Consider the following 122,787-nt stretch of genomic DNA (forward strand, 5'->3'; position numbering starts at 1 on the left):
AAAACAAGACAAGGGAGTGTGGGCAGAGAGAGAAAAGAAAAGCTTAGATTCATTATAGTTTTTTGTAGAGGGGAGTGTGTGACAACAGGCACCACGTGCTGTCTCACACCTTTGCCTCAGAAGTGGTGGCTCACACAGGTGCAGAAAGCTTTCTGCTTCGGACCTTATTTTGGCTATAGCTCAGCACTTTGGGTCACCATTGCTTGCTATTCTTTGTGCCTTCTGGCTACCTGTCTTCCTCCCAAAGCTTTTACTGTTCTCTCTCTCAAGTTGACTTCTTTCCCCCCCTTTCTTTTTTGTCAGTGGCTCTTTTCTTCTTCATTTTTTTCAAGGTGCCAGGGGCTCTGCCCCTTCCCCTGCCAGCCTCCTTCTGCCCCCTGGCGTGCTCTCTACCTGGAAAACAGAAATTGGCCTGTTAAGCCCTACCAGCTCCTAGACACTCTTTCTCCAACATCTACTGCTGTCAACCTGATAGGAAAGTAGATCCTATTCTGCTTTCTGCCCCATAAACTCAATGCTATGAGACCTGGCAGTGTTCTCTGGTGATGAAGCACAGCTGACACAGCCAGAGGGGATGGCATGAAGCCCAAGGTCCCACTGGCTCACAGGTCCTAGTGCAGTGCTTGTACCACCCTGAGTTTCCTAGCAAGCAAACCCTGTGGCCACACAGGGGGTTGGATGAACTAATTACAGGCTCTGCAGTTCAAAAAAGAAACCCACAGAAACATCAGCTGGATTTTGCCTCCATCAGGAAGACAGAGCTAAGGTTGTTGTTGCACAGGAGGTGGATGTATCAAACACAAATGCTTTCCTATTACTGCTGGGTGAAGGTAAGTGCAAACAATCAAACGTCCTTTCTTATTTTCTGTCTCCCTCTGCGACACTGATAGAGGGAATCCAAACGTTTCCTAGCAGGCAGTGCCTATCGGCAGCAGGCAGACAATTTCTAAATGTATTAGCAGCACAGAGTCAATAGAGAAATAGCAGTCCAGCATATAATCCAATTTTCAAATGTAAATAACGAGAACACTTTTAATTTGAAGGACTACAGCAGGGAATAAAACGAACCCTGGAAAACACAAAGCAATGACCGCTGGTCCTAACACATCACCTTCAGGAGTGCCTGTTCTTTTTCCCCACTGGCTGCAGTGCCACAGTGCAAAGACAAACCGGTGGTCTGGTGAGCAAGGGGAGGGCTGAGCCCCAGGACAACCTGGCCATGGAGAAGGCAGAGATGCCCCTGCCTGTTCTCAGGCCACTCCCAGGGTCACAAGCCAGAACATCTTGAAGACTTGCAGTGCTGAGCACCTTGAGCAGGATGCAGCTCTGCCTCACCTGCACCCACCCCACTCTGAAGGGGAGAGGCCACTGAAGAGAGGTGCTGGCTTTGCCTCTCTCCAGGAACCCTTTGTGCTGCCCGCCTTTGGCGTCACAAATAACAACACCTCCATGTCCCAGCCCATAACCAGCACTGGTAAGGCAGTCAGGAGCAGTAAGTACGGGATGAAGCGTCTGCCTCCCTCCACAGCCACTGCAGGAGAAACAGCAAAAAACCTTGGTGGGATGCTGCAGAGAAGGAGGGGGTGGAAGGGAGAAGCAGCACTTTTAGGAAAAACACTCTTGGGGTTTGCCAGCTTAACTGAGAGCAAAATTGTCCCCTTGCCTACACCTCCATTGTATGGCTGCTGAAGGGAGGCAGTCTTACAATCTTATCTCTGGCAGCAGATGCCAGCTGGCAGCACAGCCCCGAGCGGAGGGACTTGCTGCAGCTGCAGCAGATCAACGGGCTGCAAAGCCCTCCTCACCTTCCCTGAGTGCTGGGACTACCCTATCAGCCACGCATCTCAAGGGGATGCCAGGGGCTCTCCCTCTGAGTCAGGAAAATGGGTCTGATATCACGACAGGCAGTGACAAAATTGGCCTGTTCAAAGAAGCAAACAAACCAGGCAGATTATGTCCTGTGTAAATCTGCCGGTCTCCATGGAGCACCGTGTGAACAGGCTCACCCAGCTGAGTGAGCTCATCCCGGGCTCTTCATTCTACTCTTTGCTTTTCTCACTCCCTTTTGGAACCACCAATGAATGTTTGCACAATGCACTCGAGGGGCAACGTGCTGGAGATGCTGAGCATCAGTCTGCCAGACCGGAAAGGTCACCTTCTCAACACTTAACATCCCATTAAAAGAAAAACCCTCTGAAAATGAAATATGAACATCTACTTCAAAACCTGCCACTTTCCCCGGTGAATCTGGACCAGCAGTGGAGGCAAGATATTGCTGGTGAGGAGATGTTGTTTTGGGAAGCCACCAGCAATGCCAAGTGGGCTGGCTGAGACCTTCCCAACCATGAACTTCTGCCACTGGGCTGAAGGAAAATACTGGGCTTGCTTTCCTGCAAGAACCACGGTCACAGCAGGTTGCATGGAGCAAGGAAGGGGTGCAGGGCTCATAGAAAGCCATAAAAGCCTTCAGTGGTGACACTACCTGCAGTGTAACAGCAGTGATGCTGTAGCCAAGATGAACCAAGCATGTGAACAAGGCAAGATTTGCAACATATTTCATCACAGCAGTTGAAAAAAAGACAAGATTTCAGGTGCAAATTACTTTTAGGCTTGTTTGCCTAAAAGCTAGTCTGCACTTGTCACTGATTTTTTCCCCAGACTCATGAAGAATGTACTAGAAACAAAAAGCAAAACATCAGACAGAAATTATGTATGTCCTAAGATTTCTCACACACCCAGTGTTAGTGGGAAAGGGAGGTCCCCTGTGCTTTAGGGGGGCCTGATACTGAGCCTTTGGACACTGCTTCTGTGCTGGGGCTGCCTCTGCAGCCACAGCAGCTGCAGAGGTGCAAAAGCTGCACCCCTGGCATTGAAAAGTAGGAAAGGGGGGCAGGGAGAGAAGGAGATGGGGGCAGGGGGGTATCCCCAGGCTGGTGCTCAGTAGAGGAACTGACTTTTCTTAAGGAAAAAAAAAAAATACAATAAAAAGTAACAAAGGAGCAGCTCCCAGAACTGCAAATTGTTACAGGTCATCTCGTTTTTTGGATGTTTTTTTATCTCCCCTCTAGATCAAAATGGTGTTTCTCCCCGTGTGGTTTGACATGAGTCACGATGTTGTATGCTGAGGTCCAGCCAAGATTAGCTGTTTTGTATAGTGTTGAGCTACTTTGCAACTACTAATTCACTGCAGTAGGAATGATAGATTGTTTTACAGGAAGAAGGGGAAAAAAATCTCTGAAGCCCACCGGCACTTAATGTAGTGGATGTGCTCCACCTACTGGCTAGCAACATCGCAGTGAGCCGTGATAAAAGGTAGTATCTTTACAGAAGAGCCAAACCAGCGCTTGATATTACCATCCTCTTGACTTTTTACATTTGGAGGGGAGCCAGGGGAAAGAAGAAAGGAAAAAAAGGATGTAAAGAAGAAAGGAGAGTGAGACAAGTTAAGGGCTGCACGACAGAAGAAAAAGAAATAAAAGAAAAGAAGACACAGCTCTTTTGATTTAAAAAAGGAGATCTGTCAAGAATATGTAAGCTGCCAGAAACCTTGGCCATGTAAAGCCATTTTGATTTATTTCAAAACTCCCAAGGGACAGCTCTTTGAATGCTACATCCCATTTATGATAGATGCCAACAGGATTTATACCTAAGCTAGCCAAGGACACAGCCCAGGCTGCTGCTGCCTGCTCCTTTGGCTACTGCTGCCTTCCTCTCCAAGGCTTTGGGGCTGGACAGAGCAGGGGGAACAAATTTCCCAGGGCTCCTGACTACCCTCACCCTCCCCTCCCCACACCCTCTGCACCCCATCTCCCAGCAAGTGTAGCTGCTCTCACTGCCATTATGGTGCAGGAGGGACACACATTTGTCTCCTGCTTCTGGTCCTTGACAGCAAACCAAACATTGGTTTTATTATCCTCCTTCCCCAGTCCAGTATGCTTTTTGCATTCAGGTCAGTGGAGCCTGTGAGCTGTTGCTGCATACATAGAGTGACTCATCTCATATGATCTTCAGTCCCCACAACATCTGTGAAAGACAGAAATTCTTTTTCTCCACTTGACAGGGAGGAGACAGGGACACAAAGCAGACTGAAGAGAACATGTTTAAGCTGTAATGACTTAAAATCAGATGTGACTTAGACATTTAAGTGCTATTAGGCTGGCTGAAAATTGGATTCTCAGTATGATTTTCTGGGAATTTCCTGTATTAACCAGTATGAGGACGAAGCCTGATGGTTTGTCAAGCCCAGGGTAGAGCTGGGCCCCTCATCAGCCAAAGTCTTTGTGCACAGGACACAGTCAGAGGAGAAGAGAAAAGGTGAGCTGCTATCATCACTCCAAATCCAAAAGAAAAAAAAAAAAAGAAAGGAATTTGCAAAACAGCACTTCAGCACTACTCAGAGATATGAAAGGGATCTCTTACTCACTGCTTGCTTTCTCTTAAGGAAAAAGAACCCCAACCTCTAGGTCTGTCCTAAATTTACATATTTTTACATACTTCATGTATATGTGTGTATGCATAGATAAATACACACATATATTATACTTAAATACACTCACACACACATATGTATATACAGATGTTCTTACACAGGGGTCAGGAAGCTCATTTCCGCCAAGATCTACTTGTAAAATGGTCAAGCACATGGCTGCACACCCTTATACCGTCCAGCTGCATATTCCCTGTGTTACAGTGTCATACTAGCGAGGATATATGCCACGGAGCTTCCTGTTGCACTGCCCCCCAAAAAATTTGAGCATGGCCAGAGAGAGCACAGGTTTATCTGTATCCGGCCATATAGACTTGTCTGAAGATGTTCAGACCCCTACTGTCCTTGTGCAAAGCAACTGCCCAAGACAGTGCAGTTTGGTTGTGACCAAGCAGTAACTAACCATAGGTTAATGCAATAACAGTATAATTTAATGTCTCACAGGACAGCATCTGAGCATATTTCAGACCTCTTCTGAATATAGTTATTACCAATGAGTTGTAATTTGTCTATGCCTTTGCCTGCAGCAGCTCCTTTCTATTATTCTAGCAGATACTGCAGAAATGCATAAAAGGTATGTAAGGGCTGTAGGCTTATGAAGTGCACTTCTGCTACCATTTCCTTGTCCTCATTAATAATCTACTCTACTTTTTCATCATTCTGTATCAAGCCTGGCTCCTACTAAAAAAAAGAAAAAAGCTTCCTTTTTATTTTGCATTGATATGAGCCTTTAATCCAACCCCGTCTGCTCGCTTTGACAGATACACACTAATTTGTAATCAGATGGAGGCTATGACACTGTTCAAGTTCATGCAAAATATGAAGGATACAGGGGAAAGAAGGAGAAGAGAGAGAGATAGAAAAGGAAAGAATATGTAAGCAAAGTCATTGTTTCTGATGCTACAACCAACTTCGTGCACTAGTGCACAAAAGGACACAAGGGGGCAAGAGAAGAGATTTTCTTGAGGATACATTGCTTCCAGTCAACAAACTGCTCTGCTCTACCTCAGTGTATTGCAGTGTATTGCCTTAATGGGACAGGTAGAGAGGATAAAGAGACTTGAAGGTCAGATGGGGAATGAAAGGAAAGATACTGTGGATCAAGGGTATGGCTGAGGATAGGGAGATTATGGAGATGCAAGTGAGGAAGAAAGGAAGTGAATTCAAACAATAACGTGGAAAAAGGAGCAAAAACATCAGGAGAAAATAAAAATAAGGCAAGAGTCAAAAGAGCACAGGGAGAGGAGAGGATAAAAACAGATGAGGCTTTTTGCTCTTGCACTGTTCTGTTAAAGCTTCCGCATCCTTCCTCATGGGGGCTCAGTATATTCCAGTCTCCATTCTCCCACCTCCTTCTCAGTAGGAAGCCACATATGTCTATCCCAACAGCTTCCAACATGCCCTTTACTTCAGAGGGATTATTCTAAGTGCACTTAATTGTCTTCTCTCTCTATTAAAGGAGCAAACTCTGGTGGTCTTTTTGCATTACAAATCTCCAAGGCTGCCACACAGTATCTGTTTTCTGTCAATTCCCTTCAGGGGAAACACCTCCTCTTCTGCTGTGCACCTGAAACAGATAATTACAGGAGTTAGTACACTTAGCACCCAGGCATATTATATTAACATTGTAATCCAAGGGCACAGAGATTGAACATTATGAGCTATTTTTTACTTTTTCTTATGATTTTGGTCAAAAAATGTCATCTTAGTTGTTTGCCACTTAAAGGAACCAAGGCAGGAATAGAATTTAAAACTATTGATTGCCAACACTTTTTTTCTACAAAGAAAGCCAGTATGCAACAGTAGAGTGACAACATACTGACTTATGTTATAGCTTCTTCTCTTTTTGCTCCTTCCCAAAGAGGTTTCAACAGGGATTACAGCTGCACAGTGCAGAACTATGTTTTCCAGGTGAGCTGAAACAGGATTTATTTGAGATTTGACAGTCTGTGTCAAAGTCTTCCTCCAGTTCAGACAGTGTGTGTGGAGCTTTGAAATCTCTCAGCATCATCTGAGATCTGCTCCCACCACACCAGCAAATGTTCAAAGGGGACAGAGGTATGATGGTGCTCAGCCACTGCACAGTCCCTGCCCGTCAGAGCCTGCTGCACGTCCCTGGATCGAGCCAAGTGTGCTGCTGGTAGGAACATAGACACACACACACAAACAGGTCTCTGGGGTGAGGTCCAGACCCTACAGTCACCACAGTCATTGGCTTGGATCTCCTGATCCCTCCAGTAGTCAGCTGGCAGACCCTCTGGTCCCTCCCTGGCTCTCAGGCCACTCAGCCTACTCTTCGGACAGTCCTGCCTGATCCTTGCCAGTGACACACACTGACATGTGCGTCTTCACATACTCCAGCAGTGGCTCACAGGCACATGGGGGCACTAAGACCCATGGGTCCCACCACAGCTGATGCCACTCAGACACTCCCACACCCACGTACACACAAGAAAATGGTCAAACACAGGTTTAATCAGAAATCAGGGAGAAACTGTGCTGACCGGGTGCAGGGTAGGGCCAAACAAGTGCAGCATCTGGCAACTTATGTACACAGTCTTTCCCTTTTATCCCTTGTTCCCTCTGTTTTCCCACAGTTGTTCCTCCCAGACTACCTTAATCATTTCCCTTCCCCTCCTTTGGTTCTCTCCCCACCCTAAAACAGCCCAAAACGTCACGTGCAATCCCAAGATGCTCTATCCTGTACCCCACAAGAAGCCCTGTCCCCTACAATGGGGCAGGGGGTCAAAGGTGCTTGAGAGACTTTCCCTAGCTCCATGGAAATTAAGATCCAGCCCTGGCTGTGGGGCTGGAATAGCCTGGGGAGGAGCATGGGTCCCCCCCATCACATGCTTCAGTCCTCCCTCATGTGGGGACATCAGCCCTTCATCCAATTCTACCAAGATGTTGTCCTTCACTCAACATAAGCCAACACTACCCACTTGCTATAAAGTTCATGCAAGATGTTGGAAGTGCCATAAGCAATAAACAAAGGGGTCCTCAAACAGGAGGGGAGGTGGCATGTTGAGATGAGATGCCACCACCTTCAACAGTTGTTGTTACCTGCCACCAGTGTATTGTGCAACCAGGCATTTACACACCTGGGAAGAGGGCAAGTAAAGATTTCTAAAGCAAAAGAGGAAGCATGAAAGAGGTGTGAGGAGAGAGAATATAAGCAGAAAGCAGAGACAAGCTGAGAAGTAGGCTGGTCTTGACCTGCTGGCAGAAAGCAGGCAGAGGATGAGGAAGAGGCACAGAAAGGAGGGGAAAGCAAACAGGAGAGGAATAAATCTTCTGACAAGGAGAACAACGTGGTGTGCAGGGCTAATTTTTCATCTGCAAATACATGGGAACACATAGTGAAGGAAAAAGTAAAAAATAAATAAGATAGTGGAAAACAAAATATGCATTAAACGAGGCAGTGAATTCAAAGGTGGAAACACTACAGCACAGAACTGAGAGGATCCATGTCAAATAATCTGATCACACTGAATTATAGAGGCAAGTCGAAGTGTACCTAAAAAGGCATAACTTAGGAAAAACCCAGTGTGACTCTAGTTTACTGACTGTGAAGTGAAAAGTAACCTTTTTTTGGTAAGTCACGTGTCCCACTGGTGTGGAAAGGGAGGTGGGCAGACAGGAGGATCAGGTGGGCATGCCTGAGCCCTGCCCTCCTGCTCTGCAACAGCACCATCAGTCACGCACCTTCAGCTTTCACAGAGGTAATTTTAAGTACTGACATGAAATATATTAATGAGAATCCTGTAATCATGGAGTCACTGAATCACAGAATTACCAAGGCTGGAGTCAAAGGATGATTCAGGTAAGAGGCAATCTTCAAAGACCAGCTAGTCCAAACCCCCTGCCATGGGCAGGAACAACTTCCACTTGACCAGGTTGCTCAGATCCCATCCAACCTGGCCTTGAACACTTCCAGGGATGGGGCATCGTTCTTTTTGCTCTGAAACTTCATTTCATTATGCACTTTAATCTTTGGCAGCTATTAAAATTAAGATCTGATAAATAACCATTCTTTTCTCTTCTTAGCCTGGATTCCAGCATTTTAAGGTTTTAAAAAATAACATTAATTTTTTAGCTCTTAGCTTATGTTTTCATTCTTCCAGCTCAACTCTTGAAAATAATTCTCTCTCATCTCCTTCACATCTCACTTGCAAAAGAAGAGAAACTCAATTTACGACTGAATAATTTTCACAACAGACCTTGAGAGGGAAAAAGAAAAGCGTGATAGACTAGAAGATGATACTACTGCAGAGAGAATCAAAGAGACCTATTAGAGAAATATTAACAGTTGTGTTCCAAGGCTACTACATTTTTAGGAGAAACATTAAGAAGATGACTAGATTCTAAAGGATCTACATAAGAAGTTTAGAGAAGTAACTGCAAAACAGTTTAAATTAATAGAGGGATGCAATTAATTACGAGACTGCTTTGTGTTAATTTTATCCCTATTACTGCAGAAAATATAAAAATTAAATACTAAGATTTATAAGCTGCACACTCTTTCAATGCAAAAAGTCCCTATGACAAGGCAAAACTGTCTGGAACCACTAAGAATACACTGAATGCGCATGGAAGAATAATAATTACTTTTAAAGCAAACAAAGATCCACATTGCAATTCATCCTTTAAAAACACTTTAGGAAATGCTACCTTGATGGTTTCAATTCCCACACTTCATTTTTTATGACTAGCTACATGAAGTCATGGTCTCACTCAGTATGATTTAAACCTCCTGCCTGCCCCATATGTACACAGCCCCATCTGTGCCTGTGTCTTTGTCCCATGACTCCTTGAGTCTGTTCCCATCCAGAGTCACACCCATTGCTTGTCTAATCCATGCATTTACCTGCTTTCTCTGGCTACTTTAAACATTTTCCAGTGGCTGTAGCTCTTTTTCCTTGTCTGGCTTTGTCAGAAAACCTGTTGATAGTGCCTACACTGGTATTAGCCCATCAGTTCAACTGCAACAAAACCATTTGAAACAAGGATTGCCTTTCAGTCTTAGGCAAGTGCCACCTCAGTGACCTTACACAGCCGATTCCTGCAAGTGCTTCCAGGGAGCTTTTGAAATCACCTGTGTATTTTGTCTTAGTACTATCCCAGAAGTATATCCAGTGCTCCTGAAAACTAATGAAAGATTTAGAGAAGGATCAGGGTAACTATATTCATGCATACACACACACAGAAATACCCCTGATAATAGAATAAAAATAATAGAGGCAAATGGGGGGACACTGGAAAGACATTAAGAGGTCAGGAAGGATAAAACAGCTTAGGGAAGGAGTGGGGTTTGGAATTAAATTGGAGAAGCTTTTGAAAGGAAAATGATACTCGAGGAGAGGTTAGGGCTTACTGGAGAAGATTTCTGAGGTAAGAATATAGCAGAATAATTAGGATCAAGTGAAGGGGAACATAATGAGATTGGATAGTGAAAAATGCCATTTTGTTGCTGTGACTGAAGGAGTTAGTGTTACAGGATGTTTCTGGCTATGGACAAGCCAATTTCATAGATAAATTATCTCCCCCAGCACAGAGATGTGCTAATACAATTTTGTGGTTCAACAGCAGTTTCATATGGGCTATCAAGAATTCATAAATAAAGAAAATTCACAAATTAGGAAAAAGCAGTTCACTAACACCTTTCAGCATCCTCTGAAGACAGGTGTAACTGTCACTTTATTTTGCTGCTTGTGCTGTTTTGGACTCTATGTCCTCAAACACTCCAGCAGCCACCAGCCCCGGTATTTCAGCAGCCCCTTTTTTTCAAGCCAGAAACTTTATCCCAGCATTAAAAAGGTTGCTTGGGGCAGTCATCCAGAATTTCAGGCAATCTGAGGGCTTGCCAGCAGTTCTGGCCCCAGTTCTGGCATGTGTGCTGTGCAGCAAAGGTGCATCAGCTCCGGTGTGCCTAGTGTCAGGTTGGACTCTGTGTGCTCAGTAGCATTTTAGGAAGCTCAGCAAAGCCCAGGGTGTCCAGAACACACTGGATTTTACTGTGTTTGCACTGTATAAGCATGCACACATAAGTCTCCCAAGATTTCCCTGTGGAAAATGTGGAAATCCTCCTGCTGAAAGTAATTCTTCTTGCACAAGCTGTTACGGTCTGTTTTTCTGTGTATTACATTTTAAGTGCATTTGCTAAAGCCTTGTTTAGGTGGGCTTACTAAGTTATTGCCAGGAAGATGCTTGTTACAAGCAATGGAATGTGAAAATTATTGAAGTCCAGAATATGGTTTTATTCATTTTTAGCATATGTATTGGCTAGATAATACAAAACCCCAGGGTTTAAGCAATTGCAGAGCTAATGTTTCACAGGAACTGCACAATCTCTTTGTGAAACTACTGCAGATTTGGAACAGTGCCTTTTGCCTTTTCCACTTATTTAGCACCTTGGAAATGCAGACACCATTTTCTGATTTCCTTTGTATGCTTATTCGATCCCTGTTTGGAATGGTGTTCACTCAGTGACTGGGAGCAGATCCTTAACCCCTACTGCTGTTTCCAGAGCTGCAATGACACAAGTGCTGCAGTCCAGGCCACCCCCTGCAACCTGCTCTGAGCTTTCTGGTTAACACCTAGCCATGAGAAAATTGTATTCATGGAGAAGGCTGAAGGTATGGAGCTCCTTCTGAGTCTTGCTCATGCTAGCTTATGAAACACATACAGAAATAAGCAGAGCCTTCTTACTGGACTATGCCATGATAAAGACTAACAGTGGCTCATTGCAGTTTCTAATGCTTTCCTGTTGTATGTCAGATGTAGAGACAGGGATTCCTGTAATGCATTTGCTTGGGGAAAAATATGTCTTGACAATAAAGCAGCATCAGAATCAGTGCATTTCCATCTCCCAGTTCCCAGTAACAAAACTTACTATGTTTCTGTCATCCACTAATAAGCCCCTGCTAACAGAAGCTGAAACCAGAAAGAAAAAACGTCATTCAATTTGCAACACATTTTTACATGTCTTTGTAACATGTTACCTACATGCATACAGATTTTGGTGATGACTGGTAGTCCTCCAGTGTTTCCTAAGTGAAAAAAAACAGTGTGATTTTGCCACTGGCAAATAATACTGCAACAAATACTAGTACCTAATACTTATACCTAATACTAATAACTAATATTCATAGGAGAACTAATACTGAAGCAGGGCTTTTCTGCAGGTAGCATGCTGGAAACTTTTGCTCAAGTGAGGAAAATAATTAACACAAGTTCAGATATACAGGAGGCAGAAAGGCTGAATGTTGAGAAATATTTATTCTGTAATGACACTGGTTTGCCTCTTGCATCTCCTTGATGCTTGATACTGCTTTGGTTTTTACTGGAATCTTCAACTGGGGTCAAATACCACTTACCCAAACTTGCCATGTGCTGCTCAGCCGACCTGTTATATACATGGTAATGTCTCCACCTGCCAGTTTGTATTGCCCTTGTTAGACTTCTAAAATGGTATTTTAATAAAGGAAGGTGGTATGAATCATCAAGGAACGTTTAAATTATCTGTAGATAATTCATTATGCACACATTTCTTGTGAGATCCTTAAATCAGCAGGGCTTCTTAATCAGAGACTTAAACATTTTGCCTGTAACAGCTAGAGACTTGACCCATAAATCAGGAGCCAGTCCAGCAAGTCCAATCCATGCTTCACATTTTTTCCCTGTGACAACAAGACCCTTAATTACCACCAAGGTCACAGAAAAGGGGAAAAACCCTGTAACACAGAGTTGGTTTTGACTGTGTCAGTTCTGGCAGTACTTGCTGAAATCATAGTGATTTGCAAGCAGAAGATGAACCCATGGCTGGCAACGCTGCTGCATTATTGCCATCCTAACAGGATGAGCTGAATAAGTGCAGATACCATTAGACTTAGCACAATTTTTCTTTCTCTGTCAATGGTAATAATATTTGCCCAGGAGAGACAGTCATGCTCTTGGTCAGATTTTATTAGTTGAAATAATTAATTATTCTGACACAGCCTCCTGTTCTGCTCTTCACTGAAGAAAGCTTGCATGCTTTCCTGTGGGGGTGAGGAAGTGTTTTATGCAATTTATGGCAGGAACTGGGCCATGACTTGACCTGTGTGCTGTGCTGCTGGATGCCAAAGGAGCTCAGCTGGGGCAAGGCACTTCCCCCGACAGGTACCTGCTGCAGCTGGCCAGCACTGGGGGAGAGAGGGCCTCAGCTGGAACCACAGCTCTCCCTAAGATGCATTCACCAAGGGGCAAGAGAAAGGACAGCAGGCACCGGGAGGCCCAGACACCTTCAGTAATGCAGATGTCTTCCTCTGCCCCATTTTGATGGATGGGCCTCAAAGAGGGGGGCCACTGGGGGACCAGGACTAGCACAGGCAGAAGAAAAATGTGTTGAGCACAGCTCTCTAAAGTACATTAGCCTACCTAATGATTTCAATCTCTTATTTTCATGAAATGGCATGGATTTAGTGAGCATATAAAACCTTGCAATTTTAAAAGGAAGTACAGGTTTATAAATCCACATTTACCCAGCTAAGTAAATGGCCTGAATCTCAGAAGTGCTAAGCCGCTGCCAGATTCCCCTGAGGCAAACAGCACTGAATATCTGGTGCCTCTGAAAGCCAGGTGATAAATTTCAGAGTTTTGCAAACTCTGGACCTGGGGTTTTGCTAATCAATAGTCATCGCTCAGATATAATGAGCTGTCTAATAATAGCACCTAGTTTGGATGATGGATGCTTGTCTGATTCTGGAACAAAGATATTAACCAACTGGCAATATTTATTGGGTTAAATTCAGCAAATCAGAAACAACTAATGAGTTGTAATACTAATTGAAATAGAGTTAAGGGTTTAGGCAGTGTTGTTTTTCCCTTGTTTTTCTTTTTCTGACAGTGCAGGCAATACAGTTCATTGGGGTCAAGAAGTGCCTGAATTCTGGTCCAGTTTTTGTAATGGGTGGCTAAGCAAAGCAGACCCACGAGGAGAGAAGGGGGAATCAGCTCTGTCCTCTGGGAAAAGGAGATTTCTGTGGAGAGTGACCCCACTGAGACATCTTGGTATGAAAGCTGTAAATGTTGTCTTTGCAGAAGCTACATCAGTCTTCCATTAGGTGTAACTGTAGAGGAAATGATTTCTTAGAAATGAGATGTAATCAAAGGCTAAAGGCTTGTGTAGCAATATTTCAGTGCTTGGGCAAAAGAAAACCAGTTCACCCCAGAATAGTGGTTAGAAAGTTGGTCTAGTATCCAATTCAAGGAAAGAAGCTTGTACAACCCCACCATAAAAGGGGAGAAACAAACAAGATGGAGCCAGCCTTATAGGCGGGAGATGGTACCAGGTAAAGAAGGGCAGAACATCAGGTGGTAATCTTAGACGTACCCCATAGGCTCTAAACCTTGGAGTACCTAGCCAGTGGGGAAAAAAAGGAGGGATAATTTGGTCAGGACCAGGGAATAAAAAGGCGGGCTAAGTGCCCACTCAGTGTGCCTACTTTGTGGGTCACCCACTCTTGCAAGAACATAAATAAAATATGCTTCACTGAGAAGTTTTTTATTAGCAGTATAAGTGTTTCTCACATTGGCAACTGCTGGATACAGTAGGAATCTCCATGCCTAGAATTTTCACGGTTCAGCAGATTTGGGTCCTCTTGAACTGCACATGGGAGAAGATGGTGTCTCCTTTTATGCTTTATACAGCAAAGAAGATACTTTTTTCAGTCCAAAAGTAATATTATTAGAAATTATTTATATTAATAAGAATCGTAACCTAAACTCATAATGAAAATATGGCTGGCTTTCAAGCATGATTAGCTAAATACATCTTCACTAGTGGCAAAGCCATCCTCAAAATATATTTGGGCTGTAGAATATATATGAGGTCAGCCTTTCCATGCAACTGACTCCACTCATATCTACTGCTTGGGAATCTGTTACAGGTGGTTTTCCAAGGTACCTTTGGATAAAGTAAGAGTACACCAGAGAGGAGACCGTAAATTGGCTGTGGTCCAGCTCCACAATGAGACAGGACCATGTTGCTATTTTAGAGTCTTTCTGGTTGCTAGGTGGTAATTTGATAGTGTTATTTTACTTCAGATTGTGATTCTGTCTTTTTTCCCCGAACTCAAAGACAGGAGAGGTAAAGAGACACAAGATTTATTTCAGGGCTCAGTCAGTTGTGAACATGACTTGCTCAGTAAATCAGTGCATTCTTGGCTGGAAAGCAGCAATCACGTCAGCAGGTAGGATTCGTCTTGCTGTCAGGTAACGGAGGGAAGATGTTTTATGTTCTGCAAGGTACAGGCAAGTGGTTCCAACATTCAGAGAGTGACTGAAGAAGGCATAAAGTCATCAAGAATCTTCCTTATCTCTGTGGCTGTGGTCAGCTAGAAGCTGCCTTTCCAGACATGAGGACTTTGAAAATTGACACACAGCAGTATGAACTGTTGATGCCTGAATCTGAGCTGTTCCAGCTTAAGCAGATACTTTTCACTAGAAAATATGCATTTCTTGAAAAGACACTGCTGTATTTACTTTTACTAGCTGCTGGGAGACCATGCCAAATGTGCTACAAAATGTCTTGCATTTGCTAAATCAGAAATAGATTTTTCTTCCTCAAGTATTAAGTTGATTAAAGTAATTATTTTTAAGTATGTTTGAATGGCAAAAACAGATTAGCTTGGTTTGTTTGTGCTATTACTACTGGTAAGTATTCCTCTTTGTGAAAGAGGCTGGAGATAACAAGCACAGTGATCCTTTTACCTGAAACTTGTGCTGTATAAAACAGCAGCACTTGAAGCCCACAAAGCCCCAGTGTGAGATTTGGGATTTGCCCAAAGCAGTGGTGCATGTCTCACCTGCAGTCCCTCAGGAGGAGAGGATGCTCATCGGCTATATTTTTGCTGCAGGGAACATTTTCCATGCTCCTCCTTCTCTGGCTCTTTGCAGTAAATCTGGAAATTTTCCAGTCCTGGCACCTCTGAACACTTCCCCTAAATGCCTCAGGGGCATTCGAAAGCTCTGGGTATCTGCACACAGGGAAACAAAGTCCACTGGCTTTGTTCATTTTAACTAGTTTCAGGCTGTCTTCAGTTCCAGAGACGTGTAATGGCAAAACAAGCAGACTGCAAAGTCAGCTGTTTTTTTGATCCAGCTTTTCAAGCAAACGTTTGAAGAAAAATGCAATTTTAAGGGTAGAAATCAGATTCTTTTCTGATTGCTTAACTTCATGGAACCAGAGGGCTGTGAAATGAACATCCCCAGGCAGGTCTGACCAAGAGAATTTCAGCACTAGTGTGGGGCTGTGTGACTGACTCCAGGATAAAGGGACTCCCTCTCTCCTGCTGCCTGGCATAAACCTGAAATTATTCCTTTTCCTCTTGAAAAAAATGCCTTTCTGGAGTAAACAGCATTTGTCATTACCAGGAGGGGATGCTGACTCTCCTTTTTTCTTAGGGCTGGCATCACTCATGTATGCACGGTCGGGCTATCAGGCTGAGCAGATGGGCTAGCTTACAGAAGTGGTATCAGCACATTTGACTTGATAGCACATTTTTAATCATTTAATAAATACATCTCCTAAAAATTCCTGCTTCAGCCATCAGCGAAATATTTCACCTATTAACAAACAGTCACATCTTGCTACTGTGCAGCATTCGGAAAGCATGAAGTCAGTCTATTAGAATTCATTAAATTTTCTTAAAAATCACAATGGGCATATTATCATGCAGGCACACACACTTACACACACACATGTTGTTCTCTGCCCAGACAACACTCCCTGTCACCTTTCTCAGCAACCACGCACACCAGGAGCATCTTTGATTTTAATGAACTCAAGATTTTCCCATAACTACCAGTCTCCAGGGCTCTGAGAAAACAAACACTCAGGAATGGGGCTCATTCGGCTGCATTGTATTGGCTGTTACAATCTCCTTCCTACAACACACACTTAATAGCATTGGAGAGCCTTGCTGTTATGCTGTGCATAGATCAAAAGAGGTTCAAAAGCCTTCCACAAGTTTTAAGGCTTAGTCCTGCTGGTAATAACATCAATAGTGAAATTGCAATTGTATTTGATAGGAGCAACAGCAGGAACCTTGGGTCTCATCCTGTGAAGTACTGAGCTCCTGCAGCCTCTGGTAAGTCCAAGGAGAGTTGTTCAGCACCGTGCAAAACCACATCCTTATTTATTAACAACATATTTACCAAGTTGTCCAATTAAACTTGACAGCCTGTTTATAGAGGCTTTCTGCCCAGTAGCAGCTATACAGCTATCATCCAACAAACTGTAACACAGCAGCAAACTGAGCAAAAGGTGCTGGGCTCTTCATCATCTGAGCTGTGCATTGTTCACAAACATTGATACAAGCCCTATAAAGGTCATAGCACATTTATATCTAGCTTTGGGTAAAAGAACACCAAAGCCCTTTTATGCTGACAATGCTTCCCAAAATTTATTGTGACCTTCAAGAGCCTGAAAATATTCTGCACCATCATCACCTCAGGGTCAGTATACATTCAATATCCATTTAAAAAAGAAACTGCAGGGGTGACAGAAATCTGATGGTATAGATTAGTTGCTGAGATTTCTGAATTCTCAAATCATCTGACAGGGAAGTCACCAGGGGAGGGGAGAGGGGGAGCAGATAGCTTCAGCAATTATCTTGTCCAAGTTAGTTAGGCCTCCAGTCACAGTACACATGCAGCTATAGGTACTTCGATAACCAGTTAGGTCTCATTTTATCTACTCCCTCAGCACCTTATCTTTGAGATCACAACTAGACCAGATAAGCTTCCCTGTCTCATGCCCTTGGACCAATTGTAATTTTGCTTCAGCCTAACTCCTGTCACCTCTTTGGTACCTGAATACTGTATTTTATGTCTAGCCTGGTAAAAACTGAATGGAGTAGTAGTGTGCAACACCGTATTTTTGCAGCTGGATTTAAAAAAAATGTTCAGGAAAGGCCAGTGATCAAAAGGAAATATGCCATAACTGAATGATGTTCAATAGATAACTGGGCAGCTTGCACATATTTTAACAGGACTATACTTAAGACATCTGTAGCCCATGAGAGGGCTAACAAACATCTACACAAGAGTACTTTGGTATTGTATTTTGCAGACAGGCAGACTGGGGCGTTTCCAAACACAATTCAAAGGTGCACCACATATCCCCAGGCAACAGCACAGCTCTGTGCAGGGTCAACACGTGCAGAAAACCTTAGCTTGTCAAACAGGACATCCAACTGCTGGACCCCAAAATGTGCTGTTTGACCATTGCCTCTTATGTCCCCCTAATGAAGACATGCCTCCAGCAGAAAACCAAGGTTTATGTCCAAGACTAGGCAAAACGATCTTGGTCTCTAAAAGAGCCAGGATTACAGGCAAACCAGAGTGGTGACATGAAGCCAGCAGTAACCAGCCTCATCCTGGAGTGCCCATACTGTGTCAGGGTCCCAGGGCTACACAGAATGGCTGCTGTTGTTACTGCTATGCCAGATTGACTTGACAGTAACCACTGGAAGAGGCAGCTCCTGGAAAAAACTGCCAAGATGACCTGCCTTTTACAAGACTGAATATTATGGGATCTTTGCTCAGAAATGCAGCTCAAATCCACCTGGGCCAATGACTGGTTTTTGCTAGTGATGTCTTTAAAGATTTATGCATTCAAAAGAGGCAAAGTGGCTGATGAGCATTCTGGACACGGCTTTGACTTTATCCACAATATTTTCTAACCTGGCGTATTTCTAACTCATATTACATTAAGGATATTCAGCATTATGTTCATTATAGTGCCTTTTGTTGAAATTTTTATCTTGGGCATGACAAGATCATCCACATTATTTTCTTTTTCCACTATGGGCCACATTAAGTCCATTATTATACTTTAATTGATGTTATTATAGCACATAAAGTACTTTGACATGGGCTAGAGATAGTTTGTTAGTTACACTATTACTAAAATACTAAAAGCTGTTTTTCTATTCTGGTTGATGCTGAAGCCTTCAAAAGTGTACTCATTCTGTCACGTAGCTTGGGATCACAAACTGGCATTATCCTACTGTCTTTTATAGTGCTTCTAACTTCTCTAGTAATCTGCTGTTTCAACAGTGCCCCTATATATCACCGAACCAGAGGTGATGCAGAAAAATATATCATGTCTGGTTACAGTCACTGGCTGTGTCAAATGTAATTTTATCCTACTCAAAAAGTCTGAATGAGTTCAGCTTTGATATTTAAATGAGTATTGACAGAATAGCTCTCAAGATATTTATAGAATTTACTCTTGGCAAACTATGGGGCTTATTTACAGTCTGTTGTGGTGGTTTTTTTCCCAGTATTTGTTTCAGATGACTTTGAGGATCCTACATCCTCAGCAGGACTGTAAACATCTTTGTCATCTCCAAATCCTTACACGAAACACCCTGCATGAATTAACAGACTGAGTTTGTCAGCCACAGTATTTCTATTTCTATTCATCATGGACAAATTTGCATTTTTATGTCCTGTGTCAAGTTCCACATTAAATGGAATTAAAGAGTGGCAAAAAGCACAGGCACCTTCCTTTTTTTTTTTTTTAAATTCCTTTTTTTTTCCTTTAAAAAAACAACAACCAAAAAACAAAACCAAACCAAAGCAAACCAAAACCAAACAAGATGGTTTACAGAGAAATACAGTAAATGGGGAGCCTCTGATTAATATGTGGGCTGAGCTTTCTTTTAGAATAGAGCTTTACTTCACAAAGGCCAAGATGAAACATCTAGTAAGAATTTCCACCATTATAAAGTAAAAAAGATAGTAATTTAAGCTTGTATTGAAAGACCTATGCTTGGGTCTCAACTTAAACAGCCAGAGGATATATCTATACTATTTAACACCAGAAGGTGCTTCTGGACATCACAACATAGTCCCATGCGCTTTTAAACTATTACAACAGTCTCTGGGACAGTTTTGGGTTGGGGTAACTAATACTGTCTGTACTCTGTGCCCTCATGCTACAAATTAGGACAGATCAGGGATCATCCCCATGACACAGTTTGTGTATGGCTATCATGCTTGGGAGGCTAAGAAAGACCAGCAGTGTGGATGCAGACTCTTCTTTACTAATTAGCTCATTGCCAGAGTGTGGTCCTCAGCACATTTAATTTGCTGAGATGTATCCACCTAGCCCTATTGAAATGATGGCCACTTTAGCAGGTCACTTTTATCTAACCTTCTAATGTTTTCTACAGAAGCCCAAGTTACAGAATGAATGAGACTGTATATTTTCCAGCCAGAATGTGGAAAGACCCTTCAGACCATTCCCATCATCTTCAGCGAGAGATGAATCAGGTCTTGTAGGCAGAAAGACATGTAAACTGGAAAGGAAAACAGATATTTTTTTTCTGAGACTGATAATCCAAGTGTGTTATTCATGAAACTCAAACAGCTCACATAAACTTCTGAAAGTTTGGGAGGGGGCTATCTGAATTGGACTATTTGATACTAACACCCCTCATTCAAAATACTACAAAGCAGATTGGGGTACCATATTCCTGGCTCCTGGGTCACGGTCAGGCCTAATGCAGCCCTTATACCCAGGGACTATGTTTTGTGACCAGTGGTGAGGCAGTGTGGACAATAGGGCTGCTCTTGCTTGGAGGAGAGAAAGCCACTGGTTAAAGTTCCTTCACCATACTTTTCCAGGATCCATCTGAAAGCTCAATCTTTTCCCAGCCATGGAGGGAGTCTAATTTGCACAATGCTGGGAGTTTTCCTTCTTTCACTTCTTCAGTGCATGTGATGTATTTTCATAGCTCTCTATCATGCGGCAATTCTGATGTGCAATGAGTCAGGCAGGTGGACGCTACCTGGACTCTGTCATTAACCAGTGCAAAGAGCTTAAATATATAAAAAACTTATCCTGTTATTTGTGCACAGAATTGCTAAAGATGTGTTCAACTGGATGGATATCTCTGACTACATTGCTCTTCTTGACCTTAATTTCCATCTTGTTACTACACTTAAGACTGTCCCACAAAAAATATAGTAACTTTTAAAAACAGTGAAAGAAGTTAAGGCTAGAGGGCTGATTGGCACAGTTAGATGAGATTTGAGGGGTGATGTACAGGAAGGCTTTCTTACAGATTCCTATTAAGCTGACAATGACCAGTGTAACTTGTGCCAGCAGCACAACTGATTACAGTTTTTTGCCCAAGGGGAGAAACGCTATTCTATCACACATTCCCACCTAACACCTCCAAAAATGTAGGGCAGAGATTAGGTATAAATTGCTATTTGTCCTATAATTTATATGTCCACTACAGTAATGTAAGCCCTTAACTATGTGAAATAGAGGGATCAAACTCAGCATTTATAGACAAAGCAAGTCAACAGCTACTTGGTTGTACATTTTCATGGACCATCTGCCACATACTTTTCTAGGCATAGGTTTTTCATCTAACTCTGTAAAGTAACTCTTACTCTCTTGGGCTTTTATTTTTTCAGATGTGTGTTCCTCCTGTTCTCCTCCTGTGAGAAATTTTACTCCTCCTCAGATAATTTACTCTTTTCAGGAAAGACAGGTGCCAGGGTGGCAGCACCTGTGACTAGTGATGGCAAGGCTGGAGCAGTGCCACAGTCCATAAACTCCCAGATGAATTAATGGGTTCTGCTTGCTTGGTTGGTTTGGTTGTTTTTTTATCACAAAACTGACTGAAAACAACTCTCAAAAATATTTTCTCAGCAACATAGTGTACAGTAGTCTGCATTCATGTGACCTGTAGGCATTTATGGACAGCAAGAAGCAGTCCTTCCTTCTTTATCCAGCTCATTCTTTTTTGTGTGGAGGACAACTTGTTTTGACTTCTGGATAAACTCAGCATTTGAAATGAAGGTATTTTGCTAATGCAGCTGTTTTCACTACCCTGTAGAGGAAATTTTTTAGGTCATCCTGATGACCTTCCCATAACCTTCAGAGATTTATTTTCAATAAGGTAGCACTGGACTCCAACAGCTTCTCAGTTTTAATCCTCATTCTGTTATCTCCTCTTTACTATCAGGAGGTCAATTAATACTCCAGCGCTCCATTTCCCCACAAACACCAAGGGGTATTGTGGTAATAACTGGAAGTTTTTGACAGAGTTCTCATTAGCAGGAGCTTCATTAAAATTGTATTAAAAAAAAAAAAAAAAGGGAAGGACTCTCCAGCTAATATTAGAAAACATTATTTTATGCAGAGGGGACAACAGGTTTGAGATCAAAAAAGTCTGAATGTGTTCAGCATGACTTCTATTGTCCTCTAGACATAAAACCCTCCTCTCTGCTAGATTGGTGCAACAAAGTCATTGGGTTATCAGGGTTTTTTTTTGTGAAAGATATATGTATAAGCCCCATTCACTGTTGTAATATGTAACCCTTCTCTGCTTCCTTCTTTTATCCACAGAGAAACTATTATACACCCCCTATGGGATGGCTGCTGTGCTGGGAGAGACACAAATGAAACAGAAGTGTCTGCTTCTTGAGTGGCAGCCCAACACCAAACACCCAACAGATCAAACATGGGATATAGGAGCTGGAGGTGCAGAGCACTAATGCCCTGTCTCTGGCAGCACATGCTGACCATCAGCCAAATAAACTGGTTGTAAAAGTCTGACAGGAAGAAAATGAAATCAGGGAAACTGCATTCTTCCTGGTCTTTTCCATCTACTTGAGGAGTGTTGTGGGTAGCAATAGTACCTAGCAGATCCCTGGGCAGAAATTAAAAAGGCTGACTGAATCCCTGTCATGTCCACAATGTTCTTGAATACCCATCATAACAGCTGGGAAGCGTATCTTGGTAGACAGATGCTTAAAAGTTGTCTTTCCCCAAAGAGGCATCCTGCTTCCTATACGCACTAATCCGCTCCTGCTAATGGATTTGGCAAATGGGCCTTTATTTGCGCCCCAAAAGGGCACTTTCATGGTCCTTCTAAAGACCCTGAAACTCGGTGTAGCTTGCACACGCTCATTTGCATTCGGAGTTTTTGGAGCTGTGTCCCCCAGATACATAGTGTGAAAAGAGTTTGGCTTAAAGGAAGATGGATCAAAGAAGATGTTCCAATTAAACTGCTGGTTGCATTGTTTAAATTTATGTGTTTCCTAAGGGTCGTGGATGTTGTTTTTGTATTTGTTAATTACCACCCCTGACTGCAGTACTCTGGAGCATTTATATATAGAGCCTCCTTTCTTGAACAGCGGGATTTTGGAAGTTTCCATGCCTTTGGTGTGCCTGACGCTGTGATGCAAGCTCCTCTCTAACTATTTAAGGACCGTAATATTGTTTTATATTTGCATCAGCTTCAGGTTCATCATCCCCTTGCAAAAAGCAAAGGGTGATTCCAGTGCAACGTAAACACCCTGAGAAGAAACAAGCAGGCCACAGTGCGGAGTAATGTAGTGTCTGGCTTCATCTGAGAAGTACGTCAGCACTGTGATAAGGCTGGGGACCTGTCTCTGACCTGGCCCTGTAAAGCATGCTTGGTTGATTTGGTGGGTTGTAAAAAGGCTGTAAATATGCCATGTTTCCAAAAACAATTCCCAGTGCAAAAAGAAGGCTTTTCTTCTCTCTCCCCCACCCACCTAACCATTATTTTCCCCCTTTCTAAAGCTATGGGTAAGACGACCCTCCCATGCAGAGACAAGGTGCCCCAGGAGTGTGGCAGAGCAGAGAAGGAACAAGAAGCAGCAGCTGCATCAAATGCAGCCCCATCACTGCCAGATCTTCATGCTTGAAGTATGCTGCTTTATAATTAAAAAAGGAGGCCTTAACGGGCCTCAAAAACTTCTCAGAGCCTGTTTTTAAATGGTACAAAGGAGCAATTCACAGCCACAGAATATTTTCTCATTCCCTGGGTGTCAGCTTGAGGCTGCTCTGTGCTTTGCTATGGCTGCATGGGTTTTACCAGCTCAGGCTTTCAGGTACTGTGTCCCTACAGAAGTCATCATGCCAGCCCCAGCCAAGTAGTAAGAAACACAAATAATGTTGTTATGCTTTGCAATCAGCTGCTAGATTTTGCCTCTGGCAGTCAGTCAGCAGGGGTCTTGTTTTGAGCATTTTGAAGCATTACCCACACCCCTTGCTGACTGGTATGCTCTTCTTGAACACTGCACACGCACTGGAGCATCTACGAAGGAAATCTGTGAGTATTCTGTACAGCAGAGTACAGAGAGCTGGTAATACAATCAGATGAATGCAAAAAGAGGAAAGTGTCTTAAGTATTATATTTTAATGTGTTTAAAAGTATTCTTAACCTGATAAATTGCAATGTCCACAGAATCAGCAGGAATGAACTCAAATATTTCTGGTTTCAGTGCTGGTTGGTTTGGATGTGCACCATCAGATGAGAGTCCCTGGCATCTGATCAGTAAAGATCTTAATTCTCCCTCCTGTTTCTAAAGGGCTTCTTCTTTCTCCTCCTCCTTCCCTTGGTCTCTCCCTACATGGAAATTCATTTAAAAGCCAAAATGGTCAGATTGCCCTTGTACTGTAACTGTATGTGAACTTTCAAAACTCCCTTTAGAGATCATGGTTAATTAAAATGTTCTTATTCTGAGGAAGCACTTTCTGAGGTCATGTTGCCCTGACTTGCTTTTATGTCCTGCTTACACCCAACTGAAGAGAGGATAAAGTAAATTCCAGTGTCTCTGTGGCATCTGTAGCAAATCCCTCAGAAGGACAAAAAAATCCTTGCAAGATATGTATGCCATTCTAGCTTCTTGCTATGTTCAAATACTTAATGACAGCTGAAAAATACCCTCTTTGGTGGCAGCTGCTGAGGAACACTACAGTAAATCATGGTTATCAGCATGGTTATTGTTGTTTTTTTCTGTACTGATCTTTTCTGTGCTACTGTTTTCTATAGTGAAAGAGTAATTTTTCCTAAAACCAGAATTGCACAATTCAGAATTAAAAGAACAGGAGATGTTATTGTAGAATTATGCCATGTTTGTGGTCGGTTCTGGCCTGATGCATATTTGTGAGTGGCAAGTGCTATAAACAGCCCATGGGGGATATTCATCTTTCCTGAGTCTGCTGGGTGAGACAGGACATCGTGTGCCTGGAGTCTCCTCTCTGCCCACCCTCTTCCCCCCTGCCTTCTCCATGTGCTCCAGTCTGGGTGCATTGCATGCTACTGGTGAGGTCCTGCAAGGCTTCCCACTGGCACTGGGCTCAGCAATCCTTCTCTGCAGCCTTTGCATCCATCAGCCTATGTTACAGCTCTGCTGTGCCTCTTGGCAGCCAGGAGTGGGGCACATCAGTAAGGATTCAGTACCCCATCACACCCATCAGGGCAGATTCAGCATCTGATGACACATATTGCTTCAACAGAGCATTAAAATGCAGAAGCTCTAATCGGCTGTATTGGTGTGTCTAGGCAGTCTTTTGAGGGATGCCAGAGGATGATGGTGAGATCAGATATCACCAATATCTGCAGAGAAGCATACATTTCTGACATTACACTCTGAAGGTATTGCTTTGAGACATCAGCATGAATGAATCTTGTGCCTAAGCAGGGAAATAAAGCAAGATTTTCAGGATGCTCTTTCCTGGAGATATGCAGCAGCCTGCCTTAGAATAATCACTTCTCAAAATCAACTTGTAATAGCAATTATTACATTTAGCTTTTGCTTTGTTTGAGCCTCATCCTGGGAAAGAATAAGAGGATTTGGATGAAAGCCTAAAGCAAATTAATCCCTTAGGGTTTTATGTTTCCTTAATTTGACTTTATTTTTGTTAGTCTATTTTACATATAGATTTATTTTACTTAGGCAAGAAAAGTTAACATTATTTTGCTGTCCCAGTAACATTTATTGCTAAAGAAGATGAGGCAGTCCATAGATCCATAACGCCATTCAGTGGTCACAGGTTATACAACATTCACCCTGAAGCACACATTACCAAGGGCATTTTATTTCTCTTAAGGTTCACACTTGCAATTTCCCAACTGAGAGCACTTTTAACTTGAAAAAAGGCTGCATAGTTATTCTCCCTGCCTTGGCTGTTTGCTGAGTGGGTTCTTTGCTTACATACATGGTGAAGACAATGTTCAGAGGTTGGAGTTAGTAACTCACGTTTGGGTGTGTGATCACTAAACCCTGATGTCAGCAAATTCCCAGATAAGGAACTGAGTGTTTCTCAAACACCTTGATATGCAAGAGTACCAATATTTTTGCAAGATATAAAACCAAGCCAGAACATGATAGAAAGGCAGCAAAAGCACAGCCAAGTAACTGCACAGCAGCAAGAGAGTGGCTGTGCTGATACCCTGATCTGCACTGGTGGCTGGGCACACCGATCAGCACAAAGCTCCCTTGCCTGCAGCACCTTTGTTAGCATATGCAAGCTCACACGTCTCATAAATGTTAATTACATTTAGTAAAGACTGTCCTTCCCTTCCACCCTTCTGTGAACAGAAGTAGTTTCAGGGGCTGCTGGTGGCTGCTGCCCAGACAAGGCACAGCGAGGGCCTAAGGGATGGCAGGAAGTCAAACCAGCCAGGACCTTTGGGGAATGGGCAGAAAAAATGTAGTACACTGAATGAAAAGAATAACAGTTGGTGCATGTTCCACCAACTTACCTATGAGCAAGCAACCATTTGTTTTTATGTTGCCATTCCAGCTGCTTACAGCAAACACAGATCACATGTGCCCTTTTATCCCCTGCTGCTTCTGCTGCTGTCAGCTGCAATGGGAGCCTTCAGATGCTTCACAGCACCTCGCACGCCTCTTCAGAGACTGCTCTCTGCTTAGAGGGTCTGCCACTAGTTCACTCAGAGGCATACCACAAACTCATTGTTCCAGACTTTTTATTTATTTTTTTAAATTTTATTTAGTCTTATTCTCTCTCATGATTCTTGAATTAAGACAGCTTTTCTGCTTCCTGAGGTGGTGAATGCTTTCAAAACTACTGCTTAAGGAAAAAAAATACAACACTCTTAAATAGTTTCATTGGGTTTACTGAAATGTTTTAATCCTGCTAAAAGGGGCTGCCAGGGCTGCTACTGAGCCAGTTCTGCAGACATTACCTGTCTGTGCGTACACTGGCAGCCTACAGGTCTGCCATGTGAATATCTGTAACCAGCTAAGACTGTTGTCATTAAGAAGTTTGAAAAGCTGCAGATTCTGCTCCCTGCATCAAAGAGAACTCAGAAGAGCAGGAGCCAAGCAGTAAATCTCAAAAAAGGCTTTTGTCTAAAATAACACAGTAACCCTTGTGCTAACAATGAATACTTAATGGAGATGGTTAATTCCTAGATAAGCCCAGATCGATAAGCCCAGGATGAAGCTTGTGAGTATTGACAACACGGTCTTCTTCTTCAGGCAGCTCCACCCCCAAGAGGCATGTAGCTGTTTGCTTTTGGGTTTAAAAAATTTTTTTTGCTGTTTATTCCCAGTCTGTTGCCCATCAGCCAGGGTTTTGTACTAAAGCCCATCACAGCAGTATCTGAGCCTGAAGGCTGTGATCAGCAAGTTGGGCTCAGGGGATGCTCTGCTGTGGGGATGGGGGATGCATAGTTGCTGCTTTGGGAAGGACTGTGCTTCCTCTGTGCTTTTTGTTGTAGCTGGTGGGTGCTACGGGTGTCACTGTTGCGGTGAGAGATGTCAATAAGGACAAGAGTTAGGATGTGTACCCCAGCCCAGCCCACTCAGCCCCTACCTCCTGCCCAGGAAGGGAAGGAAAGCTAAAATGAGAAGCTGTTGCCGGTGGCCAGGGAGTTCCCACTAGCTTTTACAGGCAATGGCTGAGGCCCTGGGCTTATGTCCAGGTCATGATACTATTGTTTTGAGTGCAGAGAAAATATGGCCAGCAAGACAATTTTTAGGAAGGCAGCAGAATTTATGCCCTGAAAGAGCAAGCTGGTGGTTGGTTCAAGAGAGAGGAGTAAAACCTCCAAACCATCCTTTTACACTGACTTAAAGGTTTTATACTGAGAGTTTCTCCCAGTGAGGTCCAGCAACATGCATTTCTTGCACAGACCTGAATGAATTGGAAGTCTCTTAGAGAGCTCTACTGGTTTATGATAAAGCCTTCTTCAAAACTCTAAGGCAGAAAAAGCCCCCAGACATGACTTGTGAATTATCTACATGGGTAAATATAGCTGAAATCAAGTCACCGCATACTTCAGAGATTGAAATGCTCATGAAAGCTTCTCAGCCTGCCGTATGATCCTTGAGTCAAATCTGCCAACAAAACCCAGCAGCAGTACTGTGGAGTTGCACATCTGCAGCCATGCATGCTGCAAAGGATCTCAAAATCATGGTCTTTAGGACATTAAAAACGTACTTTCTTAGAATTTCTGCCACATACAAAATAAAAATCCTAGAAGCTTCTAAAAATTTCTTTAAAACTTTAAATTTGCAGTCCAAGAAATGTGTACTCTTTCTAAAGTGAATTAACCCATGTTCCTTTATTTTTTTTTTAGTTTCTACTTTTCTTGTTTTAACTGAAAAGCCAAAGGAAGATCAAAGGACCAGCCTTAAATAAAACTTGTGATAATTTATAATTTACATGATATAAATATATTAACGTTTTTTGAAATTGTTTTCCTGCAGATAAATGCATACAACTGTATTCTGAGCTCAGGAGAGAATAAGAAATTGGATACACATTTGTACACAGTAAAGACAAAATTTGCCACTTTGTTTCATGAACATTTGACTACTTTGAAGGGAAGAAAATACAAGTTCCAGCATTGGCCTCAAGGACAAAACAAACAGAGCATAAGGAAAAACTGGCTTCCCTTACAATTTTTGTGTTACAATCCCTCCTGACTGACCTGATGGCTTTTTATAATAACCTTGTATTTAATTATGAACCAAATAATTATTTTGCACTAAACATAGTATAAACTTTATGCTAATCAATTTAGGTCACTAGAAGAAATTGAATCCCTATTTATCAGTTACCATAAATAAAAAGGAGGACAATTTAAAGCGCTGACTGAAATTAAGGAAGCCTGAAGGCAGTGCTTTGTCTCAGCAGTGCTGCTTTTCAGGGGTCGGTGCAGCTCTGCTGTGCTATGCCGGCTCTGAGGTGTCCCCTGGTGGCTGCAACACCAACAGGACCAGCCACTAAACACGGCTAAAGCTTTCCTGAGAGGTTAGTTCAAATGCCACAAAATGCAGCTATTGGGTCAGGTTGGATGTAGATAAAATAGATATTTTATTGGGGGAAAAAAAAAAAATCTGGAAAAAATTTTATATGATCAAGTTTTCTTCTTTCTCTGTACTACGGGGAGTCACCCACCTCCATGGGTTTCCAGTGTCTTCCAACCCATCCCTTTCTATGACAGGGGCCTAATGTGATGCTCTGGTTTTTTTCTGAGCCACATTACACCTGCTTTGCTTATATTTTGCTTCAAACTCTATCAGAAGTGATGGCAAATACTTTGTGCCCTACAGTGCCTAGGTGTTTGCAGCATAATGCAAACCCCATTCACTTCGCTCAATCAGCAGCCTGTGGAACAGTTTGCAGGGACAGTGGTGGTCCTTTCTGAATCTACATTTCCAAAAAAATTTCCTTGTGGAAGATAAACTGTATGATCTTGGTTTTTGACACATCCTGTGCAAGGCTATGCTTATTCAAATATGCACTTTTTACTACATTATTGCTGCTCAAAACAGTTAAATACAAACCTAATACAAACTGTTGTGCTGAAGTGGAATTGCAGGTCATGGATATGAAGTCCAGTCTCATTATACTCCTTATAGAGAGAGTTGCTGTAGGGTAAGCATTGTCCAGGCTAAAAGCAGAGAAGGAATATGGAGAGAAGGAGGAAATAAATCAGCATATTAGGAATACTTAACAATGTGACCCTTGCTCCATCTATACTACTGACACTCAGTTCCTCACATTTAACTGAAAATATGTATCAGGCTTTAGGGAGTAGCAGGGTATAAAGATTTTATTGGAGCTCACTTGGTAAGGTACATCAAGAAAAATACAGCATGCAAGTCATCTCCAATTAGTGTCAATAAAACTTTCATATACTCTTTCCAAGTACTTATATGATGCTCTCAGTGCTAGCCAAGTGCCATGTAGCCATATTACACTGCCACAATTCTTTATCTGTTTCAGATGTTTTGAGTATTCCACCCTGGAAGCCACAGAAAGGATGTACCAAATAAAAATGCACAAAGCTAAGAATGTTTTAAAATTATTATTGAAGCAATTTTTTCCCCTCTGCCTAGAAAACAAATTATTTTGTTTGTCCTGGGTCATGATGTGCAAAATAATAAAGGAGGGTCTTCAACAAAGCTAATCTCAGTGATGGAAAGCAAAATATCCACTGATGCTTTAGTATACTTTTATAAGTGGCACTTGGCCAGACTGATGCTGAGGAGCAATCTTACCTCAGCCCACTTGGAAAGCCATGGTGCCAGCTCTGCCCTGCTGTTTGTAGATGTTTCACCAGAAGCCAGAAGATTGGGGAGGCCAGTGTCCACAGGCAGTAGTGTCCCTCTGACACTGGGTGTTCAGAGCATAATCCTAATCATCCTTTAGTTTCTGAATCTACCCTTAAGGAGCTATTGGGAACTAAAAAGAAACAGGAACAATTTTTTTGATCAAGAGAATGTGTTGGATTTAAGATCTACATCAACACTGTTGGGGCTAGAAATAAATGCTGTGTATCACAAAGAGAAACGGAGAATATCCATGTTTTGGTAGTATTGAGTTATACTTCAAACCCTGTGCATTGCAAAGCACTGAATTTTAAACATTTGAAAGGTGACAAACTGAATATTGCCTTTCTAAATGTGGGGAAAGAGGTCAGTATGAAAGAGGAAGAAAACAAGGTAAAATTATTAATGAAGAGAGTCTGCTTCAATATGCTGAGTCCTTGGAAATCAGAGTTATTCCCACAGAAAAGGATTTACAGGTAAAGGGCAGGTGCATAAATCATTAGTACATTAATGTATGCATAACTTCATATTTACTGTAGCTGCCTGAGGAGCCTTGTAATTTATTCTCCTTGTACTTGGATAATAATAATGGTTTTGGCCAGAGGTCTTTCTAATCAGTTATCTGCATCCAATTTAACATGCACATCCAGGAACATATTCCCTGGTACAAAATGGCCAACCCCATTTTTCCTCCATTTTTAATACATTTTTTCAAAGGAATCTCTTCTCTGGGAAAAGTGAGGATCCAAAACCAAACAAACAGCCCTGAGCTGTCAGGTTTAACATCTCCCTTTGGTCTTGCCGATTTCATTCTGCCCTGGCCGTTTTCCCAAGTGCTGTAGTGAACAGGACAAATTATTTATTTTTAGTACAAGTTCATTGCAGTTCCCATTTTTGAGCATGAATTGGGCATTGAAACCCAATGTCATCGTTATGCCTGATAGTCTTTCCTGTAGCTAATGTTGCCAGGCTTAAATGTTGTGTTTTCAGATGCTCAGACTTAGTAAGATTTAACATTTTCACAAAAATTTTCCAGGCTGCAGGCTTGCTTTGAGTTGTGTCTTGTTGTTGATTTTAAATTTAAGTCACAGTGATCCAGCTGTTTCAGGGAATTAAGGGAAAGTGTTGGTAGTAAAAAAATGAAGTATGACAGAGAGGTTCATGCTGGTGTCAGCAGCATGTCCTGATCACTGCCAGAGAAATCTATTCACTCAAGTGCTGTAAGAGATGAGTATTAATGGTGGAGACTCGTTAGGGGTCAACAGGGAATTTTGCAAACATGATAAATGAACTTCAGCACCTCGCAGCTTCTCTGCTCACATACTCACAGTGAGGAACAGACCATGGTTTTCCACTGAGTGACAGGGACTAAGCCAGTTTACTGCTCGGTTGCTTCCTCTGGCTACCCCAAGTCAGACAGGCACAAGAAATGCTCCAACACTCATCCTCTCTCCAGCTACCGAGTGGTGCCCTTGTGCCACTGCTGTCACTTGGAGATTAAGAGGAAAGCAAAGGTCACTCATTGAAAAAAGAAATTATGAGGACCCAGACCTGCAGGAGGCCAGGGAAAAGGCAATGACACAGTGCCCAACAGCGACCGGGCACTTGAGAGAATGACACTTGAAACTGTTGAGCAGTTTTACTTATTGCCATAATCTGTACCTCTGAAATCCTACTGATCTCTGTCAATAGGGTATTTGTCTCAGTTTTGGCAAGGTGCCCTCTTGCGTCCTCCTGGACAAGCATGTTTTAAATCAGACCTGCCAGCAAATGGGGTAACAACCTGAATTCTCTGCAGATGAGTAGGAGCTGAAAAGTATGACATGCTTCTGAAGCTGGTATTCTGCGAGCACTTGGTGGGGATGCTGTAAACCAGCTTTCTGATTCCTGCTCTAGCTGAACAAATGGGCCCTGGTAGATGAAGTACTAAGCCTGGTCTTAGGAAGGGAAATGCCACCATTACTCTGATAGGGTGATTATTGCAGAGAAAAGATAGAGAATTTTCATTTCTCCCTAAACACAAGGAAGATTCCAGTAAAGACAGAGGTTTGCTTACACAGAATAAAGTCTCTGTATATCAGAAGTGACAACCTGCCTCAGCAGAAACCCTGATCTGTCTTGTAATTAACTATGAGCTCCAAAGAGCCTGGATCAGCCATTCAGGTTGCCAGCTGCAAATTAGGACACAGTGAGGCTTAAGACCTTGATATGCCAAGGTAAAATGCTTTCTTGCTTAAATTAGTAATGTCTCATTCTTTTATAGCATTTAACATTGTCAGATCAAAGTACTTCATAACGAAGGTCAGTATCATCATATCCTTTTTCCACAAAAGGATAAGGAGCAACACAGGCAGGTGAAGCAGCATGTCCAAGATCATCCAGCATGTCCAATGGCACTTGCAGAAAATAGGACTCCTGAATCTCAATCTGGTGCTGCAACTACCAGATCTTCTTTTACTGGAGAGAAACTATTTTTTTGTGTGTGGGGTCAGAAACACCATTTAAACCTGACAGGAAAATTAACACAGAAGAGAGGCCAGGGAACACACAGACTATAAATGCTTACAGAGGGATTAGGCCTTGTGTTGTATGCTGATTTAGTTGGTGGGAAACTGCTACAGCACATATCTGCAAATTGAGCCACCAGGTGTCAGGGCAAATGGAATGAATGAACTCAGCAACTTCTTGGATGATCCCTGATGAAAGGAAAAAATTCTTGCTCTGGAAGCCAATCCAGCGTATTGACATGGCCCAGTAGGACAAGGCAGCTAAGCAGCAGTGCCTTACACAGCTTTTCAGAGTCTAGCACTCTGGCTTCTGTCAAAAAACTGCTTAAGTTACAGATGAGTCAATGTGAAGCTTTTTAGAGATGCACATCAGGCCCTGTGTAGCACAAAAGGCATTGCCAGCACCTTTTAGTAGAAAGACATACACAATGCATCAGGACTGGAGAGTGATTCTCTTGTTTGGCTTGGGAAACCCAGACTGTACTCTCACTGGCCTGTCTCTGCTCTAGCTGGTTTCTCATCTGTGAAACTGTGGCAATACTTCCTTTTGGTAAAGTCTTTTCTGTGTCAAATTGCTGTGAGAGAGCAAACTATTATTATTTGTTGATACTCACAGTTGGTATGCCTGAGTTGGGCACCTGAAAAACAAACACGTGGAGGCGAAGAGAATTAGACTGCACCTCATCTGGACCTCCACCCACAATGGGGGGAGGTCAGCAGATGTGGCCAACCATACTTAACCTACAGCTCAGAGCCTGTATAGCAACTTGCCTCAGCCTTAATCCCTATTAATTTAGTGAGATATCTTCAGAACTGAATTTCAGAACTGAGACCACAAACCAGTCCAAAAATACTACTCCAGATTTGGATAGATGTTAGAAAAGTAAGTTGTGTTTACTTTCAACTGCTAGTGTATTTAAATCAGATGCTTGCAGAACGTTGCTCTCCCATGTTAGGGTCTTTTTCGTAATCTTGTTCTGAAAGAAAAGATACATGTGCAGTTTTACAGATCTTTATTGAAAGTGTCTGAAAAATGTCAATGCATGCCACCAGTTTTGAACATGTTCTGTCAGAAGCACTTACGTGGCAGAGGAAGAAGGATGATGTATGTGATTCTGTGCTGTATCAACTCATATGGCAAAATAAGTAGCACAAACCTCCACCTATGAAAGGAAGGCAAAACTGCCATCTAAAATAATCAAAACAAGGGTAAAATGAAGATGGTATTAGGTAACACAGGCCAAATTAGTTTTTGCTTCATTTCTTTCCATGTAGTTATTCAAGATCACTACAGCTAAAGCAGTATTTGAATGGCGTCATGTCTGCAGCACATAGCTTGCACTGAGAGCCACTGCAGGCTTATGGCCACTGCAAGTCACAGGAGGATTTGATTAATGAGACATGAGACAACTGGACTAGCCATGATTACAATGCCTCTCAGTTCAGGGCTTCTTTCACTGAAATGAACTTGCTAAAGATAGGGTGAGGATATTCTTTCTCAAGACCTGACATTTACTTTTCTCCTTTTTCCAATATACTGAAGTAATCTCTCAGCAGAGATCACAACAATACATGATGGGATAACCCAGTGCTTTTTGCCTTGTTCTTCATTTTCTAGTTTGTTTTTGCACATATCTGAACTCAAAAAAGGTCAGCTTATGAACACTGGTCGTTGTTTCTTCTCATCAGAGCTACATAGGTTTTGAGTGCTGACCACAGGTTAAAAACAAGGAATGCACAGGGAGCTACCAACACAGACTCCACTGTGCAATTGAGGTTAGAGGAGTGGGTCTTCTCCTCTGACCTGACTGCTACTACAAGGCTGGAGCAACCTCAGAGTTGTCTTTTTAACAGAGGAGCCTGCCTGAGGGACTGTTCCCCTTTAATTCAATAATTTTTGTCTACAATTCATTGTTTTCATACAATTATGTCCATGTAAGCCAAACACCATGTCATTATTTTGCCTTTATGATTTTAAGAGCAACTTGCACACTGATTCTATATCAAGTCTAGCCCCAAGTAGGTGTAAAAAGCTCATTAAGAAATAAATAAAAACATAATTATGTGCTAAACTCACATTTTTAAATAATATGCAATATGCCCTGGTTATCACAGCCTAAATGATTGTCTCTGACATGCCAATACACTGATGTATCTGCAAATTCAGGCTTTGGGTCTGACTGCAATACAAAATGTGAAAGATGTTCAATCCCTGAAAACTTCATTTTAAAACTGAGATAAGAGACAGAAGCAGTCACTAGAGGGAGATAATGCAATTTCATAGACATCTCCAGAAAACATTTTAATTGGAGAATTTAAAAAAAGCTGCATAATCCATGCCTGCGAGTCTCATAGGTTAACTTGCTGGTATTACCTTGCCTAGTGAATGCAAAAGTACAGGATAAATGGCAATATTTACTTATGTTGGAAGCAGAGAATAGATATTACAGAAAAAAAAATAACTAACCTCCTCACTTTTCTGTCATGGGCAGTATTCACTCTAAAGCACTTTTTCTGAGAGGCTGAGACAAAAGAATATCAGAGTCTTTGTACCTGTGTATCTGTTGCATGACTAAAAGTCCTTCTACCTGAAGTGATGACTCCCTTGTATTTTGTACTTTTAGCCTCTGATTGATCTGCAGTGTCTTGACATTACTGTTCACTTAACCATGAAGAAATCAAAGGCCCTGGGACACATTTTCATTACCCCTACTGACTTTTGTCCTATGGAGTACTCAGTGTTTTAAAAATTTATTTTAAAGTGATGGATAAGTTTTCTCAGAAACAAAGCTTTGGGACCCATGAGAAAACATAGAAACATGTCAAGGCAACGAGAGGAACATATTTGTAACATATTGGATTCAGAATATATTCAGTTTTAAGCTCTAAGGAAATAAGCTGATGAAAGAAGCTGAGAGGGGCAGACAAATGTTTACCATTTCACAACCAGCTTTATTATGACTAAGACCTGGATAAAGCAAATTGTATCTTGGAATCTTTACCAGGAGTACTTGGGTCAGTGAAGCTGACAAGTTTCTTGGTACTGAGGAAAGTCAGGAAAAACACTGAGTTAGGACTGGCAGTAAAACAACGGTCCCTGATAGAAACTGTAAAAGGATTCGAGGTCCTGCTGCCTCAGGGACCTCCCTGAACTTTCTCAAAGGATCTTTTTTTTCAGTACAGGAAATTCATATTAGTTTAGCTGTGCTGTATTAGCAATATTATTCAGTGAGAGAATTTTTTATGCTAATCAAATCACCATTACTCATTTGTACAAGTATTCACAATGGAGGCTTCCTAGTAAAGCTATTTCCATTTTAATTATAATAATAGCCAAAATTATAGAAAACTTGTTTTATATGGACCTAGAAGTATGCAAAATCAGCATCTGATGCAAAAGGTGCTAGTCCAACATAAAACATTTGTAAAACAGATGTTTTACCAATACCTACCATTGGAGTCTCGTCATCTGTAATTATAGAGCAAATGCTTCCTCCCAATGCCTGCTTTCTATTTATCTTTCAGACCCCGCTTGAGAAAATAAACCATAATGAGCTTTGAACTAATTTGTGTTGTCTTCAGGCAAAAAAAACAATTCTACCTTCTGCCACTACCTATGTACCATTTCTGCCACTTGAGACAAAATTGAAGATGTCCTGCTTCCTAGCTCTGCTTGTAAGCATCCAGTGACAAGTGCTGTAGCAGCTGCTCCCAAGTGTGACAAAGAATGTTTGTTGTTTTCTTTTACCAGAATCACAGTTTTACTTTTGTTGTTAAAGCCTTAAGGGAAAAAAAAAAAATCCCTCTCCTCTCTTCAATCCTTTTATCTGCTTAAATCTTATGCAAATGGCAAATGTAATTATGTAAATTACAAAGGGTGAAAACTGATGTAGTCATTTACTCAGGGCTGAAAATGAAAAGAATGAATATTCAAATCAGTGTGGTGTACCAGTGTGTGAGGCAAAAAGACTTCAGCTAAAGTAAATTAAGTGGGTTTTGGCAGCATCTTCGAATTGGATCTTGCTTTTATGAGTAACAAGGTCACTTGTCTAGTTCTCACTGAACTCAGCAAACAATAGAAATGGTGAACCGCTAGCTCCTGCCTTTCACCAAAAGCAAAATCTGCACACAGCATTTCCCTCTCCCTTTGAATTCAGAGGATCTGGGCAGCTTCTGTAACACTCAACAGCATTTCTTATGGAAACACAGTTTCTGCTAAACTGGCTTTAGATGCAGCTCAATTCTGGCTCCACCCCAGGCATTACACATTATATATATATATAAAAATAAATCCAAAGAAAAAGAACAACTCAGAATTGAGTTGGGATGCCTTAGTGTTTTTTCACTTAATCCTTGCCTCTTGTCACAACACTCAGCATTCTTCTTAGCTTGGGAGATAGCTGTGGCACTGGCTTTGATGGAAGGGTGCATTCACCTGCCTGATCCTAAACAAAGAGCATCCAGGATTTATGATGACAGATGAGGTTTTGAAAAGAGACAAGGTCAGCTAAGCCATGAGTGAGCTGTATACTTCTCAAACAGTATGGACTAGAAAGCCTCTGCAAACAGATGTTTTTCATCTCAAAGGAAGGGTCTGTTGCTTTTTACTTCTTGTGCTCTGATTTGTGGTTTTGCTTGAGGGAAGAAGTGAAGAGTAGACAGCTTGAATTATTTCAACAGCCTGGTTTCCCATGTCTTTAGAGCTGCTTCAACAGGCTTCTGTGTCATTCATTGCCAGGGCTCTGCCTGTACACATTATAACCAGTAAACTCTTCAGACAGCAAAGTAGATGACATTTGGGCGAGTATTTGTGTGAAATTCCTACAATTGATCAAAGCAGCTGTTCAAATTACTGTGCAAGTCCATAGAGGTATAGCAAGTGCACTCTATTCCCTTCTCCACCCTTTTAAAACCTCTCTCTGCAAGGGTCTTTCTTTGGCACTGTAACAAAATATTACTCACAGGAATACTTCTAGTGTTTATTTCAGAGTAACCTTAATTGCTTTATTTATGTTCTGACAATTATCAAAATACTGTTAATAACTCTGATAAGTAGCAAGAAAAATGCATCATTTATTTACACTCACTTGCTACTCCAAACTTAATACAAGGTGTCATCTGCAGGTAAAAACTGCGGCCGCTAATGTCAATCCTTCTACATGACACAGCAGATGTTTACAGAGATCTTTATACTGACAATCACCCCTGTATCCCGTGTTAATGTTTTTATTGCTTCTGAATGTCATTCACTTATTACTGTGCATGCAATACCTGAAAATGCATTTGCATTGGAAATCCCTGTATTGCTGTAAATTGCAGAATGATCCTTCTATTTTCCACCAGTTGTTATTTGAAAAAAAGTCACTAGAAACACCTATGCACATGCTGTAAACTGCAAAATAATTTTCTTCTTGTTAGTTGGAGGTGTTAATCCAAAATTCCATGCTACCAAATACTAATTTCCTAAACAGTCTGTTTTTCTTCCTACCACAATATTTTATTCACTGTCACTATAATATTCATATTCTTGCCATAATTACCATTATATCAACATGGCCTCATATCCTCACTGTTAATGCTCCAACTACCATATTCAGACTTGTTTCTTCTCACCAACAGGTAATTTGTGTTCAAGTGCTTTTTGAAAATGCTGGGTGCAGGGTTATGCTAGCCTACTTCAAGATTATTAAAATTAGCCACTAGGCCATCTTTTCATGCACTCTGTCTAGAAGCGTTTGTAAAATCCAGGCTGCTTCTTTTCTTTGACAGGTCTTCCTTAGTATAAAACGAAAAGAAATAAACGAATGTCAGTAGCCTGTTCTGCAGTTTCTCCTGCCCTCTGCTGGATGCGATCTTAGAACAACAGATCCAGGAATTTATTATCTTGGTCCTGATGAAGAATGTCCCCCCTCTTTCTGTTTCCCAAGTGAACACTATTATTTTTGCCCTCTCTCTCAGAAGGTCATTTGTACCCGTGCAAAGGAAAGGTTAAAATATATATATATATAAAAAATATAGCTAGTTTTTTATTTAACAGGAAAAATAAAACAGATAAGGGGTTTTAGGTTTCAGCTTTTACACACTTCTTGCTTAAACTCCTATGTTTAAACTGATTTCATAGGAGTATCATGAGATTAAAGACTGTATGTTTGCTGTCCACTTAATCATAGAGTAACTTATACTGGACTGGCTCTCTGAAGGTAATGTGGTCCAAACCCATTCCTGAAGCAGGTTCAAAAAGGTTGCGTTGACCGGGGGAGCACAGAGTACCTCCCGGGATGGAGACCCCAACACCCCTCTGGTCATCTGTTCCAGTGTCTAACCACCCTTGCAGTGAAAATATTCTCTGATCATTATCCACAAGCTCTCCATTGGCTCATCACTTCATCACCCCCTTTGCAGAGCCTTCCTCACTGCCTTACTGGCCTGTCCTTCCAAAGGAGCCTATACCCACCTAAGCAGCACTCCAGTCATATAAGCTATCTTACCGTGTATGTCCTGACAATGTCACAGCTTTGCAACCATGCACAGACTTATAATTTCTCCTCTTTCTTTCCCCTGCAGCATCTGTTTGTATACAGGCACTTGAAATGGGCCTCATCATGCTGCATTCACAGAGAAGTACCAGACCCACCCCACCATGCTGTCATGTCTCAACTGCTCCCTGTGCATTCAATTTCTTCCAGGTTATGAAAGATTTCCCCGGCTTACCCAGCTTCAAGGTGTCCTCACTAGGTTTGAAACTGGCTGAAGACACTCTTCCCACACTTTGTCAGATGGATCTGGCTCCTGCTTTCAAGTCCTTGGTCCTCCAAAATGACTGCATGCATGCAGAAGCCAAACTACTTTTTGTGACTCCAGCCATGAACCAAGCATTGATCCACTGAAGGTACACACTCCTGCCCAAACCCTTCCCTCTCACTGGAAGGACTGAGAATACCTCTTGTGTATGCTCCTGGGTTGTTAGGCTCAGCTCTAACAACGACAAATAAGCTGCAACACCAGTGGCAAATTTCATAAGCATCAGCAAAGACAACAGTATGTTAAACATGATCTTAATTTGTGACATGCCTTTGAAGCTATGCTAACATGCTGAGAATGCTGACACCATGTAAGTGGCATGTTCTATGACCTTATCTACATTGTTTTGCCTGCAAAATGAACGGGCAATCTCTCTCAGATAGAAAATCCAAATAAAATAAATAAATAATAATTAAAAAAATAGTAATAAAAAAGTAACATACCAAGTTATACCACTGATGTAAATTCTCAGGGTAGAAAAGTTTTAACGAGTAGGACAAATTCCCATGCTTTATTTTTAATGTATTTTCAGTTCTCTTTAAAGACTCTGAGCTAGATTTTCCAGTGAAGTCTCCTGTTTACTCTCACGTCAAATACACTTGACAATACGAAGTCAAAATTTATTTCTTTGACTCTTTATTGTAGACAAGCCTAACCAAAACTATCAGCTCTAATTATGACAGGTATGATAGTTGCTGCTGATATGTCTATTTGCTTATTTGCATTTGTTTTGAAGCCATTGGCAAGGATGCTATTTATTTAATTAACTTTCTACAGTTCATTTTTGTCCATGGAAACATAATTACTTAAATCTGGGCTAAGATAATGCCTAAAAAAATGTACTTAACCATTATTTGTCTGACGACTTTTCTTAATCACAATCAACTTTAGCCTGTAATCCGTATACTGTTCTTTACTGTGCTGTTATTTCTCCTTAATTTTGCTTATGATTGGAGGTATTCAGGCTTACAAAATAAAATAATCCTGCCACTAAGGAAATTCTTTCTAACCTGACAGGTAAATACAGAGAAGACAGGGTACAATGAGAACCCAACGTAGGTATGATTCCATTATCAATGCATAAGTAAAAGTTTTTACTGCTTATCTAGGAATGATTCTGGATTTCCACAAGTGAAAACAGAAATCTCATCCAAACTATTTGTATAGCCCAAACAATCCTGTATGCTGCTCACACTTCTACAGCAAAAGATTCACTGTATTCACAAAAGTGAAAAAATATGGCAGCTTTGATTTAAGATTAGAAACCCTATGAAACAAATGAAAAATGAAGTGAGCTAATTTCTATAAAAATGGAAGACAAGACGACACCTGACAGAGAAAAGTTCTAGCAGGGAGGAGTGCAGGTGTCCACTGTAACATACTGGGGCAAACTAGAGCAACTAAAACAAAACACCATTTTCAGGATTTCTAGAAAACTATGGAGTTCAAGGGGCAGCTACTGCAGGATCAGAGTTACACAAACACAACCCTCTTTAAAAAGGCCCTGGGAGGAGCTAGGAAATTATAGACCAGTTTGACCTTGGTGGTAGGCAAGATCCTAAAGATATTAATAAGATATGAGATCACAAGGAACACAGACTGGGCAAAGTGATTAAAGGACATAATCTACTTGGATTTCAAAAAGGTATCTGGCATAAAACTGCAAAGTAGATTAATGCACAACAGTAGCAAGCATAACAGAGATGCTGTCATCCTTAAATGAATAACGAGAAGCACGGACACACGAATACTATCTGCAACTGCACTTTCACAAGCAGTATGTAAAAAAGGTCTGATTTGATTTATCAGCTGCAGATGTATTATTAACACACCTTAAAGCTAATTTGCTGTCCTAAGTCAGCGGGCCTCTTAAAGATCTAGCGGCAAACGTTGCTTTCAGTTACACTAGTGAAGACAGTAGAGTTGCTTAAGGTATACAATGCCAGGATAGACTGGAATCTACCCTGAGTCACTTGCCTTTGCTTCACAGGCATTTTTCCCATATTGCTTTGCCAGAAGTAGTTTGGATTTTTTTGTTCCCCTCCCCATCCCCAGTATACTGCAGCAATTTTTTGCTTCAGTGTTAAAATCAGTACAGGTGGACTGTTTGCTAGCAGAGATTGACCACATTGGGTGCTGAAGGATAGATACATTCCATATACATTCCATACTGCACTTTCCTGCCAAACTAAATTATTTTGATTTATCGGTATTACTCTGGCTTTGCAAGAGCATCAATGCCAGAAGTAGTTAGCCTTTCTTCTGCAGCACTAAATAATTTAATGGTTACTTTCAAGAACCTGATTCTGTATCCTTTGTATATTTATTTCAATATTAATACAGGGCAAACCAGAGAAACCTGTTTCACTAATATAAATTGAAAAAACTAGCACTGAAACAATTAAATGCATACTTTGGGCCAGATCATCTGAAAAGTTAGTTGCAACAATTACAGCACAAAATAATTTGGCTTATGTAGCTTTTTTACTGCTGGCCTCTTGTAAAGCCAAAGGAAGTCCCAATCATTTACAAGCTGATGTATACAAAATGTGAATCCACTGGGACGTTTTAAGTCTCCTTTGGAAACCTCGTCAACATCAACAGCTCAGGCTAATATCAGCAACTGCTGTGATAGTTGTTCAGAACAGTCATCCCTTTTCCCGAGTGTAAAGTTGAAATGGCAAGATAAAGTTGCTGCTTACACTCATGTTGTTCCTTCAGTTGGTTATATTTATCTCATTACTACTAGAGAGCTTGGCAGTTTGCTGAAGCATCGTGATGAACCAAAGTTAATGACAGCAGGGAAGCCAGCTCTGTTCCAGATTTGTCATGTGGATGCGATGCCATGTGCAGCGGGCTGCGATATCAATGGAGAATCAGAAAGGGGTCAGCTGATCACTGCAGAGTCAGTCCCTAACAACTACCAGACATTCACCGCCTAAAGTCTCCCTACAGCAAGAGGCAATCCTACCGTATACTTCTGGAACTGGGAGAGGCTGCTGGCAGGAAAAGGTCCAGAAGTGTGTACACCAAAGTGATGATGAATCTCTAAGTTCAGCTGGGTAACTGAGAAGGAAATTTGACTCAAATCTGTTTACAGCCATGCATGGGCATGTCGCAATGCCATTCACATGTGTTGTGTTGGGAGTTTGGTTTATTTTGGTGAGGGTGATGTTCTGAATTTGCTTTTGGGCTCTGTCAGAAGTATTATCAGCAGTCAACAGTAAAAATGTTCCATTAACTTCTCTCTATATCCTAGATCTCATACAAACCCAGTCCTCCTGGGTCAAAAAAATGTGCATTTCAGCTATTTACATTAATATTTTTGCTAATGATGCCCCCCTTTTTTTGGATCTCTACCAGCTAAGAATTTCACAAATCCCTTCCCAAAAGGAAGAGAAAACCAAAGAAACTATGTACTGATCCTGCTTCTTGTCTGTGCCACAATTTTACTGTAGAAGCTGTCACCAGCAGTCTTAGTGCTTACAGTTCATCAACAAATGATCCCTTTCTTGTGGACAAAATATACTATAAAAAAGAACCTTATCTCTTATTTTTAATTATGTCCTCAGTCTTTGTCAGAATAGTGATAAGCTGTTAGAAATCAGAAGGCAATCTAGTTGCCAAGAGGCTCTTGGAGATGACAAATATAGAAAACACCAATCTTTCCTCCCTACAAACATTTAATATCTGCTAGAGAGACAGCTCTCTCTCACAGTATATTGGAGGTTGGTATTTCAGTCTCTTCCTTTTTACTGGAAGCATGGCTTATTTCTTGGCAACTGCTCCTCTCAATCCTCCTAAACACTTCCTTGACTGATACTTCAAGTTTCTGATCATTTAGATACAGTGGATTAAAAAGAACATGGAAAGAAACACGTGCGTGTAGGAAGTAATGTGACAGAGTAACTTAGAAAAGATGCAATTACGATACTGAAGAAGGAGCCAATTGCTTCACCATGCAATCTAATAGAAGAGAAAACCAAATGCACAGGTTTCCTAAAGCAGAGAGAAAATGACAACTGGACAAAGAAAAAACACATTTATCTAATATGATCTATCCTAAGACAGAAAAAAAATTTAGTAAAGCCAGGAAGAATAAGAAGGTTTACTGAAATGCTCCATGAGTATCAAAGGCATGGGGAACCATCTCACATGCCAGGAGCTGGCACAGAGCACAAGACATTTTTGGAGAGTCATGGCTGAAACAGTATTGTTTTCCCATGCATTAGTGGCCTTTTCTCCTCTTCTGGGCAACACAGTTCACCTCAATGATTATTAAAATTAACAAGAAGTGATTTTTTACCTCATCACAAAAGCATTTTACAGTAGTGCCAAGCTCTGCTGAGGTTTTTTTCATACAGAAACCACGAATTTCATACAGTTACGACTTTAAACCCTTGAGCTTTGCAGCCTGGAGCAAGCAGACCCAATCAAGCCCAGAATTTAGACAGCACCAAATTCCTTTTGCCCACCTTATTATCTGCTGGAGCCTCATGCCAGGCTAAATACAGAATACAGCCCACTGTTCTACATTACTTGAATTAGAATTGTTAAGTTGATATTCACATGGGAAATATATTCTTACTAAGAATATTTATTTTAAAAATATTAAGATATTAACAATGTAAACACGTTAACAATATGAACTACTTCTTTTTCTGTGTTCACCTTACAATTTTATCAGAAATAGTGTGGCTGCTCATTACTTGGAAGTCAATTCTACTAGGCCAAACCTGCACTCTGTTTTAGATTTATGCAGCATCCTGGCAATAAAACCAGCATGGCTTACCTGGTCTAGCAAAAGGCAGTTTTTTTCAGAGAACCTACAGAAGCCTGTGATAAGGGGAACAGAAGTGCCAACATTCTGTGCTTTCTGTGAAAATAATGAGCATAAAATTGCTCCCTTTTGCTGTGCTATCTATAAATTGAAGGCTGTGTTGCTGCACTGGAGGTTTAGCCCTAAGGACATCATGTCTTCTAAGTCCTATGAAGGGTATTGGCGAGCAAAGTGTACTCACAAAAAAATGCCAATCTGCCTGAATCTGTTTAGTTTTGTGGCTAATTAAGAATCTCACAAAATGAAGGCTACTGAGGGAAGGCACTACCAACAAGGCATACAAATTAAATTGTTACAAAGATAAGTGTTGATCAACTTTAGATAAAATGAAAAATGAAAAATTATACGTTCTACAGTCACACAAAGATGCTTTTAATTACCCAGTGTTAATTATCTACTTAAAATACTTTGGGAAGGATGAACAAAGAGGAGATATGTTAGGAACTATGTTTCTGTAGTTTATTGTTCAGGAAGCAAGCACAGTATATGAGCTAAACTGTTTTAAACAAACACTTGGAGAGCAAAGCAAAGGTGTTTTGTATCTTGGTGAGCATATGTCCCAATTTAACTATATTTTAACTGTACTGGGGAAAAAAATGTGTAAGACAAAATTTACACTGCCTCACAATTTCTGGACCAAATTCAGGACTTGGCAACATGTATTACGAATGCTCTAGTGTCACTGAAGATGCTGAGATGCAACTGGGGCAAGTACTTTTCACACTATTTAAAGAAAAAAACATCCTGTGTAGTTATTTTTTCCAGCATTAGTGGCTATGAAATGCTACTATTCAGCCTACTGTGTCACACACACACACATTTTGACCTTCCCTGTTACAAAGTATGAGAGGTGGTGCAAGGTAGTAAGCACTTACACGCAATCATGTGGCAGTGTAGGGACAATTCAACAGCTGGCAGACATCAATATTAATAAACCATTATATTTATCTTAGAAATAGTTGCAGGACAGAGTTGGGATATAACAAAACTTAGCACAATCCTAAGGCCTGACAGAAACCAGCTAGAACTGTGCAGAAACAAGTTTGCAGAGGAATGCGCAGGATTTTCATACTGTGGCCATCGTGTAATATCGAAAACATAAATGGTCAAAGATGCAACAGAGGAAGATGTAATTCAGGCAAAACCCAAGGAACTGCAGAAAGTTACATATATAAAACAAGCTATTAGGCTGGAACTACTATTTGAATTTTAATTACAAAACTCATTCTGTAAACATCTACCTAAACTGAGCTAATAAACCTTTATTTCAATTAGGATTCCAGGATATCATAGGGCATGCATGATGGCAAAGGGACAGTGATGTAAACGGACCTAATTATAGACTCTTCCTGTTCTTAGGCTACATGGAATTGAACTTAAAACAATTTAGCCTCTGGTAACCTTGACCTGAAAAGCAATTGCTGGTTTGGTCCATTAACAATTTGTAATGAGCGTATTGCTCTTGTAAGAGATTCTAGGTGGTCACTTGGTTTCAGGGTTATTAGCCTGTGACAGTAAAATCTAGATAAGACTCAGCCTACAGTGACAACTGAGAAGACTGACAACAAATAAACTGACAGTGTGGGTTTCTCTGATGTCTGGCAATCCTTTCATTAACAACTGAAAACCAACAACAACAAAAATTTGCTCATTGTCATAACTCATGGAAGAGAAAGCCCAGAAAACAATTAAAATTAATAACTGTAGGAAGAAAGATATACATGTTTAATTCTCTTCCAACTCAGTATGTCTTCCTCTTCATTCTCTTCTCAGATATGAAGGGTCTGAGCATATACACACCAACTTGGGGAAATCTTCCAGCTATGTTAGGTATGTATGTTCCTTAAATATGCAAAAAGATAACCAGCTGTGATGGGCTTAAGAGTTAATTTCTATAGTTACTTGAAAAATAAAATTAATCAATGCTAGTCCTACTTGATTATTGTCATACAAAATGCCTCATCCTTAAACAAAAGCAAACCAAACAAATCACACAGCTTTTCCAAGTCCTTGCAAGCTTATTGACTTCAGTAATATTTTTGTCTGAGCAAAGCTGCAGGGCTGACAGAATTAAATAGCACAAACTCACTACTGGAACTACACCAGCTCCCTCTATGTACACCTTGGCTGACACATCTTCTGGCTGAAAGACTGCAATGAGATAGGAAAAAGAAGCTGTAAAAATCAGCCTCCCCTGTGCTGATGGGTCTCAGAAGATTTATAGTGCTACTAAGAAAGGTGCAGGGCCAGGAGTTCTGCAAACACTCCACTCCGCGGTTAATAGTAAGAGTTTCATCTACAGTTTGAGCTGGCTGCCTTCCCATGTAAATGATCCATAAGGATTATCTTCTGGGCCAAAGAAAGCACAAATAATTTTGCCTTGATTTGAATGTTAGCAAGTAGTAGACCCTCTGAAAGAGAGGTTTGAAAGGTAATTTTAAAAAGTAGCTATTTCTTTAAACTTCACTGTGCTTTCTAACTACTATAAAACTGAACAGCTTTTACTTGAAAGCAGACAGAATAGAGGCTGATAACTTCAGGTGACAGTTTTGGAGTGGGGTCCCCGTTTCTCAGCATGAATAACATCATTCCAGCTATTATATTGCTGAAGGTACATTTTCTTTATAGTGACACAATAATTAATGAGAAGTGAAATGTTGACCCTAATTTGCTTACTGTTTCATCTAGGTACGTGGCATTGTTTCTCTGAAACAGAGTATTTAGTTTCTCTTCTCTGTTACTTTCAATGTAATAACGAACATTTTCATTCTTTTAAACTTCTATTCACTGTGCTTACTATTGTACTGGCACAAACCTTGACATCAAAGAAATACATTGCTTGGAAAGGATATTTGATTTCTCCAGTGGAAAGCTGCATGTCAGATTAAAGGATTATTTAAAAGGTATTAGTTCCCTGAGTTTTGTCTCTCTGATACTCAGTATTTATCTTTTTTTCTTCCTTCCCCCCCCCCTTTTTTCCCCTGTGCGCTTTGACAACCTTTTTGAATTAGTGGCCTAAGGGAAACCATCCACCCTAACTTTGCCTGGTCATACAACTCTGGAGAATTGCTACAATTCTCTTTCTTTTGCTTGCTCTTACTTCTGCAGTACCTGACAGAAGGTTAATCAGAAACTGTTTCTGTGCTCTGATAACCTGTGTAGAGAAAAATACACAAGGCTGGACTCTTGACAGCCTTTAACAGTACTGAACAAAGGTATCTAAGCTATGTATTTTATAATAGTTGCCCAACTATATAAAATTAAGTCTTCCATACAAAACCAGCAGCAGTAAGTTCTTCCTTGTCTTCAGAAGATCTCCTTCTCATTAAGGAGAAAAATGGTGGACTAAATTTGAGGAGTGTTTAAAGAGAATGGAAGGGGTTGAATCTCTATTATGAGTGTCTCCATGAAAAGACTTTTCCATTGACCATTCCCTAAAAATGGTCTTGTTCAATGGTGACAGCAGTGCCTGTTTCCAGTTTTCATCTGCTTTGTATTAGGTACTGTAACTAGCTTTTCCCAAACAACTAGTGGTCTGTGGACCAAAACAGAATCATAGATACTTGATGCTGTGTGGCTTCATTAATTGCTTTGAAGTTATTGCCAAGGAATATGCACCAGCGAGCAAAAGGACCTCAGTAGACAGACATGTAAAAAGTGAAAATGTTTTTTGTATCAGCTGTCTTCACATTTCACCTCCATAAACCACACTGGAAGTGCTGAAAGTGCCTGCTCCTACTGAGCACGGCATCAGGTAGAAAGAAGGGACAATGCTTTTCAGCTAGCTGAAGATAACAGATGTCCCACTTGGAAACTAATGCAACTCAGCAAGCAACTTTACTAACAACTCAAACATCATGCATGACCTGCTATGAGTTTGACAAACAGAAGCTATGTGTCCCCAGCTCTATGTGAGAAAAGTTTGTAAGTGCAAAATCTTTGACTCTGCAAAATCTTGTTGCTGCATACAGTAGTCTGTAGTGCCAAGGCTACAGAAGGACATGGCATTACAAGCACAGAGATCATATTGTGCACAATCCCTGAGACTCACCAACACTGTCTTGCTACTGATTAGAGGCACATATGTCTTCAGAATTAAGTGTTAGCTTCTCAAGAATCAAGGGAATTATTTGAATAAAGGGTTTCAACATAAGCTGGGATTTAAAAAATGTCTTAGCCTCACCTCTCCCTGAACTACCAGTGTTCTTCAGGAACCTCACCCTTTTTCTATAACTGGTGCTGCTGACTTAAGAGAACTACTCTGGCTGTAAGGTATCACGCAGTACGAGCAAGATAATAATAAATTGGAAATCAACCATCAAGACCTTTTTATCTGTCCTAATTATTGGGGCGTTCCTTAAGGTGTCTTTTTCAAGGTCCAAGAAACGTTATGCTTTGTCCAGTGACTTGAGACAAAATCCTCCGTTATTACCTAGCAACACATGCAACATATTAATCTCTGCTTACTAACCCAGAAGAAACCACTGTCACCTCTGTGCAGATGTTTCCAACACAGAGTTGGTTGTAGTGTAGTTGGGTGGGCTGATATTGACTTTTATCTAGCTACAAATGGCAACAGGAGTAATACAGACTCAACACCATGCACTTTATCATTTCATAACAAGGGATAGGATAAGAGGAAATGGCCTCCAGTTGTACCAGGGGAAGTTTAGATTGGATATCAGAAGAAACTTTTTCACTGAAAGGGTTATCAAACACTGCAACAAGGAGATGGTTGAATCACCACCCCTGGAGGTGTTTAAAAGACATGTAAATGTGGAGCTATGTGAGACACTGGAACAGATTGCCCAGGAAACTTGTGGATGCCTGCTCCCTGGAAGTCTTCAAGGCCAGACTGGATGGGGTCTTTGAGCAATCTGGTCTAGTGTGCCTATGCACAGGGGTTGGAACTAGATGATCTTTAAGGTCCCTCCTAACCCAAACCACTATATGATTACTGTACAAATGTGCAGAAAACCATGTGAAGTTCATGAACCCTCACTAAAACCTATAATGCTATGCTTTTATGACTGTTAAATTGCATACTATCTAGATTAAACTTGGTTTGGTTATGCCTCATCGTTTACTGTGCAAAGATAGTGCAAGTGCTAGCTCAATAGACTGAATGCTAACAGTGTCTTCTGCACATCCTATGCCCTACTAAAGCTGTCCTGCTGCTGCCCCCATACATTTTAATATAAAAACAATCACAGAATTACATACATATATATAAACAATATTTTAATATATATTATTTTAGCTAATGAGTAGGAAACCCCCTAAACCTCATGTATTTGTATTTTATTTGTATCCTGCAGCAGGGTTATAACGTTCCAGTACTTAAAGGGTAGCTACCAAGAAGATGGAGATTCACTTTTTTTAAGGATCCACATGGAAAAGACAAGGGGTAATGAGCACAAATTGCTCCTGGGGAGATTCCAATTGGACACAAGAGGTACATTTTTCATCATGAGGACAGTCAAACACTGGAATAGTCTCCCAAAGGAAGTGGTAGATTCTCCCACATTGGACAGTTTTAAGTCTCAGCTTGACAGGGTGCTGAGCCAGGTCATATAAACTAAAGTAGTACCTAGAGATGATCCTTGAGGTCCCTTCCAACCTGGCATTCTATGATTCTATGATTCTATGATTCTGTAGCATTACAGAGCATGATTTGAAAATAATTTTCTATTATATTTGTGTATCTTTCCAGGAATACAACAGATAGCAAATGGAAGTATTTCTGTCACCGCCAAAACACACTGCCTCTTCCCTCTGGAACAATCCACACAGCACTAGCACCCGTTACATTTCCATTGCACAGCAGAGCAGGAAAGCAAGGAAGAAGTCAAGAAGCATCTGTCCTCAAGCAGAAGTGCTCTCTATGTGTTGCTTGGAACTCTTATCCATTCCCATAAGGATGGGTATTTAGTTTCTACACATTGGGTTCTTCTGACCTAGTCATTGTAACTGCTTTTACTAGCAACCACTTCTGATGTGATGTGGTAATCTGCCATCTGCCCATATTCCTGTTCAGAGGATAAACTGGCACTGAGCAATGACTGGGCTACTTACAGTGTGCTATAATGAGTTTAGACAAGCAGTCAGTTTAATTCAAAAGTACTATCTCCTTATCAAATGTCACACCTCAGTGAAAAATCAGAGAACTGGAAATACCACCCTAATGCTATTAGGTCAGTTTACATGAATTGTGGCAAAAAAGTTACTCTTGAGTGGACTGCAAACCATCAATTCATCCTAAATTAAGAAAAGCACGTGATCTTCTATCAGGATAGATTTACAAATGTATCTTTCCTATCCCTAAGAATTTAAAATTCCTTTACCAGCAGTCTTACAAATCACCTACTCACCAATCTAGGTGTATCTATGTAACACATGTAGGTTGTAAATGGTAAAACGGACTTAGACCACAGTCATTGTCTCCACTGAGAAAGTACAGCCACACCTAAGGTAAAAAAGGACCGCTAATTTTCTAGAATACAGTAGTCCCACACAATAGCACTGGCACAGAAGGAGCAAATTACATAATTCATTTAAATTCCTGCTACCACAGAGGAACTCTAGGTATTTAGAAACTGGAAATTTTATGGAATCAGAAAACCGGAATAAATTTTATGTATAATCCAAAAGATAAATACAGTCTTCATGCTACTTTAGGAAAAAATATCACAACTTGTCTTTTAATTCTATTATTAAAGCATTTGAAGCCTAAAAAAAATGCATGCTCATAAAGTTATACATGCAAGCATGTCTTTTCACTTCTCTCACACTACATATACCAAACATTCAAAAACACTTAGGCCATGACACTTGCTTTATATTTTATTACTGATTTGATTCATCAGCCTTCAGCACCAAGTACCTCTAGGTGACAACAACTATACCAGGACTGTAGCAGTTAAGGCAGCTCTGAAAAGGAACACTTGAAACATTTCCTAACTTCTTACTTGTGCTTATTGAGACCTGTTTTTCTGTAGAATCCAGTTCTTCCAACGCACAGGCTAGAAATTTGTAAAGCAGCCAACTTAGCTATGGAAATTGCAAAGAGGAAAGCGGGCTCTATAGTGTGGGGTTTTTTGAGGAAACTGAAAGCCAACTAAAAGGTGCACACAGGCACTAGCTCTACAGCTCTTCCCAGTGTCTGTGTTGTACACTGTGTCAAAAGAGCATTCCCTGAACAGCAGCAGAGTTCTACCCCTGCCTGCTAGACTCACTCACAAAATTTGAGAAGGCAATGGCACACCAAGAAAATGTTCTGGTATATACAGACATGTATCTATCGCACTGTTTTATCTCTCAAGTGGAGAGCACCAGACCCAGAAAAGACAACAGTGAGGGATAATGCCTTCTCATTCACCAAACATGTATGCACATTTTTACATACACTAACACGTTCCCCAAACTATGCTAGGTGGCTGTTCAGAGGGTGTAACAAGTGACAGTTGCTTAGAACTGCACTTCCTAAGGTAAAAGATTCCACCTTAATACAAAATAGAAACATTTTAGAGTGCTCTTAAGAATATTTTCCATTTTCTCTTATATTTATTTTGACTTCTCAGCTTTAGTATTGCTGTGTTTACTCTTAAGTTCCAACATATCTTAATCTTTGAACTAAACTTCTTTATCCATGATCTCTGTTAAAACAATAAACATTTTATATTGTTCTCTCAGAGTCACATGGCTGACACCAATTTGAAACAGAAAAATAACCTAGTAGAGTCAAAACAGCTTTATTGCAAAAGGAAAGTACAAAGGTTGATGCATCGGTCCAAAATTTTTTTACTAAGCTTGGAATCTAGTAGATGAATCACACTCTACAACATTTTTTAGGGCTTAACATTCACATTAAGATGATGAAAGACCAAGGATACATTCCTCAATTTGTAATGAAGGACAGAGAGTGAGGCGGTCTTATAAATTAATGACACAGGATTTACTTATGAATAGCTAGATACTTTGAAGAGTTTGAACTCTTTCAGGACTAAAATTTTGTATTACATTCTGTAGGCAGAATTAAAATTGTTTTAGGAAAGATACCCTTCACTGTGAGCTCTGGTTCTGCAAGCTTCCACCTAAAGAACTCTGCTTAGACTCTTCAGTCTGCAAGTTCTTGTACACAAACCAACTAGGAGTCTGAAGGATCTGACACTAACACAAGGTATTACCACAAGCTTATAAATTACTCTGCTTAGACTTCATCTCAAGATAATTTCCTTCCACATGGAAAATGAGATGAAAGAATGGAACCTTCTCACTCTAGACGGACATTCTTAGCTTTTTTATAATTATATTAATTACTTCAAGCACACAAAGACCAAAAATGTTTCTTCTAACTAAAACTATGACAAACAGATGCATACTGTATTCTACTTTGTGCATCATCAAATAAAACCATTAGGCATATATCAGTGACAAAACACATTACTGACCACAGTGTAACAAGGAGAAAGAACTCGTTTACAGTGCTTATATTGAAAAATCACTCTTTTGACTTGTAGATGGAACTAACTCAGTATGGGAACTATTCAGACAGAAAAAAATATAGATTACTAGAGGGCTATTTTATCAAGATACTTTTCTGGCTGCAATTCTTAGGCACAAATGTGCAGAAAATTGCTTTCTTCCAAAATAGGAAAATGGGTCTCTTAGATTGCTGTTCATAAAGAGAAAAGGAGAGCAGAAATAACTACATTTTTGTTCTGCTTAAAAATTAGTGTAGCATGGAATTTAAATCACAATCTGAGGCCTTTCAAAGATGGGTAGTAACAACAGCTGTAAGCATTAAATTAAAAAAAAAATCATACAAAAGCCAGGGGCATTTTCATCTACAAGTTATTATAGAATTGGACTTAACAATGAATTCCATTTTACTTTGAGTTAAATGTCTTAGCTGCAAGTCCTGAGGTTTAGTTTTCAAATTTTTCATTACATATATCACATATTTTACAATACAGGAAAAAATGGCAATGTGTTTCAGAACCCTGTCTGATACACTACCTCTAACACAGCTGTCTAAGAACTGGCCTGATTACTGTGTCAGTTCTCCTTGTTTCCAGCTGCTAAATCCCATTAGAAGCAGCTAAAAATACACTAAATACTTCCCTAATATCATTTTTCCGTATAATCAATTGTTGTAGTTGTCATATGGGTAAGAGGAGACAGAAAAACTCCATCAGCAATAAAATGAACACAGAGATGTGTTCAGCAGAGTTAAAACACATGCAATCTTTGATTTCTGGGGCAACCAGGTATCTAATACCCATAGGATTTTTATTTCCTAATTCTTGAGCAGAGGACTGGCACTGACAGGATTAATGGCGAAGCTTCAAGACTGATTAATTTGCCAGTAGCGCAATCCTGGTCTCCTATCTATGACTAGCAAAGGGCAGACAAAAATACAAACTCTCTGCAATTCCTTTTGAAATGCTCCTGCTCTGAAAGTGTAATGGGTGCAAATAAATCAAGCAATTGCTAGGTGATAGTCTTCTGTTACAGTCTGTTGCAGAGGAAGCCCATAATTTCTAAACAAAAATAAAGGATTGGTTGCTGCTGAACTGGAGACATGGAGCTCGCTTATACAGTGCTACACTGGCTAGCCAAGACACCCTCCAGCACAGGGAGTTTACAGGCAGACAGTGAGAAACAGTAGAGGAAAGGTCTGATTCAGATGTTGATTTGAAAGCTCTAGAAGCAACAAACGACAGGATTAAGATAGCAGCAATTAAGAAATGCTGAACAAGCTAGGGCCAGTATATGTAATCCAGAGGACACCCTCATGTGCATAAGGATCAACAGCTATATAAAGGGCCATTTCTCACATTTCAGGAGAGAGCCTACATGAAGCTACTGCAACTATTTACTGATCCAAAAGCATGCTATATTCAGAAAATATGGGTTGTTGCTGAGGAATGTGTACTTCAGCATTTTGATATTAATTCCAACCATAGGATAAGAATCGGTCTCTTTTAGATAAGAGTATCATTGCACCATGATCATGTTTACTTCTGGTTTTGCATCTTGCCTCTCCAGAAATGTTAGTCAGGCTTGGCTTGTTTCCGATGTAGGGATTAGAATACAGGAATTCCTTAATTAACTTCACGCAATCTGTAATACAGATGCCAAGGCCTCTGCATACGGAGGATGACGTGGAGAGTCAGTAATGGCATAACCAGGTACATGTCCTCTCTTTTCACCCCTTCATGCTGCACTTCCCAGACCACTACCAGAGAGATGGAAGGTGACCACAGAAACTCTGCATTTGCTCTGATTTCTTTGTAATGCTGTCTCTGTGGCCCTGATCAACAGCACTGAGAAGATCTACATAAGACAGATGCTAGCTAAACAAAAAAGTGAACACAAAGAAGAAATGAGAAACACCAACCATGGTTATCTATCATTTAGGAGGAGATGCCTCCGCTGATGTCAATGAAAAGTCCATGTTGGATCAATTTCTATCACCGCAACTGCCTGCAGCCTGAGCTGCAAGCAGAGAAACGTGAAGACATTAACTCAAAATGGCACTGGATGATGAGAACTTCAGGTAGAGCACAGCATATGGGCACTTCTATGCCAACAGCTATCTCTGATACACGGGGAAAAACTGCTGTGTCCGCACACATCATTGCTGCAGTTATTATTCAGAAAACAAACCCCAGAAGTTTAGGTGTCTGCCTGAGCACGCTCAGAAAGAAGTTTCTGCCAACGGGGGAGGCCTCAGACAGGGCTGCTAGCTCCCACCCGCCGCCCTGGCCCCGAACCGCAGGGGCCGGCTTGGCACGCCAGCGCTCTCCCCCTCCAGCCAGAGCAGGCTCGCCCGCCCCGCCGTGCCGCGCCCCACCGCGAAGGCCCAGCTGCGCTCACCACACGCGTGGCACCGCCACAGACACCCGACCCCCCCCACCCCCCCGCTGCGGCGACCGTGCGCCACGCACGGCCGGGGGCTGGGCCGGCTGCCCCCTCACGAACCCCAGCGCCCGGCGGCAGCGCCAGGCAACCCCCGCTCAGCTGGAACCGCCTCCGGAAAACCTCTTATTTACACGGGCTGAGGGAAAACCAGCGGCACAGCGGCGGGGGAACACCCAGAGATCCCGCAGCCAAGCGCCTGCCCCGCACCGACCGACCGGCCGGCCCGCCTGCCCGCCCGCCGCCGGTTAAACGGCCCCGCCCCGCCGCCAAGTCTCGCGAGGGCGGGAGCAGCCGGCGCGCGGGCCGCGCCATGCCGGAGCCTGGTCGGCGCAGGCCGGGCCCCTCCCCCCGCCGCGCGCCCAGCCCGCCTATCCCGGAAGCGCTTCCCGGCCGCGCGCCGCCGCTCCAGGTCCCCCTCCCCCTCTCCCCCCCTGGTCTCGCGGAGACCCGGCCCCGCCCGCAGCACGCCCCCTCCGCCGCGCGCGCCCGCACCGGGGGGGGCACGCGACTCTTCCTCCCCCCCCTCCCCCCCCCTCCTCCCCAGCTCGGGTCGTGCCCAGGAGGAGCGGGGGGGCCCGCGCGGGGCGCCTCGCGCGCCGCCTCCCCCTGCCAACGGCCGCCGTTCCGTCCCGGAGGCCCGGGGCAGAGCCGCGGGGCCGGGCGGGCGGGCGGGCGGGCGGGCATGCAGCCGCCGCCGGAGCCGAGCCCTCCGCGCAGCACGGTGAGGGGGAGCAGGCCCCGGGGGCTGGGGGAAGCGGCGGCGTGGGGGGGAAGAGAGGTCCGTGGGGCTGGATTTGGGGGTTGGTAAGGCTGCGCGCTGCTGGCGCTTGCCCCATCGAGGCGGGAGGCTCAGGACGGAGTGACACCTCGGTTTCTTCCCCCCCGTTCCGTGTGGGGCGGGAGTGTGACCCCTACCTCCCCGCGCAAGGGAGAGGCGGGGTGGGAGCGGGCTGGAGCGGACGGCTTGCCCTCGGCGGTCTGGGGGGAGGAGAGGACCCCAGAGGGGAGGGAGGGAGAACCCGCTGGGGCGCGGGGTGTGCGGGGGCAGGGGTGTGGTGATGGGAGGGTGCTCGTGTTGATCCTGGCTCTTGTTTTGCTGCCGCACTCCCACGCACCGAGCAGAGAAAACTTTGGGCTTTGTTTTTGGAGCCCTTTGGAGAGGGTGACTCGTTGGCTGCCCGGGGATCCTATGCGTATGTCCACTTAGCAGGGGCTGTGGTGTCTGGTAGGCCACAGATGCTGATTTTGCTGTGTTTAAAGAAAACCACACAACAGCAAAAAAGAAAATAAATGCGCAGGTGGAAGACCTGCCACTGCCTCTTTGACATGTTGACTGCAGTATGATACTGCTGCTGTGTGGCTTGGCTCTGGAGATGGAAGGCCCCCAAAATATAGCAAGGCTGTAGTTACTATGATCTGTTCAGTGTTGTGTCTTCAGGTCAGATTTTAGATCTTATCTGTTGTTTATATTGGCTGTTGGGTAGAATAGCTTGGGGTTTCTTTTGTATTGTTTTGGTTTTTAATATAGGTGGATATGGTGGAGGGATGCTACTTTTACTTGTGGCTTGATATTGTTCCAGTGTTAGCGTCTGACTGTGCGCTGTGTTTTCTCCTTGTTCAAACATGTCTTGTAATGCACTATTCGCTGCTCTTACCCTTGCTTAGCAAGAAGAAAACAAGGAAAAGAAAGGCAGTTGCTTAAATGGCTTGAGAGTAACTGTACTTTGGAGTTTTGTAGAGAATCCCTGTCACTAGCAGAATGGTATGGCCCAGGTCTGCCACTCTGAAAGGTATTGAAAAACTTAAGGCAAGACACTTGGATACGCAGATACGCATAAAACTGTCTTTACATGTTTCAGTATCAAGTATTTTGAAGATGCTATTAGTAGTCTATCAGTATCTTTATAGCTAATGAATACAATAAATATCTAAATGAAGTTAGCTAAAAAGGTAGCTATTTGTAATGCTTTTATAATAACTACATTTCAAGATTTTTTTGCTTCCATGTTGTCCAATAGCTTTCCTTGTCCCTTCTTCTTCCGTTCTAAATAAATATTGAGAGTGGATAAGCCAACCTATCCCGCTGATGTATTGATAGGCATCTGTTATTTTTGGTGCCTGGTGTTCAATGTTAGAAAATTGAGTAGTAATTGTTTGTTTATAGGCTTGTTCTGTAACAGGTCCACTTGACCACTTCTGTTTTCAGAGGGCTTGGTATAAAAGCACTCAAAACTTACAAGTAAAGCCTGCATGGTCAAAGGTCAGTATCTGTTCTGATAGCTTTTTTTTTTTAATTTTATGATAGATTTGTTTTCCAGATCTGTCAGAAGAGCACCACTTTCTTCTGCCCTTTGTCAGGCGTATTTTCAGTTAACATATTTCATGTAAAAAGAAGAAATGTTAAATTCATTTCCCTTCAGTAGTGAGAGAGGAACAGGATTCTTAAAAATAAAGTATTTCACAACATTTGTTAAACTCTGCCCTTCGTCCTGTCTTGTTGGTGTCAGTTGGTAGCAGCTATATGAAGAGTACTGTAACAGCCTATGCTAATGTATATATAGACTGTCTCAATTAATTTAGAAAATTACTAACATAAATTTACACATATTAGTAAAGGATAATAAAATCAGAATTTAAGTCTGCCTTTAATTTTAAATCTTTTGGATTAAGTTCAGTCAGTTGGATAAGTGCACTGGATGCTTATTATGAAACTGTACTTTGATGGTGTATTTTTCTCTGTCTAGGGTCATAACCTTTACTATAACTGATTTCAGATAAATGTAAAGAGGGGATTGAGAGAACTGTGTCCATTCTTTCTTGTTCCCTGGATCTCATCAAGGCTGCTTTTTCCTTCCATTAGTCATGATCTTGAGCAAGACAAGATGAGTTGAATTGGTGATGTGAAAATGTGTCTTCTTTCCCACCCGGCTTTGGGGGTATGTCTGTTCTGATCTCTCTCCCTTGAGTTGTTGAGGAGTGATGTGAAACAGCAGTCCTAATGGTAAAGGATTCCATTGAAGCCATCCAAGAGAATACATGAGTATGATTCTTAAGGTTATCTGGTAACAGTTTGTCTCTTTCTGTCCTTCAGCAATTATGTAGTGCTTAAATGACATTAAGTGTTTGGTTGGGCTGGTCTGTAGATGCTTTCTCCTGACTTACCTGTGCTGATTAATTTTGTATGTATTTTTAAATAGCATAAGTGGCGTCGAAATATGACCTGCAAAAGGATTCTTGGTTAGAGTCAGGGTTACATGTTTCTTTACGTACTGCAGTAGAAAATAAGCATCAAACTTAAGAAGACATTTTATTGAGTTATTTTTCAAAGAGCTGTACCTTCAAGTGTTATCTTCAAGTCCTAGTTCAAATACTTACCACTACAGTTGCAATGTTTTAGTGAGCTCATTAACAATACAAGCAAAAGCCTTTGATTTATATATTTGACACCAGAGATATTTTACTCATGATCCAAACATTGAGTAAAAGATCAAATTAGTAAATCTGGATAATGTCAAGTCTGTCATGTATGCTTAGTCATCCCACTCTACTATGGTATGACACATTTTGCTCTAGGAGTGTCCGTATGATGCTCTTCTTCCCACTGCTGTGAGCTGAAGTAGGTGCAGTGTTTGGTGTGTATGTACCTATGTGTGCACACATAAATGTAAGTGAATATTTGCAGTGGAAGAGTTACTTGTTTTACATGGTACATTTAAAAGGCAGGTGACAAATGGAGAGTGAAACTAAAAGAGAGTTTATACAGAGCCTCAAACTTTTTCATAAGCACCTCTTGGACTACTTTTGACTGCATGTCAAGTTACAAGGTAGCAATATCTGTGACTTGTGGTTTTGCAGTATTTTTTCCTGTCTCTGTTACTACTGTCTTTACTCAAACAGGAAAATAAAGCTAAACTGGACTTTGGTGGTGCTGCATACTGCAGTAAACTGATGTTAGTATATTGCTTTCAAATCTTTGCCAAGCTTTTCTGGTATTATTTGCCTTTTTTAAAAAAAGTTGGAGCTATCTTTTGGTTATCTATATAATACAAATTTTCTGTGGACTGTTATTTCTGTATATGCATAATAGACTAAAATGGTGAAGTTAGCTGTCTTGTTCTTGTGAAAGACCTAGAATAATTTTGTTGAGATTGAATGTGTGGTGATGTCATTGTGTCAGTTTGCATGTGTAAAGTGTTCTTTCTGAATAAAAAGATGAGGGTTTTGAAATACTTGTTCAGACTCATGTATGCAAATGTTGAAGGTTTTGGTTGAAAACTTTTCTAGAATAGGTTCTTACACTCTGCCAGACCTTAAAGTACCTGTCAAAGTTATCCTTTGAAAGACTTCCAGTTTGTGAATGTGGTAGTAGTAACGTGCAAATTTGTGTCGCCAGCTTCAGACAAGTGATGTAAGTCCAACCTGAGAGTGTAGCTGGTTCTGTGATAGTGGGTATCCATTCTGGGTATGTTGCATGTCTTACTCTGTATGAGGTGAATAGTTGGTCAGCGACTTCAGTGCTGTGTCAGTCACTGCTTAAAAGGTGGCACTGTGGTATTGGCATCCAGGAGACTTACGTGCACAACTACCAGAAGAAAGATCAGTGAAGCCTTTTTACTGTTGTGAGATGATGAAGTACATCTAGCAAAATTCAGTATGTAGTGAGGTGAGATAAAGTTACAATGTTGCTAGTAAACCATACTGATCAAGGTGGACAGTGAGTTCTTAATGTAGGGGTTTTTTCTTGTTTTCTTTCTCTTTTTTGAAGATGAATTTTACTAGGTGGATTATGCTCTTTGTGTGTTTCAGTTTAATGTCAGAGTGGAACTAACATTTCATTACTATGTTGAATGTTTCTTCTTTCTACTTGAAAACAAGTACTGTTTCATAATAGCCAGCATAGCACTATAGTATGAAAGTGAAAAACATTATCCCTGTTAAGGTTATATACAGCTCTATTTCTCAAGAAGCATTAGTTCTTTAATTCCAGGTGGCTTTCATTTTATTCATGGCCTGAGTTTAAAGTAGTGGTATTTTAAAAGAGTCTTCAGTTTGTCAGCAGGTTTTGTCCTAACCTAGCTCCGTCATAAGGGAAAATTACTTCTCCTTTTGCTCTTTTCAGAGGGTTGTATAAAGCAGAATGCCTTCATAAGCAAACAGTACAGCTACAGAATAAGGGTTGTTTTGCCGTAGTAGTGTTTGGTTACCTGACTGAGTTTAACTATGGATGTTTTCCTAAATGCATGTGGGCTTGCTGGTAGATAGTTATGTTTTCCTAAAAACACCTTTCAGCAGATTGTTCAATCAAGCATGTTCCATACACAATACACTTTAATTAAATACTTGCTTTCAAATGAAATTGTGTATCCACTAAAGTGTTTATTAATTTGAAAAGTGGATAATTTCTGTGAAATAATTGTTGATCTAGGGATATTTTTAGAAAAAATAGTATCAGTATTTGTCTTGGATGTTGGGTTAGAAAAAAAATGAACACTTTCCTAAAATGTATTCAGTGTTAACTGTTTCTTATCAGATTTGGTAACAAGATAAACAGGAGTGCTAGTATTTTAATCTTCTTGAAGGTTTAAGCTTTTTCAGTTCCTTGGTCAAGTTTTCAGGTAATTTGTCCTGAAGTCTCATCTGTGTGAACAATTCGTACTGGTTTACAATGTCACAGCTTACTGAAAATAGCTGGCAAAAGGCTTTTTTGTTCTATGTCTGTGGTAGCATTTGTCACATTGTTATAAATCCTCAAGTATCATTATTTTTTGGGGAGTTTGGATACTTTACCTTAACTCAAGCTGTGGACATTTGATCCTAGCACTTGAAAGAGTTACAGACTTTTTTTCTTTGTTTTTTTTTTGGCATTGAGCATGGGACCAGTAATAGTTCAGAGCAAGTAGAGGGGGGATTGTTGGTTTTTGTTTGGTTTGGTTAGTGTTCTGGGTTTTTTACCTGGATGTTGTGGAAATTTTGAAAAGCATGTGAAACTTGGCTTTCATGTTGATGTTCTTGAAGATCAGCTTGCAGAAGTAGTAAGCCAGGCACTAGGTCTTTTGTAAAGCATTGCTGTTGAACTGTATCTGCCTTTCTTTCCAGAAATTCTTAAGATAATCTGGATGGAATAGTAATTCTCACTGTTGTCCTGCTAATGTCAGATCAGAAATAACATGTGCACATAAGGAAAAGTGTTAATTTGTGACAGTTTCACTCTGTTTCCAGTTTGTTAAAAGATCTTAATCTGATAAATTTCTACTAGCAAGCATTTCTACATCAAATACCAGTTTTTATCCCACTGCTGACTTGAAGGTGGTAAAATATTTTTATTATTTTCTGGGTAATTCTACTGAAATGCCACTATATTTCCATTCCTAATTTGATTCAGATTTTAGCTCCTAGGTGATCTGATAGTGTACAGATGTTACTTTAGTAATCTTGGAATTGCTGTGTTAGTGTAGTAACTTAACTTAGAACACTTACATGAAATTATACTTTAAAAGAGACATTTTTGTTAGTACTTTGGTAGATTAGCATGGGTTTTGCAACTCATTAGGAAGTTTCAAATAGACAGCATGGGGTAACAGTTGTTTTACTCTGGCTCTCTGCTTCATTTCCTGCTGTTAGGACAGCATTGTGAAAATGTGGTTATAAAAGTTTACTTGCTGTTCCTTCTTAAGGAGAGTAAGTGTTTTATACAGGTATTTCAAAACAGATCTTACTCTTGGTCTGAAAATGCTTCATGTATTGGAAGCTTATGAGCTTTTTGAATAATTGTTCCGAATGATGTAATGCAATTTTGCACTTTGTCTTGCTTCTATACTGAATATGTTAGCTTTCAATAGGTACCAGTTTCAGTAGCAGGTAGTGACAGTGAGATAAGTTGCTATTCACATCCAGCTTCCTTCTGTGTTGGTTTGAATTTATTAGCACTTTCTGTAACAAACATATTCTTTTACTATTGTTTTCTTGGAATATCCAGTTTAAAAAGAAGAGGGGACAGAAGCTGAAAGCAATTTCTACCAGATATGTTGCCACAGAATTTGAGTTTATAAATGACAGAATGCAGTCTCTTAAATGAAATAGGCCTCTTTGCTTTTGAAGCCCTTTCTCAAGATACAGTCAATGCTTCTTTTGCTTTAAAGAAATTTCCAAGTTAAGTAAATGTTCTACCTGCCAGTCCTTTTCCAGATCTGGGAGTTGAGGTAACTGATGCTAAAGGTAGCCCTAAGCCTAAGAGAGACCTAAGAAAGATGAGCTTTTTTGATCAGTCTTCAGAAATGATCATCTAGTGTATTAATTTAAAAAAAACAAAACAAAACGAAAAAAACCACAAACCTGACCAAACAAAAAAAAACCACCAAAAAAAAAAACACAGGCAAAAACCCCTAAAAAATAAACAAACCAAATAAAAACAACAAAGAAACCAACAACAAAAAAACCAAACTAGAACAAAAAGGGTGAGAGAGAATAAAAAAGTCACCAAAGGGTCAAAATAGAGTTCCTTCATCTGGGAGGATGGAGTCTGTGAGAGGGAGATGAATTAGTGGCTTCTGTAGAGGATGTCTTTCAGTTTTCCAAAGACAAGAAAGAAACCTGCTTTCAGCAACTCTGTGCAACAAATCTTAATGTCCTTGTACCATAAACTATATGTTACAATGCCTTCCTATAATCATGTGGACATTGGTGGATCTTCACTGATCTTTCCTCTTGTTACTCAGCAAGGCACTAGTACCGACAACACAAACATTGCTGGTACTGTGACAAACAGTACTTCTGGTTTTGGACACTCAGTCACCTGAAGGCTGCATTTCCCTAACTGAGACTGCTTTCTGTAAAAGTTGTGTAAAAAAAAAAAAAAAAAAGGCATGACAGGTCCCTAAGAACATATGTTATCCAAGACATGAACAGGGCTCAGAGGCAGCAGCTTATGTTGTTTGGTTCTTAGCTGTATGGTTCAGTTCTGGGCTTTTTGATTTCAGAAGTCCTGGTGCACTTTGTTCTCAGGTACGTCCATTAGTGAGAGGCAAAACACAGCATTAGTGAACAGATGTATTCAGTCTGAGGATTCCCCTCTGAGAAACTAAGGAAAACATGAGGGAGGAGCTCCTACTTCTCTCACCTTTTAAAGAATCTCTGTCTTCTTACAGGGAAAATTCTGCTTACTCTTCTGGTGGTTGAGGGAGGTGGAGAAAACTTCTTGTTGCCAGTCTTGTACTCACAAAAGCGGTCCCCATGGGGATTGCTGTTCATGGACTTGATACCTCTGAAGATCTGAATGAAAGGGAAGTGGTATTAGGAAACTTGCAGGGAAGGGTCAAAAGAAGTTTGACTCTCTTCTGTTAAAAAGTTTAAAAAACCTCACAACACCTCACAGCATAAAACCAGTCCTTTTCTGTTTGTTTGTTTTCCGTCTTTCATTCTCGAAGAAGAGGGGAAAAGAAGAAAAAGGTTAAAGTATTTTTCTTTAATTTATAGTCTTTGATTCAGTAGGGAGAAAAGTAGTTATAACATGAATACTTTAGTGTCCCTCGTTCTTAGTTTTTCATTAAGTAGTAGAACACAGATTCCAGAAAGTACAGATGTATCTCACTGAAAAAACTGTGCTCTCATGACAGTGGCAATTTTCTGCTTTGTGGCTACTCTGAATGAATTTACCTGAGCACGATCAATGGTCTACTTTATCCACTTGTCTTTTCACGGAATATTTGAGTTAAAGCTTTCTTAGTAGTAGTTTGTAGTAAAGGCTACTGCTATTTTCATTTATTTCCTAAATGTTACTCAGTGAACTGAGCATTTTTATATACTTCTTTTACTGGTGTTGGTTGTATTGCCATCAGTAAAAATTATTAAGATGACTGCCACATGCTTATATAAGCTGCACTCATTTTCAAATGAAACTATTTTTGGTATAGGCTGCTTGGTCTGTTCAGAAAATGAAGCCTCTAAATGCTTAGGGGGAATGCATTTAGACTTGCTTAGACCTTTCTTTTGTCTGCTTTCCCTGAGTCTGTCTTTTTTTTTTTTTTCCCCAGCAAGTGTATGTTATACCTAAACTTGTAGAGCAAGTTATTTCTGTGTAGAGTAGAATTTTTGAATTATATAAACATGTTACATAATTGTAAATAATCTTAAGTTTTATTAAACTGTAAAAAATGTCAAGCGGTCAGAAAAATGATGTTTTGGGTTATTTGTTCATGAGTAGTGATGGAATGATGTGGAGTAGTATGAGCATCTTAGTTGCTTGGTTACCTGATGGTATGTACAATGTGACAGCATGCTATTAGAAGACTATCCAGTAGACAGGTACTCTACAATAAAATTGCTGGATTTTTTTTGCAACATTCAGGAAGTATTTTGGTGGTTATTTTAGGATTACAGTCTTAAAAATAAGTAAAATAGTTGATATTGCTATTGTATTAAATGGTATGTAATTACGTTTCCTTTAAACATTAAATGGGTTTACTAAGGTGTAAACCTCAAGATTTAATTATAACATGTTATTATTATGCATATATTTAAGTACATATAATTTGTGTTAGTTTTATGGAGGAAGTTACAAATAGTTCAAAGAAGAGTAGCTTCTTTAATGTAGTTTTAAAACTTTCTGCTAAATAGCTTTTCAGGAGGGATCTCTAAGGATTGCAGACTTCTTTTTAGGTGTGTTAATTCTTGCATGACACTAGATTAAATTAATAATTTATGTGCATCTCATATTAAAATGCTACAATTTTTCAAGCACATTATAGGTATTTTGCATAGTTTGCTGGGATGTTAGCTTTGTTTTTCCTGTGGTCAAGGCTAAGGATGCTTCCTGATTCTTCCTAATAAAAAAGAAATTGAAGGCTCAGGCAGGTTTTCAGGGAAGCTGGGAACTATCAGTCTTTGTCCAAGGTTTATGTTGCTGGCTTGCTTGAATATAGATCATTTGCATTTCACAGGGATACTGATTGTTCTGTCGTTTAACCTTGAAAACAAGACTTTTAGAAATGTTACCTTCCTGTTTTCATTGTCTAAACCAATAAGTAAAATATGACCAACCAGATACACTGGTTGAAACTGGAGTTATAGGTTGCATAATTGGTTCCAACTATGAGCTGCCTGTGTGTCCCAGAAGGAAATCTGCGAAATCACGGAATGGTAGGGTTTGGAAGGGACCTCTGGAGATCATCTTGTCCAACCCCTTCTGCTAGAACAGGATCCCCTAGAGCAGATTACACAGGAACACATCCAGGTGGGTTTTGAATGGCCGCAGGAATGGAGACTCCACAGCCTCCCTGGGCAAGCTTGTTCTAGTGCTCTGTTAACCTTAGAGTAAAGAAGTGTTTTGTCATAATCAGGTTAAATCTCCTGTGTACCAGTTTGTGACCATTACCTCTTGTTTTAAATAGGATCGAAGATTGATGACTTTGACAGTCATCAGGAGGTTTCGACTCGATGATCTTCAGAGGTCCCTTCCAACCCCTAGTATTCTGTGATTCTGTGACTGCATTAATAATGGGATAGTCTAGTTTGTAATAGTCTTTTATGTCTTACCTTTAAGGGACAATCTGCATTTGAGATTTTCCTGGTGAGATCTCATTGTGACTATTTTGATCTAAACTGTCTCTCAACCCAGGCTGCCTCCTTCTCTCTCAGGGTTTTCTATCTGGTTAAGACACAAGGTTTTGAAGTGAATCTGGGAGCTGGTCTAGACTGAGCTAGTATTTAGGGTTTGTAAATAAAAGTTCAGCTTTAATTGTGTTAAGCTTACCATTTGCACCCTAAGCATTTGTGCTAATGGATTTGGAGGAGCGAGCATTCAAAGGAAAGAAGCAATTTTTTTCCCCCCAGAATTACTATATTTTTGCTGATTTAAAGTGATTATGAAGCAATTAGTCAAGACTTCCTATGTGATAGTTTCTCTTGTGAAAATACCCAGTTTGTGCATTTTATGTCGATAAATATTTCCCTGTTCAAAGAGATTTTTTTCCTCCAAAACTTAGGAAGTAGGTTAAAGGAGATTTGTGCCTAATGCTCTCGTTTCAATTTTTGATGTTTTCCGGAGTTCAACAGCACTAGCAAAGCCTGCTCTCTTTTTCTGGGTTTGCTTTTGACAGTGTTCACAGTTTTGACACTGTATGCTGGAGAAAAAAATGGATGGTTTTGGATGTTCAGTATTTCGTTTCCCTTATAACTGCCTATTTCTGTCTTAAATTGCAGAATTTACTAGTAGTTTAAATCTTTCTACTGACTTCCAGACTAGCCTGGATTATGTCTGTTCTATTATATACACTTCTCTAAAGAGACATATTTGTTAACACTAGTAATTTAAGAAGTGACTTAAAATGTAAAATACATTTGGAATTTCAGTTGTATTTAGGAAAAGCAGTTGTATGATTCTGCTAATTGGGAACATGCCATTTTGAATTCTAGTAATGAGATTTCCTTTAATTTTGGCTCTTATTTGAAAGTAATAATTTGAATTCCAATGGTTGCTTTTTGTAATAAATTATTGAAAAAATTCTCACCCTGCTTACAATTTACATGCTTATTATTATTCTTTCATGATGGGATTAAATTATTTACAAGTTTGGTGTACCTAGTGAGTAGTTTGATGTCAATGAGTCAATGGTACAATTTTTGAACTTGTATCTTAAATGTATGCCTGTTTTTCTTTATGTGCAGTTTTCTGTTTATTCTGGAATCAGTTCAGTTGATTTGAGTGTGTATAACTTCATATATGCACAGTTGGAAATTTATTTATTATGGAGGCAGTGTCTCATTAGAAGAGTACTTTGTCCATTTAATCTATTTTTCAAATATGTAAAAAGTTGCTCTTTTTATCAAAGTAAACAGTTGGGTGTGGAAACCTGACAAATTATCAGAGTAGTAAACTCTCTTAAAGTAAACTTTAAACAGTACTGAGTTGGTATTACTCTAATGGAAAACTGGTTATGTGGAATAGTCATTAAGGTAAGAATCAATGACTTGTATTATAAGAGTTTTCAAGAAGTTAAATTATCTTTGTTTTTTTTAAATCTGAAGTTGCATTGAAGGAACAGGCATCTTACAGAGATATCTAAATACTTAAATTTGTATATTTCTCCAGCAGTAGAAAGGAACAAGTGAATCTGCATATGATCTATAACTTAACAGGTCTGTTAAAGTAATCCTTAGCTTTCCAACCTTTAGGCAAAGAATGACACAGAACAAAATAGATACCCTTCTGAATAAGGCTTGTGCTTAAGCAGCATTGGATTTCCAGCTCCTTTCCTCTCCTCTCTCTCCTATAAAAGCAAAGAAAACCCAAAGCATACACTTCAGTCCAGGTCATGCAAATGGTTAGAGCTGTGATTTGTTTGTGTTTAATGCTTGTGAGAATTCTGAAGAAGAAACTGGACTGTTTGGTTAAGCCGAGGGTGTGTCTGCTCGCACTATGATTTCAGAATCAAGGCATCAGATTACAATGCTATTTTAACGTATTTTTGCTTTCAACTGCTTTTTTGGTTCTGAAATGTAGAAATCTGTCACTTTGAACTGCTTATGTCTAGGGCAGACACTGTCATTGCCTTCAGGGGAATACTCTGGTGGCGGTGTGTTTGGCTGGCGAAGGGATGACTGCAAAGTATTTTTAACTTTATATTTTTCTGCTGTCTTACCTCCTGTTATATACAAGACTGCATTTGATTTGCAGGGAGATACATGACCTTGATTTTTTTTCCTCTGTGTTCTCAGCAAATGGTGTTCCTCTGATACTCCAGGGATTTAGACCAGAAGACCTGTGTTTCAAATTGAAATTCTTGGGGTCTAAATGAAGAGCTGGCCATGCTCCAAAAGTATATGCCACTTCTTATTAGTAACGAAATAGAGAGATTGGTTAAAGAACTAACTAAATACCATACTTCCTCCTTTGTTGCAGCATCTAAGCAAAGAAACCACTGTACCATATCAGGTGAAAGAACGACTTAAGTTTGTGTAACTTGCAACTGCACAAACTATTGGATGGTTATCTGTTGCACTATTCTGTTCTTGTGAAGGTGAATAGCACTGAGCATAGCACAAATTTGAGAGCAATTTTAGTGTTTCGATTTTAATGTTTTAAGCAGTGCTGCTGCTGCTGCTTTATCAAGTTAGCCACAAGACTCCTTGTATCCCATGAGAATTGAGAGGTCTGTTAAAACAAAAAAGGACAGTGTGTTTGGAGGATGCACTTACCTTGAGCTGCGTCTTCTTGTTTTAGAGAAGAAAAATAATCCAAACCTCTTTAAAAGTAGAATGAGTTAGTAACTATTTTCAGTTGAAGCTGTCTTTGAGCCCTATGTTTTTTTTTTCCTTCTTCTAAAGCAGGATTATGCAGACAGCTTCCTAAAAGGGAAATGAAATCAGAACATTTTATCCTTCCATCTTAATGGAGTAGGGTAGGGCAGATCAGTGTGGAAACGACCTGGCTTTAGAGAGATACTGATTGCTTTAGGTATTTAATATGCATGTTTAACTAACATTTGAAAGATTATTTCTCATGCAGAATAAAAAATAAGGTATTTTAAAAACTGAAATTGTGAATACAGGTTTTTGGCCAAATACTACTTATTCCTGAAAGTTTCAGAAACTGTGCTCAATTCAGTTTTTCATATATATTCAGATTTATACTTTTTTTTTTTTTTCCTGTAGCTATACCTGATGAAAAGGAAATTTGCTTTTCACTTCGGCATCAGCCATGGAGTGTCAAGTGTGGGAAGACTGGCTAGTATTAAGGGACCTCTCTCAATTTTGTTTTTATACTGTAAGCCTGATTTTATAAAGCCACAGAGTTTTATAACATATTCCTGCTGTATCTTGTGATCACAGGCTCTGTGTGAGAGGGCTCTAGTTCCATCATTACAAAATTGGTCTTTTTGTACTCCACTGTATGTAAAAAGTCATGCATGGTCCAGCCAGGAATTGCATTAATCTCATCACTTGGATCTGAAATTTTCTAACCTCGTACCAGACTAACAAAAATAAACAAATGTTATGACTGGTGACTTGAATACTGACAATGAGCCTTTGCAGGGAGTGTCAATGAGTAACCAAGGTGTCAGGACTGCACAGAGGGTTTTCCTTAACCTACTGAAGTAATGACTGAAAGCCTTAGAGAGAGGTAAAGCATAGAATCAATTTGTGCTATTAAATAGCTATGAGTGACTGTAATTCATAAAGCTTCTAATATAATGTTAAATTGTTAGATAATCTGTTTCTGGTCCCGTTCCCTGCCCAGTGCGTGCAGAGAGCACAAAAGTTGTATGGCACTGTGAAGCAGAAATTAATACCATTTGTGGGAAAGTTCAGTGTTGGTGGCTGCTCTTCTACTGCTGCTTATCTGTATTCTTAGCCTGTCCTCTCTGGTGTTAAAGCACCTGATTTGGTGCCAGGCGCTCTGCAAGTCAGAGGACAGTCTATAGCTTTTATCAAGTAAAACTATTGGATACTATTCAAGTCCTTTGAGGCTGTACAACAATTTTGGCAGGAATGCATAAGTTGGGATGAAAAATTGTATTCATATTCTGGTCTTTCATTATCTGTTTTGGCTTGTCCTATTGCTGGCCTAAGATCATGGAATAAGTGGGTTTGAAATATCTAGATTTCCCCATGGAGATTTGCCACTGAAGCAGTTCAACAGACAGGGCAGCTACAGCTTTATCTAAGTGTCAGTTGTTTAAACATTATCTTACACTACAAAGATTTCTCTCTGCAACAGTTGTAGCACAGACTGAGTTACAGAATGAGGGGAAACTCGCAGCTTTTCTTCCACCAGCCTTTTTTTGTATCCTGTAAGTGTTCTTTATAGATAAGGCTGAATTCAGTGCAGAATGAAAATATACTGAAATTACTACGTTTGTTGGTGTCTCTGAGGCACATCTCCTCAGAAACTCAGTCTGGGACTAAGCTGAGATAAAATATTTCATCTTAAAATAATGTTAATAGCCCTAAAAGAAAATAAATTTTGATGCAGAAACAAAAATCTAAAATACTATTTTAAGGCACTCTTCCCTCTTTGCCCCTAGAAGCAAAAGAAAAAAAGAGAGAGAAAAAGCTCAATCTAGAGTTTATATGACATCTTTATGTATACATGTGTATAGCTACATACACAAATGTGTGTATGTATATGTTGTTGGCAAACTGCTTTTACTTGAAGGTATCTTTTCTGTTTTGCTAGGAAGTTAGGCACAGTAGTTCCTCAGCTATGGCACACACTCAAGCATCTATAGATGTACATGTATAATTACACATAACCTCTGTGTGCTAAAATGTTATAATTACATTGGAATACACATATAGATAAATACAATTAATGTGGTGTAATGTGTAACCTGTTAATATTACCTTTTTTTGAGACAGCCTTATGGGTGGGTATTCATGCAAAGAGTTGTAAGAAGATTTCACAAAATAGGCAAAGTTTGTGTCCCTTATCTTCACAAATTTTCCTGGAATGATAGATGGGCATGCTGCAATAGTCTGTCCATTGTATTTTATAGCATTTAGTCATGTCAAAGAAATCTATGCAGTTGGACCATCAAAGCTTAATTCAAAACTTCAGAAATGTAAATTGATGATTTCTGGTGTGTAAGGAGTATGTGGATTGTATTTTTCTGTACTGTTGATAATCTTTTACATTGCTCTTTATTGACTCCTGTCCCTTGCTTTTTCTGTCTAGTCTCTCCTTCTATCTTACTTTTTGTTCCTGTTTGTATGCGCCTGTCTACTTCCCTCCTCTGTGTGGAGTCATATCCTGCCTTAGTATGTGCTTGTTCAGGATGCTGAAATAAGGTTTTCGTGTCCCTCACTCAACTCCATTTCTTTATAATTTAGCGTTTTTCTTCTGGTTTAAGGTGGCAAAAATGAAGAAAGGCTAGTTAGGCCAAAACCAGTGTTGCATAGGTGTTCATGCTTTCCAGTACCATTTTCTTTTCTTTCTCAACAAGTCATTTTGGGTATAAGAGTTCTAGTATGCAGGCAGTCTTTGCAATAAATGTTGCTTTTTGTGCTGTTATCAGTTACACGGGCTGCTAATAAACTTACTCAGGTCATTTAAATTGAAAGTAATGTTACTTAGTATCTCATTTTATCTCTGTGGGAAAATGAATACTTCTTTGCAGGTACAAATATGCTTTGCAATAATTTTCTTATTGATGCAGAAAAATGTGTAAGTTTAAGAGAAGGTGTGTTACAGAAATTGTCTGCATCCTATCCTGTAACGCTTTTGCATATATACAGTTACCAACAAAACAAAGAGATCTTTGATTCAGTCAGTGAATTCAGTACAGAGTATTTTCAGGGTTTGTCATATAAAAACTCATTACAGACTTAACAGAGAAATCGTACAAGTGGTTATTTTTAACTGTTGTTTATGGCACTGTTACTGTTGACCATCACAAAAGTCTGTCAGCGATATTTCAGAAGCAGGAAACTTGATGTGTAAACAGTTGATTTAGAACTTTTTTCTCCTCTCCTACCTTAAGAATGGCTTAATTATCGTAAAACAGTCATCCTGTGGCCAATTTGTAGCATGGCTAGCTAAAAGGAGTGTTCTTGCTCAGCTTCAGCTGACTGAGAGGATGACCAAGCTTTTACTTCACTGTGAAATTGTTTGCTGAGCCACCCAAGTAAATAAAATAACTGGTTAAAATTCGAATGGTATAGCCCCGAATGCATGAAGTGCAGCAGTGTGCCTTTTATGGAAATATCAACAGGCTCAGACAAGTAATATGATTACGTTGTTTTTACTCTACGAATGAACCGTAGTTACTTACAGACTTCTTGATAGCAATTCATTTTTTGGAGCAAATGTTTTTAGTAGGTAGAAGCCGAAATCAAATTGAGAAGGTGAAGAAAAGTGAGAAAGACATTTTGGGCTAATTATGTGACTAGCCATTTGAATGTGAAACAGTTGATTTATGACTGTAGTTAACTCTGAAATTGTACAAGTTTGATACAGTAAACCAAATGACAATTTGGCTCATTTTTATTTTTTTAGAATCATTATTATCTTCAGTCTTTTTGAAACTTTTGGCTTTAGTGAATACTTACTGCTTTGAACTCCTGCAAAAGTACAGTGTTCATTTTGTGAAAGTTTCTTGTGGAAGGATTGTGTTTTTACCAGTGTAAATAAATAAACCTTGCAACAAAGTCTTTTCTAAATGTCTTACAAGCCAATTCAAAGCATAGCAATGAATTTGTGATGTCAGAGAAGGAGCTGATGCTGAGAACCACTTACCTTGTATAGGAGCTATCAAACTTCTCTTAGGAGGGAACAGTGACGTGAAGATAACTCCCTCCATAGCAATATTCACCAACATTTGTTCTTTGAGAAATATTAATCTCTCACCTCTGAGAAAGAAGGTCACTTTCTGGAATAATTTGTGTTTTAAACAAAAGTCCAGTATTTTTGCAGTTTGTTAGCTAAGTTTCTCTCTAGTATAAACCTTAGCTTCTAGTGATTGTTAAACCTGGAAATATGAATAGCAGGCTGTACTAAAATAAATTAATACAAGTGCAGAAATCTGATCCATGAATTTGCATTAGACCTTTTTCCATGCTTTATCTTATATACTCTGTTTCATATTTTCTTGTATCATTGCTGGTTCGTTTTGATTCCCAAAATACGATATAATGGCCAAAAAAACCTTTGCATTATTATAAAACTGCTTTTTAGCAGGGCCAAGGCTTAAGAGTTTATGAATTAAGAAATTTGACAGTATGCTTGTTAACTGCAGGGTTTTTTGCACAGCCTGTATTTCACAATCAGTCAATAAGCATAAATCATATGTCCTGAAAGGAAAGGCAGTTCATTGTCCTCATGGCTTTTGGTGCTAGCACGATAACTTTTGATAATCTCAGGATATCTGTGAGGTATACAAACTCAATTGTGTTTACAGCTTTTAGTTTCACCTAGTGTTCTGCAAAACTCTTCTGGAAATTAGTACTTGTTGCATATTAGCATAATTCCATAACTATCTAATTGCCTTGAAAACTTCTCTTGTAACTTTGTTTAGGTAGCAAGGGTGGCTTCAAGTTGCTCCTTGGAGTGAGAGTTTCATTCAGTATTTAATATCTCCTGGTGTAATGTACCATGTAGCTATTAAAAGCTTGTATATCAGGTACTTTTTTTTTTTTTTTTTCCAAAGCAGTGGAATAAATAAGGTCTCTTATTGTCAAATACTAGTCCCACCTTAAAGGACTAAAATGTAATCATCACCAAGGCCATAGAATAATATGTGATTTGTTTTGAAAGTGTTAGATCTTTGTAGAGCCATACTTACAACTCTTTTTCTGCCTGGCAACTTGATGTCTAAGTGCCTGATGGTTTTTTTAGTCTGTGTAAAGACTAAACTGTTTATGTTGTTCCCATGAGCTTTTTTTTCTTTAAAGATCTTGTTTCACAGACGGAAGAGGAAGAACAATAACTAGGTAACACTAGTCTATTTAGATATTGATGGCTTACAAGGGTGACAAACTGTAATGAAAGGGAGAAAAGCAAAGTAAATGACACACAAAGCAACACAAAACACATGCCTAAGAGGGAATAGTGATTAATTATGATTCTTTTAATTTTAGTAACACCCTGTATCATTAACATGCTTGCCCACAGATGAGACCTTAGTATGCTTGACTCCTGTTTCTAGGCAGTGTCATTGTTGTGCCAAAAAATGGATTTCTTCCATCAAAGTTTCTCTTACCTCAGAATTGCATATAGCTTTTTTTTTGTGATGCAAACACACCACATTGTATCACAATGTCCTACTGTATAGAATCTGTGGAAACAGTTTCAAACATAGCTTAGTCTTGAGCAATAATCAGGTCTAGCTAATGGAAAAAAAAAACCCACAACAAAACAAGAGAAGGAATGTCTTCATTGCTTTACACTCCCATTTCATTATTGTGAGATAGTAGTGTTCTCATCATTCTGGCTTTAATGAATTGCATTCCGCTTCAGTACTCCAAGCTGTTCTAGGCCCATCAAATGGCCCATCTGTGTAACTTTTCTATGGCTAAATAGACAGAGATACCAAACCAAGAATTGTCAGCTGAGCTTGTATAACTTTACCATAATTTAAGAGACGAATTGGTCAACAATGATAGTTTGTCAGCTTTAATTTTAGTTGTATTTTGCTGTATACGTCTGTATTGTGCTTCACATTGCCTTTCTGCCATCCAGGAGCTTTATGAATCTGATTATGATCTTTCATACAAGTGAACGAGTGTTCATTATAAAACAGTTTGCCAAACAATGAAGTTCTGCTTTTAGTCACGTAGCCAGTCATTCAGAGCAGTGACAGCAGTGTGTTGAGCTCAATTTTAAATATTGACTGCTTTCCTTTGCTTTAACTTAGTACGTCTGTATGAACTGACAAAATGACTTTAAATTCTATTGTACGTGTCTTGCCTACTCTGTGAACCAATACAGTCCCAAAGCTGTGGAATGTATCACCCCATAAATAAAAAGCTTCTGTAACAAATTATTATTGTGATTTCTGAGGTGGGAGACTTGTTCTTAGCTACACATTATGCTAAAAATTATTGTAGTTGAACTGTTGCAGGGAAAAGGAAATTTTTTTTTTTTTTTTTCAATACGTCATGTCTTAACAGAGTCACTGAAGATGGTTGTGAGGAAGTATTGCTCTTGATGCTGTTGTAGTTTCTCTGACTTCTGAGATTTTAAGATTGTCCAGCTAGCAAGTCTTTATGAAGGTGTCACAGTGCCATAAAAATATTTGCCTTCCTTTGCTGCTGGAACAGACTGCTCAGAGGGGTTGTGGAGTCTTCTTCTCTGGAGACTTTCAAGACTCGTCTGGATGTGTTCCTGTGTGATCTGCCCTATGTGTTCCTGCTGCAGCAGGAGGGTTGGACTCAATAATCAAAGGTCTCTTCCAATCCTTATGATTCCATGATTCTAAGAGAAATTCAAAGTCTTAGCTGGATTGATGTGAATGTTCTGACATTTGTGGGATGAGTTGGTTAATTGCTTTTGTTTATTCAGATGTTTAAATAAAAGGAAACTTGGTGTACAAAATTGTTCTTTTTATTAGTCCCATATCAGTATAGTGTGCTGAATTTAAACCATTTATAGTCAGTTTAATCTGCTGCTGCAGGCACCTTTGAATTTAAACCAACAGTGGTTCCAGAGGCTGCTCAAGGATTAGTGGTGAGATTATGTGATTGCTTCTACAGCCAGGTCACATGCCAGGCATGTTTACAAGGTTATAATAGGGTGCAGATGCCTTTTAAACAGTAGGTATGTGTAGGATGGGATGTTAAAACCCAGGCTTTTGCTTAGTTAATCCTTTGTGCAAAGGAACTCGTTTGAATCATCTTCGAATTTAATGTCTATACAAGCTCATTTTCAAAAATGTTGCTACCTAACAGCTTTTCTGCTGTATGTTTGCAGTCATTTTAGGAAGCACCACAGTAATTATACATAGAGTTTTGAAATACAGAAGTGGAATTGAGATGTGAACATGTAATGTAGACTTTGGCCAAAATCATACTTATTTGTTAATACACAGTGTTAGGTAAAAACCAAAATATATTAATACCTTGTCTAACTAAGTGCTTTCTAAATCTTTCAGCTGAGCTAATTCCTTTCTGGTCTTCTCATGTTTATTGTTGACATGCAGTCTTTGTAGGGTATTCTAGCCTTTGGAAGCATGTAACCAATGCATCAATGGAAATGTAGAATGTATAATCCTATCAATGGTAAAAGAGTTGGTTGCCTATAATCAGGTGGGCCATCGTAGTTGTCAGAAGGAATTTTTTAGAGAACTGTATTACATGGACTGTGGGAAAGTGAGGTGGAGTCTGAAGTACAGTTTCATTTCTGACCTCTTGCTGGTGGTATGCCTTCTGAGCTCAGCTGACAGTCAGCTTTCTTGTAGTACCACAGCCATGTTCTCTGTTGCTGACAGCACTTGGCAAAATCTCCATCGTGCTTTAGTACTGTTTATACAATAACAACTTTGTTGTTTTTTTTTCTAAGTCTGCTTCAGGTGAAGGTGCATTTTTGTTATGGCTTTAACTGATCAGTTGGCTTACCTGTGCTGGAAAGAGTGAGGTGTTGTTCCTGGTCCTGTATCTCTTTTCCCTTTTTACCTTTTTATCTCCTTTTCCACAGTGGTATAATATTTGGTAGGCTGTGCATTGTGCAGGGTAAGCTTATTCAACTGACAAAAAGCTATTTCATTTTTTTTAATTGGTTTAGCAGGTTGAGTGCCTGGTAAAAGAGAACACTGTAGTTCAATACCTGGATGACTTTTTTGGTGGGATTATTTTCATACTGTAAGACATCTTAAATTCAGAAATCTGGAAGTATGTAGTTATGAAACATGAATATCCTAATATATGTTATCAATAAGCAACGTTTTTTTTTCAATTATATATTAAAAAGTTGTGATCTTTATAAATCTACTTGTTAACTTTTTAAGCACTCCCTGTGCTCTTGAGTTTGCTGTATACTTTAGTAATATTAGTTTGTACAGCAAGTCTAATAATGCTAGGGTTTTTGTGCTTCAAGCAGAATGGTCAGTGTTCTTCTAAAAGGCTCTTCAGACTAAAGTGGATTTTTTTTCAAAAAGATGTAGTATCTTATTCTTGAGGCCATCTTCAGCAAAATAGGTAGGAAAAATGCAATGACAAAACTGAAAAAAATTTCAAGAACTGTAGCTAATGTTATTAAACTGAGAGAAGCATCTCATGGATTGAAACTCCCTCAAGAAGGAATATGATTCATATTCATTCACAACTTCTTTCCATTGAACAAATAAATTTAGAACAGAAGATTTAAATATCACTTGGATTCAGAACTCATGCTGTGCAGCCAGTTAGTCTGGCATGGCTTTGAAAAAAAAAAAAACAACCACGGTGTGTTTTAGTAAAGCAAATATAAATTAGTGTTAAACTTTTATTATTGTTCTTCCATTTAAGTGACATCTTTTTCTTTTGGACATGGTCTTGTTTTCATTTTCCCTGCCATTTTCAGTAAAAGTAAAATGCTGTACTGGTCTAGATTAAGGCAATAAAATTTTAGAATTTTGTATATTTTTCTGCTTCCTCAGTTCCTATCCTAAATCTTCACAGTTCTCCCTCCATCACTACCAGAGAGGTAAGGAAAATTCCTGTTTAGGCGCTGTATTCAGATGTTACTGCTTTTCTGTTTGACTCAGAACAGGAATTAAGTTCTGAGGAATACAGATAATCGGTGTTACACAAGTTTTACACCTAAATGCCAGTAGGAAATATAAACAGGAATGAATTGTTAGTATCAGCAAATGCTATTTAAACAGATAATCATTAGGAATTACTGTCAAGAGTTTGATTGCATAACTGTTTATTGGATTTGCTGCTTCACATTTACTACAAATGAGTTTAAATGTCTCTAAAGTCAGTCACTTTTGCTTGGTAGAGATGTTATAGATGTTAGTTTTTCTTTCAACTAATGGATTTCTGTTAAAATTAATTTTGTTCTTTCTGTTCAGAAGATTCTATAATTAAGAAGTTGATATTGTTTTGTCCCTCTAAATTTCAAGGTATCTTCAGTTCCTTTAGTGTTTAGACAGAATAGAGCATCCGGCTTTGCTAGTTTTCCCCAAATCCTTTTCTACCTCTTGGCTAAAAACCTGTCAGTCCAGTACAAGTATTTGAAGGATTTGCCCTATCAGTGCTTAATTAAAAAAATACCTACCTCATTTATAAATCTGAAGGTCAAAATTTGTCTTCAACACTTTGATTGAACAGAAATAAATAAGGAGGAAAAAAAAATAAATTACAACTATTGGTTTGCATTCATGTGAATGACATTTTAGAAAATCCGCTTTTCATATGTAGGTGTCAGCATGCATTGTATTAGAACTCAGGACAATGAAATATAATAATTGCATTTGTGTAGTATTCAAAGGAAAAATTAAGATTCTTTACTGTACTTAAATCTGTGTTTTCTTATCCTTACAATCTAAAGATTTAAATAATCTTGTAAGATGAAAGAATTTATGTAAAAGATATGGAAGCAGGATGCCTTTGAGGTGCTGCTTTTATAAACTGATTTGTTTACAATTGTCTTGTCTTAATGTTTTTTTCCTCTTATCCTTCAAGACCTGACTGTTATTATAAAACTCTTTAACAATTCAAATTGATGAGGCCTGAGATACTGTCTTCCAGATAACGTGTTTTCTGGAAATTAACTCAGGAATTATTTTAACTGCTGCACACATAGTAATTGCATGAATGCACACCAATACATTATGTATAAACTTCCAGATAGTATTTATTAACCTATTTTTTCTTTTCAATTAGATCTCTTTACTGATGATTCATGCATCTTCATTTTAGGTGGTTTAGTGCTTTAAAAATAACAGTAGTGAAACGGATTTCCTTCTGGATGTACTTGAACACTTCTTTGGAGACTATAGTAATTCTGCTTTTTTTTTCAGGCTTTCAGAAAAGAGGCATTAGTTGATTGATGGAGTTGTTGACTGTTTTCTTAACTTGCAAGACAAACAAATGGTTAAAGGAAAGAACATTAAATTTAAGATACTGTTTTCCTGTACATGGAATTTGGACAGTAAAAGGTGTGAAAAACTGGTTAGTGTACTTGTTTAGGACTCAAGTCATGCTTTGCATAATCCGGGAGACTCACTAATGGCTCTCGAGGTCATCTCTGTGTGTTAGCACAGCTGGACCAATTCTGCAACAATACCCTTTGGTTTTGCTATTAGAGCTGCTGTGTATGTAGCAATGTTAGTTTATTCTGTCCTCATTACATACTTTTCAACTAGAGTGTATGTTTTGAAAGTTACAGATGAAATACAACTTTCAGGCTTGCTTTTGTTGTGACTTTGGCTTGTTTTTTGATGTGTTCTGCTCTATGACCTTTCAGTAATTACAAGACTGGTAGTGTATGTAGTGCCACCTCAGTATGTCCCTTAGCCTGTGCATGCTATGAAGGAAAGGTGATTTGAAGGATTGCTTTCCTAGTCTCTGGTTGCTCAGCAGGAGCTCTTGTTGTCTAAGCACCTTAGCTGTGTAGTCTGCTCTGTAAACTCTTGGCTCTCTGAATACCTTGCTTCTGCACTTGCCTGGTGCTGTGGAGCAACATGGGAAGCAAATACCATATTCCAGCCAGTTTTTGCCTGCTTAAAGTGGAAAATGTCCATTGTAGGCAGGTCAAGCAAAATAGGCAGTAAACAATGCTGGACGATAGGTATGACAAAATACCGGGCTCCTAGATATACCGGTAATGAATTTTCTGGTCTTGACTGAAAAATAACAGATTTTCCCAGTAGTGCAGCCATGGACTCCATGAAGTTCTGAATGATTTTGTGTTCATGCTTCTCAAGACAATTATTTTGGGTTACTTATAGACCTTTCAAGACTTGTCTGTGTAAATATAAAGGCAAGAATCTTCAACTCTTCAAAATGAGAATGGAAATTTCTTTTATCCGTTATTTGTGTTTAGATGAGAACTCTGATAAAGTTCATAGTTGGCCAGTAGCTGCCGAGTACTTTTGAGCGTTACACCTGTACTTACCACACATACTCAGGAAAAGAAATTATTTATTATGATTGTTTAAAGGCATTGTAGAAAAACTTTGTGTGTATTTGATGATGGATCTCCAATCTGCTCCTTCATGTTGCATTTGAATTTGCATTTGAAGAGAGAAATGATGCAAAGGCTTTTGCTCATGCAAATGAAATTCTTAAAATTATTATCTTCTATTTCAGAGGTACTGTCGTTGTTATTCCACTGAGGTTTTAACTGCAATTTATTCTGGTAGAGTATTCCTCCATTACTGAACTTCAGCTCCTGCCTCCTGGGAAAAGGAGAGTTGTCTTGAAACATGCAGAGCTTGATTGCTGACATGTTTTCTTTAAGAATTTTTGTGGTAGTCTGCCTTTCAGAGTCTTATGTTTGTTTGTCATTTAGGAAAATAAGTTTTATAAAAGATCCCCTACTGTTACCGTGGATATGAAGTTTCAGCTGACTCTTGTAGTCAGTGAAAACTAATTTCCTTTTAAAATGTAAAGGGTCTGCGGCATCTCTGCATGGACAAAACTGCATTTTGATGGTATGGCATAAGTTTATTGTACTTCTTAAATCACAGCAGGGTAGTTCACCTATCTCACTGTTCTTGAAAGTTGTCTCGTTTATCTTGAGAAAGAGTGTAATGTGACAGATACTGGATACTAGAATGTATCAGATATGACAGAGAGCAGCCCTTCCTGTAAGCATATGAATTATTTAATAAATGCTAATGTCAGTTAAGAGCTGTCCACATCCAAAGTAGCCAGATGGTGAAGTGGACTTGTTTTTGTTGTGGTGGTTGTTGTTTACCCGTTTTTAGATGAAGTTTGTTGTGGAGTTTATTGTGCCTAAAGGTGTGCATGTGTGTCTGCTGTTCTGTTGTACTTCTCTAGACAGCTGTAAGAAATTGAGCTAACAAGTGAAAGCTGACTGGAGTACCTACATTATGTGTCACCCAGAATTGGTTGAGATAAGAACAATTTGAATTTGGAACTTTTGAGTAGCTAGTATAGTTGTTACTTGAACACCAACTTCACTGGTATCTGAATTTTAGTTCCATTTTTTAACATATCACTACATTCTCTGCAGTTAAGAATTCAGGTAAGTAGTAATGTTGGAAAGGCATTTGAAACCTAGTAAGAGTAGATGTGTTACAGGAGCTGTGTCATGCACAGCCTTCATGCAGTCTTTGTGAATCTTTGCTTAGACTTCGGCTACCTTTTGATTGCTGCTGTGATCATGAGTCACAAGTGAGATAATCATTTGTTGATTCAGACTGTATTTGCCTTCTAGTAGTCCTTGGGCATTGAAGTTCAGATAGAACCTTTTTGCTGTTAAATTCACTAAACCTGAAATTAATAGAGGTTTTGGGGTTTTTTTTTGGTCACTAATCATGTTAATATGAATACAATAGGTGTTTTACAAAAGTCTTAAGTAGATTTAAGCCATCTCTTAAATAGAAATAAAAGGACTCTCTAAATTGTGTTTAACTCTTATGTTTTACAAGAATTGCTTATAACTTCTTGGATTTGTAGTGATTTTAAGAGGAAAGAGTTTAAGCCCTATTACTAGAGGAGTATTTTTTTATAATTGTGCTACTTAGTTTTCCAGCCTGTTATTTCTAGCATGTTGTAAATCACTAATACATGCATTCTTTGTGATAACTTCAGAGTTTTCTACAAACTCTTTAGAATTTCACCAGAAGTAAATATATAGTGCTTCATTTTTATGCAGATCAGATTAATCAGTTATGCCTACATGGTACCACAATGGGACAGTGTAAAGACTTGAATTAGCACATTCCAGTAAAATGTCATGTAGACATACCTGTGACACATTGTTTTAATACTAAGAATTTGAGACAAGATTATTTCCACCCTTGTGTTCAAGCCATTGTCTCTCTTGATATCTAGATCTAAAAATGAAGAATGATAATTCTATATATATGCAGCTGGCGAAGGAAGAAAAGCTGTTGTGAGGGCTTAAAGACAATTGTGTTTTCTTTGTTACAGAAAATGCCAGAAGCCTCAGAAGACCATAATCATTGGAAGGCCTGTTGACTTCCATTTTTTGGTAATCTGGAACATCATCAATCTGGCATGGCGCAGAGCAGTCAACAACTCGATGTGCAGGTGCTCCATGATCTCCGACAACGTTTCCCTGAGATACCTGAAGGAGTGGTATCTCAGTGCATGCTTCAGGTATGGTAAAGAGTTTTTAAGAATCTGTGTATTTAATTTTGGTAATATGAAAATTATTTTTAGTAGTATACATGGAGCATAATTTTCATTCTTCTGGTTTTTATTTTGACGGGATGGAAGACTCCACTACTTGCATTTTTGTCCTGTCTTTCATTTACAAAGATTTTTATAATTCTTTACTTGTGTTTGTGGGGGGTTTTCTGCTGTCTGTTTTTCCTTGTCTACATGACCTTTGACTACACAAACAAGGAATAAGGAAAGTGGTTAGTGGGATTATTATTGATGATGGCTACATAAAAATCATGTATATACTGGAGGAGATATTAACAGACAAGGACTTATTCTTCCAGGATGAGAAACTGGCTTTAGCTGAGAATCTAAAAGTTTTCTGTCTTCATGGCAACTTTGTGCCACAGCTGTCCAAAGGCTTCTTTTTTACTCTGTTTCCCAAGTCAGGTGGCAGTTTCTGATCCCCCCCACTTTCCATTTCTTCCTTCCACCTTAATCACAAATTGGAAGTGATAACAAGTAATTGCACATAATCATTTTTCGAAGTCGTGATCATCTGGGAGTACCTTCCATTAATGGGAAGGTTCAGGAGGAAAATAGAAACATGTAATACCTGTTTTGGCCTTTTGTGACTGTGGCTAAGGTGGAATCTAACGTGATAAGCTGCTGTGTGTGAAAGTAGCAAAGCTGTATTTGCATCTTGCCTGTACTCTGGCAAAAAAGTAGCTTTATTTACAGCTGTGGCTGTAATTTTTGAATTGTCTTCTGAACCATACAAATTAACTGCCACTGTCTGATAGTAGCAGTTAACTTTTTTGAGATTGTCTTGGCACTGTGCTGATGGTTATTACAAGGTCTGATTCCCACATCTTCTGGTTCTAAATCTTTCTGTGATACATCTGGATGTTCTGATTGACCCCTGGGATCTAGAAGGGGCACTTGGCATGAAGGGGAAGTAGTCAGGGAAAAGTATACATAGAGTGAGAGCTGAACATAATTAAGTGCTGGACTCTTCTGTCACGTTCAGTAGCAAGTCTTCATCTGAGAAGATGCTGAATATGTGTGTTCGTTCAATAGTGAAATAATTTGAAATTTTGGGACAGTCATCTTCACTTTAATATCAAGACTGACTAGGTATCAGTCCTTTAGAAAATAAATGTAACTGTGACTTTTCAAGCAACTGAGTAGGCTGCTGAAAATTATGTTGCAAGGCCACATGACTGTTAATATGTATACAAACTTTATATAGTGATAGTGTTTTAAATAGAAGTGAAGCCATTATCAATGTTTATTCCTTAGAATGGTAGTCTTAGCACACTGAGGAAGGTGGAGGTGTTTGTGTGTATATGTAAGTATGCACATACTTGTTCTGGCAGTAGGTGCTGTATGTCACAGAAGGTATCAATCTTGAATCACATGTGACTAAGAGTGCTGAGGGCTAGATGAGGGTGGAAGCAAGGACAGGTAGCCTAGGAGGAATACAGAGAAGTTGTCTGAGTTGCCAGGGGTCAGGTTAGGAAAGCTAAGGCCCAGATAGGACTAAATCTGGCCACAGATATCAAGGGTAACAGTAAAAACTTCTGCAGCTATGTCAGTAATAAAAGGAAGACTAGGGAAGATGTGGGCCCTCTCCAGAAGAAAACAGGAGACCTGATCATGTGGGTTATGGAGAAAGCTGAGGTACTCAACAACTTTTTTGCCTCAGTCTTCCTCAGCAAGGGCTGTAGACACAACACCCAAGTTGCAGAAGGCAAAGGCAGGAGATGGAGTATCTGCCCGGTGTAGGAGACAAGGAGGAGGTTCAGACTGCCTAAATAACCTGAAGGTGCACAAGTCCGTGAGACCTAATGACATCCGTCAGCAGGTCCTGAGGGAACTAGTGGAGGAAGTTGCAAAGTCACTTTACATCATATTTCAAAAGTCATGGCAATCCATTGACATTCCCACTGTCTGGAAAAAGGGAAACAGAACCCCTGTTTTCAAAAAGGGAAAAAAAGAACTGGGGAACTACAGACAAGTCAGTTTCACCTCTGTGCCTGGCAAGATCATGGAGTAGATCCTCCTGAAGGCTCTGCTAAGGCACATGGAAAATAAGAAGGTGGTTGGTGGCAATCAGCATTGTTTCACCAAGATCAAGTCATAGAATCATGAAATAGTTGAAAGAAACCTTAAAGATCATGTAGTACCAACCCCCCTGCATGGGCAGGGACACCTTCCCCTAGATCAGGTTGCTCAGAGCCCCATCCAGACTGGTCTTGAACACTGCCAGAGATGGGGCTTCCACAACTTCCCTGGGCAACCTGTTGCAGTGTCTCACCATCCTCACACTAAGGAATTTCCTCCTAATGTCTAATCTAAATCTCCCCTCTTCCAGTTTTGAACCATTACCCTTTGTCCTCTCACTACAAGCCCTTGAAAAAAATCCCTCCCCAGCTTTCCTATAGACCCACTTCAGGTACCGGAAGACTGCTGTAAGGTCTCTTCAGAGCCTTCTCTTCTCCAGATGGGACAGCCTCAATTCGCTCAGCCTGTCTTTGTTGGGGAGGTGCTCCAGCCCTCGGATCATATTCATGGCCGTTCTCTGGACTTTCTCCATAAGCTCCATTCCTTCTAATGTTGGAGGCCCCAGCATTGAACACAGTACTCCAGGTGGGGTCTCATGAGAGCTGAGTTAAGGGGGAGAATCACCTCCCTTGACCTGCTGGCTATGCTGCTTTTGATGCAGCGCAGGACACGGTTGGCTTTCTGGGCTGCAAGCCCAAATTGCCAGCTCATGTTGAGCTTCTTGTCCACCATTACCCCTGAGTCCTTCTCCTCCAGGTTGTTTACAATCCATTCTCCACCCAACCTGTATTTGTGCTTGCCATTGCCACAACCCAGGTGCAGGACCTTGCACTTGGCCTGGTCGAATTTAATGGAGTTTGCACGAGCCCATTTCTCAAGCCTGCCAAGGTCCCTCTGGGTGGCATCCCTCTCTTCCAGTGTGTAAACCTCACCACACACTTTGGTGTCATCAGCAAACTCGCTGAGGGTGCACTCAATGCCACTATCCATATCCTCAACAAAGATGTTAAATAGCACCAGTCCAAGTATCGACCCTGGGGGAACACCACTTGTCACAGGTCTTCATTTGGACATTGAGCTCCTGATCACCACTCTTTGAGTACAACCATCCAGCCAGTTCCTTACCCAACAGGTAGTCCATCCATCAAATCTTTACCGTTCCAGTTTCGACACCATGATGTCATGCGGGTCAGTGTCGAAGGCTTTGCACAGGTCCAGGTAGATGACGTCAGTTGCTCTGACTTTGTCCACCTATGCCGTGACCCCATTAGTCAGGCAGGATTTGCCCTTGGTGAAGCTGTGTTGGCCATCACCTATAACCCCTTTGTTTTCCACATGCCTTAGCAGAGCCTTCAGGAGGATCTAATCCATGATCTTGCTGGGCACAGAGGGGAGACTGACTCATGCGTGACAAATTTGGTGGCCTTTTCTGATGGGGTCACAGCATTGATGGAGAAGAGAAGAGCAATTGACATGATCTACCTGGACTTCTGCAAAGCATTTAACACTGTTTTGCTGACATACTTTTGGAAAAGCTATCATTTGTATTGTTCTTTTAACAAAACTAGATTAAGCTGAAACGACTGGAGAGGGGGAAAAGCAAAAGAGATTTCCCCATTACACTTTTGATTTGATTCATTATTTACTGTCTGTATAATTTCAGCTGCTGGCACCTCAGCAAATCAAACATTTACAGAATTTATATGGTTTTCTCTCTGATGTATGAATAAACCTTTTTTTATCCTTGAGCCTGAAATTCTTAAAGGCAGTTAAAATTGGGTGCTTTATGAAATTGCCAGTACTTTTTCAAGCAATACTTATTCTGACTTCATTTTTGAGGCAGTAAATTTTGTTTTACCAAGAGAAGCTTGTTTAAAATGCTGGGCTTTAAAACTTTTCATTAAAGATAAAAACTCAGGTAAACAGTAAAATAAAGGTGAAAATAATAGACACTCAGGCATTAAAATATCATCTGTATTCTAGTTTTGACTTTCCAGAGTTTGTGATTTTGCTCTAGTTTAATTTTGTGTTGTTATTAGAAGTAGTTAATTGTACTTACGTATTCCTTGCAGAAGATGCCTGGAGTTCTAAGCATTGCTTTCCCCAAAAATGGAGTTGATTTTTTTTATTTTTTTTTTTTTTAGTATGTGATACTGTAGCTAATGTTAGGATAGCATTTCACTAGATACAGTGTGAGGTATGTAGTACTTGCATACTATGACCTAGTAGGCATTACCTGTATTTGAAAATTCATGTCTTTGAAATGTTATCCCTAGTTGTGCTTAAGCTAGGCTGGATTGCAGCTTCAGTTGAATGCTTGTTGAACACTGAGTAGTGGCTTTTTCTTTTGCTATTTGATAATAATAGGTGTCCATTCTTACTCCTAGAACAACAACAACCTAGATGCCTGTTGTCGAGCCCTTGCACAAGAGAGCAACAAATACTTATATATGGAGTACCATAGCCCTGATGACACCAGAATGAATAGAAATAGCCTTTTGCACATTAATCTGGGTATTCATCCTCATACCAGCTATCATGCAGGGGATGGAGCTCAACTTAATGGTGGTCGTACACTGGTACACAGTTCAAGCGATGGACATATTGATCCACAACGCACAGCAGGTAAACAGCTGATATGCTTAGTTCAAGAACCACATTCTGCTCCCGCTGTTGTGGCAGCTTCTCCTAGTTACAATCCATTTTTCATGAATGACCAGAATAGAAATGCAGCTACTCCTCCTCCACAGCCATCTTCCATACAACCAGGAATGAACACGTCTGCTATGCAAGGCCCTCCTCCCACTTATATGCACATACCTCGGTACAGTACAAATCCCATTACTGTTACAGTATCACAAAACCTCCCCTCTGGACAGAGTGTACCCAGAGCTCTACAAATTCTTCCACAGATTCCAAGCAATCCTTATGGGACTCCTGGGTCTATTTATATAAGACAAACATCTCAAAGTTCTTCAGGACGACAGACTCCTCAGAATACACAGTGGCATTCATCGCCACAGGGCCCAGTTCCACATTATACTCCCCGTCCTCTACCTGTGTATCCACATCAACAGAACTACCAACCTTCTCAGTATTCTCCTAAACAACCCCAGATCCCTCAGTCAGCTTTTCGATCACCACCGGCATCCCAGTGTCCTTCTCCCTTTGGGTCTCCTCAACACCAAGTTCAGCCTCCTCAGTTGGGTCATCAGAGTTCACATGTTTTCATGCCTCCTAGTCCTTCAACTGTGCCACCCCATCCGTATCAGCAAGCATCCCAGACTTTTCAAAAACAAGGCGTATCGTATCTTCCTCCTTTTGCTGGACCTAGTTTATCCAAAGGTTCCATGAATAAAATAGAAATTACAGTTGAGCCACCACAAAGACCTGGGACTGCAATGAACAGAAGTCCTTCACCAATAAGTAATCAACCGTCTCAACGAAACCAGCACCAGCTGTATACAGCCACTACTCCTCCTTCAAGCTCTCCATCAAGAGGTATGTCAGGTCAGCCCAAACCTCCATTTAGTGTTAATCCAGTATATATTACCTACACTCAACCAACTGGACCTACAGGTGCACCAACACAGTCTCCTCGGGTAATGGTATCTCAGCCAAACCCAACCATTTTTAAAATCACAGTAGGTCGAGCACCGACTGAGAATCTTTTAAATTTAGTGGACCAAGAAGAGCGTTCTGCAGCACCAGAACCTATTCAGCCTATTTCTGTAATCCCAGGATCTGGAGGAGAAAAAGGAAGCCATAAGTATCAGAGAAGTTCTAGTTCTGGATCAGACGACTACGCTTACACTCAAGGTAAATGTTTAATCCTGCTTATTGTAAAATGCATTTTCATCTTGATTTTGCTACATACTGAGAATTTTTGAACCTTTACAGAGAAGAATAGAAATAGCGCCGAAAATCATCTAATGAGAGCATTTGTTCTGACTTGTCATTTTTTTACCAAATTTCAGTGTAATACATGATTTTGCAGGTTTTTAAAGTTTCTATTATTTCTTAAAAGAAAACACTGCAGCTAAGAAGAGTAAGTTCATGTGCTCTGTGTCCATTTTGTAAATGCTGCATTGAAAAAATGTCGTGGATTTTCTTATTTTTTTTAATTTTTTTCCATACTCGAGTTCTTCATAAAACCTGAAGCACTAACTTCCTCAGGGAATTTGAATCAGATTTGTTTTAGATGGAAGAGTATTAAGAGTAAAAGAGGATTGCAGCCAGAAGTACTTTGGGCGTCAATACAAAGAAATTTTTCTTGTTTTGAAAGGTATTACAGTAATTATTTTGAAGAACTTAATCAAAAGTTCACTTCTTCCACTTACAGTTTTCAAAGAGAAGGAACAGGTTGGCAGAAAAAAAATAGGATGTATGTTCTTCTTAAAGATAGAACATAGTATTAATGTCATGTATAAGTGCAGAATTAAGTAATTTTGTAAAAAAAATATTACAATGGTGAAATTTGACCTTTAGCTGAAAATTACTTTGATCAGAGCAATGTGCTTTATAGATTTGAAACATTTAAAACTTAGCAGATTAATGAGTCTGCAAGCATTTGGACCAGTCATATCAGTAGCAATTATTTTAAAAGTCTGCTTTTTTTTCTGGGTTTTTTTGAAGAAGAGGCTGTTTCTCCATTGCTCTGTCTAGCCTTCCTTTCACTTTAGAGAGCTGAAATAATGGTTATAATGATGCCCTGTAGTTCTTGATTTCTTATTTTGCTTTGTGTCTTCGTAGCTATTCCAACTCATCAACAAAGCTGTTCTCTACCTGGTAGACCCAATTAGCAATGTTATGTACAGAGAACAAGTACTAGTAGGTCTGTAGCTCCAAGACCATGTGCTTTGTTTGGTAGTGTTTCTATTACAGCTTCATGAAAGATTCTCAGTTATGAGAGACAACTATAAGTAGCTTCATATAACTGAGAAAAACATATTCTGAAATGTACAAATATGTTTGTATATTTGATAGCTTTATGTATTTGAAAAACAAAACCAATAAAACTTGTTAGTATATGCTTTTTGGGACATCTGCTTTTGTGGCAGTAACTTCCACAAGTGGGACTTTATCACTGCCTTTGGTAGTGCTGCACTCTTGATTCTTCATAGAAATAAATTGTAGAAGAATAAACACTATATTATTTACTACCATAAAGGACTAAAAAGAGTGTATATTTAACAGCTTAATAGATGGAACAAGTTTGTCTAATTTTCATTTGAATGTGAAACATGGTGAAAAGTATTACCAAAAATCCGTTCTAGTGTTTGTTCTTCCACTGTTCGTTGTAGCTTGAGTCACTTTTGATGAGTTATATTAGAATATAATGCAAATGTATGTAATGTTGTCATATCAGATGTTGAATTGGAGGAGTCACACAAAGGCAAGGTGGAATATCTTACAGCTTTTTAAAAATTCTGTGATCTCTTAAACTACTCAGATGACTTAATGTTACTTTAGAAAATAGGGAAGTTTTGTTCAGTAGAACTAGTGCCTGTACTATAAAAACATCTGATGTTAATCTTGGATAGGATTTGCAATGTTTATTCTTTGGCCATGAATTGGTGGGTCCATTAAAAATCCAAAGTATAGTGCTACTTTTTTTTTTTTTTTTTTTCCCCACAGAAGGCTGACATAGTAAAAAAAACCCAAAACAAAACACTGACATTTTCATGCTCCTGGATTTTAGGGGTTTTTTTAATCCCAGTAAACTCTGTTGTATTGTTATTTACTTTTCTAACTTTTATTCTAGCTAGTATGCAAATATTCTCAAGATATTATGTGTTTTTTCTTTGCATGTGTTGGGTAGGGGTGAAGAAGAGGGCAGGTGCTGGCTAGTGCTTTGTATCAAATAGCATTTTGCAGATTCTATAGTGTCTTCATAAATTTGAACAGTTGCTGAAATACTGTTACATCAGCAGGGTGCTTGTCTGAATACCCATAATATACTGCTCTCATTTTTCTCAGTCCTAGTAGACTTCAATTGGGTACAAATGGCCAGGTCAGAAAGTGCTAAGCATTATACTAATTAACTTGGCTAGTTTTGTGTCATGATGAAATGATGAGAAATACTCTTACTTCAGAAATTGAATATTATTTTCTAGCTACTCAAAATTCTCTCTTTCTTTGTCTGCTCTGGGAGACCAACATCAGCTTGTGACTGAGAGTCATAAATTTCAGTACCATCACAAAAAAAAGTCAATTATTAACAGCGGTGAGAGGTTAGAGGATAAGCAAATCAGTTCTGTTGTAGACTTAAAGATTTGGAAGCACCTGAGCTGCCTCTACTTTCTGTTTCTGATTTCTCTAGTCTGTTTTATTAGACTTCTATAGTTTTGCCTTTGAGCACTAGGGAACTGATAGTATTGAGAATTACAGTACTCTCTGAAAAGCTAAGGCTACTTAAAGTTATTATAGCATAATCTGTAATAACAGGGAAAAAACCAACAATTCAGGACTGACACTTGGCTAATGTCTTACGGCTTGTGTGTCAGCTGTTACAGAGCACTGGATATGAAGTATGTGTTACCTTCTGATTTTACCTCTGGTATTTTTTGTATTAGTATTTTTTTTGTCAGTACAGTATTAATATAACTAGGTTGCTGTTTCATCCTGAGAAGATGTCTCCTTGTACAGGTGCCTTTGTATTTTTGAGACGAGAAAGACCAAATGCAAAAAAAGAAGCTTTGACCAAAATGGTAATATCAACTTCAAGTTACTGTCTAAAATGTGTTTTTATTCTGGATTAACTTTGTTCTAAATTGTAGTTCATTTGGCATGAAAGCATCTTCACACTGATACTTGGCTGCATGTTTATGATCACTTTTTTTTTCCAGAAAGGTCACTCATGAATATTATGCATAAGTTAAGAATTAAATTTTCCAGGTTTTTGTGTGCTAGTAACTATTTCTTCCATGTAAAATATTAGCATTGTTGTTACATCAACGAGCAAGGATGGAGAGATTAGCAAAGGAACTGAAGATTGAGAAAGAAGAGCTTGAACGCCTGAAAGCCGAAGTCAATGGTATGGAGCATGATCTAATGCAGAGGCGACTTCGGAGAGTTAGCTGTACAACTGCAATTCCAACAGTAAGCAATTTGTTAGTATTTTAATTCAAGATACAAAATTATTTTTTATGTTTTCATGAAATAAAATACTATACAAAAAATATTTTGGGGTACAAAATCTTCAATCTTTAGAGGCATTGTTTTGTACATTCTTGGCTTTTCACAAGCCAGTTCTTATAATTTAAGAAACAGATATGTCTGTTCTTAATGTTTACAACAGAATTTCTGAGACTCGTATACAGATGCTTTTCTGCATCACAGAACTGAATAGTTACTTTCATAACAACCTATGAAAGTGTATGTCCAAGTTTGTTAAAAAGAGGCTGTCAGATACGGCTAGGTGTTCATGCAGCAAAGTTCCACTTTTTTTTTTTTTTTAAGGTATTTGTTATATTGAGTTATTTTGTTGTTTGAGTAGTTGCATCTCCTAGACAACCTTTTTCCCATTTGGTATGTGCAGGATGTGCCAAGTAAGTTTTCAGCGGCAGTATTGACCCAAATAGTTGACACCTCTCTCCTCTTTTCTTTGTTGATTCTTCTCTGTGCGACTTTCACCTGCAAGTGACTCTAAGCCTAAACATCTGTATGGGTCTGATAAGAGAATTAATCTGACTGAAAAATAACTTCCACTTAGTGCAGTTGTTGCCAGATCAGTTCAGACTGACTTGCTGTGTTGTCATAAACAACGCATACAGATGTAGGCTGAAAGGCATAGTAGGGGTGTTAGCTGCTTAACTAGCATGTCTGCTGTATGTCTTACCTGTCTCAGGGCAGCATTTGGCAGGAATGCAGAGGTACTGTCTGAGTGTGGAAGGATGAGGTTAGGAAAGTCAAAGCCTGACCAGAGTTGAATCTGGCATGGGATATTAAAGGCAAAAAAAAAGGGGGGCTTTGATTGTTACATAGATGGCAAAAGGAAGGTTAGCAAAAATGTCTGCTCATTGCCCAACAAGACCTGGCTACCTAGGACGTGGAAAAGGCTGAGATACTGAATGCCTTCTTTGTCTCAGTCCTTACAGGCCTTCCCCAGAGACCCTGGGGAGTATCTAGAGCAAGGGAGGTATACCCTTTGTGGATGAGGATCAGGTCAGGGAATATTTAATCAAAGCAGTCATGAGTTCATGATCCTGGATGGAATACACCCATGAGTGCTAAGGGAGCTATAAGATATAGTTGCAAGGCCACTCTAGATAGTGTTTGATTGATAATGATATTTGAGAGAAGTTCCTGAAGATTAGAGGAGAGTAAATGTCACTCTTGTGTTCAAGGAGGACCCAGGGAACTTACAGGCTGGTCAGCATCAGCTTAATACCTGGGAAAAGTGATGAAGCAAGTAATCCTGGACACCATTTCCATGCACATGAAGGACAATGAAGTGGTCAGCATGGATTGACCAAGGGGGAGTCAAGCTTGACCAATTCCATAAACTTCTAGGTTGAAAAGACTGGCCTGGTACATGAGGGGAGAGCAGTGGTTATTGTCTATGTAGACTTCAGTAAGGCTTTTTCAACATTGTCTTTTGTAAGATCTTCATAGAGAAGGAAATTAATTATGGGCTGGGTGATCAGACAGTGAGATAGATGTAAAACTGGCTGAACAGCCAGGCCAAAGGTGTGGTAATCGTGGCACAATGTCTGGTTGGAGACCAGTAACTAGTGCTGTACTGCAGGGATCAATACAGGGTCTGATCCCTTTTAAATCTTCCTTTGTGAGCAGGATGATGGGGCAATGTACCCTCAGTAAGTAGTGACACAAAAGTGGGAGAGCTGTGCTGCCATTAAGAGAGACCTCAAAAAGCTGAAGAAATGAACTGGCAGGAGCCTCATGCCATTCAGCAAAGGGGAGTACTAAGTTTTGCTCTTGAGGAGGAACAGTTGCATGCACTGAGGGTGAACCAACTGGAAGGCAGTTTTGCGGAAAAGGCCCTGGGTGGTTCTGGTGGAGACCAAGCTGAATATGACAGCAGTGTGACAAAGAAGGCCAGTGGTATCCTGAGCTGCATCTGGAGTATTGTCTTCAAGGAGAGAAGTGTTCCCCTTTCCCTTTTTTATTCAGCACTGGTGAGGCTGCACTTGGAGCATGGTGTCCAGGAGTGGGCTCCCCAATATGAGAGGGACACGGTCATACTGGAGAATCCAGTGAAGATCCACAAAGACGAAAGGACTGAAGCAGCTCTCCTGTGAGAACAGGCTGAAAGAGCCAGAGCTGTTCAACCTGGGGAATGTTCAGGGGGAATCTTATAAAACTATATAAATACCTGAAGGCAGGGTGCTTTTTCCACTGGTGCCCAGTGACAGGACCAGAGGCAATGTGCACAAACTGAAACACAGCAGGGGTCCCTCTGAACATCAGGAACCACTTATTTTACTGTGTGATTTACTGAACACTGGCACAGGTTGCCCCAGAGTGGTTGTGGAGTCTCCATCCTTTGAGAAGGTCAAAATTCATCTGCTGTCTGGGCAGAGGGGTTCAGCCAGATGACCTCCAGAGATCCCTTCCAACCTGAAATGTTCTGTGATTTTGTGACTTGATGCTGGAATATATCCTAGGATAGGATTGTTATTCCTGTGTACATGTTAGTAATCACCACTGCTAGCATTAAGAAGACTTGTAGTAACTTGTGATTTCTTCATAATATGCAACTATAGGACTTAAATACCTGATTATTCTTTTAAGACTAGGTACTGTCTTGCAGCATTGAACAACATAAGTATACTGGGCTAGAATGTTTGACATGTTGGAGCTCTGTAGTATGATGCAAATAAAAAAAATTCTGACCTTGTTCAGTTACAGTCAAGTAATAATGTGAACTGCAGCTCGTATTCAGTTTCCTGATAATGTAAAAACATATAGCAAGTTAGGAACTTATGCAGAATTTTTTAAGGTGCATGGTTTTATAAACATGAGATCAGCTATATCTTCTTACTAATTCATTTTAATGTTATGTAACTTGTTCATTTTTGTTGGTTTGGTTTGTTTTCCTCCTCAAATGTCCATAGAATAACATTTTTTGAGGGATTGGGTTGGGGGAACAGGGCAGAGCGAAATCTTGGCTATTTTTCTTTAGTGCCTTATCTATACTGTTTTTAATAAAGCTGTTAGAAATAACATTGCTGTATCTATGTTATGTCATATAAATGACTGACTTTCTCACAATTACTATTTTGGGTTCTTTTCTCTCTAGCCTGAGGAAATGACCAGATTGAGAAGCCTCAACAGACAGCTCCAGATAAATGTTGACTGTACACTGAAAGAAGTTGATCTCCTTCAATCTAGAGGTACAGAAACAATAGTTTTTAAAAAGCATAATATAAATATGAGCAGGAGTCTTAATCTCCTTGAAGGGTGGGAAGGCTCTATAGAGGAACCTGGTCAGGCTGGATCAATGGACCAGGGCCAGTCGTATGAGGTTCAACAAGGCCAAGTGTTGGATCCTGCACTTGGGTCACAACAACCCCATGCAGCGCTACAGGCTGGGGGAAGAGTGACTGGAAAGCTGCCCAGCAGAAAAGGACGTGGGGATGTAGGTCAACACCTGGCTTAACATGAGCCAGCCGTGTGCCCAAGTGGCCAAGAAGGCCAATGGCATCCTGGTTTGTATTACAAATAGTGGGACTAAGGAAGTGATTGTCCCCTTGTACTTTGCCTTGGTGAGGCCACACCTTGAATCCTTATGTTCAGCTCTGGACCCCCCACTGCAAGGACAGACATTGAGGTGCTGGAGTGTGTCCAGAGAAGGGCAACCAAGCTTGTGAAGGGTCTAGAGCACAAGTCTTAGGAGGAGCAGCTGGGGGAACTGGGGTTGTTTAGCTTGGAGAAGAGGAGGCTGAGGGGAGACCTTATCACTCTCTACAACTGAAAGGAGGTTGTAGCCAGGAGCCAGGTGGGTATTGATCCTTTCTCCCAAGTAACAAGTAATAGGATAAAAGGAAGTAGCCTCAAGTTATGCCAGGGGAGGTTTAGATGGGATATTAGGAAAAATTTCACCAAAAGGGTTGTCAGGCACTGGAACACACTGCTCAGGGAAGTGGTGGAGTCATCACCTCTGGAGGTATTAAAGACATATAGAGGTATTAAAGACATGTAGATGTAGTGCTTAGGGATATGGTCAAGAGCAAATTTTTAAACAAAATACCCCATAATGAAGGTTCATTACTTAAATTTTCTACTTTTTCTGACAAATGCTCTGACCAACTAATACAAATCAGAACTAGACATTGCAGCCAAGAAGCTGGCAAACAGAAACCTACTTCAGTCTTTAAAAATCCTCTTTCTGCAACAGACACTTGACATGAATACAATCCAATAGATTAGAATATGCATAGTTCTCCTTTTGTACCAAGAATGTGTCCCACAGAGTGATTTCTGTTTTCACATATTTTTAAAGCACTACAGAACATTGAGTGGAGGTGGTTTTTCAAAATGGGATTAGTGTGCTAAAAAGTGCTAGAATTAACACAAAACTGAAAATATGTGACAAAAGACTGCTCAGGAAAAGCCTAATATATAATGTCATAATATAAAGATATATAATAAAAGATACAAAAAGATTTTTATAATCTGAACCCTCTAGATGTTCATATCACTGGCATAGGTATGTAAATAACCTTGGAGTTACACTTGCTTGCTTTTCTGACAGGGAACTTTGATCCGAAAGCCACATGTAACTTCTATGATAACATAGAGCCTGGTCCTGTTGTGCCACCAAAGCCATATAAAAAGGGTAAGTCAATGAACGAGCATTGATTTATCTAATCTGGATTGAGAAAGCTTTTCTTTTGTTTAAACAAAGCAAAACAAAAACCTGTGCTGACAGGATGCAATTCTAATTATTACAACTTTTTCTACATATAGAAACAAAACCAGAACATTGTTACGTAAGTGCAGGAAGCCTGGCTACGACTTGTTTTCCTCAGGCAAATGAATATTCTGTTAATATGTTGTTTGTAAATACTGTTATTTACTATTAGAAAAGGAATTGAAAATATACAAATTTCTGCGTTTACTTGAGCTTCCTAATTACATTCTTTTTTAAGTACTTGTAGGTTAAAAGCTGTGTCAGGTGTGTTTGGCTGTCTTCTAATGCATGTTGTTACAGTTTTATAGTTTAGTTGGGATCTTTTATGCAAGTTGTATTGGTCACAGCAGCTTTTTAAAATTTGCATTTATATTTTTAATATTATTTTAACTTGACTGGTCACACTGCATCTACTCTTGTGCAGAGTTTGAATTTCACAGTAGCCCTGAAGTTTTTAGCACAGCAAGAGCTTCAGATGTTTTCAGGAACAAGACAGAACACATTTACTCACATCTGTCTAAAGACATAAGTGTGCCACTTGTGCAAGTTCATTACTCGTTTTTGAAATTTTCTGTGCTAATTGTATAATGTCTAGCATTCATATCCAGCTGAGGACACTTCAGTTTTACGTAAGCACAGGAGCTCTGTGTTCAGTTTCACTTTTTGCCCAGTGGAGATTGAGTCAGTACACCCGGAGTGGCTCAGCTCACCGTCAGCAGACACCTAGTGGTCGTGGAGCTCAGTAGCACTCTAAACGCCCGTAGTTTTAGTTGTGATTTTAGGGTAGAATCCTACTTCAAGTATATCCTGGTTTTTTTTCCTTCCCAAAATTTGTTAAAAGAATGGTTTCAGATGTTAGAAGGCATTTAAAAATTTCCACTATCTTTCTTTTGAAGTAGCCAGTCTAAGATCCTGTGCTCTAATATAGAGAAGACAGTGGTCTTTTCACTGAAAATGTTATGTTTGATAAGTTATATAATATTGTGTCTCCTCTTACTGTAACTAGAATGTACTAAAATGATCAGTTGAAAACTGTCACAGTTTGACTCAGGATCGGCAATTAAACCAGACACTTTAAATGGGGTCCTGACCAACAGAAAGCTTTTGAGCAGATTAAAAAGGAAAATTGGCTTTGTCCTGGCTCAATCCAGGACAGAAAGAAGTCACTCTACTGAATCAGTAATCATGTAGTCTCCCCAGACATAAAAATTTTGAAGTAATTTCAAGTTGCTTATAAGCATTGACAAAGGTTTTTGTAGTTGAATTTTTAATTCATATAAGGAATTTTTTCTCCCTCTTTCAAAGCAATTATTTTACCCTTCAATAAAATTAAATGCTTGGTATGTGGAAATGTAAAAGAAAGCGAAGGCCCAGAACTACTGCTTGTGGTTAAAAAACAAAACAAAAACAAACCAACAATACTGTGATGTGTTCCTTGCATAGGTGATAGTGTCCAGAAAAGACAGTAGCAGCAGGTGAGTAGCAGCATGAAGGCAGCTGCCTGGATTAATGTTAAATTGCAGTGGTTATGTGGTTGATTTAAGGCACTGCTACTTCACGATGCTTGAAGAGATTGTCTTAAATACACTAGCCTATTTGATTTATTTTTTCGAAGCAAAATAACCTGCAAAACTTGCATGATATAAATTATTTTATTTGGCAATTGGAAAGACAGTGTCTTACAAGGATTTGTACAATTTTTATGGCTACCTGCCTCATTTTGTCTGTCAGCTTACTAGAGATCATTTTTAGGGGTGTTGTACTGTATTCTGAGCTTGGCTTTTAACATGGAGCTGTCAAAATATTTTTTTTTTCTTAAAAATTCCATTTCCATCATATCCAGCTGTTGAAGGTGTGGGCAGACAAACAGGGATGGGCAGACAAGGTTCTGCTCTGTGCTGCTATCTGGCCAGTCAACGAAAAGGCAGTCTAGTGCCCACACTACTTGCTTAGAAGGAATTTCTTGAGGTCAAGCTCTGTTAATGTGACTACTCAACTTCTGGACTGCAGAGGGTTTGCATCTAAGTAAGGCAGTTACTTTTATTTTCTTTAAGTATGTCCCTGAAGACAAATCTAAGTACTATTTACACTAACTTTGTCATCAGCCATCTGCTAGATTTCTTAGCTGATGACAGCAGTGTCTGCACTTTGAATTACAAATTGCAGTCCTTTTTTATAACATATGTTCTTGTTTAATTAAGCTGTTCTACAGATGTTTGTTTAGCAGATGAGTATTTTAACCTTACCTTCTAGGTATGTGTGCTAATGTTGTTTTGAATATTAACATTTTGTAAGATGTTGTGTTTCCACATCCTAGAAGTATTTGTCACTTTTAGTAGATAACCTAAGGTCTTCAAGTGGTGGTAGGAATCATTGGAAAACCCGAGTCTTTCTGTGGGTTAAAACTTAACGTATGATTTACATGCATACTGATTTTATGAATGGAAACAGACTTAAGCCCTGCTTTACATACACACATCCCTGCTGCAAAACCACGAGGAAGAAAAACAATACTTTGTTTTGAAACAGGCCTACTGTTTTATTTTTATATTGTATTTTCTTCAGCCTGGAAAAATGCGGGGAAAAGATGCAGAAAACTTATCATCTGTTTGAAGGCACTAATTTAAAAGTAGTCTTTCACTTGAGGTAAAGTAGGGTTATTGGATTTCAGAATTTGGTAATAGACTGACTTCACAGGTTTACATACAGCATTCCTTAAGAGAATGATGTTGCAGTGCCAGTAACAAACTTTTAAGTACCTTTTGAGCTGTTAAACCTTTAGCAGTATCAGTGACCTCAAGTGATGACTGCTGTTTGTATTTTTAATGTACTATGGTTAAGTGACTCTTCACCGAAGTTAAATACTTCAAATATTCATATTTCACAAACTGAATTAGATGTGCTTAAGCAGAAGACCTTTAATGTTACCTAAGTGGGAAGGTTTCCCCTTCAATTTTAAGACAGTGTGTCTAATGAGGTGACAAACAAGTAGTATAATCTTGCCTATCATCCTTCTCTTCTGAAATAAAAAAAAAAAAATGTTTTCCTTTGGCTTTTTTTTAGAGCACCAAAACAGCTCTAAACAGACTCCACGGACTCAGCCAAGAGATGAAGATTTTGAAGGGGCTCCATGGAATTGTGATAGCTGCACCTTTCTAAATCACCCAGCACTAAATCGCTGTGAGCAGTGTGAAATGCCACGATACACCTGAAAATCAGGAAGGGCTGCACTGAGTTGAAAAGAGGCTCTCAAGCCAACAGCTGTAGAAGAAGAAGGAAACATGGGGAACCTTTTAGTCCATCTGCCCAGCCTTTGCCAGTCAACAGTCTTCATATTGCAAGGGGTGGAATAATGCATTAAGATGTTTCTGCTTGTGCTACACTAAAACTAAATAAATTAAGGGTGAAACTATTTCTTACCCCATTGCAGTGAGCAAAGCAGAAAATGAAACCTGAAAATGTAAAAGGATTAATATTGGGAAGAATGTATACAGGAAAGCAAATAACTACCGGTGTTTAGTCCTGTGGTTATAGTTACTGCTTAGTGGCTCTGAAAAAAACCAAACACCTGTTGTTTTTGGGTTTGGGGTTTTTTGTTGTTGTTTTTTTTTTTTAAATTATAGGACTCTTAGTAATGGTGTGAAATGTTACACTCAACCAGAAAAACTGAAGAGCCAGAGCTGACTTAACCTGACCACAGCTAGCTGGAAAACAAAGGCTCCCTGTGCTTATAGATTGTAAGCTACTGAAAAAGAAGACAGGTAAATGCAATGTATAAAAAACAAGGAGAAGGGTATTTGTAATTGCTGCTTTTTTTCAGGGTAACTTATGTCTACAAAAATTGCTGTTTGAAATAGTAGCCTAAGGTGACTAAATGAGAATACTGTATGAGTGTTACAGAGAGTTTAATTAGAGGTAATTTTTTACAATCCCTTTTGCTTGTGCAGTGCTCACTTGGCTGTGTCAACACTGGTAATAAACTAAGAATGAATTCTACCGTATTACAGATGAAAATACTGCTGCATGCTTTCATTAGACTGTCATGTTTCAAAGCTAAAAATATGCTTTTATATACAACAATCTTCTGAGCCTGTGCTCTTTAGCAGCACAGCGACATATGCCAAACACAGACTACTCCAAATTTGGCTTGGAAGACTTGAACTCAGCCATGGTTGTGTATGAGAAGAGTGTGTACCTAGTTCCTTAGGCCTTTTCAGCTTCCAATTTGTGAAGAATTCATTATGTTTACAGCACAGACGGTACTTTGTGCCCCAGTTCAAAGTTAGCTGAAAAAGAATTAATCACTTAGCTCTTCAGTAAAGGTTTATTTGCACATTGTTAATAAACCAGCCTGTATAAAACAGCAGATGCCAGATCCTGAAAAATTACACACTGCATCATTTTAATTTTGGTCAGAAAATATTTGCCGCAGGTTGAGAAACACGACTTGCAACTGAAAAGCATACTGGTACTTTATGCATATGATATATTGTGTTATAAAGGTGATGTTCAATTTGTTTGAATGCTTCAGGTTGCTGTAATAAAGCACTCAATACTTGTGAAATCGAACTTGGGTTTGGGCAGCTGAATGATTGTTACTCACCTGTGCAAATGCGTTGGATGTTCTTGTGTACTGGTCAGAAGCTGGTACAGTGCATTAGAGGTTTTATAGTATAACTTTGTCAAGATTCAGAGACACAACCAAGTACATCAGCTGAGTTATGGTAATTGATTTTGCAACTGTGAGGCAAAATGTGCTAACTGAACCTTACCAGAAGAGATTTAAACTACTCTGTTTTAAATCATTCTTAGCTCATTGCAGCCACATCCATATGGTCAATTACCAGAATTCACTTGATGTGTGATAACATATTAAGCTGTGGTAGAACAATCATGTGTCTGAATTCTTATTTAAAATCAAGAAGCGTTTGTAAGGGATGAGTGGAGGAGAACTCATCTTGACCACACTGCTCAATCTAATGTCTTCTCTTGCTGCAGTTTATGAAGATAACAGTCAAAAATGTACTGTGATCTTAGATGAGGAACCAATACTTTATCTGGCATTTTTCACTATGTTATTGCACTAATTTAATCTTCAGCATCATTTAAAATAAGCTAAGAGATCTCTAGCAGTCAGTGTGCGTGACTGATGAGCAAAACAAAGACAAAGGCATCAGAGATAGTTTTCCTTCATCTCTTCTTTCCTCATGGTTTGTATTTCTGTGTGGGGAGCTCATCACATGTGTAAAGGGGTAAAAAAAATTACTGTCAAATTAAGTTAGAATATTAATTTTGTTTATGTAAGTGGACAGTATGACAAAACTGATATGACTAGAAAATAGATGGGTAAAGGAATTATACCTAGGATAAGCAGCACTATTGCTATTATCAGCTGTATAATGAATTACTTAAAACAATACCAGTAACTTCATGAGTTTTCTATCGTGATGCCTTTGCCTTTGTATTATTTCAATTTTCTGTTGATTTGTACTTCTGTTGAAGTTCTAGAAGCTTTTGTTTTTGCTGGAATTACAAAATGATAGCAACTGAAATGACAGTCAGCAAATGAGAGTAGGTGTGTCATGTACCAATACAGTTCTGCCGTTTTTGGACAGAATACATGCTACTTTTGAAAGTGGGTGGGATTCATGCAGTCCAGTAATTCCCTAAGCTGTAATAAAAATAAATGGAGACTTGCTAATCTTAGCCACAGCTTCACCAGAGGAAGAGAAGGAAGGCTGCCCTGACAGCAAGATACTTTTTGGAAGATGGAGTGCTGTTAAATTGCAAATTATTTCCTTTGTACCAGTAATTTTACTCCAGTTTTTCAATTGCTCTCATTTGTTGCTAATACAAAAAAACCCCAACCCTCTTCTGTTGTATTCTTTTACTTGTAAATGCCCATACTCTAGTAGTAAAGACATTACATGGTGCTTGAATATTTTTAGTTTGATAGAATGTAAGTTGTGCTTTGAATAATGGAAGATCCATTTTCCTTCTGAAAGCAGGTGATGCTGTTCACACCCCAACTGAATTTTAGATTATGCCAAAAAGATTGGTTTATGTAATATTTATTGAATGCACATAAAACCCTAATGTCAGCAGGCATACAAAATGCACTGTATTGTATAAAATGTGTGTGTGTGAATGGTGGGATGCTGATGCCATTGTGCTGAATTACTGCACTACTTGTGTTTTCTTATTTTCCTCAATGATTGAGCTTTCCCTCAACCATGCTACTAGAGTGGTAGAATTTGTAACTGACTTGGACATTCAGATATTCACAATTATTTCACTGTTCATTGAGATTTTATAAAGCTTATTTTTTATTTACTGCGCTATCAAGATGAATTCTCTTTAATTATGAAATACTACTGTAGTTCTTTAAAAGTTGATTTAGAATGAGGCTTGTGGAAAATTATTCAGAACATAGTAAACCAAAAGAAATCTTGAACTGTGGATCTACTTTTAATTTTATGTAACTATTAGTCTTGTTTGGGTGAAGAGGAAAGGGGTGGGAAGTCAAGCAAAAGGAAGTACTTTGTAAAATGTAGTCGTAGATCAGATTGAGTTGTGTATCTGTGTGTCTGTGGTATGTGTGTGTTTCCCTTGAAAAATGGGAGGTGTGGTGAAAAAAGGTGTAATAATTCTTAAAAGAGCTGGTCTCAGAACTTTCTGATTATGATATGCTACTAAATCACTTTAAAAAAAAAAAAAAAAAAAACACAAACAAACATTTTCTTTCAGTTATTTTATCTGTCCCAGTTATACATCTCTGATTTCAATTTCTAAATACTTTTAATATTGATTGTAAAACCCCTTGAAACCGAAATAAAAATACTTCAGCTGAAATGGGGACAAAACAAAATAAAACCAATAAAGAATGTTTTAAAAAAGAATGTGAGAATATTAAATATGTTAAAAAGAAGCTTGTCATCAGGATGATACTTTTTGTTTTAAAATACAGTGGTGTACCCTAGAATGTGAAAATTACTATCCTGAGGAGGAGCAGACAGTTGGACATAATTCATCAGCTTGTTTGGTACCACGGAATTTATGTGGTCTGTACTACAATTGACTCTAAATCCCATAAAGAAAGAAGACATGCACAGATATCACATCTCATAGTCAGTACTGTTTCTATGTGCTGCTCCATTTGTTTTGTTTCAAAATGTCAATATTAGATGAAGCTAGCCATGACTGAATTTTTCCAGATTTCTTCAGTTTGGGGCTTTCATTGCTGTTTATGTCCATAAATATTAATGCAAATATTTTTCTTGGTTTTGAATAATCAGAAATCAGTTGAGTTAATGCAATATTATAATCCTGGATTTTCAGTACCTTTGAAACCGATTTTAAAAACCTGTGTTCTTGAAACTTATTTATTTATGGTGGCACCAGTGTATCTATTTCCATATTTCCTGCTGTGTGAAAACCTGTTAAAATTTTTCATTAAAAGAGGAAGACACGATCTTGTTTAATCCTGTAAATACGGTGTCTACATTCTAGATTTGTGTATGCTGTGAATGAACTTATTACTAAGAGATGAAATTGTATACAAGCATTCAGAGGCTATGCATGCATGGTACCTCCGGAAAGTGCATACTCCAAGTTGCAGATTCCTGCAGAAATAAATTAATAAAACTAAGCAAACATCACATCCTGCATTTGTTCTTGTATGTAGTAGGAAACATTTTTTAAAATATAGCTTTGGTTTTTTGTAGTTGGATTGTTTGTTTCTGGTCTTCTCCTTGAACCCATAGGTATAGGAAATTTGTTTCAGAGTTCTTGAGGTTTTCTTTTTGATGGTCACTATGATTCTCATTAGGCAATTACTCATTATTGAACTGGGGTCCAAATCCTGCTGCGGGGAATGTGGGCAGCGTGTAATACCAGGAGTTCCATCTAGAGGATGGATATTCTGGGCAACTTCTGGTGTAGGAACAGGACACCAGAGTGTGAAGTTGGGCTCATCACTTTTATTTTTGAACAGAAAGTTGTTACAAGGTAGCAGTATCTTTCCCTACTATAGCATATGTTTGTCTGGAGTCTTGATTGCAGGCATTCCTGCTTTTCCTCAATAGTACTGAGTATCAATTTACAAAAATCTCATCTTCTGCTGTGACCTCTTACATGAAGGCAGTGCTCTGGGAGAGGGTAGAGAAGTTGGAATGCATTTATCAGTATGCAGGCAAGTTTTTGTTACTAGTATTTTTTAATTATCTTGATCATATCAGCTCACCATATAAAACCTGAAAGTTCTGTAGCTGTGCTACAACTGTATTCTGTTTGCATATAGTTTCAGTCGTTAAACATTCTGGTCTAGCAAACCTATTTTGGTTTGGAGCTCTTGTCAACAAATGCAAGAATTCAGTTCTGCATTCCTTTTGCTAAATTGAACTTAAAAAACTTTCAAGATACATTTGTCTTCTAAACAAGCATTCAATTCCTTCACTTCAGAAATCATTGCAATTGAAACTTAAAAAAAAAAAAGTTTTAAAACTTTAACAAAAAGTTTTAAAATGTTAACATACCTGTAAAATACACTATGCTAATGATGAATACATAAAGCTGAAAGACACTAGATCCAACAACTGGCAGTGGACACACTTTTTTTGTTGTTGTTTCCTGAAGTCATAAGGAGGAGGATATGTCTGAAATAATTGCTTAAAACTAGTTTATTTATTCATACCAGTTGCTTCGTTTCAATAGTACTGCACCATGTCTTAAAACTGTGATGCTCAGAAAGATCATTTATCTTGTGACCTGGTGAGTATTCCAGGAATGACCTGCTGCTACTTTTATCGGCCCAGATGATCGCTAGCACTGGGTAAGTACTGTGTGTTCTTTCCTTGCACCCTCTCTGACTGTCAATATGCTTTATGGAAGGAGGTGACTTAAATATCTAATTTCACCTAACAATTCAATTATTTATTGGGTGGGTTAGTTGACATTTTGTGGTAGCCATGTAAAGTTGGTAGAGAAGGGGCTGTGTTAATTTTTAGTTGGAAGGTCTGTTGTCCTGACATGTTCTAGCTTGACAGTAAAAAACAGGCCAGACCAGTTAAGGTCTCTTCCAGAAGTGGCACTTTGTTTCACAAGATACTCTCTTTAGAAAACAGTAATTTTTTTAAAAAAATAGTTAAAATGCATTCATATAAACTCTACTCTGCAAATCATTTCCAGTTCGGTAAGACAACCTTGCACGTGTTTGCTGCTTTTACAAGTTTAATTTGGGAAGACTTTGGCAAAAATTGTCCTTTATTCCCAAACCATAGTGAGCTTGTTGAAGTTAGCAAAGTTTCTTTAAAAAAAAAGTAAATACAGTTCTGTTACTGCTTCAGAATTGAAAAAAAAATGCCTCCAAATGAAACACATGCATCACAAGTGCTACTTAATATTTTACTAAAAGCTGCTTTTTTTTTTTTTTTTTTTTTCTCTTTTTGAAGTGTTTCAGGAAAAAAGTTTGACACATGGGAGTGGGTTTTATTTTTTCTTTTTGGGAAAAATGCAAAATAGTTAAAAATGTTGCTAGGTGAGGGAGGTCATCATAGGTATGAAAATGATATTCTGATTGTGAACCGATACAGCTGTTGTGTAACTATTGGTAGCCAGTTCTGGCTTCAGTTACAAAGACTGGGAGCAGTAGCAGTGCTCTTGGAATTGCTGGTGACCAACTGCTCAGCTGAAATGGGACATTTGGCATCTTTTGGAAGCATGTAATGGCAGCAGATTATGGCCACATGTCAGGAATTGCAGCCGTTGCCTGACAGTGAAGCACCATAGGTTGCAACAAGTTGGGTTTTGTCCCCTCGTGTCATGGAATGAACCAGCAGCAAGAGCCGGCCATCTGATGTGCCCTGGGATTCACTTTCCCACCAGCTGTCAGTTCACAGGGCCTGCCTTCAGTTTAGTCACCTGAAGTGTAGATGTTACCACAGCAGAGAAGATTGGCCTTTGGGGAAAGGCTTAAAAAAAACCCAAAGACAAGACCAAACACTCCCACCCTTGTAGAAGAGGTGGTTCAGGAGATGCGTAGGAGTTGTGGATCTGGGGCTTCTCTGCTCTAAATCAAATATGATTTGTTTTGAGTCAAAAACACAAAGGCACTCTGCTGGTTTGTTCTCAAGTATCCTGAACCAGTCTTGCTGATTCCTGGCATTGGGTATTACATTTCACCTGAAATTATTCTTACTTAATTTTGAACCTGTTCAATTCTTATGACTTGGCAAAGCTGAAGTTGCTGTTGGCAACGTAAACAGGTACCTGCAGAGCACCCTGTGCTCCAGAGAGTGCCTAGTGTGACTCTGCCTGGGTTCCAGATCTATCTCTAGTACCCCTGTGACCCATCCCCAAGGAGGGGGAGATGTCGAATATGCTGTCCACACAGATACATGGATTTAGAGTGAGCAGAGTTAGACATTAGGAGGAAATTCTTCACTGGGAGGGGGGGGAGACACTGGCACAGGTTGCCCACGAAAGCTGTGGATGCCCCCTCCCTGGAAGTGTTCAAGGCCAGGTTGGATGGGGCTTTGAGCAACCTGGTCTAGTGGGAGGTGTCCCTGCCCATGCAGGGGGGGTGAACTAGATGATCTTTAAGGCCCCTTCGAACCCAAACCATTCTGTGATTGTCTGACTTGATAGCTTACAGGTCTGTAACAGTTCTTGGTGCAAATACCTTCTGAACATTGCCTTCCCACCAGCATCACTTCTGTAAATGAAGCAGGCTCTTAAAAGTGAAAAAATCCAAAAAAAATAATTTTTAAAGATAATTCTGAATATTAAACAGCTGTGTGCATGCAGGATCTGTCATGAAAAATAATCATTATTGAAAAGTTATTCAGAGTGGAATAGTGGCTGATGCAACATGTATCCTACTGCAAGAGCCACTGTTCATGTAGAACTAACGTGATTCTTCCCCTCCCAGTTTAACCCATTTTCTAAAAGATTAGGTGTATCAGTGTGCTTTTTTGACTGTTGCTTTCCCAGCTTATCTCTAAATTTGGATTTTCCCTCCACCATTTGTGATTCCTTACAGTGTCTCTTTTTTCTGATAAATCTTTAGTAGGAATTCTGTTTTCATGAGAGATTGACTTTAAAATTCCACCTGTGTGTTCTCGATATCTAGAACTGAGAAGCAATGGCTATTTTTCATTCTCCTTGTCATGATCTATCTGATCAATGGCAACACTGAGACTCTCTGCCTTCACCCAAGGCTCTAATCTCAGAGCACTGCCATATACTGGTGTCGTGAACCAATATTGGGGGGCTTATGTGAGGAAGAAAAGAACAGTTTCCCACACCTGGTGCCCTCTTCAAATACATTCTCCCACACTGGGAATCAAATGGAGTTGGCTTAGTGCATTGACAGGATGCCTGTGCTACTAGGGTTATGGAAAATAATATTCTTGAGATCCAAGCCTCACACCTTCAGTCCTTGTAGATCAGAGAAGGTGGATACCCTGTCCTGGGCAAGGAGGCTGAGAAGTCTTTGGAAGAAAATGCGAGTACACAACTGCTGTTGTGTGCCAGGTGCCAGCAACTGGGGAGGGTGAGGGGGTTGGGGCAGCCTCTGGAGAGACTGTGTGAGCCCAAGTGCTGGCATCCATGTGTGTACTCCCACTGACAGCTCCATCCTGATCTGCTGGAGATGTTAATGGAAACACTGTGTCTCTCTGTGCCCAGCTACACATATCCATAGTCCTGTATTGCACCTGTGTGTGTGTGTGCCTATTGGGAACAGACATTCAGCCCCACCACTGGTCTGACCTGGGGGAACAGAGCAGCTGCAGCCCTGTCTCCCTCAGGCTACAGGCTTTGGCAGCTCCACACTGCTGGCAGCATGTAGCCATAGGCATGCACTTGGGAAGGTGCAGTGGTTCAGGAGAACGTAGCACATAAACCCAGGAAAGAGATACAAACTTATCAGTGACAACATAGCAGTAACAGGATGCTATGGTAAATGCAGCTAAAGTATTTCAGTGTATTCTGACTGTGACACAAATATTCTATCCACCAAGGAAGGAAATAAAGATGTTTTCATGAGCTTATAAAAATCACCAGGTGTGTGAAATTCCCACATGGTGATGCCTGGCTTTAAAAATGAAAGCAAGTTTATTACAGCAATAAATGCAGAGTGTGTAAATGTTTCCCAGTAGCTTTAAAAGCTGTTCCTTAAAACTGGAGGTGAAGCATAATCACTGTTTTTCCAGCTCACAAATTTTACTGACATCAAATTCGTTCTATGAGAGAAACCACTTTGAAAAAAATTCTCTGTCCTGACAAATGAGGGACCTGTTCCTTATTCAGGGCAATAACTTAGTCTCTCCCAAAGAGTAATTTAGTCTCATCTGGGTTTTTATAATTTCTGCAGATATGCAAATCTTTATTAAGTTGTGCTGTTCTTTAGCTGTAATGCTTTTTCACTTGCCTTTACCAGTTGCAAGTAAAGGCCTTGCTGCCCTCCTGTGTGTCATGATTCTGAAGGCCTGCTGTGTGACAGAGATAAGTCCATGTGTGACCTACATAGGTTTGTTAAACTTATGCTGGTTTGGTTTTGGTGGGGTTTTTTGTAGTGGGGTAAGGACCCCAGGGGTGGCTCCGGTAGGAAACTGCGAAGCTCCCCCTGCTCCAAACCCAGCCAAGGAGTCATTAGAGGGACAATAGATGCACCTCAGTGATTAACATATGAAAAAACTGAAATAAGGCCTGAGCAGAGAAACACTTAAGGGAGAAGAGCTGTGCTGGGGAAGGAGAGGTGCTGGTGGTTGGTGAGAAAGAAGGTGAAGAAGATGCCCAAGCAAATGTTTCTTTGCAACCCATGGTGAGGTGGCAGCTGTCCCCCTGTGCTCATGGAGGAATGTGGTGGAACATTCCCTGAAGGAGCCAGGAGGGGAGAACGTGGCCAGTGGACTTGGATTTGATGCTAGCGGACTCTGATTATGCAGTTGTGGAAGACCCTGGTGCCAGGGGAGGAGGCTATTCCCGAAGCAGCCCATGACTGTGGGAAGCCCAGGCTGGAGCAGCTTGCTTTGGACATCGTGGAAAAGAGTCATGAAGGAAAGGTTCATGGAGGACTCTCTCCCACAGGAGGGACCCCGTGGGGAAGTAGGGAAGGACTGTAAGGAATCCTTCTTCCTGAGGAGGAAGGAAGGGAAGGAACCGCCAGCCTTTGAACTGACACTAAACGCCATCCCCTGTCCCCCTGTGCTGCTGGGGGGGAAGCAGGGAGAGAAACCAGAAACAAAGTGATTTGGGCCCAGGAAGAAGGGAGTAGTGGGGTAACATATGCAAGCCCTGCTCTGTGTGTTGTCTGTGTCCTGTGTGTGTTTGATTAGTGTGAAATTAAATTATTATTTTTTCCCCAGGTTGAGTCTGTTTTGCCTGGGACCTTAATCGGTGAAGATCCCTCCTTGTCCTTTGTCTCGACCTATGAGTCTCTAGTTGGCCTTTGTCCTCCCCATCCCACAAGGTGTGTGGTGGGAGTTGAGTGAGCAGCCGTGTGGCTGTTTCTTTGTTGTTGTGTCAGGCCCAAACCATGACATTATGTCATCCCAATTTCTTATGGGAAGAGGTCACCACTCATGCTGTTCCATTAGGATTCAGAAATCTGAGCACCACCTCGGACACTGGTTCCTCTCATCACCTTGGTCATCCCTCAGAGCTGCTTCTCTGTCTCTGATTTTGGAGCTACCCATTTTGAAACCTTGCTGATCCAAGTGCTTCATATTATAATTAAAGACATATGAACATCTGATAGTGCCCGTGTAATGCCTTATAGCTGATTTTTTTCCTTTTTTTTCATGCATGGTGAGAAGAAAGAATTTTGGAGCTCAGCTCTAAAACCGTGTGTGTGTGTGTCATAGAATCATAGAGTGGTTTGGGTAGGAAGAGACCTTAAAGATCATCTAGTTCCAACCCCCCTACATGGGCAGGGACACTTCTCACTAGACCAGGTTGCTCCAAGACCCATCCAGCCTGGTCTTGAACATTTCCAAGGGGGTCCTTCTGAAGCAGAAAGTATCCTGTTTAGTACACCTGCTTTGGCAGATTAAGTTTTTTAGTAATAAAACATGTGGGAAACTACAGCCTATTGCTGTATTTATTCACAGTATAAGTATTCAGCTGTGAGAAGAGTTAGAAGATGGTGAGGAACATCAAGAGTAAAATATGTAATTTCCTTTATGTAGCTATTGAAATTAAATACTGTATTCAAGGCATTGTGATTAACTTTTTATTGGTAGAGGTTATCCTCTGGGATTAAAAACACATCTTTCAAAAGAAGAGAGTGGAGAAACTGGGAAGAAGAGCACCTTCGCTCAACCTGAAAACATTATAGATATGCAATATTGGTCGTGCACAGCCCTTACACGAGACCACAGTTACAAATTTATTTTCTTACCTGCTTATTTGGAAGGCCTAAATGAGATTTATCTTATTAAATCCCATTCAGTTTTTAGTTTTCTCGTTTTCTCCAATTATGCTAATTTGTTCTCTTCTTGTATTGACTGACTTTAAAATTATTGAACATTAGTGTATCTTTTTCTCAGTAGATATATTGCATCTTAGGAAGTACACAGAAATCTAGCTAAAGCTAAAGTTTAGCTAAAGCTAAACTACTGGTTGTCCTTTATCGTCACAGTGGCAACAGTGCCTTTATTCACATCTCTAGCTCTTCCTGAAGTAGATGAAAAAGGGTCAGATAAGAGTATAGACAAGCGGGTCCTTTAGTTCTAACAGCCAAGAAAGATCTGCCTCAGAAGATGTAAGTGCATTGCTTCTGGGAGACTGAGGAGAGGTAGAAAGAGAAGCAAGACAGCCTGTCCCAAGGCTGCTGACTTGGGACACAGCTGTCATTGGCTGTCAGAGGTGTGCAAAAGCTGTTGTGCTCTGGCCTCTTATCCTGCATGTTTCCCAGAATCCAGCAGTCCAAGGGGTTCCCTCTGCAAGAGCTCAAGGATTGCTGCAAAGTTGTGCTTCCTTTCCTTTGATGTTCTCCCACGAAACCTCGCAGCAGGAGCATGGGGGTGGTAGTGTGGAGAGTGTGAATCAACAGGAAAGATAGAAATAACTATATTTTGAGCTACTGTGCTATGCAGGTAAGTCTCCCAGGTTTCTTTCTTCCCTTTTCCCCTCCATCCTCTGTTTGTCCATTAAATACATCTTGATAAAAAGAACAAAGCTGTGAATATATCTCATTCTGGAAAAGAGCAAACAATTGCCTATAAAAGGCATCATGCTGATTTGCTGCTACAGTATTAAAGATGAATTTATATCAATAGGGACATGACTGGAAACTGTCCTCATTGATACTTGTTGCTCCTTAAAAATGAAAACATTCAAGTGGCATAATAGCATTTACTACCAAGTGAATATTATTAGTTTCTAGAAATATTTAGCTTGCCTTTTTTTCTTGGTCTTACATTTCTGCTGAAGTTTAATTATCCTTTTTCCCCCCTATTTGCTTGTTTAATCCGTATTTTCCTATGTTATCTGTCTGGTGTAGCTGTAGTCCCTTCGATGAAAGGATTAAGTCCTGTATATTGCCCATGCCCCTTAGGGTACAAACCTACCTCCATCTGGTAAATGCACCTTCCCTGGGGCAGTGATGAGACGTCCTGACTTTCCCCACCAGCTGAAAGACTAAAAGCAGCAGAGAGGCTGGTGGCAGTGAAAAACATCCAGTCCCACCATACTGGAATGAGTAATTTCCTAATGAAGAGCTTTGCTTTCCACCACAGAATCACAGCACTATTGCTGAAATTCACTTTGGATATAGCTGTAAATAATTAAATGCCACAGGCTGTAACTCATCTATTGACCATCTAGGAGTGTGACCTGGGCTCTTCCTAACTCATGAATAAAGAGCAGGGGAGTCGCCTGTTGCCAAAGGAATGAGCACTAATCAGGAAAAAAAGCAAGTGTGTTGCATGAAGAAGTACAGCAGAACAGCAAAGTTCATCTTCAGTATAATACCAGATCTAATATTGAGATAATACTGGATCCTGACTATAGGAGGGAACAAAAAGAAGCCGGCTGACAAACCTTTTGTATCCTTTTCCAGAAGTATCCTCAGTAAAGACACTTTGGCTCCTACTGGAGCTAATCCTGCAAAATCTGATCTTCATATATCGGACTGCCCCAAAGAAATCCCTCCTTGCCTGACAATGTCTCTTTCCTGGGGAAAGCAACAAACAGCAGCTATTGCAAAAGGCAGAGCCATTTTCTCTCCTCCCTCATTTCTCAGAAACCATCAGACTTCCTTTATGTGAAGAAACAAACAGAAAAACAATAAGGAGAAAAGCTATGCCAGGCAAATCCCATTTCTATCCATCCTTCCTCCTGCCAATGGAGCACAGGAGGAAAGACACAGGAATAGATTTAGGATAATAAGATTAATATAGCCCCTTGGATTTCCTGGGGTTATTTTGACCACTCTTGGGATTGGGGGAAAAAAAACTGCCTGCAAAGAGGAACAGTGTCTGGGTTGGAGGGCAGCCCACAAAGCACCTCGTAGCTCAGTCACTCCCAGCCCTGGCTGCCTGCCTTGTCCCACCCACATTTCCCCCCACCCACACCTCCGGTAGATTACTCCAACATGGAGCTACCTGCAGTCATCAGGCTCTTAGCCTAGAAATAAGTAATGCAAATCATGCATGAAGTGTGCATTAAATAGGAAGCATTAAAGAGGGATTGGTAAACTCAGCAGGAGGAGATTCTTCTTCCCTTTCCCTGTCCTGCATGTAAAGAAGCCAGGGGCTTGACAAAATATAGAAGGAAAACCCACAAAATCCAGCTTCATTTTGCCAGAAAGCTGTAATTTGGGGTCAGTGGAGTCAGAACAGGGAAAATGGAGCTATGTCTCTGAAAAGGGCACAGAGGGAAAAGGGAAGGAAGTAATGAGAGCACCACCTCCACTTTCAAGCTAGTAATGATATCCAGCTGTTTTTCACCACTGATAAGATTACTTTCCTCCCTCTGAAAGTTAAGGTAATGCATTCTATTAAACAGGAAAGACTCAGAAGTGACAAATATCCATTCTTGTGTGGAGAGTTTTAAGCATGGTGTTTTCATTCTTCTTCCTACTCTATCAGTAAAGCAGCAAAGAAAGCCATGTTGAACAGCATTACACAATTAATGCAATTTATGCACTGACATTTTCCAACAAATCTTCTTGCCAAGATTTAATTGTAAAACTTGGTTGACTCCTTTTACTTACTGAAATAAATTTTAATTAAAGCTTTTGCAGTGTTTTAAGTCAACTTCCTTTACAAAATTTGATAAGCTTGATAAGCATGTTCAATTACAGTCCTCTGGATTTTTTAATTGGTTTTATTTTTGTCAAGAATCCCATAACAGATTTCTAAATGTCACCTGGGCAAAGCTGACATGATGTGAATGGCTGAGTGGGAGCTGCCCTTAGCTGCCATCCTGGGTAAGGACTCGGTCTTTGATCAAACTACCCATATCTGCCTAGATCCCGTTGTTTGAGAGTGACAGCCTTGAGCAAAAGCAACCCACACTCATGGAGGGATGCAAGGTAAAAGACTTAGTCCTATTGCAAGCACGATGCTTCACTGTCTTTGAAGGTCCAAAATTAATTCTCAAAGTCCCTGAAGTAGCCCCCAGAAGTACCACTTTGCACTGCATGTTGGGGGCGAGTTTAGGGAGCTGGTAACTGCTGGTCCAGCAAACTGCTGGTCCCACCACTGTGGTGTTGAGATGTGGAAGGGTAGAGAAGACAGCCCCTTACAGCCCAGCTGTCATCTCTGCAGGGACACTGAAGCCACATGGCTTCAGCTCATCTGCGTGGTTTTAAGGGGAAGTAAGGAAACCAGCGCACCCTTAAATGTAATGAATAAACAAGATGAGGACCTTTTAACTCAGAAAGGGACAATTGTATGCTGCCAGCTGAACACCAATAACTGTCTGCCAGACACCTCTACACTGCTGACTCTTCGCCAGGACAACTGCCTGCCCATCAGCAGGTGCAGATCATTCAGCACAACACAAAAAATTAAATGCAATTTGAAAACCATCAAAACACAGTTTTGAAAAGTGATGTGAAAAAAATCAATTTATAAAACATCCAGAGATGGTTTTTAAAGTCATGTTAAACAGACCCAACTACAAACCAGTAAACTACAGTTTTTAAAAGTGATGTTCAGGACTGCTACCTGAAATGAGCTGTTTGTAGTATGTTTGATTGAATTGCCTTTATTTCATCACTAATTTTTCATGTTTCAAGTGGTGTGACTCATACACGTGAACTCCCTTATATACACACAGTTTCCTTGCAAAGCTCAGAGCACCATGAGCAGACATGCCTTCTGCCCAAGGTTCTGGGCATGGTGCTGAACAAGCTCCATCTGCTGATCAGCACCCAGCTGTCCCAGCTCAGCCAGTGAGACTGACCAGGTTTAATTGGCAACAAGAACCCGTATGTGGTGTACAAAGGTAGGAGTGTAAGACTAATTCTGCTGCCCACGCATGGCTTGTTTTGTGAATAAGCAAAGGGCTCCTGGCTTTTGTACTGCCAAGTGAACATCTTTAATTATAAATTAAATTAGCTTGCCTGAGAAATGGATGTGATCAATAAATGTTTGTTTTTTAAGTTATGAACAGCCAGTGCTTTGCAACAAAGGCAAAATGTGATTAAGAAAGTTAACATAGTTATCTGGTCCTGTGATCAAGAAAGATAACATAATTCTTTGGTCCTCTCTTAAAAAATGCTTTAAATTTTTAATCAATCAAAAGCTTCAGATTTAAAGCAGAACTTACCATAAACACATAGAAGTGTTTTGTGTTTTTTTTAAATGCAGTTGTTTATAAACTACATAATATACACTTCTTCTCAACTCACTTGTGGCGTTAACTTTAATGCTAACCTAAGCAGCATTAGCAAATTATGAAAATGTTGAAGAAGCAAAACAAATATATGTTGAAAATGAACATAATAAATAGCATAATAAATATTTGTGCAAATTGCTTTTGAGTGCAAACATGTCTTGCTTAAATAGCAAGAGTCCCATGCATAGGGCTAACAATGTCTAGTTATTCAGCCAATCAAATAGGAGTTTTATTTTTATGGCTAGGACCAGATTTCCCCAACATCTGCTCTGGTAGGAAAATGACAGTGTTGACAAACTTGTTTTTTTGTTCTTTGGAAAATTTCCACCATATGAGATGTGAGCAAAGATTGATCTAAGGAACAAAGGGGACCGAAGGAAGAGTGAAATGATCTTACCTGTGCACAACTCCAAATGAAGTGACACCATAACCTGAGGGCTTTTAAAAAAACTCTTACTGTTAATTTACTTCTTAGATTATTTTAAAGCTTGTCTTCATTGAAGAAAAATTACTTTTGAATAGACTATATTTATTCTACTTCCTTTACAATTAGGAGTATTATGTGACTTGGCCTGTAAAACGAGCTATTAAAATTGCTCTGATAACAGCCTGGTTTAGTTCAAGGACAAGATATCAAGGCTGTGTCTGCAAATGCATTTCTCAATGCAGAGCAATAAGATAGCAGTAAAGCAATTTTGCTGTGATAATACAGAGATTTTCGATCAGTCCCCATCTAAAATGCCAGTGAAGGCAGTGGAAGCATACCACAACACCAGTATGATGATGTACATGGGCACTAAGATACCAGCCAAGCAAAGCATTGTTGTACCCATGGGTACCACAGCTGTGCTGGCAAAGGATGGGCCTGGCTTCAGCACTGAAGTTGGGATGGAGATCAAGTATTTGAATTTATACAAATGTAAGTATACAGTGCAAAATATCCTTCCCCCCGCCCCCATTTAATGCTGTTTTCCAGAGCAGTACTTTGTTCTTGTCATGCTGTAAGCCAGATCTGTAAAAAACTCTATAAGATACTACCCTGAATCCCAGCAAACACCTGATGTGTGGACTTCAGCATAATTCTTATTTAGCTCATTCGTTTGTACAGTGTTTCTTCTGGCCTGTAGCTACATGGCTGCCTGTCAAGATGCAAGAGAAATTATTAGTTCTGTAAAGGTGAATGAAGAGTATATGCTCTGAAGAAGGTATCTTTAAAGTATGATGTTGTCTGACATCTAGATGCATGATTACATGTGCCCTGAGACTGTTAAACATTATCTCACAGAAGAACGTTGAGGGGACAGATGGAGAAACCCAGCTCATTACTCCTGTTCTAAAATGGGAATGCTTTTGCCAACACAGAGTCCAGACTCAGCAATGGAGTAGATAAGCAAACCCAAAATAATAAGCCAACAGCTATTAGCAGCCTTCTGAATGCATATATAATGTTTGAGTTTTTTTCCAGGGCCAGAGAAGAGAGAGAGGTGTCTTGGAGATACCTGGGTAAAGGTTGTAGTTCAGTATAATTTCAAGTACCACAATAATGAGAACCCATAACTTAGGCATTACAAAACCCCTTAACTTCAAAATAACAGGAAATAAAAAAGAAACATGGATCCTACTTACACTTGTTTTCTTTACCATGTAACATTAGTTCATTTCAAAGTCTAGGCAGTGTCCAAGATTAAATATCCTTAGAGAGAAAGAAATTACCTAATTGCACTTTAATGGCTATTTAGTGGCTATGGATGATTACGTCCATGTGTAACATTTGGACTGAAACTCCCTGAGTCTAGGCCTAACACTAACAATATTAGGGGAATTTCTGTAAACCAGAATGATCACACCACTGTTTTGTTTTGTTTTATTTCATTTTATTTTATTTTATTTTATTTTATTATGAAAGAGCTCAGTCTTTCCTCATATGTGTTTAGTACTACACATTTACTGAAAACTAGTTTGGCAGTACAGCTTTCCAGTGTGTAAATGAACAGCTCATGCTGATGTTATCTTTCTATTGTAAGGTAGTACATCTGTGACTCTTGTCTTTGTATGAAAACTGATAACGATTTCAACATTTTCATTTTGACACTGCTGTACCAAATGCTGCTGTGATAGCTTCAACAGATGCTACTTTGAAAAGCAAGTGGGAATAACTGATTTTTTATTTTATTTTATTTTTTACAAAGGTATAACAAAAATTCCAACAATTTCAGATACTCAAGGATATTCTGTAAACCAGTATCATCCTACTGGTATGACCCTCAACCATCCTGTTGATTGTTATATTGATCTACTACCACATTACACTGGGTTCTGAACTGCTAAAATTCTGGTATCCTATTTTCTACCTCTCTTAAGTGCTCACCTCACACACCAAGTAACAAAACCACATGCACATATTCCAATATACAACCTATATTGCATGATGTAGATTAATTTAAAACTTTTAAATTCAAATTCATTGCTAAATTCAAAAAATGTAACAAATAATAAGTAGCTGAAGTGATACACTCAAAACTCCTGAAGCTGTTTATGAAGGAGCATAGGAAATGTGGGTGCTGTTGGGCACAGAGCACACTCATCCCATCCTGTTGCCAAAACAAATCAACATAAACAGCTTTAGAGCTGGGAGGGAAAATGCCTGTTCTAGACATTGACAACTGATCACCAAAGCTGTCTTGTATGAAAGCTCTTCTCTAGTTGCACAATACCTGAGAACTGTATCAGGCAATCTGGAAGCTAGAGCTGCTGGCTCTTCGGCTCTCAAAGTGCTCCATCCCTGCAGAACTGAGAAGTAATGATGCGGAGAAGATCCTTCAACTGCAATGAATGCACTTTCAAGGACAGTCAAAGAAGGAACCCCTCCAGACCAGAAGCCCATTAATTTAAAGAAAAAAACACTACAAACAAAAAGAAGTGACTCCCAAAACAATGCCTTCCCATTACAAAAATTCAAAGAACCCATATTTTTAGTTTTTGCTAACTACAATTTATCTGTGGTCTCTTTGGAAGCACATTATCACATGCTTGCCTTTTGAGCTGCTTTGAAGCATCTGGTCCACCCTTGTGGAAAATGGGTTATCAGATTAAAGCAATCAGGACTCTGACAAACAGTCATCCTGCTTAAACTCCCACTATCCACTCAAAATATTATCTCTCAGAACTAATACAAGATAATAAGCCCACACAACAATGCTGATACTTTCAAAACAAATATGCACATAGGCTAACATAGTAACAACTCCAGTTGAATGATGTTGAAATACAACAGTCGGTGAAAAGTGAACTGGTTTTGTCCAAATAAACTAGCATTTCCTTGTCCCTGGCTGGTTCCAGCCTTCATCCTGTGCCGGAGACAAGCTGTGACTGATCTAATCACAGGCTCACAGACCAGCTGAGGCAGGAGAGCACCTGTGATCATCTGGTCCAACCCCTTGCTCAGAGCAGGGTCAGTGAGATTAGAGCTAGTCCCATCCCGTTGGGTTTTGAGTATCTTGAAGAATGGAGACTTCACAACCTCTCTAAGTAACTTTCTCCCAAGTGTGACCATCCTCAGAGTAAAAGTTTGTTTTCTTTTGTTTGAACGGAAATTCCTGCATTTCAGTTTGTGTCCATGGCCTCTCGTCCTTTCACTGGGCACCACAGGGAAAGGTCTGGCTCCATTGTTTAGTCCCTGTGGAGAACCGGCCTCCACAAAAGATGTCTCTCAACCAAACTGACTGCGATAGAGACTTAAACAGACAAAAAGAAAAAATAAAACCCAAACAAAACAGAAAGGCGGCAAACCGTCCTTGAGGGCCATGATGGGTCGTTGCCGCCTAACGTCCACTGCTGCTGGAACAAGGGAGGGAGAAGATAGGAGAAAGAGGAACAGGAGACAGATAAAAGGGAGCCTTCTGTTGCTGGGGAAAGGAGCCTGTTCCTGTTTTTTCTCGTGGAGCCTGCTCACCGAGGAGCTACACAAACTGAGCCAAAGAAACGGAAGAAGGCAGCTGGAGCACACAAAAAAAACCTGGGATCACTGCTCCCTCCCCAGAGCGCTCCGTCATCAAGCGCTCCTAAAGCAGTACTTGCAGCCGCGCTCCCGAGGTCCAGCCCCAGCTCCAGCCGTGCCCCTGCCATCCCCTGGGCCACCGAGCCGCCGCAGCCGCAGCCGCGCCCCGAGGCAGTCGGTAGCCACCGCCGCTGCAGTTCCAGCCGCCGCCGCTAGTCGCCGCTTCTCTTTGTCAGTGTTTCTGAGCCGGGAACTGTAAGACTGACCAAGAAACCTTTCTTTTCCTGCCTTCCCTTCCCCGGGCAAAAGTAATTGGCCACACACACACACACACACACGCACTTTATCAACCCTCTGCGGTGAAAGGCTTTGGGCTCTCTCTACCCCCAACTAGAACAGTCTTTCTTTTTCTTTACTGACCGGGTACATTTGCATATCCAGCCCGTCCCTGTCCCCGTCCCCGTCCCCTTCACTCTTCAAAAACTGTTACAGAAAAGTGGTATTTTAACACATGATCTCTGTGTTTGTGCCAGTGTGCGCACATCTGGGCAGAGTTTTGTGCTCTGGAGACATACCCAGTGTAGCCGGCTGGCCCCAAGCTAGGGACAGACCCACGGGGAAAGTAAAACCAGCCGATTTGGGGCTATTTCTCCTCTAATCAAGAAGAGAAGGGGTGATCCGTGATTCAACTTGAGTTCTTCTAGCCCAGTTTGAACTCGGACCGCAACATTTCTTATTGGTGTGAGAAGCAGGATCTAGACCAAACCAGCCCAGACTGCGTGCTCACCCACACAAACCAAATACACCACAATGGGAATTCTGGAAATGCTACGTTCTAAGCAGACCAGAACACCCACACGCCCTTCCTCCCCCTTTCAAGAGGAATTTAAATGTTGCCCTTTTGTAATTCCCTTTTATGAACATCTTAAAACAAGGAATTATATTCCCACTAGAAGGCACTATGAATTGATGAGGGAATTTTATACCTCAGATAATTTGGAACAGATTTGTCATGAGTTAACAACTCTAGAGGATAGCTCAGAACTATCTGAAGGGCAACAACAGAGAGTTCACAAGCATGGCACTGATTATTTCAATGCAAAAGCTTTCTTTGTATTGGCCACAGTAATCTGGCAGGAAAATGAAGAATTAAAACAAATAATTAGAGAAAGCAATCTGGAAACAAAAACTGAAATTATACCCAGTGTGTCAACTGAAGAATCAGAAACCAGTTTGGATTCCTCTGGAAGGGATGAGTGGGGCAAATGTTCTGATACACTTGTTGAAGGTGACATAAAGAAATCCACACATAACACCCTATATAAGAAACACGATAAAATTGAAGCCAAATCTAATTCAGATGCACGGAACACTGAAGATGAAGAATTTATATTGTCTGTTCCACCCAAAAAACAGGTGAGATTCAAAACACAAGAAATCTGGCATGATAAAGCACATAAACAGAACATGGCGACATTCCACGCCATACACAAATTAGAAAATGACATCATGGTGCTTAACTGCAACACTCCAAGTTTGGAAGAGGCCCTTAAAATCTATGCAAGCAGGGGGGACAAAGAAATGAAGCAAATGGATAAGAAATTAGAAAGGCTAACTACTTTATTGAAACCCATTTGACTAACTCATCTGGTAACTTGTCTCACAATCATAGTGACGGTTCAGCTGAGGAAGAACAAACACATGTGACTCTATGACCCATAATACGCACTGAGTATTCCACTGACAGTCGGCAGAGACGCAGGAACATAACACATAAAGAAACATCATACACACCCCTGGAAATGGCAAACCTGAAACAACAATTCAGTCAACAGCTCACTGAGACTGATACCGAGTATGTCATCAGGGTATCAGCCTCAGGAGGGGATAACATCCAATTGTCAGAAAAGGAGGCTTCTGGGTACTGGGGCCCCTGAATCCTATTGACCACTGGCAACCATGATGCCCCATGGTCAATGACACAAAGAGCTGTATGCAATATCAATATGATAGACCCCATGTCACAAGGGGAACCTTTTTTTTAAAAGGGGATCTCTAACAGCTCATGAATAACATACAGGAAGCAGCTGTAATACAACTAATCTATCAAGGCTGGCTAATCACAGGTCAAGACTCACCATTAATGTTGCAGGTGAACCGTGACTGAATGCATGTGTTAATCAGGGGTCTATCAGGAGACCTAAAGAGTCTGGCCATTCAATTAAAAGGTAAACTGGAAAGCTCAAACTCCGATTAATATCCACTCACTTGGGGAGATTTGGCCAAACAACTAACTAAATATGGCAGAAATTATGGGGTACCAGAATGTGAACATTCCAAGAAGTCAAACATTAGACAAGTCACACTGGACCCTAATTCCGGAAAACCATGGCCAACCTATGCCACAGTGGCTGCCTGACCACCTCACAACCCACCTCAAGATCTGGGGAGGTGATGGGGTGACCGTGAGTCCACCAACAATTGACCAACCCAAAACCACAATGCACATGATTCCCAAATCCAAAATGGCGAGTGACCTCGCTCCCAAGACGGTACACGACTGGGACCCTTTGCACGCCTAAAGGAGGAGGCTAGGCGTAACGGGTTTCCTCCCTAGCTCTTAACTCAGAATTACAGCTAAAATAATTTAAAAGACTTGTAGAAAAGTGGCTGTCACGCCCTGTGAGCAGGAATGATCAGTGCCAACAGGGAAACTGAAAGACCCTCCCTCTGTTAAAGGCAAACATGAAAACAGAAGACAGACGGAAGAGAAAGGTGAGATTGGCAATGCAATAGAAATTGAAAATGTGGTAACTACTCCAGGAAAATTGTGGAAAAACATACCTGGGAACCAAAACTATTGGCCAAAAAGAAAATAAATTAGATTCCCAAATAAATGTACCTCCTCAAGATTGGCAGAATATTCTAATATTAACCCAAAATTCAAAAGGAGACTTGGTCCAGTTACCTTTGTGGTGGATACAGGAGCTCCAATCTCCACACTCCCTGCGTCAGGTAATTTTATCTGAGCTCTCTCCAAGCTAAGCAGTCCCAGATCTCTCAGCTTCTCCCATATGACAGATGCTCCAATCCCTTAACCATCCTCGTGGCCTATCACAGGACTCACTCTGGTGTATCCCTCTCTCATACTGGTAATCCCGGTGCTGGACACAGCACTCCAGATGTGTCTCAACAGGGCTGATTAGAAGAAAAGGATTGTCTCCCTTGACCTGCTGGTGACACACCATTGGCCTTCTTGCAATTGCTGCCTCATGTTCAACTTGATGTCCACCAGGTCCCCCAGGACTTTCTCTGCAAAGCTGCTTCGCGGTGGGCTGCACCCAGCATGTCCTGGTGCATGCGGCTTTTACTTCCAGGGGCACAACATGGCACTTCCCCTTGCTGAACTTCACAAGGTTTCTGTCAGGCCAGTTCTCCAGCCTGTCGAGGTCCATCTGGACAGTATAGAAAAATAATTCCCTCAAAGTTATTGTGTAATGTTTGAGCTTTATAGGGCTGCTACTCATTTGCTTGCCCTTATCTCCAAGACTGAAAAGTACTACTTCTGCAAATGCTAGTCAGTTATAATTAAAAAACCCCTCAAACATACTGGGCTTGTGTTACAGCTCTTAATTGGACAGCATTCCATTAGCTACACATCTAGGATTCTTTTGATGATCTTTGGATGTTTATATGGATACTAAAAAGCTGGTTTGTATAGAGTTTCAGTAATAGACTAGACATTGTGTTAGCTTTTGTTGAACAAAAATTCTTTTTACATATAAAACTCTGACACTAATTACATAGATAAAGTTCTCATATTCCAGCATGATGAATCATGCAGGGCAGCTAATGGCAAGGCTGTAATTTTGCCATGTGGAAAGGAAGACTCATCTCACAAGCAGAGGGAGAATTCTGCTATTGAGTAATAAATAAGCCAGATGTTACCTAAGGTTTCTGTGATGATATGGTATTTTAATGCCCTCCCCGCCCCTCCTCCGCCTTTTTTATTTTTTGAGGGTGTGTTTCTGATTCACACTGATTCTAATATAAGGGATAAAGACTTTGTAAAGACTATGGATGAAGGCTATATCCTTGGTATAATTATGCAGCACTAGAAGTGTAGAATATAATCAGGAGCCCAATAGAACCAGAACAAACCAGACTCTGGCAGACACACTCCACATATGTACCTGCCATACACATACCCCCATGTTTTTTTAATCAAATAATAAAAACACTAAATGCTTCCCTCTAGTGCCCCCAGCAATGTTTTTTATTCCATTA

The 122,787-nt window shown here is 40.0% G+C and overlaps 1 protein-coding gene and 1 long non-coding RNA gene across 10 annotated transcripts; one reads left to right on the forward strand and one right to left on the reverse strand.

Moving 5' to 3' along the window:
- Positions 1-3,808: 3,808 nt before the first annotated feature.
- LOC127388821 (uncharacterized) lies at positions 3,809-39,419 on the reverse strand. 6 transcript variants are annotated; one of them, XR_007890459.1, is made up of 6 exons: positions 39,121-39,419; positions 33,493-33,572; positions 33,308-33,386; positions 29,852-30,035; positions 29,135-29,241; positions 14,617-14,766 (listed from the first exon to the last, which is right to left on the reverse strand). It is a non-coding gene; the product is annotated as an uncharacterized LOC127388821 (long non-coding RNA). The 6 variants fall into 6 exon arrangements; XR_007890457.1 differs by having other exon boundaries at positions 33,493-33,598; XR_007890458.1 differs by lacking the exon at positions 33,493-33,572 and having other exon boundaries at positions 39,121-39,417.
- Positions 39,420-55,364: 15,945 nt separating this feature from the next.
- On the forward strand, positions 55,365-103,312 carry TAB3 (TGF-beta activated kinase 1 (MAP3K7) binding protein 3). Of its 4 annotated transcripts, XM_051627051.1 has the most exons (8): positions 55,653-55,697; positions 81,515-81,703; positions 86,164-87,595; positions 90,717-90,877; positions 94,041-94,134; positions 95,496-95,579; positions 97,098-97,129; positions 98,718-98,803. In XM_051627051.1, exons 2-7 carry the CDS (start codon positions 81,602-81,604, stop codon positions 97,121-97,123), a joined length of 1,899 nt encoding a protein of 632 aa, XP_051483011.1. In that variant the 5' UTR covers positions 55,653-55,697; positions 81,515-81,601; the 3' UTR covers positions 97,124-97,129; positions 98,718-98,803. The 4 variants fall into 4 exon arrangements, 3 of the variants coding, with proteins under 3 accessions (XP_051483005.1, XP_051483011.1, XP_051482995.1); XM_051627045.1 differs by lacking the exons at positions 55,653-55,697; positions 97,098-97,129 and adding an exon at positions 55,365-55,385 and having other exon boundaries at positions 98,718-103,312; XM_051627035.1 differs by lacking the exon at positions 97,098-97,129 and having other exon boundaries at positions 98,718-103,312.
- Positions 103,313-122,787: the final 19,475 nt, after the last annotated feature.

The sequence above is a fragment of the Apus apus genome, chromosome 1 (genome assembly GCF_020740795.1).
Source record: "Apus apus isolate bApuApu2 chromosome 1, bApuApu2.pri.cur, whole genome shotgun sequence".
Classification (NCBI taxonomy): Eukaryota; Metazoa; Chordata; class Aves; order Apodiformes; family Apodidae; genus Apus; species Apus apus.

Excerpts from the sequence above, each read along its gene's own strand:
- TAB3 (XM_051627045.1), top strand. The coding sequence starts at position 81,602 with ATGGCGCAGAGCAGTCAACAACTCGATGTGCAGGTGCTCCATGATCTC. Across the intron at positions 90,878-94,040 it reads GTACAACTGCAATTCCAACA|CCTGAGGAAATGACCAGATT; the intron begins GTAAGCAATTTG and ends TTTTCTCTCTAG. Across the intron at positions 94,135-95,495 it reads TGATCTCCTTCAATCTAGAG|GGAACTTTGATCCGAAAGCC; the intron begins GTACAGAAACAA and ends CTTTTCTGACAG.